Below are 144,179 nucleotides of genomic sequence, written 5' to 3'. Positions count from 1 at the left end.
TCATGGTGGAGATGCCAAAGGCGAAAGATAAAGAGAAAGCCCTGGGGGCAGCAAGAGAGAGGTGGAGAGTTGCCTATAGGGAGGTACCTATAGGACTGTCATCCGATTTCTCAGAGGACACTTTGCAGGCAGGAGGGGACTGGCAAGCAATATTCAATGTGATGAAAGGCAACCTGCAACCAGGACTACTCTATCCAGTAAGGCTATCATTTGGAATGGAAGGGCAGACGAAGTGCTTCCCAGACAAGGTAAAGCTAAAGGAGCTCATCATCACCAAGCCATTATTATATGAAATGTGAAAGAGACTGACTTAAGAAAAAGAAGATCAAAACTATGAACACTAAAATGATAACAAACTCACAACTATCAGCAAATGATCTAAAAAATAAAAACAAAATCCAACTAAGCAAATCAGAATTGGAACAGAATCATAGGTATGGGGGTCATTTGGAGGGTTATAAGCTGGGAGAAGGGAGGGGGAGAATTGGGGATATGGTGCAGGGATTAAGAAGCATAATCAATTGGTACAAAATAGACAGGGGGATGTTAAGAATAATATAGGGGTGGGTGAAGCCAAAGAACTTTATATGCATGACACATGGACATGAACTAAGGGGGATAGGATTGCTGGAGGGAAGTGGGGTACTGGGCAGAGGGGAACAAAGGGAATAAAATTGGGACTACTGTAACAACACAATCAATAAAATATACTTTAAAAAAGAAAGAAAGAAAAGATCTAGCTAATTCAAATTGGCTTTAACTGAAAGGAAAGAATTTCACATAATGGAATTTCATTTTCCCATCTCCTCCTTTCTGTGGACCAAGGTAGGTGTGGTTACCCCTAGATGGGAGGTTGGATGCCCCTGTCTCCCCATGGTAGTCCCTGTATCTAGGGAAGATCCTGGAGGGATGTCTAGATGTTCACTGAACCCCTGAGGCTCTGAGGCTCAGTTCCTCCTTTTCCTTCCTTTTGAGTGGTGAGAGGGAGACCCATTTCCTTAATGGGGCTTTGAGGCCTGGTTAGTGTTCCCTACACTCTGTAAAGAGCCCCTCTGCTCAGGCTGTGCTCAGTCATCAGCAAAAGATCAAGAGATTTGGCCAGGCTCATTCCTATGGTTGCATCAGCCCTTCAGGCACCTTCGTGAGGTAGCTACTGACTGTCATGTGTTCAAGCAGAGCCTCTGTTGGAAAGGCAGAGGGAGTCAGGCAAAGGATGCTGGGCCTGCTACGGAGAGCTCAGGCAGCACTGGTAGGGGGCCATTCCTTCCTGTCTAGGCCTTAGCTAGTCTCAGAAGCAGAGTGGCAGGGAGGGCTGGTGAGGAGGACTGGGGAGGGGGCGGGGCGGCTGCTGCCCAAGCACTCCCCAGCTCTGCTATGCTGTATGTATGTTCACAATCTGGGCTGTCTTCTAAGAGTTTGGATTTTGAAGGTACTTCTTGCAGATGGAAAGTGCAAAGCTTTCTTGGGGCAAAGGGGCATGGGGTTTAAAACACAGGCTCTGAGGCTGACTGAAATGGTTCAGATCCCACACTGCCGCTTGCTCCAAGTGTGACATGGCGTAGATTATTAAATACTCTGTGCCTTAGTTTCTCCATCTGGGGATAAAAAAGTGCCCCACCTCACTGTAAGGACTGATTAAGATAATTCAGCTAGACTGTAACATGGTAAGAATCCCAGAAATGTTGGCCCCAGTAGCTTGATCACTATGAGCTGCAGGGAGGACCAGGACTGCCGTACTCAGAGTTCCCATTGCCCTCCATGTGGATATAGCCTTCGGAAGCCATGCAGTGCAGAGGCCCCATGTAGGTGCTAACAGCAACCCAGTGGGGATAGGTGTCATGATTCCCTGTTTTCTAGATGAGGTCCTGAAAGTCCCATGTGAGCCAAACAGCATACTAGACTGTGGGCAGAGATGCGTGGGACAGGACCTCTCTGTCCTCTGCAATGTACCTGGGGAGTCCAGACCTCCCTGTGAACAATGAAGGTGTTAGGTAAGGCATGGCAGCAGTGGGCCAGATCATCACTGTTGGCACAGGAGTGCCTCGCCAGAGATAGGCCAAGACAGGCTCCTTCCCACTGCCAGTTCCTCCTCCTTCAAATTGGCTTCCTTTCCCAGCACAAGCTCCTGGACACACAGGCAGAGAAGAGCTCTTCTGTTTCTTGTCATGGTTGGGTTTGGATATGATGCCCAGGATCATAACAGTCATTTTTCAAGGCAACATGGGGACAAGGTGGTAGGGAGAATCGAGCAGAGAGTGAGAAAGTACCTGGTCCTCAACGTTGTGCTTTCCCAGTTCTCCATGTCTGCTCAGGATTTTCCTGCCCCCTGGAATCCCATCTCCCAGTCTCAGCTTGTTTAAAGCCTAGCCATGGTTCAAGGCTCAGTTCTAGCACTCCCTGATCCCCTAGTAGAAGGGACCTCTGGGCTCCCAGAACATCTCCCCACAAACCCTTACCATGGACATTCTCAGAATGTCTGCATCGGTTCTGTTACCTTCCTGCATGCATTGAGGGCAGGGGCTACCTGGCACACTTCCCCATTCCCATGGGGCTATATTTTACCTGGCAACCCTACAGGGAAGGAGACTGAGAGCGGCTGTCCCAAAGCAGGAGGGTTTGGATTTTCACTGATGCTGTTTGTCAACCTGGGTGAGTGTACTCTGGAGGTGCTGGCTACAGTGTTCTTACAGGGCAGTGGTTACAGCCTGAATACGTGAGAATATGTTTGACTAGGAAACGTCTTCTACCCTCAAGGCACTCTTTCTGCCCCAGACTCTGTCCACGGGTCCCAGGCAGTGCAAGGAGGTGTGTCCCAGCCTCCTCTGTGACCCTAGCCATAGCTGATGGAAGCTGACAGGCTGCTTAAAAACATGCAGCAGCCTGATGCCCCACTAATCTCCACATCATCTGTGGGTGAACGTTTCTAACAGAGGTGGAGGAGACAATAAAAAGAGCAGCGTTTCTGCACGCACTTCTAGTGAAGTGTGTTTGCGTGGTGATTCACATCAGCACATTTTTAACATCCGTAAACCCATGCCGGCAAGGATGAGAGCAGCCTTGTGCCAAAGCTTTGCAAATGTGCTGGACTTAGGGGAGAGCAGCCACTGAACAGGCAGACATACAGGCAGTCTTGCTGGTTGAATTCCTCCAGCATGCTGTGTGCCAAATGCGATGTCCATGCCACGTGCCCTTATGTGGTTTCCTGAGACCTCTGGCACAGCTCTTCAGAGTTTCCACACCTTGGCAAAAGCTGATCTAAATCGCCAGTCTTGGAGTTTGCTTGCAGGGTAAAGTTTTTCTTACCCAGAATTGGACTAACAGTTTCCCTGTTTGACTGGTAGGTCTGACAGTCAAAGGACTTTGCTGCCCAGTGATGGTGGGTATTCAAGGTGCTGGCCTGCAGGCTATCCCAGGCATGGTGAGGGGGTCAGGAATGATGTAGGAAGCATACTTTAGCTCACCAGTCTTCCCATAGTGTGCCCAGAAATGTTCGAGGGACAGAAGTTGCTACCAAAACCAGTAAAACACGGTGTTTGGTCTCAAGACTTGTTGGGAAAATGAAGGACTAAATAAATTGAGGGGACAGTTATAGGACAATATGTGGTATGGGAAGAGAATGGCATGGTCTCTGAATTCAAGGAGTGGGTTGCCACCCCACTGAGGTGATAAACAAGCTCTGTGGAGAGAGGGACATTTGAAGGATGGGCCACTTTCCAATGTGGAGGTGGAAGGGTGGGGCTCAGTTGCTGAGTATGGGCAGCAACCAGTTGGGACCCTTGGCACAGTCTGTGGGGTTAAGATCTGGGAGAAGGGATGGTAATAATGAGAGAGAAATTCCCAACCCAAGGCTCTGAGGGTAGAAATATAGAATGTACTAGCAAGACTGTTAACTCCAAGAAGAGCTGCTTGTCTGGTTTGGTTCAGTTTGGACACAAGACTCTTTCCTGTAACATCTAGGTAGGAGCCATTGGACCAGGCATTGTACTTACCAGTGTCTGGAGGGAGAGGCTCTTTAGGTTGAGACTTTACAAAGACCACAAATAAATGGTGTAGTTGGACATTACTGAACATACCACAGTGTGCCGTGCGTTAACTCCCAATGGCTCCAAGTCAGTTAATGTCAACACCCAGACCTGCCTCACTAGGAGGCCTCGAACAGGTAAGGCCTAGGAAAGAGCTCTGATCTTGTCTGGGCTAGAGGTCTTATCCTTCAACTTTTGCTGCCCCTCTTTTGTCTGTCCTGTGACAGTTTGTGCCCAGATTGCAGCATCTGGAGGTATTAGGATGTTTATTGGTTTCTGCAGGTAATTCTCCAGCCCTGCTAATGAAGTTGTTTAAAGTTCCCAGGGGAAACAGTGTTCAGGTTCCTGAGTCTGAGCTGGGAGGGCACCCTGTATGGTGGGCTTTCCTGGACCTCTAGATCGCTTTGCAATACTCCCCATCCCACCCCACTCTTGCTTCCCCTATAAGTGATGCCCATCTTCTGTATCCTACTTTGGGTGGGAAGGGGCCTGAAAGAGTTCATTCTGAGTGCTGAGGTGCCCCCCTGGAGATCCTGGGAACCTGCTGGGAAGAGAGGAAAGGGAGTCCTTTCTTGATTCTTCTCCAAGCACAGTTTAACCACCTACCTTTGGGGAGGCTGGTGATTGGGGCATATGGACCTCTAGAGAACCCAGCAGCTTTTCCCCTCTATAGTGGGGAGACCCAGGAGACACAACTCTGGATTTAATGTCTGGGTAGCACAAAATGGTTAAATAAAAAGACACCAAGTTAGTAATATTTGCAAAATTTGGAATGGAAAAAGGACACTTCTTCTCAATCTCTCGTAGGCAAAGTTTTCTTAGTACCAGACATTCTCTGACTCTCCACCAACCCCATCATGTAGGGTTTTCATTTTCATATAGACATTCCAAAGGGGTGATGGTAACAATCCACAGCATCTTTCACTTTAAACCGTCCCCCCCAACTGCAAAGAGTTCATCATGTGAATTGTGGTGCTACTTGTGCTCAGTAGTGTAGAAAAAGTATTTGATAAAATTCAGCATCAACTTATGATAAAAATCCTAATCAAACTAGGGATAGAAAGGAATTTCCTTAACCTGATAAAGGGTATTTACAGAAAAACCTGTAGAGCTAACATATAAAAACCCCTGTAACATCATACTTAGTGTTGAAATATCAGACACTTTCCTTCTGAGGTTGGAAGCCAGACAGGGGTGTCCACTGTCACCACTTCTTTCACTGGTGTACTCAGGGCCTAGACAGCACAAGAAGACATAAAGATTTGAAAGCAAGAAGTAGACAGATCTCTATTTGCAGATGAAACACTTGCATTTTGGAAAATCCAAAGAGATCTACAAACAATATAATTAATAAGTACAACTTAGTAAGGCTACTGGATAAAAGGTAATACACACAAATCATGTCTTCCTTCCTTCCTTCCTTCCTTCCTTCCTTCCTTCCTTCCTTCCTTCCTCCCTCCCTCCCTTCCTTCCTTCCTTCTTTTCTTTCCTTCCTTCCTTCCTTCCTTCCTTCCTTCCTTCCTTTCTTCCTTCCTTCCTTCCTTCCTTCCTTCCTTCCTTCCTTCCTTCCTTCCTTCCTTCTTTCTTTCTTCAGCTAAGAAAGGAAAGGTTTCTTTTAAGGAAATGGTAGACAGGCTTGGTTGTTTGTATTTCTATAACTAGTAACTAGAAACTGGAAAATTAAATTTAAAAAGTGATACTATTTATAATTTCATCAAGTTAAATGTCTAAAATAAATCTGCAGACTTCTGGCCAAGATGGAGGCCTAGACAGACACTCTGTGTCTCTCTCTACAACTAAGAGGGAATACAACTACCTCAAAACTAGAGACAACCAGAAGTTCCAGAAAATCAAGCTGCATGGAAGTCCAACAAACAAAGATATAAAGACAGGTAGGAGGGGTGGAGCCGGGGCAGAGAGGATGCGGTGTGGTGGAGGCAGCAGTGGCAGCAGCAGCAGGCTGGTGGAAAGCACAGTCACACATTTTATAAACTAGGGAGAGGCACCTGAGGAGTATTCTCAGCACCAGGCCAGACTGCACAGCTCATGATTCCAGCACCTGAGAAAATCAAGCTTCATTGCTTCTGACTATGAAAACCAGAGGGGTTTGAGGTGGAGGAAGAAACTGATGGTCTCTCAGTAGAGTCCACTTGTTTAAAGGGCCCCCCATGGTCGTAGAACATCCACAGACCCACCCACTCTGGGAACGATGGCCAGGGCAACAGCTAGAGAGGTGCCAGTCCCATATGGGAAGTGGGAGAAGTGCTTGGAAAAGGGGCGAGTGCTGGGCAAGTGGCATTGTTCCCTCTCAGACCCCTCCCCCACATAGAGCACCACAACATGGTGAAATGGGTTGCCCATACTGATGAATACCTAAGGCTCCGCCCCTTACAACATAACAGGTGTGACAGCTCCACCTAAGACACAGAGGCAGGCAAACACAGGAGCCTGTCAAGATGAGGAGACAGGTATGGCCCAAAAGAGGGAACAGATCAAGGTTCCAGTGGGAGAACTAAGTGACGAGGAGATAGCCAACCTAACAGACATAGCATTCAAAACACCGGTGATAAAGATGCTCACAGGCTTGACAGATATGCTTAAGTACAACAAACGCATAAGGGAAGAGGTAAAGGCTACGCTAAATGAAACGAAGGAAAGTCCAACAAAACCAATGGTGAAGGGAAGGAAACCAGGGTTCAAATCAGTAATTTGGAACATAAGGAAGAAAAAACAGTCAACCAGTGCAGAATGAGGAAACAAGAATTGAAAAAAAATGAGGAGAGTCTCAGAAACCTCTGGGAAAACTTTAGACTTGCCAACGTCCAAATCATAGGGGTGCCAGAAGGAGAAGAGGAAGAGCAAGAAATTGAAAGCTATGTGAAAAAATGATGAAGGAAAACTTCCCAAATTTGGCAAAGGAAATAGACATACAAGTTCAGGAAGCACAGAGAGTCGCAAACAAGCTAGACCCAAAGAGGACCACACCAAGACACATCACCATTAAAATGTCAAAGGTTCAAGATAAAGAGAGAACCTTAAAAGCAGCAAGAGAAACAGAGAGTTACCTACAAAGGGGTGCCTATAAAGCCATCAGCTGATTTCTCAAAAGAGATTTTGCAGGCAAGAAGGGACTTACAAGAAGTGTTCAAAGTGATGAGAAGCAAGGACCTATAACCAAGATTACTCTATCCAGCAAGGCTATGATTTAGAATGGAAGGGCAGATAAAGTGCTTCCCAGACAAAGTAAAGTTAAAGGAGTTCATCATCACCAAGCTATTATTACATGAAATACTAAAGGGACTTATTTAAGAAAAAGAAGATCAAACTATGAACATTAAAATGACAACAAACTCACAACTATCAACAACTGAATCTAGAAAATGAAAACAAAATCCAAGTAAGCACACCAGAATAGGAACAGAATCATAGATATGGGGATCATTTGGTGGGTTATCAGCTTGGAGGGGGAAAGGAGAGAAAAGGGGAAATTGTGCAGGGATTAAGAAGCACAGTTGATAGGTACAAGATAGACAGGGGGAAGTTAAGAATAATATAGGAAAGGGTGAAGCCAAAGAACTTATATGCATGACCCATGGCCATGAACTAAGGGGGATGGGATTGCTGGATGGAAGTGGGGTACTGGGCAGAGAGGAGTGAAAGGGAAAAAAATGGGACTACTGTAACAACATAATCAATAAAATATACTTAAAAAATAAAAATAAAATAAGTCTGATAATGTGAAAACTATAAAACACTGTTGAGAAAATTTAAAGAAGACCTAAATGGAGAAATGTTTCATGTATATGGATTAGAAAATTCAATATTGTTAAAATGTCATTTGTTTCCAAATTGATTTATATTCAAGTCAACCCTAATTGACTTTACAAGAGAATTTTTTTGGGTGAATAGACAAATTGATTTTGAACTTTATATAACAAAGCAAAAGACTTAGGGTAGCCAAGCAATCTTGATATATAAAAACTAAGTTGGGAGATTTTCACTTCCAGATTTCAGGACTTATTATAAAGTGGCAGTAATTAGAACAGTGTAGTATTGGCATTAGGAGAGACAAATAAACTAATGGAACAGAGTAGAAAGACCTAATAAGTAGTTTCTTGATTTACAACAAAGGTGACACTGCAGTGTGGTGAGGGAAAGGATCATGTTTGCCAAAAGTGATGGTAAAGTAATTGGATATTGGTACAAACAAAACAAACAAACAATATTAAGTCATCCAATCCATGAATGTAGATGTCTTTCCATTTCTGGTTTAAAAAAATTTTTCTTTTATCATATTTTGTTGCAACAAAACAAGTTTTCAGTATACATGTATTTCATATTCTAGCTAAGTTTGTTCCTAAGTATTTTGTTCTTATTGGTGCTATGAGATTTTTTTTTTAATTTTCCTCTTCAGATAGTTTGTTGTTAGTATATGAAAACATTCATGTATGTTGATTCTGTATCCTACAACTTTACTGAATTTGTGTATTCTAACAGTATTTTTGTGGAGTCTTTAGGGTTTTCTGTGTACAAGACCACATCATCTGTAAACAGGGACAATTTTGCTTCTTCCTTTCCTATTTGGATGCTTTTTACTTTATTTTCTTGACTAGGGTTTCCAGTACTATGTTGAATAGAAGTGATGAGAGTGGGCACACTTGCCTTTTCCTGATCTTAGAGGAAAAATTTAAAAATTTTCACTATTAAGTATAATGTTAGCTGTGGGCTTTTCAGATGTAACCTTTATTGCATTGAGGTATTTAAAAATATATTATAAAGCTAGTAATCAAGACAGCATGGTACTGTCATAAAAAACAGAAATACAGACCAATGGAACAGAATAAAAAGCCCAGAAATAAATCCATATATTTACAGCCAGCTGATCTTCAACAAGGGTGCAAAGAATACACAGTAGGATAGAGATAGTCTCTTCAACAAATGGTGTTGGAAAACTGTATATCCAAATGTAAAAGGATGAAATTGACCCTTATCTTACACATACATGAAAATAACTCAAACTGGATTGCAGATTTAATAAAACCTGAAAATAAAACTCCTAGAAGAAAAGAGGGAAAATCTTCATGACATTGGTCTTTGAGGTGATTTTATGGATATGACCCCAAAGCAAAGGCAAAAACAAAATAAACAAGTGGGATTACATCACACTAAAAAACTTCTTCACAGCAAAGGAAATAATCAACAGAGTGAAAAGGCAACCTACAAAGTGGGAGAAAATATTTGTAAATCATATATTTTATAAATATATAAGGAACTCCTACAGCTCAATAGCAACAAAATGAATAACTTGATTAAAAAATGTGTTCAGGACCTGAATAGACATTTCTCCAAAGAGGACACACAAATGGCCAATAGGGATCCAAATAGGTGCTCAACATCTCTAATCATCAGGGAAATACAAATCAAAACTACAATGAGATATCACCTCACATTTATTGGGATGGCTATTTATTATAAAAACACAAAAGACAGAAGTATTAGTGAGAATGTGGAGAAACTAGAATCCTTGCAAACTGTTGGTGGAAATGCAAAACGGCGCAGCTACTATGGAAAACAGTATGAAGGTTCCTCAACATTAAAAAAAGAAAAATAGAACCAGTAATCCCACTTCTGGGTTTTATTCAAAAGAGTTGAAATCAGGATCTCAAGGAGCCATTGGCACTCCCAGGTTTGCTCAGCACCATGAACAATAGCTCAACTATGGAAACAGTCTGAATATCCAGCCATGGGTAAATGAATTTTAAAAAAATGTGGTACATACATATAATGGAATGCAAGTCAGCATTAAAAAAGAAGAAAATTCTGTAATATGCAACAACATGGATGAACTTTGAGGACATTATGCTAAGTGAAATAATCCAATCACAGAAAGACAAACACTGCATTATTCCACTTACCTGAGGTTATCTACAATAGTCAAATTCATAGAATCAAAGAGTGGAATGGTGGTTTCTAAGGGCTGGGAGGAGGGAAAATGAGGAGTTACTAATCATTGGGCATAAATTTTCAATCAAGCAAGATGGGTAAGTTCTAGAGGATTGCTGTACAACATTGCACCTGTAGTCAGTAATACTATATTGTACACCTAGAATTTTGTTAAGAAGGTAGATCTGACATTAAGTGTTCTTACCAAAATTAAAAAGAAAAAAGCAAACACAAATTTGGCTTTTAAGGGAACCCTTAGGGAAAACAGCATCAGGTGGCCCCTGTTCCACTCATCTGGGGTCTTGGAGTTGGGAATGTGGAGACCCTGGGTTGACAACATCTGATTGGGAGTGTCTGGTTGGGTGGGGGAAAGGATGATGGCTCTCTGATACCACCCCCAACATCCTCCCACCTACAAAGGCAAAAATAAGAACCAGAGGCCCCAGGCACTCCCGGGAGGTCTGGTCCTGACAGCTTCCTCCCGGAACAATGAGCCGACACTGGATAGTCTGCAATCACCCACCAGTTACTATTCCTGTCCGGGCTCAATCAGCTTGTCAGGGCCTGGGAAATGAAGTGGGGTGGGGGGTGTCTCTGGATATGCAGGTTCTGGTTGGACAAACTCAGGGCCCGTAAATGCATTCCAGCTCCCCAGGTTCTGAACCAATTGCTTTGCCTGCATGTTTTTAAAGGGATGTTAGGGAAAAAAAGGTGGCCAACTGTGTTCATTGCTTTCAATTTCCTTTGCCTGAAGATGACATATGTTGTGTTTATGCTGGTGGTCTCCCAACGCTGGGGTGGCTACGGTCACGTGCTTGCTGGGAGAGAAGGGGCGACTCCTGGAGGTCTGCCTTGCAATGCAGCTTAGCCTTCTCTGCTCAAGGCTGATTTAAGCTTTTACGTCATACTTCCAAGTCTCTGTCTCCTCCATGCTGGCTGCTGGAGACAGCAGTGAAGAGACACAATCCTTATCTTCTAAAAGCTCATAGCTGAATGGAGATGAACATGCCTACATCACAAGCAATGGTAGGCGGTAGGGTAGCACAGGATACAGGAAAGGCACCTGCCTCTCTGGTTCATGGGACAGCTCTGGCTGGGGCGCAGGACCCCTGGGTTGTAGACCTACATCTGCTATTTTTGGTACATCACTGTGCAAAATGAAACCCATTTCTTATGTTTTGATGGCCTCAGTTTTCACGTATATAAAGTGGGAGAGAAGACTGTCCTGGCAATCTCATAAAACCATTACAAGGGGCAGTAATCAGCCGTGAAGGTGACTGGGGCAAGGGGGTAAATGTGATGTTTACTTTTGTTCTGTTTGCTGCTGCTAGTGAACAAATGGCTATGACTTGGGTGTTGTACTTGCAGAAACTGTACTTTGAATTTCTTTGTTTGTCTGAGTGTACCCAGAGTCCTCCCAAGACCACTCTCAACACCAACACAGCTCCTTTGCACCTCCACATGAAGGCGTGGTTGGGCAGTGTTGGCTGGTGGTCCAGCTGTCCAGATGGAGCCCTCCTAGGAGCAACTGGGTGCAAGTCCACGTGGGTTGATGGTGCCCATCGCATGGATGGAAGCTGGGAGTGGGGGTGGGAAGGGGCTTTGCAGTTGTACAGGATGAGTCCTATACTGTAACTCTCCTACTGCCGAGTAGAGCCTGTGTTTGCTTCCCTTTTCCTCTCCCTGCACATTGGATGAGTATTGGGATATCTCTGCCTGGATGTAGCAGCTTCAGAGGAAGCTGGAGTTGGAGGGTCACAGGATGAACAATGCTCCTGAGGTGACAGGATGAGGACCAAGACACATGGAAAAGGACAACTCTCAGGTCACAGAGGTGAGGAGGCAGGGGCAGGTGTCACTTCTCAGGACACTGTTCTGCAGCCATTGGAGCCCAGGCACTTGCTATTCTGCACTTTTTTCTTCACTTTTCTCTTTTACCACCTCACTCCTATGTTTTCCTCTCCCTTACCCCTTTCCCCTTCGTTCCCCTGTCTTTCTCTCTCCCCTCTCAATCCCAGCTCTGCATGGGTATCCCATCTTCTCCAGGTGTGCTCAGCCCAGAGACACCATCACAAACATCTGTTCCCATCTTCATTCATTGCTACTGCACTATCTTTACATCCTTGATCATAAGTATAATAACTGCTTTAAAATCTTTGCCTTCTAATTCCAACATCTGGGTCTCCATTAATTGTGTTTTCTCTTGCAAGTTGGTCATGTTTTCCTGTTCTTCCTGTAGGTTGACTAATATTTTTTATCGTATCCTGCACATTATGAGTGTAATATTGTGGAGGCACTGGGCTTTGTTATATTCTTACAGAGTGTTGATTTTTTGTTTTAGCTGGTAATTACCTTGGTTGGCCTCCAACTGCAAACTGTTCCTGGGGCAGTGATGCAAATCTCACTGAGTTCTCTTTATCCACAGATGGGCAGCTTTGAGTCTGCTCTGTGAGAGCATGGGTCAGCACTCACCAGAGGTGTGACAGTTTGTGCATAGAATTCAGGGCTCCTCATCTTTTGCCATTTCCTTTTTAGAATTCCCCTTTCACTTTCTAGCAGCCAAGGTTTCCCCAAGCTTTATCTTCTGCTTTTTAAGCCAGAAAAACTACGGGTTTTTATAAGAGCTTTAGTCATCCCACATGATGCTCTCTGCTCAGTGTCTGCTTAAGCTGACTTTGAACCATCTTCAAGCTAAAAAACATAAAGATGGGAAAGAACCTATTCCCTATCCCTAATCCCATTGTCAACTTCCATCCAGAACTTAACTGCTTTTTTCCCCTGCTCTCCAGTGCCTTTAGATAGTTGTGTTTTTAATTTTGTACAGAATTAATAGTTATTATCACTGGGAGGTTTGGCCCATTAGAAGTTTACTTGGCCCTATCAAAAGTTGTACTTACTTCTGTTTTGCTATTCCATCATTTTTATCATGTAGCCTTCCTTTTCAAGATTGTCTCATGGTTGCAGGATGACTACTGTGGCTCAAGCCATCATGTTAACATTCCATGCTGGAAGAGGGAGTAAAGAGGAAGGGCAACATGTGTTTTCCAGCTGCATGAGGCACACTTTAAAGAGTTTTCCCATAACTGTCCCCTAACAACTTCCACCTACATTCTATTGGTCAGAATTTAATTGCAAAAAGGAATGAGATGTGATTATTAAACTGAGCACATTGCTATTCCCAACAGAATTAGAGCTGAATTATTTTTTTTTACAAAAGAGAGAGATAACGACTTTCAGGAATGCATCTAGAAGCTCTCCTATTTCATAGGGATATTATGATGCTTAAATACATTAATACATGTTAAATGCTTAGTACCACTCCTGGAACATAGGAATCACTCCTTTAATGTCAGTTTTAGTATTGCTATATGTTCCACAATAGACATAAACCCAGGACATGATGAAGATTTTGAAGAGTGACACCTAGCCCAACTAGGAACAGAGGGATGACAGAGAAGACTTCTTAGAAGCAGTAATATCTGTACCAAATCTGAAAGACAGAAACATGTTGACCAGGTAAGAGAGGAAAGGAGTCCCAGACAGGAGGAACAGCACTGAATGAAGACTTGGCAGTGAGAAACTGCCTATTGTGTGTAGGATGTACTAATATTCCATATAAAGCACAGAATGGTGAATGAACAGGCAGGAGAGGTAGCCAGGACTCAGACATAGAAAAGAGCTGATTCATCTCCAGTGTCCAAAACTGTGCCCAGCACATAGTGAGAGATAATTTTATATGTGGTAGGATAGAAGTCAAATTGGAGCATGCAGATGAAAGCTCACATGTGCACACACATGTACAGACTAACACAGAGACTGACAGACAGCCCCCCCACCCCAAGATTCATGTAACCCTTAGGCTTCCCATGGGAGAGGAGCCTGAGTCCTGTGGCCAAGGCAATGCAGACCTTCCCCTCGCTGAGGGTTCAAGGCAGAGGTGCAGAGCTGTGGGCTGGGTGGTCACTGTGGCCCCTTGAGAAATCTGGACTCCCTTTCCCTCATAACTCTTCCCAAAGATAGGGGATTTCAAAAACACACTTGACAAGTTTGGTCAAACAGGAAGTCAAGAGCTGATAGTGTAGGAAGGAGGCAAAGGTGGGGGCTTGCTGCCTGGGCCTTTTCCAGCCTTCTCTTCCCCCTCAGTCTGGGTCTGATTCCAAATGCCCAGATTCTTTTGGGTGTGGGCCTGGGAGGAGTATAAGCATTTATGCATCAGATGTATCTGTGGATTTCCCTCTGTTTCTGCCCTTTGCATGTACACAAAGCATTCGCATAGTGTCAACCAGGGACTTTCATCCCCCCTCTTATTCTCTTTCTGCTAGAAGCTCCTCCTGGTTCATAATCTCTCTGTTTCTTCTGACCCCTCTCTGTGTACTTGGCTCAATTCAGTTCACATTTATTGTGCATCTATGAGGTGTCAGGTCCCTGTCCTAGGCCTGGAACTGCTATGCCTGGGATGTGGTGTGTGTGTGTGTTTGCATGTGTAGGCGTCGGGTGAGTATTTTATATTAGATATTTGATAATAGAATGTAGTAGATCTACCTGGTCTTCCTTTTACTGTGGAGAAATATTATGGCTAAACTGCACTTTTGCCCATTCCTTTATTAATGGGTATTTAGGTTGTTTCTGGGGCTCGGTATTCGCACAATGCTGCAGTAGCATGCCCATATGTATGCTCCCTTTGCACACACCTGCACATGGGTGAACAACTCTAAGGGCCCCGAAGTGAGTGGGGAATACCAGGGGAGCCAATGACAAGTGGCCCTTTGGAGCAACTGCACCAGTTTATACTCACACAAGCTGTGACTATCACAACCCATTTCCCCTTATGCTCATCAGTACTTGACCTTATGCATTTATATTGTTAGTAGAAGTCTATCCGTATTTGCTTGTCCACTGCATTCAAAGTCCCCCTGAGGAGATTCTGAGCCTCTTGAAGTCAGGGACTACTCATATTTGCTTAAAGACTTTTTCTATTTGTTGACTTTTAAAAATTTTTTTATTGTTTTTCTATTACAGCTGTGCCAATTTTTTCCCCTTTCCTCTCCTTCACACAGCCCCTCCCCTACTCCCTTAGTCAATCCTCAAGCTGTTGTCCATGTCCATGGGTCATTCATACATGTTCTTTGACTAGTCCCTTCCCCTTCTTTCCACCATTATCCCCCTTCCCCCTCCCCTCTGGTCACTGTCAGTCTGTTCCTTGTTTCCATGCCTCTGGTTCTATTTTGCACATTGGTTTATTTTTGTTCATTAGGTTCCCTTATAGGTGAGATCGTATGGTGTTTGTCTTTCACCAGCTGGCTTATTTCACTTAGCATAATACTCTCCAGTGCCATTCAGCTGATGTGAAAGGTAGGAATTCCTTCTTTCTGCTGCATAGTAGTCCATTGTGTAAATATACTACAGTTTTTTGATTCACTCACTTACTGATAGGCACTTAGGCTGTTTCTGGGACTCGGCTATTGTAAATAGTACTGCTATGAACATAGGGGTGCATAGGTTCTTTTGAATTGGTGTTTTGGGATTCTAAGGGTATATTCCCAGAAGTGAAATTACTGGGTTCAGAAGGCAGTTCCATTGTTAGATTTTAGAGGAAATTCCATACTGTTTTCCACAGTGGCTGTACCAGTCTGCATTCCCACCAACAGTGCACTAGGTTTCCCCTTTCTCAACATCCTCACCAGCAACTTGTTTGCTGATTTGTTAATGGTGGCCATTCTGACTGGTGTGAGGCAGTATCTCATTGTGGTCTTAATTTGCATCTCTCTGATGGTTAGTGATGTTGAGCATTCTTTCATAGGCCTATGGACCCTTTGTATGTCCTTGGAGAAGTGTCTGTTTAGGTCCTTCGTCCATTTATAAATGGGATTGTTTTTTTCCTGGTGTTGAGTCATATGTGTTCTTTATATATTTTGGGGATCAAACTCTTGTCCAAGGTATCACTGGCAAATACGTTTTCCCACATGGTTGGTTCCCTTTTCATTTTGATGATGTTTTCTTTAATTGTGCAGAAGCTTTTTAGTTTGATGTAATCCCTTTTGTTTATTCTTTTCTTTATCTCACTTGCTCTAGGAGATATATCAGTGAAAATATTGCTCTGTGGGATATCTGAAATTTTGCTGCCTATGTTTTCCTCTAGGACATTTTTGGTGCCATGGCTTATATTTAAGTCTTTTATCCATTTTGATTTTATTCTGGTGTATGGTAAAAGTTAGTGGTTTAGTTTCATTTTTTGCATATGCCTGTCCAGATCTCCCAGCACCATTTATTGAAGAGGCTATTTTTCTTCATTTTATGCTCCTACCCCCTTTATCAAATATTAATTGACCATAGAGACCTGGGCTTATTTCTGGGCTCTCTATTCTGTTCCATTGATCTATGTGTCTGTTCTTATGCCAGTACCAGACTGTTTGATTATAGTGGCCTTGTAATATAGTTTGATATCAGGTATTATAATCCCTCCTTCTTGGTTCTTCTTTCTCGATATTGCTGAGGCTATTTGGGGTCTTTTTGGTTCCATATACATTTTTGAAATATTTATTCTAGATATTTGGAATATGCCATTGGTATTTTAATAGGAGTTGTTTTGAATCTGTAGATTGCTTTGGGTAGTATGGACCTTTTAATGATGTTAATTCTTCCAATCCATGAACATGGTATATGCTTCCATTTGTATCTTCCTTGATTTCTTTCTTCAGTGTTCTATAGTTTTCTGAGTACAGGTCTTTTACCTCCTTGGTTAAGTTTATTACTAGGTACTTTATTTTTCTTGTTGCTACAATAAATGGGATTTTTCTTCTAGTTTCTCTTCATGACATTTCATTATTGGTGTACAAAAATGCCCTCAATTTCTTAATATTGACTTTGTATCTTGCTATTTCACCAAATTCACTTATTAGGTTGAGTAGGTTCTTGGTGGAGACTATAGAGTTTTCTATGTACACTGCAATAATGGTAGTTTTACTTCCTCCTTTCCAGTTTGAATGCCTTTTATTTCTTGTCTGATTGGTGTGGCTAGAACTTCCAGTATTATGTTGAATAAGAGTGGTGAAAGCGGACATCCTTGTCTTATTCCTGATCTTAAAGGGAAAGTTTTTTGTTTTTGCCCATTGAGTATGATGTTGGCTGTAGGTTTCTTGCATATGGCCTTTATTATGTTGAGGTATGCACCCTTATTTCCATTTTGCTGAGTGTTTTGTCACAAATGGGTGCTGGATTTTATTAAATGCTTTTTCAGCACCTATTGATATGATCATGTGATTTTTGTCTTTCATTTTGTTTATGTGATGTATTACATTTATTGACTTGCAAGTATTGTACCATCCTTGCATCTCTGGGTTGAATCCCACTTGATCACAGTGTATAATCTTTTTAATGTATTTCTGGATCTGGATTGAACTTTAAGATTTAAAAAAATTCCATTTCTTCAAGCTCTATTGAGTTGGAAAGCTTAGCTTTGATTTAAGTGGTTACTTTTAAAAACGTTAGCAGGTACGTTGAATGATTAAAGATAATCACCCTCCTCCCATCTTCCACATCTTACTATTATCATTGTCCATTAATTCAAATTACTTTTTTTCCCCAATCTGAGCCATTATTATCATTTAATAGAACTAATTTTTGTTTAGCTTTGTGTACATATTTATTATTTTCTTTGTTCTCAATTTCGTCTTTTTTTTTTTTTTTTTTCCAATTTCGTCTTGTACAAGATCTTTCTGAAAACATTTTTCTTCTTTTTGTCCTTTAGTGAAGGCATGTGGTAGTAAACTCCATTCTTTGTCTGAAAGGCTATTATCCTCTTATTTCTTTCCCTAGTTTTATTGAGGTTAATTGACAATTAAAATTGTATATATTTAAGACATACAACTTGATGATTTGATATATGTATACATTGTGAGATATTCACCACAATCATGATAATTAATATATCCATCACCTCAGTAGTTATTATTTGAGTGCATATATGTGTGCTAACTCCTAGCAAATTTCAAGTATACAATACAGTATTATTAACTATAGTCACATTTTGTACATTACATCTCCAGAACTTAGCTTGTATAATTGAAACTCAGTACCTCTTAACTAACATCTCCCCATTTCTCCCTAACAGCCCTTGGTAATCACAATTTCACTCTCTGTTTCTATGATTTTGATTATTTTAGATTCCACATATAAGTGAGATCGTGCATTTGTCTTTCTGCGTATGTCTTATTTCATTTAGCATAATGTCCTCTAGGTTCATCTATGCTGTTGCAAATGGCAGGATTTCCTTCTTTTTTAAGGCTGAATATCTCATTGTATGCACCTATCCCACATCTTTTTTATCTATTCAGCCATTGACAGTATTACCCTCTTATTCCTTTTTTTCTGGAAAGTCTTTATTTTTATGTTATGAATAATTGCTTTTTGTAGTTTTCCCAAATAATTTTATAAATTTCATAATTTTTATATGCCCGACTGGATTCATGATATAACAAAGTACAATTCCCCATTTAAAGAAATAAAAGCATCAGACATAATGAAAGGCTCTGATTAAACTGGTTTACATTTTCAGGAATAAGAATGACTATAGATTCTTTTATTTATTAGATAGTAATTTGGTAAAATTTTCATATTATTTCTAATGATTTATACTTTCCCATGATGTATTCTTAGGCAATATTACCAAACTACAGCTTCTCAAAAGTTGTAGTATCATGAACAGCTTTAGTATGACAGCAGTTTTGTTTTAAAATCAGAATCATGCTGAATGTGGTTTTATTTTCAAAGCTAAAATTTATGTTTTAATTATAGCTGTGAAACACATATTCTAGGCTCCCAATACCTTTAACCAAAGAGTGATGACAATGTTATTGAAAAGTAAAATTATGTATTGAATGATGAAACTTTAGGTTGTAGTAAAAGTAAAAACAAAAAGGGAAGGGAAAAAATATTGTCTTTTTGATTAAGTCTTCATGGAATAAAATTTGTATTTAATCAGAATGACTATCTAGGGTCCTTTTCTGGTCATGAAAGCATGGTGTCTTAACCTAAAAGAAACAAGCAGAATTGTTACATTTTTTTTTTTTGTCATCTACTTACTGTTGCAACTTCAACTATGTATAGTGCATTAATTAATATGAGATATTTCTGAAATGCATAATCTTTTTTTAAAAATGGAGCCTATACAAAAAGATCACATATTGCTTGACAGGATGTTGAAATGATTGGTGTGTAATATTTTTTTAAGCCTTCATTTTTGTCAGCATAAACTTTCTTTAATTATTTTCTATTTCCAGTAGGAAATCATTTTGAGATTTAATGTATCAAGCCAGTATAAAGTTTTACAATTCAGTAATTCTGGATTAAGATAAAAATGGAGAGGTGAAACTTACTTATGAAAATTAACTGTTTTCTTCTGTTACATCTAAGTCATCATCCTCTTCATCATCATTTTCTGCTTGTTAATCCTTTCTTAGTAGACAGGTGGATACCTGTTTTGCTCCAGACCCACACTTAGCTGACAGTGATCTCTGAAGAGGTGACTTTCAATTTGCCCTTAAAATATCTAAGCAAGATGAATAATCTGGTGGATAGGGAGAATTTCAGAAAACTTCTAAATCTTCTTCGTCAATCTTTTGTGTGTTTTGGCAGGCAGCAGTGTAGACCTCTAAACCTTTGCTGTGAAATAACATTTCAACAGTGATAAATTTTGAAAATAAAGCCTTTATATGCTTTATTTTCTGCTTTTCAAAATTGTCAGTAGTTTCCCCCAGATGATGAGTTGTTCGTGTAGCATCCTTTGTAGCTCTCTGTAATTTCGTTTTTACCTGTGAAATAACATGTTGATCAGATAGATGGGTTTTGCTGCTGTGTTCTTTCTTAACTGATCTGTTTAGCTTCTCTATTCCCTGATGTTAATGCTACTTTGAGGTCATCTCGTTTTATTTTTACAATGGTTCTATAAGCTTTCAGTGGTTCAACTGCTTTGGCTTTAAGTATTTTAACTTCTGCCTCTTGATAATCCTGAAGTTTAGCAAACTCATCAGCAAAGTTTTTCAGGCCCTGCTTTGAGTTTGGGGTCTCTGTAGAGGCACGTTGAGGTTCACCAGGAGGTCTGCTTTGTCTTGCAGTCCGGCACTTTTCTGCACATAAGCAGCAAAGATTTGGCACAGCGCTTTAAAATACTTCTCCATATTTATGACAGCATCTTGTAGTCGTCTGGTTTGAGCATCCTGGTTTTCCAAGCTGTGCCTCAACATCTTGCCTTGAGCACTGCCATGACCCTGGACTGAGGCCCAACAACAGGCTCTGAGGCACCAGGCCTGTGTTGGGGAGCCAGCCGCTGCTGTCGCTGGAGCCTGCGAGCTGCCCTCTTAAACTTGAGAGAGAGTTAAGCTGAGTGTAGAATTTAGGTAGTTATTTTCCCTCCACATGCTGAAGATGTTATTTCACTGCCTGTGGCTGCTATTCTTGTGGTTATTGGTCTGCTTGTTCTTTTATAAGTAATCTGTTTTCCCTGAGGCATTTTTAAAGGTCTTGCTGCAATTTTACTATCATGTGTCTACATGTGATTCTATTTTTAATTTTCCTGCTGGGATTTCTTGTGATTCCTGAATCTGACAATTCATGTCCTCTGTCAATTTTGAAAAATTCTTAGTCATTATTTTTCAAAGATTGCCTGTCCCTAAATTACATCTTCAGGAACTCTAATGAGACATAATTTAGACCTTATTCTACCCTCTATGTCTCTTAGTTTCTCTTATATTTTTCATCTCTATCTATGTGCTGTACTCTAAGTCATTTCTTTAGATCTGCCTTGTAGTGCAGGAATTCTCTATTCAACTGTTTAACCGTTTCCAATGGGCTTTCACTTTGAGTTTCTGTTTCAAGAGGCTCTATCTATCTATCTATCTATAATTTATCCATCCAATCAACCTGGTCATTTTTTTAAAATCCTCACTCAAGGACATTTTTTCATTACTTAGAGAGAGAGAGAGACAGAGACAGAGACAGAGAGACAGAGAGACAGAAAGCTCCAACAACTGGGGATTGAACCTGCAACCTAGGTATGTGCCCTGAACAGAGATTGAACCTGCAGTCTTTCAGTTTATGGGATGATGCTCCAACCAACTGAGCCACACCAGCCAGGGCTCAGTCTGGTCATTTTTTATAGTTTATTTCTTGCTTGAGTTTTCAGTTCTCTGCTTTACTTTTTCAACATTTTGAAGTTACTTAATTTATACACTGTACCTAATTATTCTAGTGTGTAATGCCCTTCTGGGTGTAACTCTATTACTGGCTGTTTCTGAAGATTTCCACTTATGTTTCCTTGTGTCTTACATCTTTTTTGACTGTGAACTCTGACTACTCTAAGCCTCTAGTGGACCAAAGGGCCTGGATTGATGGTGTATTCCTCCAGAGACAATTTGCTTTTGCCTCTGCCAGATGTCACAGAGCACTGCTGGCCTGAGACCACTTTAATTTCTTGACTTGGGGTTCCTTGGACTGAGGAGGTGGTATAAATCTGAACCCAGACTTGCAGAGTGCAGGGCTATGGTCATGAATTCAGTAAAGTCTTTATTTTTTTTATTTTCTTTTTTCTCACTTGGAGTCGAGCCTAAGATTAAATTGTGGATCTAAAACGGTTGAGTTATTTTTTCTTCCTTTGATGGCGGGAAGATTTTTTTTCTAGTCCATCTTTTCACTGAGGGTATAGATCTTCAAAGGCCCCAACTTCTGTGTGTGGGAGAAGAACGGGAAAGGGGATCTAATCACACATATGCCCAAGGCCTTGTCTTCCCCACTGCCAATAAACCCTAAGACTTCAGCATCCTGGTGTCAGTAAATGTCCCAGTAAATGCCCTGGTGTAGCACTGGCTCTCCAGGCTGGAAGCCTGTCTCTTCTTCACCCCTGACATTTGAAGAATCCTTGCTTTACTACAAGTTCAGCTCTGCATTTAAAAGGATTATTTGATGTGTTTCATCCAGTACATTTTTTTAAACCAGGGGTTTGTTTACTTGTTTTAGAATATCAGATCCACAGTATTACCAGGAATAGAAATCCTTATCAGGTTTTTGAAGTATGAGTAGGAGTTCAATACTGGCTAGGCCATGGCTTAGCACTCAACCCCTGCATCTGTAATGGTTTTATATTGTAGACATGTTGCTCAGCCTGTTTTATCTATGTGCAAATTTCTCAGACTTGGTACCTGTTTCTAGGCCAAGCATGACTTCCTGCAACAGAGCATATGCATGGCTCAGCCCATGCTGATCCAATCCAAGGCTTCTTTGCCTGCATTTCCACCTTTGGCACTATTGCCATCACTGTTCCAGGTCATGCTAAATATGTGGCCCCTCAGCACAGGGACATGTCCTTAGGGCTGGCCCAGCTAACAAACTCTTGCCCTCATTCTGCCTCCTCTGTCTTTCTGGAGACTTGGACCTTAGCTTCAAGACCTTGCATCCCTGCTGCAATGCCTGCCGTGCCTCCTTCCCACACCTGGGAGCCAGGCTAGCATCTTCAGATGTCAAGTAGCACTTGAGATATCATGCTTAGAGATTTGTTCTCTGGGGCTTTCTCTTCTAGAAAAGGGCCCTGTTCATTTTCTATTGACTATTAAGAATTTAGCATGAATGAACTTATCTTACACTGTAATAATGGTAATAGCTAGTGTTTATTGAAACCCTGCAATGTGCTAAGTGATTTTTATTGAGACCCCCACACTCTGTAGATCAAGATATGGCTTGGAGTTTGTTGCTGGCCAAGGGGGTATGGAGATGGTTCCAAGGTGTGATAGTGTTCATGAGGGCCCTGAGGACTCGGGAAGGGAAGTCATTATTACTAGCAGGGGAGGGGGACAGATAGACATTCTTCATTTATTCAGTTAACAAACACTCCTTGAGCACCTACTGACTGACAGACATTGTGCTGAGTGCCGGGCACACAGGGAAGAATGAGGACTGGCTTCAGGGAGCTTCGAAGAGCCTGGCATGAGGCAAATCCCTGTACATCACTCAAGGACACCTATCCTAGTCCTTCACTGTACAGATGAAACAAATGAGGCCCAGAGAGGGGAGGGAACTGACCCAAGGTTTCACAGCAAGTACTGTTATCACTGAGATTGTGAGGATGGCCATTTCCCTGGAAGTCACTGTGGAGGCCTGGGGCCAGTCACAGACTCTGCTCCTCCAGGGGCTGTTGGGGCTGAGATGGGGTGGGGAAATCCCTCCACTTTCCCAAAGTCCCCAGGTAGGAAGGGTTGCTGGCTGAGAAAGTGGTTCCTCTCCCACCTCATTGAAAATTAGTGTGACAGAACTGTCTTTATCAGAACCCAGCTGTGGCTGCGTTGGGCTTGCTGAGAGGTGCTGGGGCTAGGAGAGAGGCTCAGGACAGGCTGACACAGCCGAGAGGAGATAATTTCAATCTGCAGCCTCTAGATGGAGGGAGAAATGTAAACACAGGCTGCAGAGCCAGTAGCCATGGGGGTGGGCTGGGGTGGGCAGTGGGTACCTTTCTGGCTAGTCTTTCTCAGAGCCCACTCTGAGGGGAGGTTGGGTTGGTTTTCTCTAACCTGGTCTTTTAGAGCATGTGAGAAAGTGACTGCTTTGGCTTCTGAAGTCTCTACAGGCCAAGCTTGCCTTCAGTGAGCCTGAGTGGAAAGAGTCTTGGTCCAACACCAGCCAGAGCTCCATCCAACCCTAGATCCATTTCACCACTAGCTGTGGGACATCGTTCAGCAAGGCATTGGATTTCTCTATACCTTGATTTCCTTATCTGTAAAATGGGAACCATATTAGAACCAACCTCCTAAGTGTGCCTGATCTTTATTCATTCTATACATGTTTATTGGGTATAGTACCTACGTTCCAGACACCACTGAGGAACAGAACACAAAGCAGAGACTGTCTGATCCTTCTCCTCAGAGCTGAGGGTGAGGCTTCAATGAGATGTGGCTGAAATGTGTGACAGTGGCCCTGGCACAGAGAAAATGCTCAAAAGATGGAAGTTATTGGTTGTGATGGTTGTTGTCATTAGCTAAGTAATTTGAGCCAGTGCAGCCTAGGTTCATCTCTCATCCTCCTCATCCCTTCACATGGCTGACTTATGCTCAGCCTTCAGTACTTAGATGTTCTCTCCTACAAGAAGCTTTCCATGATTTCCTACAGCTGGATTATCCCTCTCCCCATTCTCTCCACTTACCCCCCCCCCCCTTCTCATGCTTCATTATGGCACTTTCAGGTAATGTATCTCTGGGGACACCAATGAAATGCTGAGAGGCACAGTCTTTCACCCATTTTCAAGCCTTTGATTTTGTTTATTTCTTTCTTTTCCCAGTTATGGTAAAAAATAGACTGTTGTTACCATCAGCTCCTCCCTCTGTGCCCAAACTGGATATATAGTCCTGAGGGTAGAGCTGGACCTTTTCTCATCTCTGGGTCCCCAGGACCTGGCACACTGTAGATGGCCACTAGGTGTTTGTTGAATGAATGAATGATTGTGAGTCCTAACCATACTCTGACATTCAGGCACAGGGATTGCCCCTTTGAGTCAGGGAAGGGAATTTTATTTATTTATTTTAGCCAATTCATCCTAATTTATTTTTTAAAAAGTAAATCATCCTTTGAAAATTTTACTTATTGTTAAGTCAACAATATTTTAAATTGGTAATTTTCTCAGTATTGGTTGAGGGCAGACCCATAGCTGAAACAAAACAATATATATGCCAATACCCACTCCCCAAAATTCCAAAGGGATAGTAGACCACCTATGCAGATTTTTTTAAAGTGTATTTTATTGGTTATGCTGTTAGAGTTGTCCCAATTTTTCCTCCTTTGTCCACCTCTGCCCAGTACTTCCTTTCCCTCCAGCAATCTCCCTGCCCCTTAGTTCATGTCCATGGGTTGTACATGTTAAGTTCTTTGGCTTCTTCATTTACTTTACTATTCTTAACATTCCCCTGTCTAATTTGTACCTACCAGTTATGCTTCTTTTAAGAAAAAGTGTATTTATTGTTTCCTCTATTACAGTTGTCCCACTCCCCCACCCTTGTTCTCCCCCACCCTACCCACCCCTTCTCCCTCAGTCAATTCCCACCCCATTGTCCATGTCCATGGGTCATTCATACTAGTTCCTTGACTAGACCCTTTAGGGAAGGGAACTTTTTAGCCCACGACAAAGAATTAGTTATAGGGAAATCAAAGGCCAGCAGTACAGACTTCTGTACATGGGGATGTGTGACAATGATTGCTGACATTTACCGAATGCTCACTATAGCTGGGTACTGTTAGGAACTCTTTAGGTAGATCTAATCTTCATCCTACTCCTATGAGATAGGAAATATTATTTCCCCCATTTTTCAGATGAGGAAATGGAGGCCCAGAGTGGTAAAATACTTTTTTATTTTAGCACATTGACATAGAAATTTATTTCTAACATAGAGTACATAATGTCCCAGAAATTCTAGGAATGCAACCTGATTTAATATTAGAAATTAAATTAATGTACCTCATCTCCAAAAGGTAAAGATTATATATTTTTCCCTCTTTATTGAATTTATTGAGATGACACTGGTTAATAAAGTCAGACAGGTTTTAGGTACACAATTCTACAACACATCATCTGTACACTATAATGTGCACTCACCACCCCAAGTCAAGTCTCCTTCCATCACCATTTAACCCCCCTATGCCCTCCTCCACCTCCCCTCATGCCCCCTGGTAATCACTCCACTGTTGTTTGTGTCCATGAATTTTTTCTCTTTTTTTTTCTTTTTTGCTCAATCCCTTCACCACCCATTTAGCCCACCACCCACAGCTGTCAGCCTGCTCTCTATCTATGAGTCTGTTTCTCTTTTGCTTATTAGTTCATTTTGTTTATTAGATTCCTCATATGAGTGAAGCCAATGTCTATTAGCCATCTTTATGTCCTCTTTGGAGAAGTGTCTATTCAGTCCGTTGCCCATTGGATTCTTTGGTGTTTCTTTGGTGTTGAATTTTATAAGTTCTTTATAAATTTTGGTTGTTGATCCTTTATCAGATATATCATTGGAAATATGTCCTCCCATTCAATGGGTTGTCTTTTCATTTTGTTCATGGTTTCCTTTGCTGTGCAAAAACTTCTCAGTTTGATGTAGTCCCATTTATTTATCATTTCTTTGTTTTCCTTGCCTAAGGGAATATGTCAGGAAAAAATACTGCTATGATAAGTGTTTGAAATTTTACTGTCTATGTTTTCTTTTAGAATTTTTATGGTTTTGAGTCTAAAATTTAAGTCTTTAATGCATTTTGAGTTTATTCTTGTGTATGGTGTAAGAAGATGGTCTAGTTTTATTTCTTTTGCACATTTCTGTCCAATTTTCCCAGCACCATTTATTGACTAGACTATCTTTACCTCATTGTATGTTTTTGCCTCCTTTGGTGAATAGCAATTAACTATAAAGGCTTGGGTTTATTTCTGGGCTCTCTATAAAATATGCCATTGGTATCTTGATAGAAATTGCATTGAATGTATAGATTGCTTTGTGTAGTATGGGTATTTTAATAATGTTAATCCTTCCTATCCATGAATACGATATATACTTTCACTTATTTGTATCTTCTTCAATTTCTTTCTTCAGTGTCTTATAATTTTTTGAGTGGTAAAATATCTTTTCCAAGACCACCCAGCGAGTAAATGTGGGTGGAATCAGGACTTGAACCCAACTGGAGCACCTCCAGGGCCAATGTTTTCAGCCCTTCACTGTGTAATCTCCCAGGCCTGTGTGCAGTGTGTGGCTGCATGGGCAGGTGGGTGTGCTCACATCTAGTTTGTGGCAAATATATCCTAGGCAGCTCCTGCCATCCTGAGTGTGCCCTTGTTCCCAGCAGGCTTGTTGCTGGGGGGTGGCAGAAAGGAAAGAGATAATGCTTTAGGCCAAAGTGACAGAGGAGGGTAGGCTGGAAACATGGGCTCTCGTAGTAGCTGGTGTGGGCTGAAAAGCCATCTGCCTGCCTCTGGGGGAACCTAGTGAGGTGGGCTAGGAGCCCTCTAGTATGGAAGGGTGGGGACTGCTTTGGGTCTGGGAGGTCACAGATTGGCATGCCATATTTGTTTACTGGATTAATTTTCAGCTAATGTAACTCTGGGGACCCCAATGGCATGCTGAGAGGTACATTGTCTTCCACTGATTTTTTTAAGCTTTTAAAAAATTCTCACCCAAGGACATGCTTATTAACTTTAGAAAGAGGGGAAGGGAGAGAGAGAGAGAGGGAGAGAAACATCAATATTAGAGAGAAACATCAATTGATTGCCTCTCTTATGTGCCCTGACCAGGGACTGAACCTGCAATCCTGGCATGTGCCCTGATCAGGAATCGAACCAGCAACTTTTCAGTTTACAAGACAATGCTCCAACCAAATGAGCCACACCAACCAGGGCCAATTCTTCAAGGTTTTGATTTTGTTTGTTTCTTTTCTTCCTCAGCTGTGGTCAACATGAGTCTTAGGAAATGATGAATGCCTTTAGGTCAGAGAAGAGGAGCCCGTGTGTCTCTATGGGTGTCTCTTTCTGAGTGCACAACTGTGTCACACTCAGGAGCTCTTCCATGTGTGCCTTGCTTTACCTGCTCCTGGCAGGATCTCTGACTTCATCACTGAGAAGGAAAGACATTTCCTTGATGCAGGTTGTCATTTATTCATTCAGCCAACATTCTCCAAGAACTTAGTCTGTGCCAAGCCTTGTGCTAGGCATCAGGGATGAAATGGAGACTGAGACCCAGGTCCTGCCCTTAGGAGCTGGCAGTTTAGTGGGAGAGTCAGGTCAGGAGACAGATGACGACAGCCCCGGATGGGAAGGGCTCTGCTGGAGGGCAGCACAGAGCACACACAGGGGAGCAACTCCTCATGCAGCCTGGAGCGAGGGGAACTTCCTGGAGGAGGTGACTACTGGAATTCATTTGAGGAATTCATTTAAGATAATTAGAGAAACAAAGTAGGGGGAATACTTTAGTGGATTGTAGATAGTGCAAGTGCCTGCTAGGGAGAGAGGGTTGAGGGTATTCAGGAAATACTAAGTAGTTTGGTTTGGACGGAGAGTCATGTGTGTTTGTGTGTGCACATATGTATGTTTATGTATGTATTTGTGTATGTCAGTGTGTGTCTGTGCATTTGTATTTTTGGGAAGGTAATGACTGAAGAGTTGTATTGAAAATTTCTGTTTACATGTTTTCTGTGAAAAACTTCTCTGAAGTGTAATGCAGGAAGAACATTTGATCATTCACCCTTTAATGTGAATGAGTTTATATCTTTCTTGAAGCAGCTTGAACCCTTGAGTGAGGATGGGGGCTGAGACAGGGAAGGCCACCCCGCTCACCATCAGTCATGCTCCCTACTCTGCCACAGTCCATGTCACTCTCAAAACCCTCCTGGAACCTACTGATATTTTCAACCTGTATCCTCTCTGAGATGTAATATCTTGTTGTCCACCTCACACTGCGGGAAGCTGAGAAACATGATATTTGTCCCACACTCACCTCTGTGGGGAGGAAGGGACCCTCCTCATACAGAGATGGGGCTTTGGCAGGCCCAAAGGTTGAGGGAACGAGGGGAGGGCTGGGTAGGCACTGACCAGACCACATGAACCAGCCTCTGCTCCTTGTCCCTGGGCCAGACATTGCCATGCCCCCAGCTCTGATACCCTTTCTTTGACAGATTAAACAATATATCACCCCAATTAGAGGGGGCTCCAATAATCCAAACCATGTGGGCTCCATGGTGGAGTGGTGGGGTGTGGGATGAAAAGTACGTGTACACTTTGATGGGGAGAGAGAAAGGTACAAGGAAGAGCCATGTCTCAGAGGCATATGTCCTGCCTTAAGGGCCTCAGAGTGGATGTTCAATGCACATGCCAGCTGAGCAGTGGGGCCCCCAGCCTCTCTGCCACTGGCCACTTGATTGCTAACTAGCTAACTGCCTGGGAAATGCAGCTCTGGACAACACTGGTGGACCCATGGCAGGCACATCTCTGGGGTGAAGACTTGGAAGTTACAGCCCCTTGGAAGTAGCGAAATAAAACCACAGTAAAATGTGATTGCCTCTGCCAGAACCTGATGGTTTGAGCTCCTGGGATGGCGAGCTCTGCTCTCAGAGAAGAGTCGACCTTCTAAGGGGACTGGGGCTTAAGGGAAGGGCCCTGAAGATAAGGACTGTGGACAGCATAGTCCAGGCCAGGCATACTGCTTCTTGCTGGGGACACAGTGGAGGGTTCATTGTCAGGTGGGACTGTTGCAACAGACACTGTTGTTGAGAAACTCCTTTGGGCCCTCCACCTTATAAGATACCTGTGCATACGTTGTCCCTTTTGATCCTTGAACAAGCCTTGGTCAAATTAACTCATTAGAAAAGGGAACTTGTCCAGGCTCATAACTAGGAACTGGTGGAGTTAGGCTTGGAATCTAGGCCTAAGCCCATTTCACCCCATATATTGCGAGTCTTTCCTTCTAAGGGAATCTGTAGGCTGCTGGGGTTCAAAGCCTGGCTGGGCCACTTTTATATGTAGTGAAGTTGGGAAAATTACTTAACTTATCTGTGTCTCAGTTTCCTCACCTATCAGTGTTAATCATAGCACTTACCTATAGAGTCTTCACTCAGGGAGACCGTGAGTGAAGACCATGTGATCGTAAGTACTGTCTGAGTGGCTGCTTCCCAGGCCGTCAGTAGAACTGCTGAGGTCAACCTGGGTGGTAGAAAAGCATAGTGGGGCACCCAGGGCTTTAGAATGAGCCTGGGCTCTTGGGCTTCCCAAGGGTCTGTCTGCCCTCTTTAAATCCTCAGAGACAACTTAGACACTAGGCTTGACAAGCCAGTTTTTCAAGGGATGTTGAAAACACGGAGTAATTGATGCGTGGCTGGGAGTGGGGTGTGGCTGTTCAGGGGCCTGCCAGTCCACGTGGCCTTGAGAGGTCAAGAGTCATCAGGGAAGGTCATTTTGAAGAGCTGGACTTAGTGTAGTTTACATTAAAGGAGTGTTCTCTTACATCTCTGTGGTGGGGGGAGCAGCATCTCAGACTTAGAGTGGTCTGAGAAAGGGTAGCCATCCATCCTGGGGGCCAGCACAGTCCTGAACACTTTACTGTTCAAAGTGTTCTGATTTGGATAGTACATTATACAGTCGCCCTGTTTTGAGCCACAGGCCAGACTTTGTCTACTAGGGCTGGTGTCCTACTGAATGTGAAGATATGTTAGGGAAAGACTCCCTGGCAAGGCCTGCTCCTGAGGGGTTACCAGGACCTAGACTGGGTGAGGCTGTTCTGGGAGACTTCCAGGCCCTGTCACAGCACTTGGGAACTGGGCAGCATGCCCTCTGAACCTGAAGAGTCAGGGAGGGGAGAGGAGGGGCAGAGGACTGCCTTGAGTTCAGTCAGCTGTCAGTCAGAGACCCATACTGCTTTGTCACCTGGGTGGGAGTTGCAAGATGTTAGCTGAAAAAGATATGAGATACTGGCCTGGCTCAACTTTTCTATTTTCCTGATAATAATGATGATAGTAATCATGACTACCTTTAAATAAGCCCCACCTAAGTACTAGGTGTGTGTGTGTGTGTGTACATGCACATGCAGTGTGTATAAAATATTATATATCATATAAAGTATACAATTGATACTTGAATAACATGGGAGTTAGGGATGCTGACCCTTGGCATGGTCAAAAACCTGCATATTACTTTTGACTCTCAGTAGCCTACTATTGACTGGAAGCCTTACCAGTAACATAAACAGTTGATTAACACATATTTTAGAAAGCTAGAGAAAAGAAAATGTTATTAAGAAAATCATAAGGAAGAGAAAATACATTTACAATATTTATTGAAAAAAAAATCCACATACAAGTGAACCTTCTTAGTTCAAACTGTGTTGTTGTTCCAGGGTCAACTGTGTATTATACATACACAGACACACTTTAAGTAGGTCGGTGGTGCAGGGCAAGACAAAGAAGGGAAGGGACACTCTCTATATTACACCACTGGAAAGTGGCAGAAGCAGGATTCAGACATAAGTCCATCTGACTTCTGAGCCAGGGTCACTTACTAATCTGCTCACCACCCTCTGTGTATCAGGATCAGGCATGCTGCTTACACAACCCTGCAGCCTAGGCTGGGCTTGGAAGATTAGAAGGCAGGGGGAGATGGGCTAGCTGGGGATCTTTCTGTCCCTGTCTGTCCCTCACCCTCCCTGGGCCAGCTCTGCCAGGAAAAGGCCAAGTTCGAGGCCACATGAGGAGTTCCCAAGCTGTCTTTCATCCGGTCCCGCAGTGATTTGTTCAGCATGCAGTGCAAATTTCCCTGTCTCAAGACATGGAATCTGGTACAGCTTTGCCTGGATCAATGTCCAACCCCTTTCAAGTTCTGGAGAAAGTTACTCCTCTCCAAAGTTCAGACCTGCCAGACTCAATAACTCCACAAAAATGCTTGGATGAAAATTGCTCCAAGCAATCCCAGCGGAAAGCCAGCACCTCACCCCTCGTTTAAAGTTATGATCCTTATCATAATTAATTCAATAAAGAAGTAATGTGCTTCAACCTAGGCAGAGAGAATAATTTTCTGTCTTGACTGGTATAAACTTTCAACTAGGGACATTTAAAGTCTGGGTCTGAGCTCGTGCAGCAAGTAATAAATTGCAGACCCAGGCAGGGCTGCAGAACCCCGTTTAAACTGTGGTAAATAGACCGCTATTGAAGAGAGGAAGATTTGGATTCGGGTGGGCAGCTCCAATAAATAGCAGAGTGTTGTTTATAAACCCTACAGTCCCGTCTGGCCTCCGCCTTGAGACAGGCAGTAGCATTTGCTTGTTGAAAGCACCAGAGCATTTGATCCTCGCACTCAGAGGACCCACCTTGAGTCTTGAACCTAAAATCCATTTCCTTCCATAATTGAGAGGTAGGATTAGCCCAGCTTCTAAACAGACTAACACATTTTCAACTGGAGATACTGACTTGAAGACCAAGCCAGCCCAGCCCACACAGTTGCATGTCCTACTCTTTCCTTGGAGGCTGCAACAATTAAAGTTCATCCTGGATTTATTTGAACACATGCAGAGCAACAAGGCTCCTGTATTGTCCCAGAAGCCCATCAGGTTTGCAGAAATTATAAGTTTAGCAATTAAAGTCTTTGGAAACAAGTTAAAATAGAAGGCAAGTCAATTTTAATCAAAATAGCTTTCAGATGGCACATTATAGGAAGAAATGAATTCAACATCCATTGTTTTCTGAAAATAATGCAATGATGGGGAGAAGGGGCTCTTTAAAGTGATTAAATTTGGGAACATCAAGGCGATTGTTTGACTTGTATTCTTTCATTCCTGGATTAATATTTTGGATACCTCCTTTGTGAACTGACTATAAACACGCATTCCAAAACTCAAGAGGGCCCTTTTCATCCATTTTGTGGGGTTGAAAACTATTGTGTTATGGATCTACATTCCATTCTGTGGCTTCGAACTTGCACAGATATGTACTGTGACCAGGCTCTCTGCCGTGGCAACCATTCCAAACCATGCCGGCCTGCAGAGCACCTTATCCAAGACAAACGGCCGTTCTGGAGAAGTGAGGGAACATGCTCATGGATATTATCCATCAAAATACACAAAGTGCACACACTAGACAGCCTAGATTCTTTCTATATCATAAAAAATGTGAAAGATCTACCTTGGGGGTGGGAGAGAAGCAGCCCTTTGAAACCTAGGAGGGGAGGACAACCCAGGAGAGAGAGTGGGCCGCTAATAAGATATGTCAGGTCTAGGTACCACCCCTTACATCCTCTTTGGAGCATGGAGAAATAGAAACAAATATGTGGATAAATAATAATATAAGAGGAATGGTAATAATTGTGTGCCACATGCATTGACCATTTTATGTGTGTCTTACCTGTATTTGTGTCACCTGTTTAAGGCACAGTGTATAAAACTTGAAGCTGATGTTAGTTTAGTTCTTGACATGGCCAAGTATGTTCAGTTCTGGTGACTCTGGATCTTTTCTTTCCAGTCAATGTTTTCTATGTGAGAAAAACATCCAGTTTATAATTTGTAATCTGGATGCCCAAGTTAAAATAAAAAGAAGAACATCTGAATAATAGATAAATACTCAGGGCTGCTTAGTGGTTGCATTCTGCTTCTGAGCATCCCACCCTGGCTGTTCCTGGCCCTTTTGTGCTCCAGCCTGTCTGGGGTGAAAGATTTGGAAGAGTTGTTTTCCCTGAGTCCCTTAAATGGCTCAGATATCAGTAGTGTCTGTTAGGTTCTGCATCCCTGACATTGTCTCCTCAGTGGCCTTGAAGACTTTCTGGGGTTTCCTTTCTTGAACCTGGGCCAGCACTACTCAGCAATTTCAAACAAACCCAATAATGAGGCTGAAAGTGGGCACAAAAAGGTACCCCAGAATAAAAATGCAGGTTAGAACAGCAACTGAAATCCACAAAGCTGGGGCTTCGTTGCTTTTACGACATACGCATTGAGCCAGCATGTTTGACCAATGCTTACAACCCTTGCCCGCGCCCCCTTCTACCTCCCAGTCCCTCTTGGATTGATTAAATTGGCTCAAGATGACACCAATAATTGGCTCAAGATGGGGCTTCGACAGGCCCAATGATCCATATCTTTGCATTCCCTAAAATCAGTCCTTTCAGCTCTGTGTTGGATTTAGGATGGTTTACATTGGCTCCGTCACAAACATTTTAATAAAGTCCCAGAGAAACCGCAAACGGGTGACATCATTGGATGGTGTTAAAAAAAAAAAGTCCCATTTTGTAGGAGAGGGGCTGGGCCTCTGGAGTGTGATCATGGGTCTGTCCGCCCGTTTGGTCATTCAACAATCATCCACTATAATTAGGACCATAATATTTAAAGTGGGCTGCAGAGGGTGGGGGGTGGTGGCTGGCAAAGGACATTAGCTAACAAGTCAAAAAACAAATATGAATATTTTGACATAAAGTAGCCAAGAAGATGAACGACCGTAGGATGTGTGTGCAGCCCCAGGGCTGAAGGGCTTGCAGCCTGGACCTGGGTGGAGGCATTTGGAGGGTTAATGTAAGGACAGCCCCCTCCTTCCCTGTCCCAGGACACAGAGACAGGATGGCTCGGTCCTGGAGCTGAGGACCCAAAGGCTGGGGAGGGGAGCAGGTCAGAGCCCAGGGATTCTCATTAGGAGGGCTTCTTGCTCACGGGTAGGCTATAGGGAATCTTCATATTCTTCTCTCTACTATTCTGTTTACTTACCCTAAACTTCCTCTCAGGGATTATATGAGTTTTATAAACAGAAAAAAAAATCAACTAGGCTTTTTCAAAAAGTAGCGTAGCGATTTTGATTATGTCCAGTGATTATAATTATATATTAGGCTGAAAACGTCTGGAATAAAATACCTTATGAATGTTAATGGAGGTTCTCTCTGGGTGGGAGGACGAGGAGAGCCTTTTGTCTTCTACTCTTCTGGGAATTATTTTTATAGTCGATAAAAACTTTCAAAGGAAAGTGGAACACTGAAACCTGAAGAAAACTAATTCAATTCATTTGGACATGGATTGAAATATATATGTGTTTCCCTCCCTTCTGCAAAAAAAAAAAGTACATGTTGCTTTTTCGTTTTGGAATTGTATTATATTTTAAAAATACCTTTCACTCACATGATTACGAACTTACGAGAAGCAAGCTATTTTTAAATGGCAGAATCCATCTTCCTAGCTGAGGAACGGACGCATGCTGATCTCCCTGCGTGTGGGGACCACACTCTCCGAGGTGAGTGGTTCTGTTGGTGGACCCTGCACCCCTGTTTTCACTCCTTCAGAAAAGGCTGGAACATTTGATGTGTGTCTCTCTGTCAGCCTAACGGGCTGAAGTCACGTTGTAGATTTCCCAAAATAATTGATCCATTATGGCCATCACAATTAATTGACTTTCCTGTGAGTCAGGGTCAATCCGATGCCAGAGCCTACTTCGATAAATTTTTCTAGTGAAAGAGTTCAGGATTGTTTGTTTCATTTCCTCTGTAAACGTATCCATAGTTTTATGGTTCACACTAGAAGGGAGTTCTAGGGGCTTTAGAGTTCACGTAAAAAATAAAAAAGGAGGGTGAAACCTAGACTATATGAGGTATGTGCACGCATGCATATGTTCCTATGCATGTGCGACTATTTTATTAATGCATTTTTATAAGGCTGGATCTAACCTCACCTCACTGACTGAGGATCAGGCACATGGAAAATCTCTGTTGTTTTAACTAAATGCACCTAACATGAAAATTGGACCCTGTTCCTACTGCTAAATAAATGTATTAAATTTGCAAATGTAAACTCACTGCTTTAACTCCGCTTGACTCAAAGCATTTCTGGGGTGGTTCTTTCTTTCCTTCCTCACAGCCTTATTTTTCTCAGTGGGAAAGTATGATAGAGGGAGAATGGGCTCTGGAATGAAACAGACATGAGATAGAATCCCTTTTCAGTTTCTTGTCGTGTGACCACAAGCAGGTCGCTCAGCTCTCCAAGACCACAGTTTCTCTCGTCTGTAAAATGGAAAAAACATCCATTTCTGAGGGTCCTTTAAAAATTGCATGATATGATGGATGTAAAGCACCTAGCACAGGTGCTGTTTTGTCCAGGTTGATGAAGGAAGGTGAAGTTTAGAGGCAGAGACTATGGTGTAAGAGAAGAGCTTTGGATGAGGAGTAAAGAGCCGAGTTTTAGTCACAGCTGATTCACTTTGGGCAAGTCTTCTCTCAGGAACTTATAACACTGGGCAGGCAGATATATGGACTGTGTGGAGTGGGCAGGAGCCTGGGTCAGGGGCCTAGCTGCCCAAGTTCAGATCCTGGCCATGTGCCATTGGGTCACTTCTCTGTGCTGCGTGAATTTCCACCTCTATAAAACGGAGTCATTGTGAGAACATATGTAAGTCCTTGTGTATGATGTGTGTGCAAGTGTTAGCTTTGTTGTGATTCTTATGATGATCTTCTCTGAGCTCCCTCTAGCTTTGTTGATTTTTTATTTCTGCTTCTCTTGCCCTCAAATTTTCAGGGACAGGCTGATTTTTATTTTATTCTTCGACATTAAGGTAACTGCAAACATATTGTTGAAAGAAATTAAGAGATACTTTTCAGGCCTTAGTCTGCAATAAGTTAAAGAAAAGGACCCAGAAAAAAAAAAAAAAAAAACTCAAGGACCCAGCACTGTCTTGATTCTGTACAAATGTTCGCCTCCTTCAAAGAGGCAAGAAGGCAAGCGCTGCCAGATCTGATTGTGCAGACCCGGAGGATCTGGTCGCCCGTCACTGAGGCTACTAATCAAATTTCCATCCAATATGCTCACGCAGGATTTCCTGATCAAACACTTAAGCCTGCCCCTCTGCACCCCCATTAGCTAACATGTTTTATATGCAGAGGGGTCATCAAAAGTGTAATTGCCTTAAAGAAACTTAATCCTGCATTCTTGTCAACTCAAAGATAGCTAATAATGGTCACTAGCTGATATTTTTCCAACATCAAGAGTGCACCAAAAATTAGGATCTTGTTCTCAATCTTTCTCATGGCAGATAGTGAAACCTAGGTACACCGATATGTTTTACGGGCCAGATAAAAAAGGTGAATTTTCTCTAAAATTATTATTATTTTTTGGTGGGGGGAACACAATGCTGCCACAAAATGCTTAGAAGACTGCAAGGCTGTGAAGATCCAAGCCCAGTGGTTATTCAGAGTCAGAGAAACGTTATTCAGGCCTCGAAGTTCAAACCTTCTGCATGAATGTTTATAAGGATATCACATCCATTTTTACATCCACATGAATCCGGTCAGCTAACATTTTGGCATGCCTGCAAAAGAGGTTTGCTAGATGTCTGATGAGACAGTGCCTCACAAAGTGGAAGTACAGCACCCTAAAGGGATTATGTGATCATTGATTTTATGTTAGCTCTTCTATTTAATAAAGGTAATTAAAAACATTATGTGATTGATACTGGTATATTATATGAATATATCATAAACATGCCATATGTCTAACATTTCAGTGTATCGATGTGTTTTTATGACTTTTAATATTCTTGTTGGTCAGTTCATCAGGGAATTATTTTCTTGAAAACTGAGGGTTTTTTTAAAAGCTTTTTTCCACAAAGGTGTTTCTCATATTTGAAGCAGATTTTCTGATTCCATTTCAAATAATCACTAAGGGCAAATGTGTTTCAGGTTATCTTTGCTGTGTTTTCTCCCCTTTTGTTAACAGGTTGAAACTAGCTTTGGCTTGAGAAGCTGTCGTGTTGTCATATCTATGTGTAGACGTGTGTGTCCATATGCACATGTGTGCTTGCACACATACATACTCACACAGACACACCAATGATGACTTTCTGGGACTGTGGTTTGAATAAGAAAATCCCCTGGTCAGGCTGGGACAAGCAGGTCAGGAAATTTAACCTGACTCTCCCAGCCCCAGTCATCATCGGCAAGGCTTGAAAAGGCCAGATTTGTCAGGACTCAAGGATTCTTGGTGTCTGAGTGGCAAAACCGATTTGCGGTCCTGTCTGTTCTGTCATAACATTTGCCCTGGACTCCTCTGCCCAGCACTGACTCTCCCCCGCTTCTGTGCACAGTGCCCCAGTTTCTCTTGACAGGGGTACAGGGTGAGTGTGATTACCCCTGACTTCATTCTGGGGTAAGGTCAGGGGTCACCAGCATGGACTTGCTCGACTGCTTTGATAGGACAAAGAAAATGTGTTCCTTGTGCTTGTGGGGGAGAACAGAGCCTGCTCTGAGGGCTCGGAGAGGCCAGTAAAACAGGCCCATGTAACAAAGAGATGAATAAATGGGACAAGTTTTAGCCATTTGTGGAGGTCTAGGTACAAGCCTGTGAGGGAGAGAAGGGTCTCCCTTCTTTACAGATGAGAGATTAAGTGGTTCTTTATTGAGTCCCAACCCCAGCCCCTCCTGGCCCCAGGATAAAGCCCAGCCCTGCCCACCTCCAGAGCCCGTGTTCCGTCCACTGCTCTACCCTGCCTCCTAAGGAAACACTGTGCACTGGCGCCCTGCTGGGAATACTCATGCACACACAGTCACACCTAGGACATGGTGCTCTGCATGACTTCAGTGACTGCGTGGTCTGCAGCTGTGCCAACAGGAGAGAAAGACATTTCCTCTCTGTCCTGGATGCCTCTGGATGGGACAACTTGGGAGGAAATCCTCAAGACATCAGCTGTCCTTGGTGGCATCAGAGCATGATTTGGGAATAGGGCTTTCTGAATTCCCATCAGCACCTCCCTCCCGATTATGGGAAGTACAGGCTAAGTAGATTAATTAATTAAGAAATAAATTCAGCAACTTCAGCTCTAAGGCAAATCTCCCAGCTTGTCTTCTTAACAGATTTCTGCCCCTGATTCTTTTCTGTATAAACATTGAGGTAGCCTCTGTTAACAGGTATATAGATTGGCTATTTCAATATATCTCATTTCTTCAATAGAGTCACTCTTTATTTCGTCAGGCCCTGATGTAGGAACTGGGCACATGGAGGTGAACAAGACACATCCAGGACCCCACAGGCTTTTGAGGGAGGTCAAATGCTCGGGGTTGAAAGGGTGGCTTAGGTGTTTCCTACATATGTATTTGCGGCAAAGACCTGCCATGTGCTGAGCTACCACAAGAAAGCAATTCTTAGCCCATTTTCATTATAGAAGGGCATCTCTTTATTTATTCTTCAACATGATCAGATCTTTGAATTGGGCTCATCTGAGTCTGGGTGGGACAGAGGCAGAGAAGCAGTTCATTTCAGGGCAGTTTGGGCTCTTTGTGGAAAACTGGTTTTTACTTGATTGGACTGGTTAACCCATGTCTGATTTAAGAAATTACTCAGCCATTTGATATTTTGCTAGCTAAAAAAATTCATAACAGTCGAATACAAAATTCATTTGATATGTTAATATGCCATAAACTCAGAGTATGTCCATGCTTGACGACCCCCTAAAAGTCTGTATGGATCAGCCTCCCCATTTGACAGACAGGGACACTGAGGCCTGGAGGGGAAGGGTTGTGCCCAGGGTGAATCATCAGGGAGCAGTTTACTAGTGTTTCTATTAATGGGCATTTTCCAATGAGTTTATTGCCACAAATAGAATGGTCTCAGTCACCCTAGGCAGCCACATAACTTGACACAGCTCAGGAAGTAATTCCAATGTCAAGAGTTTCACATATTTTTCAACTTTGTTTTACCAAAACGCATCTGCTGTTCAGAAACATCCTCACATCTTTTAGGAGAAACATCTCGAAAGGACAATGGAAATATTTTCTATTTTTATAATAATATCTAATCTTTTACCTTTGGGATATTTGTATTTAAACCAACCCAGCTTGCCAACTTCCCGTAAAGAAAAAGTCATTAAATTTCCAATTGGAAATTGGAGCATAAATGAGAGATTTCAAATGAAAACAGCAAGGAATTCTGCAAAGGCATCTGATCCTGCATCATACTCCCAAATCTTCTTTAAATTAGCTCTATGTCAAAATGTTACGTGGTAAGACCTCTTCTTTTGTCTGATAAAGGAAAAATTGGAACAGTATCGCTTCATGTTAGGATCCAGGCGATTATTTGGTTTCATTCCAAGGAGAGTTTTTTTTCTTTTTAAACTTGGGCCTGTAGCTGCACATGTGTATGACTTTAATCAGTTTTTCCCATAGCTCTATTGCCACTTAAGCTATTTTCTACCTACTGACCTTCCCTCAAATCAAATGGGTGAATCTTGTCTATGATCGGGCATTTAGCTTCATCAGCAGAGTAATATTTAGCTGAATGTATATATAGCATTGCTTTGGTAGGAGAAAATAAAGGTTCTTCTGAAAAGGCAGCTGGAGAACAAGATGAGTTCATTGCTCCAGTGCCTCCTAGGACTGTTCCTTATCAAAGCATGTGATTCCATATTAAAAAAATTGACTACAACCCTGGCTGCTGTGGCTCAGTGGATTGAGCGTCGGCCTGCGAGCCAAGTGTCGCTGGTTTGATTCCCAGTCAGGGCACATTACTAGGTTGCACGTCATGTCCCCAGTTGGGGACGCGAGTGAGAGGCAACCACACAGTGGAAGAAAAAAAAATTGACTACAGAGAAACACTTGAAGACCCACAATCCCATTGGAATCTCGTTTCACCTGTTTGCTTTCTTCTGGGATGTCAGTGACCAAGGTAATTTTTTACTAAGATTTAGAGCCTAGTCTGTCCCCAAGGGAAGTCCTCCTGGAGATACTCTGGAGCCTAATACCATCTGTCCCAAGATCCGCCTAGCCCCCTCGGTCCCTCCAGTGATATGAGTGTCTCTGATGCGGGGCTCAAGTCAGAGGGAGCAAGGGTCTTAGTCACAGGCTTCCTGAGAACAAATGACAGTCTAGATTGCGGCCATGGTTAGGCCATGTCAGAGACTCTTGCTTCTAGAATCTGTGCTTCATTCCCTCCTTCACTTGTTCTATCAACAAACATATACAAGTACCTACTGTGTGTTCAGTCCATGCCAGGAACTGGGCACCAAGCTATGGGACCTTATGGTTTGTTAGTGAGCACAAATATGGAATAGATGTCATAGAATTGAGGGAAGAGGCTGCCTTCTTTAAGTGCAGAAATTACCCAATGTCCTTTCCATGAAGTGATGCTCTTCCTGTCATCTCTGCCCCAGAATCTTAGGAAATAGTGCAGTGTTTAGGATTCTTGAACCAGTTGAGAAGTAAAGAGAGAATATTTCATACATTTAAGCATTTAAAGCAGCACCACAACTGCTAGCTAATTGTAGGTGTATTTTCTCAGAAAAATCTCCCTAACAGGAAGAAATGTAGTGGGAGGTGTATGGGATAGAGCCCATTCCATCTTTAGGTTTCTTTCTTGTCAGGGTATCAATAAATTTGTTTCTCCTCTCCTTTCCCCTCCCCTTTTTGTCTCTTCCCTCCTCTCTCCTTCCTCCCTCCCTCCTTTCTATCTCTCTCCCTCTCTCTCTTTCCCTTCCCCCACTCTCTCTTCTTTCTTTTCCCATGATTTTTCTTCCTTTATGTGTTATCTATTTTCTCCTCTCTGGGAGTATCTAGGAATAACAAGAATTCTTAAGGTCATTGGGTATGGATTATTTACCATTTAGTATTTATCATTGAGTTCATTGATAATCATTTTCAGCCAAATTAGTATTTGATTTATCTTTTTAACTTTGGAGTCTTCAACTTTGGGAAATTGTCTTCTAGTATTTCTTTATTTTTTTCTTTGAACTTCTGGTGCAGAGAGTTAAGGTTATCATTCTTTTCAATTCACAGCCCAGTCACCCATTGCTATGCAGAACTTCTCTTGTTTAATTTTACCATTTTTTTCTCTCATCACTAATCTATACTTTTATTCCATGTTCTCTCCAGTGATATCCTTTCTAATGCTTTTGATATATATCATCGCCCTGTATAATGTTTTTGTTTATGTACGTATTTTTCTTTCTTTTTCTTTTTCTAGACCTCAGGTGCAGGGAGTTGAGTTTATCGAACTCCTCAGTTCATAAACACTGTCATTATTTGTCTATTTCGGGTCCCTTTTCTGTTTCCTCAACTACCCCCAGCCCCCTTTCTCCTCATCCTTGGGCATTCCTATGTGCTCTTTTAAAATGTGTAGGGTTGTTTATCTGTGAAGATGTTTTCAATTTACACACATGACACTGCACTACAGAGCTTATATACTTTACACTTTTCACTGAGCACTGGCTTTTCAAGACCTGTCCACGATGCTGTCAGAACACACAGTTCTCAGCTGTGACACCAGTGCCATGGCTTTACTTGCTGCATAGCATCCCATCTCCCAGGGAAGGACAGCTACCCAGGTTGCCTCCATCCCTTGCTATACCTCACACGATGATGAACATTCTCACAATGCCCCCTTGTGGACCTATGTAGGATTTTCTTGAAATACATATCCAGGAGTTCAATTTTTGAATCGTGGGATATAGACTTCTTTAGTTTAATTAACTACTTCCAGATTTATGCCCCAAATGTGTGTTCCACTGACACTCCCATCACCAGTGGACGAAAGTCTCTGTATCCTAACATTCGGTCAACATTGGCACTATCCAGTTCTCTAATTTTTGTCAATCTAATAAGAATGCAGAAACCTGTCTTTTTTAATTTGCAGTTCTCTAATCATTAAGCATTTTAGTGATATCAGTTTTCCCTTTTTGATTGCCTGTTCAAATAATTTTTTCATATGTTTTTCTGTTGGGTTTCCTGGTGTCTGGTTTTGTTGTTGTTGATTGTTTTAGTTGTTACTTCTTATAACCTAGAAATTAGTCCTTGACAGTTCAATACATTGCAAATACATTCTTTCAGACTTCTGCCAATAGTTTGTCTGTGATGTCTGTCAGTAAAGAAAAATCCTTAGATTTTATTTAGTTAAATAAAGTTTTATTTATTTACTTATTTAATTATTGCTTACATTTGTGATTTGGGGACTTAATTTAAGATAGTCCTTACCCATCTCTAGAGTACAGAGGTTTATTATCTACTATGAACTTTATAATTTTACATTTTACTCTTAAGCCTTTAATTCATCTGAATTCCATCACCATGCATTAATTATGTAAGGATCCAGTTTAAAATGTTCTCTGAAGCGAGCCACTTTTTTCCAAGACCATCTTCTAAAGAGATCATCTTTTCTGCATTAATTTGTGATACCATCTTTATCTGTATGAAACTCCCATGTACGCAGGGCAGGTCTTTGATCTTTGTCATCTGTACCTTAGTCCCTTTGTCTGTCCTTGTACCAGCAATAGCCCATTGTTATTGTTATGGCTTTGTAGTATGTCTTAACAGCTAGTCGGGCAATTTCAAGATAGTTCAACTATTTCTGGTTCTTTATTATATCCTATGTAGTTAAAAATAAATTTATTAACTTTTTAAAAAACTTGGAATTTTAATTGTGATTGCGTGACATTTTAGATTATTTGGAACAGCGTCAACATCTTTATAATACATGAGGTTTCCATCTGAAAGTGTGTGATATCTATTTCTATTTACTCAAATTATATTTTATGCCTTTCGGTATTAAACATTCTTTGCTGAGATAATTTCTAGATGATAGTTTTTGTTGAAATCCTCATGACATATTTTTGTTACATTTTCTAGTTCTTTCTGGTTTAGAGACTGCTATTGAGTTTTGTAACTTGATATTATATCCAAAAATTTGCTAAGCTCTCCTTTAGTTTTAATATTTGTCTATTGATTCTGTTGGTTCTGCTTGCCTGGGGCTTTTGAAAGGACAGGCCTTTGAAATATTTGTGTGTTTGTATGTGTGTGTTTTAAATTTACATAAATGATATGGTGCAGACCTCTTTCTATTCCTTTCCTTTTTTTTTTGGTCACTCAACACAGCATTTCCAAAGACTATCCACGTTACTATGTGTATCTCAGCATGTTTCCTTTTGCTATCTGCGTAATGTGCTACTATGTCTTCTTTATCCATTTTATTAGTGGTTAGATCCTAGGTTGCCCCCTCTCTGCCATAACAAACAGTGCTGTGATAAACATCTCTATATACGTTTCTTTACAGAGCTGTGCACTGATTTCTCTAGAGCAGTATCAGGGATGGAGTTGATAGGTCATAGAGAATATGCATGTTGAATTTCACTAATTGCTTCCAGATTGTTCTCTAGCATTACTACACCACTCTACGTATCCACGGGTGTTAAAACAGGGTTTCTTCCCTTGTATACACATCACTGTCACTTATTATTTAATTTTATAAATTGTACCATTCTAATGGCTCTCTTATATCTTGTGTGATTGATTTTTTCATATTATTAATGAGGTCAATTATCTTTTCAGAAAATTGTTAGTCATCTAGGTTTAAACTGCTCTCCTTGATTTGCAAGAATTCCTTTAAAATTCACATAAAAATTTTTGCAGACATCTCCTCCCAACCTGCCATTGGACTATTGACTTTGTCCAGGGTATCTTTTGTTGCATATTATTTTGCCATGATAATTCCTGGTTACTTTGGTCTTTCTGCTGCTGCTATGAATGGCATCTTGTTTTTGTTATGGCTTAGTTGGTTGCTGTTGTAGAGAATAGTATTGATTTTTGGAAATTGATCTTGTACCTGGTAACTTTGCTAAACTCTTTTATTGTGTATGTCATTTATCCAATTTTGCTGCATTTTCTGTGTGGGTAATCAAATTATATGCAAATAATGAGAGTTTTGTTTTTTTTCCCTTCCTATCTTTTACCTCTTATTTCTTTTCCTTGTTTTACTCTACAGGCTGCGGATGCTAGTACTATAGTGAACCTACTTAAGCAATGAGACTGGGCATCTTTCGTCAGTTGCTGATGTCAGAGAGGACGTGTCTAAAGTTTTCCATGGAGTATGATATTTTTACTCCATGTTTTAATCTAGTCATTGTCAAGAGAAGGAAGTTCCAGCTCTACCTAGTTTTCTGAGAACTTTTATCTTAAATAGTTAGACTTTTATCATAAATAATTAGGCTGTGTTTTTTGCACTTAGTGACACAATCATGTTATTTTCTTTTTTAGTATATTAGTGTGTGAATACATTAATTTTCAAATTTCATTTCAATATAATGTATTCTTTTAAATACATTTTGGGGTTCAGATAGCTAGCTACTATTAAGAGTTTACTTTCTTTCCTTATAAGGTACTTATCTGGCTTTGGAATGACGGATAAATGATTCCAACCTCATAAAAGGAGTTGGATAGCCTTCCCTCTTTCTGTTTCCTAGAACAACTTGTATAATACTGACTTTAGTAATTTCTTGATTGTGATGGCCTTTCCCTAAAGCCATCTAAGCCTCAGATTTTTCTTGGTAGTGACAGAGTAGTCCTTCATTGTTCAATTTCTATTTATTTAATGACTTTTATTTCTAGTTTGTCTTTACCACATTTGATACTATAAATTCTTTCCAAAACTTTACCTATTATTGTCATACAGATTTTAAAAATATTTTATTTAATCTCTATTATAATTATTTCTTCTTTTTCATCTTAAATATTGCTTATAATTTTTATTTTTCTTTATTAGTCTTGATAAGTTTGTCAGTTTTTTTATTTATTATCATTTTTTAGTTTTTAAATGTCTTTAAAAATCCAGCTTAAATTTTTTCTCTTGTTTTATTTGTGTTCTTTATTACTGATTTCTGCCTTTATTATTTTTTTTCTTGTATTCTTTTCAGCTTTCTTATTTTTCTTCTGGAGGTACATATATATTATGCTGTCCTGCCAGGTTTCTTAATTTGAGTGCCTGCTTCATTGTAACCTCATAAATGTACCATTTTAGCTGTGCTCTATGGGTTTTACATGTAGTTCAATTCAGATGTAAGTATTTCATAATTTTGAACTGTACAATTTAACTTTTAACTGTGCTCATATTTTTTTCTGCTTCATATGTTAGTTTCTGAGAAGGATGTATTAAAATCTCCAACTAAAACTAGTGACTTATTGGTTTTTCCTTTTGTCCTTGTGGATCGCTGGGGGCGTAAGCTCTCCTCACTGATGAGGAGGGGCATATTAACTGAGGAGAGAGGATTCTGTCCCTCCTCCTAATGTGTGTGGACAAGGGGGGAATGGGGTGGATGTTTCCCAGAGTGAGGGGATGTCTGGAGTTAGAGTCTTCATCTGTGCCCTACCTCTGCAGATTGTCAAGACCTGATCCCTTCGATGGCAGCCAGCAGGCCACTGGATTGTGCAGGGTAGCAAGGGGAGGAGAGAATGGAGAAGTCAGCCAGTATTTCTTTGCCTGCTGTTAACTACTCCACATCCCAGTGGGACTTGAGGCCATCTTGGTATTACCTGGTTGCTGTCTTTCTGCCTCACAGAAGTCAAGGGAAAGCCATGTTACCCCAGAACACTGTGGGGGAAAGAAAAGGGAAGTCCAAAATCTCCTCTACCCTGTCTCCCATCCATGGTGCTTGGTCTTTGTATGCTCTGAGCTGCCATTTCCCATCTTTCTTCCCCCAATACATAGATCATGATAGAACTGCCTATGTTGTCTTAGAGTGGTGTGGTCATCTCAGGGTTTATATATCAGTTTGCAAGCCTTAATGCCTTCCATTTAACTTTTGAGGTATCTACAGGGGTGGGCTCCTGAGATTGAAACTGTATTTGTGTTGGTTTGCCTCCTTAGAGAGATGCTGTCTTTTTACATTCTATATAATTCTTCTTCCCCACACCTCCTTTTTTTTTTTTTTTTTTTTTCTGTTCACATCTAGAATTCCTCTTAGGTACTGGAATTATATGTATCTCTTAATTATTCTTTTTTTTTTTAATTGAGTTGCAATACACATATAGTATTATATTAACTTCAGGTATAGAATATAATGATTTTATATTTATATACATTGGAAATTGACCACCTCAATAAGTCTAGTTAACATTCAGCACCTTACATAGTTAAACATTTTTTTCTTCTGGTGAGAACTTATAAGATCTACTCTCTTAGCAACTTTCAAATATGCAATACAGTATATAAACTTTAATAATTAGCCACTAATTTTTTTGTATCTTCTGGTCATTTATACTTCTGTCCTGAATTATGAAATTAGCGAAATCTTTTAGCATGCTAATTAACTTCTCAACTTTGTCCTTTCTGGGTTTGGTGTATTTATTAAGTTTTTAAGTTTGACAATCATATTTTTCATTTCCAAAACCTTTGATTGTCCTTTTTTATGGCAGCTTTGTGTGTGTGTATGTGTGTGTGTGTGCATGTGTGTGTAATGTGGTCTCCTCTCTTATCCCTCTCAGGATGTAAATATACTTTTAAAGCTGCTTTCAGATAGTCTTTTAACTCTCTTTCCTTAGATGTTGTGCTATTTGTTGAGTCTGGTGCCTTTCTTTCATATGTTGGTTATTGTGCAGGGTGTATTTTTCTTTGTTTCTGATATTCCCTATCTACTGATTTCTGCTTAACCTATGCTCATCAGCCTGCTTCTAGTAATTTCTTTTTGAAATGGAGGTATAAGGGTGAGTGTGGGGGAGAGCGGTGTGTAAAATGGTACATACTGCAGATGGAAATATCAAGACTCATCTTCTTACATTATCTAAGCTCCTGGTTTTAGCTTGGAGGCTGGTGTTACTGCTGCCTGATGCTTGGCCAAGGGCATCACACCCCAAACAATTATTCTGACGGTCACTTCTTTCTGCTCCCTTCCCCTACCTTTAAGCTTGGAGCACCCCCAGAGTTGTGCTGTATTTCGCAGTGGTCCCCAGCTGAGTGTTTTTGACTGATATTACTTCTGTTGGCCCAGTCCCACCTGTGTTTTGCCTTTGGAGAATTCTAAAGTTCTGGCCATCACAGAACCATTTCTTATTCTCCACTGCTCTACTGTGTGTGTGCATGTGTTGATCATTTTTAAGGCTTTGTGGAAATTCAGGTAAACACATGTGTTCTGTGTCATCTTGATACACTCTCCATAGAATATTTTATTTAAAAATTAATTTATTAAAATACTTTCATTAAATATCAAGTAGATAGAAATTACACAGAAGAGCAACCTAGTAATCATTAGGTATCTACAAAACTTAGAGACCAAGAAAAGTCACTTGTCATGGGTTGAGGCTCCTTCTCTGTCCCCTGAGAGGGGCAGGACCCCAGGGCTCTGAAAGCTTGTGGTGGCAAGGGCTCTTGTTTGCAGTTTCCATAGCATCTGCCCAGAAGATCCATCAAGGCAGCAGCTCTGCTGATGTATCAGCTGCCTCCCATCCCCACACGGCAGGCTTGGCCACAGGAATCTTGCCTGGGGAGGCAAGGACACAGGACTTAGAACTCTTAAGTAAGGACAGTCCTGTGGACACCCTATGGCCTGTCACTTTCAGGGCTTTGTGCACACATGGACATGAGTCCTCTCATCCACAGAACTCTGCCTCCCAGTCTTGGTTTCGCCTCTCTCTCCCCCTCTTCCTCTTCCTTTTCCTGCTCCTCTTGCTCTCCTCCATCTTCCTCCTCTCTTCCTCCTTTCATCTTCCTCTTTCCTACCTCCCCCTCTGCTTCCTCCCCTGCTCCCCCTCCCCCTCCTTATCCCTTGACTGTCTCCATAAATGTGGACCATTTCCTGTCTTTGAAAAATAAAACTCAGCAAGAAGGAAAAAGGACTCATGGACGTAGACAACAGTGTAGTGATTGCAGTGGGGAGGGTAGTATAAGGGGGCTAAATTGTAATGGACAAAAATACAATAAAAGTTAAATAAAAAAATAAAAAATAAAGCTCATTTGATGTTGACTCCAGGCAACTTCTCTCTCTTTACTTTTCCTACCACACAACTCTAAAATCCCTATGGGAGAGGAGGTCCTGTACTCCAAAGCCTAAGGTCTGGCTACCTACCCATAAAAGGCAAATGTAGAATTCCCGTCATCATTGGCTGATGGTTTCACCACAGCCAAGGTGGAGATGCCTGTCCTCCGTTTCTCTGTTGCTATTGCTGGTGCCTTAGGTATGCACTTCAGGATGCCCAGCCCCACACTTCCATGGGCATAAGGCTGTTCCCAGAGGCAGCAAGGCAGCCCGGAGGGGTCCTGGCATGCCCCTCAGTGTATTATTGTCTGTTTCCTGTTCAGTAACTCAAGGTTGGGGTCCCCCCTTTACCTCTCTCCTGGGATTCTGAGGGGTCCATGCTGGCTCAAGAGAATGGGTAGTGGCCTGGTGTGGGGGAAAGGGAAGAGAAGAAGAGAAAAGAGAGATTAACCTGAGGGAATAGGGCCAGCTTGGGGACACCCCAGGGCCTTAGGACCTTCTAGTCTTTCCTTCCAGAACAGCCCTTGGAGAAGGGCTTTCTCTCTTCTCAGCCAGAGTGTCCTGGGAGAGGAGCTGAGGAAGTCTTTAACCCTTTTTATGGGGGAAGAAATAGGACAGTCTCACATCTTCACTGAGTTGGGGCACTGATGGGGTCTGGAGAGGGGAGAGGAGCCAGGATCAAACCTCCCCATTTCAGCCCTCTTCCCACCATCCAAGGCCAGTGGTGACAATTACTAGAACTGCACTGGCCGAGTCTTCAGAGATCTGAGGTGGCTGGACCTCTAGGTCAGCAGTGGGTCCCTGACTCTCCATCTCCACAAACAGTCACCTGGTTCTGCGGGCTCTAGGGCTGCATGCTGCTGCCGTCCCTCCTGGGAAGCAAGCCTCCGAGCTCCTTCTGACCTCAGGTCCTTGAACCCATCTCAGCACAGGCCGCACTGTTGGATGTTCCCACCCCACTTCACAGGCACACCCGGACTTCTCAGGGAGCTCAAAGGAGTGGCTTCTGGTGACCATTTTTGTGCCCCTCAACCCTGTTATTAGTAGGCTCTGATCCCAGGTAGGCTTTGACAGGTGTGTGGTGGCTGAGTGAGTCCAGCTATCAGCAAGTGTTGGCTGAGTCCAGCTGAGCTTGGAGCCCTGGACCGTGGGAAACGGAGCAGAAGCCCAGGGCGTGGTCCTGAAGCCAGAATGGGTGCCAGAGGGTACCCTCTAACAGCTTGGGCCTCTCAGCACCCCTGGCCTCCTTCCATCTCGCTGCTGCCCCAGCCCTTTCCTGGGGACAGCCCCGGCGGGGTCCATGGGAATGTGAGACTCTCCTGGCTCTTGTTTGCCTCAGCTAATCTCAAGAATGCACTTGTTTTCTCCCTTTCTGTTTGGGAAGTCCTCAGCAGCTCCCCTTCATGTTGATAGAGCCAGGGACGGAGGCCGTGGGAGCCAGAGGACAATGATCCCTGGCTTGTTCTCTTGGCTTAATTTCTCTTTCCAATTTTTTCTATTACCTCTTGCCTCAATTTTAGCTTCTCCTTGAAGTTCCCAGAAATTGTAAATCATGTTCTGAACTTTGGATACTTCAACCCTTTCTCCTTCCTTTCAATCTTCTCACAGAGGACAGTACCTGGGAGGTGAGATTATCTCCATTTTACAGATGAACCTGGAGCTCAGAGAGGCTGAGTTATTGCTCCTGGTCACACAGCAAGTAAAAGCAAAGTTGGAGGGCCCAGAGCCCTCCTATCTCTACTCCGAGCTTCAGCTCCAGGGCGCTAATTTCACTGGACAATCACTGTTTGTTATTGGCTGTTTCCTTCTCTGAATTGTTAGGTCCTTGAAAGAAGGAATCCTGCAATATGCTCATCTTTGTATTCCCAGGCATGGCCCAGTGTCTGGAAACATAGAAGACACTCAGTGGATATCTGTTGAATGAATGAATAATATATGTTAAGCCAGGCTTTTTACACAAATAATCCTTGATTTTCTAAACAACCCCGAGAGGTCGCAATTGTCCCCATTTCACAGATGGCACCATTAGGCTCAGAGAAGTGAAGTAAATTGCCAAAGGTCACAGAGCTTGTAAGTGGCTGAGATGAGACTGAGACCCACGTGGTCTCACTTTAGAACCCATGCTGCCTCCCTACTCAAATGGGGTAAATGTTCTGGAGAGGAAGGGCACTGGGCAGAAGGACTGCGGGGCCTCCCTTCCTGCTGGTTTGGGGTGATCTCTGGCTAAGGGCGCTGTAGTGCATGCCAGAGCTCCCTATGCAGGGAAGCAATTCTCGGCCCCTCTCTGCACGCCTGATCAGAAGCTCACAAACATGTTTGTTGCATGAATGAATGGCCGGCCCAGCCTGTAGCTGGCTGTGCAGCCTCTTCACTCCCAGAACTGGTCTTTCTGACTTCTTTCTTCTTCAGTTTTGGAACCTATTCTTCTCTGCCCGACCTCGAGTGCTGGGATTCCGTGGGATTCTCCCCAAACTCCCCTCTTGCTGTACCTTCTCTAGGTGATCCCATTCCTAGTCCTGCGTTCAGTTACCCTGTTTCCCAAACCTGTATTTCCAGCTCAGACGTCCCTTCTGAGCTCCAGAATTTCATATATCTCCACCTGAATATCTGACAGATATCTAACCTCAACACTTCAAAAGTGTTTTTATTATTTTTTTGCTGCCTCAGACACAAGGACTGGGGCCGTCACGCATCTAGCTGCCCAAGCCTCAAACTCAGTCCCTCACCCTCACTTTCCCACATCTAATTCTCCTGGTGAACCTCCAAGTTCTGCTGCCACCTTCATTTAACCTCGGGATTACTCGGTAACTTTCCAACCGGTTCCGTAAGCTTTAGTCCCCCACCTCCACTCCATCCAGTCTCCACAAAGCAGTAGGAAAAACCTTCTAAGCCACATATACCTAAGGTCTCCTGGGATCTAGCCCCTCAACATTCTCCTTGCCCAAGCCTGCTAAACGCCCAGCCACCAAGCAGTCACCATCCTGAGGTGATAATGAGGGCTCTGGACATGCCATCCCCCAGACTGGTGTTCTCCTCCTTTACCTCTGCTCCTGCCAAATTGTCATTAAGCCTTCAGGACCCAGCCTGGACATTGCCCCCTCCTGTAAGTCATTCTGGATCCTGAAGATCGAGTAAGGGGCTCCTTCTCTGGGCTCCCCTAACCCCCCACCCCAAGCCTCCTTTTTTTGTAATGGGCTCTATGCCTGGACTGTGGCCTCTACCAGGATGAAGACAATGTCTGATGCATTGGTAATGGCTCCAACATTTAACTCAGTGCCTGGCCCAGACAGGCTCCATGAATGTCCACCAATCAGGCATGAGTCCTGGGGCACTGGAAGGGAAACATGGCCTCTTCTCTGAACCTCTTGGCTATAGCCAGCTGGGTTCAGGATTTCACCCACCCTCGCCACTTCCTATCCTTGTAACCTGTTGTTACAATTAGCTTGTTCTGGAATAGGAATCCTCTCCTTGGGCACATTCCCCTCCTTCATGCTGATCATTTCTTCCCTCAGGTCCCCAAGGACCACGCCAGCAACAAGTTTCCCCAGAGTCCCGTTTCAAGGCCCTCGGAGAAGTTTCCACACATTTCTTCCCCCATCTACACCCGAGGCCTCAAATTCATTTCTTAGGATATAAGAAATTTCACTGGAAAGCTAAAGATAAATAATAGACATGGAATCCCTTGGAGAGAAAAACATTCAGGTTCAGTTCACATTAAGGTGTAAATGGCCAGCATAGTAGGTGTGAACTGAGACAGGGCAGGAGCAGGAATTCTCTGGCTGCATAAAACTGGGTAAGAACCCATGAGAAAGGAAAGGGGCACTGCCAGGCTGCCTAGCCTACACCATACAATGGAGCACTCAGTTCTCCCCTGTGTCTCCTATTGTAGTGTGGGGTGTGTGTGTATGTGTGTGTGTATGTCCATCCTCTAGTTCCGTGGTTCTCAACCTGTGGGTCGTGACCCCTTTGGGGGTCGAACAACCCTTTCACAGGGGTCACCTAAGACAATCGGAAAACACATATATAATTACATACTGTTTTTGTGATTAATCACTATGCTTTAGTTATGGTTGGGGGTCACCACACATGAGGAATTGTATTAAAGGGTTGCAGCATTAGGAAGGTTGAGAACCACTGCTCTAGTACAACTCTTAGGAGCTGAACAGTTCTCTTGGTGGTCTCATAACCTTATCAAGGAGCTGGACACATAGTGGGTGCCCAATAAATGCTTGTAGCTTGTTTGTTGGCTCAGAGCTTGACCTGTCAGTGGCTCCTGCTGTGGGCACCTGATCAGCCACCTCCCCCAGGGGACTGGGAAGGGTTTGTAGCAGGAGGAGGATCCTTCCTGGTTTCTCTTTTGGCTCTGATGACTCTCCTTTCCCCCACACCCGGCCCTTCCAGCAGCCACACTAATAATCTGCTAGAGCAGCTCCCTAGGCGGCAGGAAAGAGCTGAGGGGATTGGGTCAGAGCCCCTCATGGGAACTGTGAATATGCTAGGATATGTCCTGAGGCAGAGCCCCTCTTGGGAACTGTGAATATGCTAGGATATGTCCTGAGGCATCTTCTTGGCTCCGACCTTCCTTTGGTGCCTTATATTCATTTAACAAATGTTTATATCTGTGTCAAACACCAATCTAGCTACTGGGAATACATCGGTAAATAGCTAAAAATCTCTGCCCATACTGAGCTTATATTCTTTTCTTTTTTTTGATAGGGGAGGACAGCAATAAATGATGAAAAAAGTAAAATATAACAATATAGTAGTCATAGTACTAAGAAGAAAAAATAAAGCAAGGGGATATGACATCTCTCATGGGGGGACAGTAGGAATTTTGGAGAGAGTGGCCAAGGAGGGCCTCAGTGAGAAGATACTATAATTTTAATAATTTACTTGTTTTATTGAGGTGAAATATACCTAACATAAAATTTACCATTTTAAGTGTACAGTTCAGTGGTACTCAGTGCATTCACATGGCTGTGCAACCATCAGCACCATTCTGCTCCAAAAATTTTTACATCAACTCATACTGCAACTCTGCACCCATTAAACACTAACTTCCCACATTCCATCGTTTGCATGCACCACTTTTTCTTTGTCCACATATCTGACCATGGGCATTTGGACTGTTTCCACCTTTGGATATTGAGAATAATGCTCCTATGAACAGGGGTGTACAAATATCTCCTTGAATCCCTGCTTTTAATTCCTTTGTGTATATACCCAGAATTGGAATTGCTGGATCATATGGTAATTCTGTGTTTGATTTTTTGAGAAATCACCGTACTGTTTTTCTTAGCAGCCGCACCATTTTCTATTCGCACCTGCAACGCACAAAAGTTCCAGTTTTGTCACATCCTCATCAATACTTGTTTTTATTTATACACATATAATAGCCATCCTAATGGGTATGAAGTAGGTTTTATGGCTTTGATTTGTATTTCCCTAATGATTAATGATATTGGCCATCTTTTCATGTGCTATTGGCCATCTGTATGTCTTCTTTGGAGAAATGTCTGTTCAAGTCCTTCACCCATTTTTGAGTTGTGTTGTTTGCTTTTTTGCTGCTGAGTTTTAGGAGTTATTTATATATTCTTGACATCAATCTTTTATCAGATATATGATTGGTAACTATTTCCTCCCGTTCTGTGGGTTGCCTTTTCACTTTGTTGATAGTGTCCTTTTATGCACAAAAGTTTTAAATTTTGTTCAAGTCCAATTGATCTACTTTTTTTTTTCCTAAGCTCACCTGTAATAGCCAGGTGCTTACTAGGACTTCCCGTAGCAATTTCTCAAGGCTGATTACAAAACACTGATGTAGAGCCTTCCCCTGGTGACTATTCGAACACATGTCCTGTCCAGTGTTTCTCCTAAATATCTCTGAAGTTCCTTCTCTCCTCTCCACCCCTAAACCATGGCTTCAGTACAGTCCTTTATCCCTCCGAGCCTGATCACCACACTTGCCTTCCAAATTCCTCAACTCCTTACCCTCTCCAGTCTGATTCTGTCACCTGAAGTACTTCAATGCCCTTTTAAGATGGCATTCCAACTCAATGACACAACACCATGACCTTCGTCCTGTTACCCCTGCCCCAGCCCCATCACCATAGCAACCCTGCCTGCCCATGCTTCCTCCATGTACAACAACGAGAAACTCCCCCAAACCCACCATGCCTTTTGACACTCCCATGATCCCTCTAATTGAAACGATGGTCACCCTATTCTGTTTCTGCGTGGCCATGACTCAGCTCCCTAGATCAATTTCATGTATGTCCTCCATGAAGGCTCCTGAGGCAAAGGCCATCCTATACATCTCATCACAGTGTAATCATTGGTGTGTTTCCTAGTTCCATATCTCTTTCTATCCTCCCATTAGAGTTGAACTTTCTTGCATACAAGACTGCATTTCTCATCCCTCTGCGTCTACTCCCACCCCCCCATCATCTCAAACCCCTTTCCTGTGGCCCACCACCTGACACCTGATACAGAATAGATGTTCATGTTTGATGAATGAATAACGAGCTAAACATGCATCTTAGAGTCAAGCTTTATCTCTTACATTCTTGGATTGGCAAGAGACGGTATAATTAAGCCCAGGGTGGGTATAATTATAAGAATTTAAGTATCGGTGTATCCTGAGGACTCTTATTTCAGGCTCGATTCTCTGGAAAGGTCAGCAAGCATGACTTAAACCAAGGTCTGAGAAGGGCTCAGGGAAGGGCTGCGGGTATCTGATAGAAAATAGTGATTTAGATGCAGCCAGTAAGAGCGCTAGGACAAAAGCAAGCCCACGTGTATTCCAACCTCTGCTCTGTTCCACCCGCGTGGTCACCTGCAGAAGTTACTTTTCTCCCAGGTCTTCCTTTGCTCAGCTGACACACAGGGACACAGGAGGCCCAGAACACAGCTTTGCTATACTCCCAACTAAAATATATGCTTGCCTAGAGGTGACGGGTTCCGGGACACGCTGAACGCAGAGGTCGGCCCCCAGAGCTGGACCCAGAACTCCGCGAAAGGTAGGGGGCGCGCCTATGTGGATACTGCGCATGCGCCCACACCCACGCCCCCACCATCAAGCCCCCCGCTGAGCTCTTTACGTACATAAGCTTCCGTTGCAGCAACAACCCTGTGCAATAGGAACCATCACCAACCCAGTGTCTCACAGATGCGAAAGCTGAACTTCCTCACACATTTCGTAAGTAGCAGAACCAGGATTTGAACCCAGTTTTGTCTTACCTGAAATCCTCTGTCATTACTCCAAATACCATATTGACACTGTTTAAAGAGACAAAGGACCACTTCAAAACACAGAATGCACCCTGGGAGTTGAACTGCTTTCTAGTCGCAGACAGACCCACGCAGGTGAGACACTCTTAGTTCGACACGTAGCCAGGACCAGGAGCCCCCTGCCCCTCCCTGCGTCTATGACCCGGATGCTGCCCTTCAGATCAGCTGTGAGATTCCATCCAGCTGACATTAGAGCTGCAAACAGCAACAGTCAATGGTGAGGGATCAAAGTCAAGCTGGTCTTGATCTATTTGTTGTTATTGTTGCTGCTGCCAGTGCCTTCAGTGTTATGCTAGGAGATCACTGCCAAGTCCAATGCCCTATATTTTCTTCTAAGGTTTTTATAGTTTTAGCACTTATACTTATGTTTTTGATCTGTCTTGAGTTAATTTTTGTATATGATGTTAGGTAAGGGTCTAACTTCATTCTTTTGTATGTGAATGTCCACTTTTTCTAGTAGCATTTATTGAGAAGAGACTGTCCTTTCCCCATTGCATGGCCTTGGGACTCTTGTCAAAAATCATATGATCATTTGAGGGAGAAGGTAAATTTTTAGTAAACACCTAGAAGAGGTGGGGCAACTAGCCATGTGGATGTTGTGTGGAGAGTGAGTGTAATGGGTAGCAGCCAGTGCAAAGGCCCTGAGAGAGTGTAGTGGACGAGGGAGTAAAGGGTATGAGATGAAGCCAGAGAGGTGGGGGCAGGGGGAGAAAATCATGGAGGGCCTGTGTGTCACAGAGAGAACTTTGTTTTACCCTGAGCAAAATTGGAAGCCATTGGAGGGCTGCTTATGTTTGCACTCTGGCTCCCATATTGGGAATAGACATAGGGGCCTGTGGAGAGAGCAGGAGAATAAATGAGGAGACCACCTAGGCAAGAGAAGGTGGTGGTCTGGGCTAGGGGTGGGGCAAGTGATGAAAATCTAGGTGAGAGGATTTGTTGATAGACCAAATGTGGTGGTGGAGGTGGGAGGGGGCGGAGGAGAGAGAATGAGACCTAGATAAGGATGATACCAAAAATTTCCATTTTAATAATTGTAAGAGTGGCATTGATATTAACTAGAGGGAGGGAGAGACTGTGGCAAGCACAGGTTTTGGGGAAAGATCAGGATTTCTGTTTGGGTGTGGTAAACTTGGGGTACCCATCACAGCTCCAGCTGGAGTCATCAGGTAGGAAGTTGGAGATGGTCTGAAGTTCAGGAGAGAGGTCTTGGCTGTGGTCATGGAGCAGACAAGGAGACCCTTACATTGCTGTGTGACTATAGTCCAGTCCCTTTCCCTCTCTGGCCCTCAGTTTTCCCATGAACAAAATAAGGTGGTTGGATTATATGCTGTGTAAGCCACACCTTTCAGCTCTAGTGTTTTCTGATTGCAATTGGAGGCAGAAAACACCAGAGTTGGAAGCCAGGAGCTCTAGAATGCCTGCATCTCCTTTACAGACCTGCCTCCTCCCCCTAGATGATTTCTCCAACAGATTGCCCAGGAACTAAGACCCAGGGTTCAAATCTTGGAGATTATCATAGGAAAGGATCACAGCCAACTCCAACTCCATTAAGCCTCTCTTTGGGCACCATAGACTCCTTTAGAAAGATAATATGGGGGGCACAAAGTGAAGGCAGGTGGGCGAGGAGAGGCCAGCTGTGTATCAGAGTGATTTGAAATGTGGGCTAAATTCTACCTCAAATTCTAACCACTCTTAGCTCCTGATCTTTGCTTGTGACCAAAGAGAATATAAAAGAATTCTTCCCAAACCACTTACTGTATCTTTATTTAATTTTGTTTATTTGTCCCCATAATAGAAGTAATGACAGGTAATGCTTATGAACGTACTCTAGGCATTGTGCCAAGTGTTTGGCCTGCATTTTCTTATTTAACCCTTATACCAGTGCTATGGAGGTGTGCATCCCTCTCCTCACTTGAGCATCCAGGAAGCAGAGGCTCAGAGAGGTAACTCGCTGCAGGTCACACAGCAGGAAAGTATTATATTTGAGGTATACATAGAAAAGTATTCAATACAAAAGGATTTAATAAAAATATGTGAGTAAATTGAGATTAAGGGAAAAAATCAAGATAGGAAAGGGAACAAGGCCCTATATAATAAGGTCTTATATAAGGTCTCTGAGAAGTAGATGAATATTGACTGAGTTCCCTAGCAACCAAGAAAGAGAGGGACATGCAGGGTGAGGCAAAGGTAGGTTACAGTTCTATGGAAAAGAATACAATAATTAATAAATAATAACACCAATAATTAATAAATAATAACACAAGAATAAACTCTGTGTTTCAGGTACTCACAACTGTAAACCTACTTTTGCCCCACCTTCTATGATCAGATGTAGAATTAATAATATCCACAATATTAAAAACTCAAGTGTTCCGGTTTGGGGACTGAGAGGGGTGTTGGAAGTCAGTGTTGTTAGGATGAGATGTAATGTGACAGACGATGCCCTTAGCAACAACATCCCTCAACAGTGACAAAAGGAAGTTTCACAAGGGGGCTTCTCATAGTGCCCTTTTTGGAGGTCAAAGCTCAGCTCAGCGAAAGCAAATGCAGGGAGGAATAAACAGGCTGGTCAGAGGCAGACCCTTGGAGAGGTTGCCTGTGCTGCAAGGAGGTCATCTCATAACCTCAGGTGCTCATAGGGCCCTGCCAGGGTTGCCATGGACCCAAGCACTGCTGGAGTAGGAGGAGGCCTTGACTGCTTTCACAACTCCCCACAGACCCCCCAAAAGCCAGTCAATCCTCCCTTTCAGGGAAGGGCTGGCATCATTCCCTGGGGACAGATATTAATTAGTGTGGGAACCCTAGTCCATGTCCCTTCACTGAACGCAGGGGCTGGGAGCCCCAGATCAGGCCTCCGTTCCCATCTGTGATGACTGGTGCAGCCTCCAGGACGTTGGTGCCCATACACACACCTTCCCCAGGAGAACTGGCAATCCTGCGAGCACATCTCCAGAAAGTTCTTGGTTGGGAGACAGGCAATGACTTTGTTCCTCTAAATCATGGATGGACATAGAGCCAGGTACCCACTTGCCCAGAGCGCTGCTCCATAAATAGTTGTGGAATGAAGGAAGAAATGAAAAGACCATTGGAAAAGATTTCACATTTTGTCATGCTTTTTGGACCCTTCTTGGTGGGCATGGGCTTTTAACCTTTCTCTTTTATGCTCACAACTGAGAGCAGGTACACTCTCTGTGGGAAGGTGGGCTGGTGCCTTGGAAAGTGAGGCTGTCCCCTAGTCTTCTGGGGCTGTGTGTGGGTGGGGTGAAGGTTAGCAGGAGAAGGTCTGCTGAGTCAGCAGATCTGACTTCGACTCTTGCTCCATGTGCCTGCTGAGAAGCTGTGGATGGGAGATGCCACTTCTCTGGGCCTTTGTTTTCTATAAAATGGGGATAGCACTACCTACCTCATAGAGGACTGTTGTGGGGATTAAAGGAGGTTCAGCCCCTGCCTGACTCAATACAAGATTACTCTTCTTAGGGAGAAAATTCTGGCTCAGCCATTAAAGTTGTATGACCTTGAGATGTTACCTGACCTCTCTGAGCCTCAGTTTCCTCATCTATACAACAGGAATAATAATAATTGCATATACATCCTCTACCATGGTGTCTGACACATAGTACGTGCTCAGTAAAACATGGTTATAGTTATTGTTATTATTATCAAGGACCAAACTGTATCTCATGGTGTGGACATCCCCAGAAGAAACAGGTGAGGGCCAAGGAAGTCATGAAACACTTTGTGGGGGAGGTGGCCCAGGTGCCTAGTCAGATCAGACTGGGGTTATATGGATCTCAAGGAGAGAGCTATCACTCTAGGGCAGAGGATATGCCAAGGGGCTATGGACTGACCTGGAAGGGCAGGGAGCATTTAGGGAGAAAAGAAAGAACAAAAGTCATGGGTGGAATCTCAAAAAGGCCCAGAAAGGCTGGCAGAGGAGAGTAGGGGAACAGTTGGGTGAGACAAAAATTAACCCCATTCTCTAGATGTCAAAACTGAGGCCCAGGTAGAGCAGATGGAATAACTTGCTCAAAATGAGTGAAGATCTTGGCACTGGAATGCAGGTCTCCTGAATGCTGGTGCTCAGGGTGTGTACTTGCCTGGGTCTTGAACACAAGGACAGAGGCAGTGGGTGGGACCATGTCGCTGACTGGAGAAGAGAAATAGAACAAAAGGGAGAAATAGGGAGGGGATGTGGAGCTCAGCTAGGCTGTTTGGAAATGAACACAGATGAGACTGTCTCTCTTGGGCTATTACAGAGATTAATGGTCACCGACAAGGGCCCTCACGCATCACTAGGGAGAGGATTTCAAAAACTCTTAAAAATCATTGGGAAAGATTTCAAAAGGAAACCGCTCACAAAGCAGCCAGAGGCCCGCCAAACACGAGGGCATATAACTCACTAGGCGATGCTTGTAATCTAATTGCCTATGAGCAAGAGTTTAAAACAATATTTACGATGTGGAAAAATAGCCCGTGATTTGATTTGTACAGAAGAAACATGCCTAATGAGTAAATTAGATTTTGATCTTGTTGGCTTGGATCCTGTGGGTGGGGCTTAGCCCTTTGGAGGGGCGAGGTTCTCCTGCCCTCCACTTCCCTCCCTAGCCCTCGCTCAGCTGGTATGGTCCTGTGATGGCTCTGTGTCCTGGTATGATGCCTGAGACCAGCACCATCCCCTTGGTGCCTGGGCATAGCAGCCCACTAATCCATCCCCCTGTTTTCTTAGGTCTGCCAGTCCTTTAAGCGCCCCCTGCCCCTCCAGGAAGACTTTTTGACTTCTCCAGCCTTCTCTCTCTCTTTTAAAAAAAATCTCCAACAGCTCTGAGTATGTGGCACACAGTTGGGCTTCTGTGAGATAGAGCTGGCTCTTATTTAGACATTCACTAGCTTGGATCATTTTTGCTTGGTGCTCTGTCTCTGGAAGGGTGTTAGATGTTCCTTCGTAATCTAGACTTGTTACTTTTTTTTCCCCTCATTAAATGGAGGCTCTGTTGAGTATTCATTGCTTTTGCTGTGCAGTGTCCATTCTTCTTCTGGAAAGCGCACCCTGATTTTCCTTGGGGAAACTACCCACACCTAATTCCACCCAAGTGGTCTGGGCAGGGCTGACTAGACTCCTTCTAGCCCTAGGCACCAGAGTTGTCCACATGACCCAATCTGGCCAATCAGAGTACCACCTAGTTATTTGTTTAGGGATGGACATATGACCCACCTGAGCCAATGAGAGAGACCTCCTTGGGAGGGCTGCTGGCATGCCCAGGTAGGAGACATATCTGCCCTCTGGAATTGCTGAACTAGGAGAATCAGGCTGGGGCTTCAAGTGGCCACCTCCTCACTTCATGGGGGCAGCTCCCCAGAAAGTGAGGCCAATACATGGGAAATGGAGCTGAGGTATGTAGAGAGATTCCTAGGTTGCAGTCAAGCACCTGAATGCTGATTCACTCACACTTCAATCCAGTGCTTTACCCCTTTCATTTGTTTCTGCATGTTTGAGTTGGGTTTTAGCCTTTTTCACTGAGGCCAGTGGTTCTGACTTAATAGGCAGGACTAGTGTCTGGGAGCACTGAGTAGGTACTTCTAGAACTGAATGCAATTTAGAGACTCTGAAAACCAAAGATTTCTGGCATAACTGTGACTGAAGCCAGTGTGCCAGAGTTTTCCTGACTGCTGCTGTGTTAGTATCAACCCAGCCCGGAGAGGCCCGCAATCCTACAGCGGAGGTAAGAGAGCAGTATCTAACTCTAGCCAGGGGCTAAGATGAGGAAATTGTGCTGTGTGTTAGAGAATCACTCCAATCACAGGGCTCTGGGAGTCGCTGATGAAGGAGCAGGCACAAGATCAAGAGGATGGGCGGGGCTTCATGCGAGGGATGAGATAGATCTCCAGGAGAGTGTGACAGGGTGAATGGAAAAATTGGAGGCATTTCCAGGACTGTCTCGGGTGAGGAGCATTGAAGCCACTTGCCCCACACTTCTGGCAAAGAGGTTCCAAAGCTGCTATTTAGCACCTGATGGAGGTTTCCTGGCTGTCTCTCTTCCTGCCCACCCTAGCAGCCCCCTCAGCTGAGGGATGAAGCAGAACAGCTCAGTGATTGGGGACATGTGTGGGCATTCAGGACCAGCTCAAGGTGATGGGGCTTTGCAACTACATGATGAGGCAGGGAAGTAGGTGCCAATACTTGTCTGTGTGAACTAGTCACATTCACCACGAGGTCATTATCCAAGGCCTTTGTGGCATCAACAGTCGTTTCGTGACATTTACTGGGTATTTCTGTGTGGCAGCTGCTCTGCTGGGGGCTTTGCACCCAAACTTTGTGTCTTCCCTTCAGAGTGAATCAGCTGCCTTGGCACTCACTATTCTGATGTTTCTTAGAAAAGCTTAAAGCCCTGAACTAAGTGCAGGGCTGTCTCACCCAGGTGAGAGGGTCTGCTTGGCATCTGCAGTGATGGCTTACTGTAAAGTGAATCCAGCTGAACTCAGCTGGTTCAGTCACCAAGTACCTACTATTTACTGAGCCTGCCTCCCTCCCCATTCAGCTGCCAGGGATAAAATAAGAAGCAGGCCATAGCTGGAAATACAGATATATCCACCATTGTTTCACAGTGTGGGATGCATGCAGTGGTGTATGCATGCATCCATCCGTGACAAGATGCAGAAACGTGTACAGAGAAGAGCAGAATTAGTCCTGTATTTGCGATCAGGAGAAGCAAGAAGAGGTGTGGATGGCTAAGCAGTGCTTGGAGGCTGGGAATGAGAGCTGTGCTTCAAAGAGCAAACTTGTTGCACAGAAAGACCCTAACAGCATCAGGGCTGGCATTGAGGATGGCTCCCATCTGTCGTCCCCAAGAGGCAGATTTTTTCATCACCCCATTTTACAGAGGAGGCAGTAGAGGCCCAGTATGCTTAAGGGACTTGTCGAGGCACAGCAGGGCCAGGCTGGGGAATGCACTGCTTTCCCTGTGCCTCGCTTCCTCCTGAGTATCTGTGGCTTTTGTCACTCTGTCATTGAGCCTGCAGAATGGAACCTCTTCTCTGCTGGGCTGACACCTTCCAGTCATCAGTAGATGCTGAGTGTCACACTCTGGAGTGGTGGCAGAGGTACTCTCCTGCACCCCACCCCCACTCTGTAGGGATAAGGAAGGGAGACTGGCTCCTTTCTCTGGGATCTGGCTCTCTACACTGTCCCACTTCGCTGTTTGTGGGGATGGATGTCAGACTTCAAAGGCAGCGGCACACTGTCTCTCCCATCTCCAGCCCATGAGAAAGCGCCGAAGTCCCAGAACAAAGGCCTTTCCAGACTCAAGTCACCTGCTCAGCACTTAGCATGGGGCTTAATTAAAGGAAACAGAGCTTCTAGGAGTGAGAGCGAGGAGTGAGTGAGAAAGTCGATAACACTAAAGACACCGCCATTAATAAAGCCAGACTTGCTGCTAATATCCCACTTGAATTCAAAACAGGACAAATAATTGGAAATCTGAGCAGAGTGAGTGGTGGGGCCAGTGGAGTGGATGACAGAGGTCTGGCAGCTGTGGGAGACCTTCTGTGTGGGGTGATGTGGCTGGGACAAAAGCTGCCAGAGGGAGTAATTCAGTCCTGGGGCCCAGTGTCCAGCTCTCTGCCGACAGCCACAAGCTGACACCTGGATAGTGGCAATAGTTCACACTGAATAGCACTTGAAATGTGCCAGGCACTGTCCTCAGTTCCTTACAAATATTAATGAAGTTAATCCTTAACATGTGTGTGTATGTGTGTGCATATGCACATTATGTATCTTTTATACCTCTACTTATCCGTGTATCTATATCTATTATCTACCTAATTGGTTAGCTACTATTATTGTCCCCGTTTTACAGGTGAGGAAACTGAAGCACAGAGGGGTTAAATAATTTGCCCAGGTTGAGCTGGGATTTTGAATTTATGTACTGTGACCTCAAAGTATAGGTACCTAACCACTAGACAACACTCTCCCTTGAGTGAGCTCACCTTTCATCCCTGGCTTACTGGATAACTTTGGGCAAGGACTGCCATTCATTTAGTCAGTAAACATTTGTGAGGTATAGTGCAATCTTAGCATAATGGTAATAACCACTGTGCATGGTTCCTATATGCCAGGAATCCCCCTGATAACCCCATGAGGTGGGTACGTTTACTGTCCCCATTTTACAAGGAGGGGAACTCAAATTCAGAGAGGCTAGGTGACTTCCCCTCAGTCCGTGGGTAGTTACTAACAGAGCCAGGATTCAGACCTACATCTTTTGGCTCAAGCACAGTCTCTAAACCTCTGCTGGTATCCAGTGCTTATTCTCAAAGGGTCCTCATGTAGAGCCTGGGTGGGTGTACTCACGGGCAATTATGACACTGGCTGATGGATGGTGCACACACTTAGATGCACGTGAGCATCCCCAGAGATAAGAAGCAACCAGGTATAGTCCACTTAGTACCATTCACTTAAGTCCTCAGGCTGTAACCCCAGGACACTCCTCTATACCCACCCAACCCCTCTCTTCATTGTTTTTATCCTGCCTGCTTTCCCACCTGTTCATCCCACAGCTAGAGGTGGCTACCCTGGGAATTCCATGCATTCTGGACCCTGTGTGGAGGATTGGGATGCAGTCTGCATAGGAACCTAATGCATTCTGCTGGCAAGGGACAGAATCCACACCTCTCTAGGAGACAACATAATGGAATGGGAAGGGCATGACCATTGGAGTCAGGCAGGACTCTGTGTGACTCCTGATTTCTGATCCCCAGTTACCCTATCTATGAAATGGGCCTGCAAGTCCAGAGAAAGGGTGGAGTAAGCTGGCTCTATGGAGGCCCACTGAAACCTGAGGCACCTTCCCTCTGGAGAGGGAAGGAAGAGTAGGGAGAGGGTCAAAGTCTGTGAACTCTGGAGGGCACAGGGAGAGGAGCCCAGACTCCTCACCCTAGCCCTCAGACTGTAGGTCAGCATATTTAGGCAAAATAAGAGGTGATGTGGCCATTGGGGAGGAGACTTAGGGCCTTACTGCTCTGAAAGTGGAGAAGCCAGAAATGTTACCTCATTCAAGAGACACAAGTCACCTCAGGCATAGGACTAGTGGGCTTTTGAGGTGGGTCAGAGCATGGCTTCGTCTTTAGGATCATTATCCTGGAAGACTCCCAGGCTAGTAGCTTAGGAAGTCTCCCTCCCCTCTGATCCTATCTCCTTGCACCTACATAGCCTAGGAAAGGGCTCACATTCAGTCCTGATCTGAAATGTTTTCATCTCATCTACTCAGAGATGCTGACAGGACTGCTTTCAGTTTTGGGGGCGTTTGTTTTTAGTGGGTGAGGGGCAGAGAAGATGAGAGAGTGAAGCAGGTACAGTGGAAAGTGTGAGCAGCGTACAGATGGAAGGCTCTGAGATCACTGCCCTAGGGAGAACTCTCCTGATATGATACTGAGTCTACTGACTTTGACCTCTGAGTAGTCCAGCTGTGATGGCCAATGAGAGAGACTTTGTGGCAAGAACTAGAACTGGATTTACACTTTTGCCATATAGGTGGATTCAGCAGTGTGCTTGCAGATGTTTAAAAGCCAGCTTTCTGGGAGTGGGGAGAAGCCCTAATGTGCAGCGCTTGCCAATGTCTGTGGTATAAATGCCCCCACTATAGCTAATTTCAAGTACCAACATGACATCACTGGGAAGGGTATTAACAATTGTTTTTCTTGAGCATGTACCTACTGGCTTCAGCACACTATGGGTAGATTCACCACAAGGCAGAGGAGGCTTGAGCTTCAGGGCTTCTCATTTGTAGGGTTCCTTTCAAGGCCCATGCAATGTATTCCACATGGTTATGTGTTTTTGTATAGTTTGCAAAAGTCAGTTATAATAACTGCATGGTTAATTTTATTGCCTCTTTCCACTCCAACTTGTATTGAATGGCTTGGAATAGTCATAGATATGGTGTAAATTGTTGTGATTTCTTTTTTAATTCTAAATATATGTTCATTTTTATATTTAATTTTAATTTGTAATTTGTTTCTATTTTCTAAAAGAGGGCTTCCAAATCTATATATATCTCTAGCCGCAAAGCATTGATCTACTCCAAGAGTAAATTAGATTGCAACTCATCCTCCAGAAAATTTTGATTGTAACTCTGTACCTTGGAATTACATTGGCATATGTAAATTCATCACTGGATAATTTGGTCCAGATTATATTTCTAAAATGCCACTTTCATTGTATCAAAACTGCTCAAAGCCCTCATGGCTTCCCTTTCATCTCTTAAACTGGCTTTCAAGGCTGTCCACAGATTAACCACCCCATTGCCTTTAGGAAAGTATCTTCTTTACTCCTGTACATCCCACAAATAAAACTTTTTCTTTGCGAGTTTGTTTAGATTGTTTATTCTGCCTTGAGCACCTTTTGAGTATTTTTCCCATTTGGATTTTGCCAAATGCTTTTTCTGTGTCTATTTGAGGTGATCATGTGGGCTATTTTGTCCCTTGTTTTATTAATATGGTGTATTACATTAATTGATTTTCAGAGGGTAAGCCAACCTTGCATTCCTAGGATAAAACCTACTTGATCATAGTTTATAGTCATTTTTATATGTTTCTGGATTCAGTTTGCTAATATTTTGTTGAGGATTTCTTTTTGCATCTATATTTCTAGGAAAAACTGATCTACAGTTTTCTCATGATGCCTTTGTCTGGCTTTAGTATTAAGGAATTCTGGTTTCACATAATGAGTTGGGAAGTGTTCCTTCTATTTTTTTGGAAGAGTTTGTGAAGGATTGGTATTAATTATTCTTTAAACATTTGGTAGACTTCAGCAGGGAAGTGATCTGAGTCTGGGCTTTGTGGGAAGTTTTAAAGTTGTTAATTCTCTTTTTTTGTGATAGGGCTATTCAGATTTCCTATTTCTTCTTGGGTCAGTTTGAATAATTTGTGTCTTTCTGGGAATTCACCTATTTCAACTACTATATTTCTCGCATTATAAGATGCACCTGACCATAAGACACACCTAGGTTTAGAGGAGGAAAATAAGAAAAAAAATATCCTGAACCAAATGGTGTACTAAAATGTTTAATAAAATATAACAGAATAATATTTCAACTATGTAAAGTGAACAGGAGTCAACAGAGGTATTAAGAACCACCATCACTGTCATTAACAAATGAGGAGAGACTTTAAGGTTCAAGTACTCTTCTAGTTTTCTGGGAACCCCAAGAATTCATCATTGCTGGTGTCAGAATTTATGAAGCTCAGTTGCTCATAATCACTGATATCACTTTCTTCACCATCTTCATACTGACCAGATGCCCTGAGATTCAGCAGTAAAGTGGGACGTTTAAGCATCCCCAGGGGTTTTCTGTGGGCCCACCACTTCTTCTTCTAACAGCTGTCGCCACCGCTGACAGGTCAGGTAATACACATCATGGTCTGTGACTCAATACTCGCTCCATAAGACACACAGACATCACCCCCCCCCCTTTTTTGGGGTGTGTGTGTGTGTCTTATGAAGCAAAAAATATGGTAAGTTATCTAATCTTTTGGCATATGGTAATTTGTAGTATTCCCTTGTAATCTTTTTTTTGTTTCTGTAAGATTGGTAGTGATGTCTCCTCTTTCATTTCTGAGTTTAGTTCTTTGAGCCTTTTCTTTTTTTCCTGGCCAGTCTAGCTAAAAGTTTGTCAATGTTGTCCTTTCTATTTTGTGGATTATTCTCTATATTTTTCTATTTTCTATTTTATTTGTTTCCACTGTAGTCTTTTTTTTTTTCTGCTTTATTTGGAATTAGTTTGCCCTTCTTTTTTCTAGGAGAAAGTAATTGGAAAAACCCTAAAAATATGTAATACAGTATTGATATTTTAGAAGATTGGCTGAAGCCCCCAAACTGAAAAAAATACATTGTAAAGTACGATGCCAGCCACATGTATACAGGTAACCAAAAGGAAGCAGAAATGGTCCAGTGACTACTACCCCCATCATTTATCTCTAACCTATGTAAAAGAAAATGGAGATTTGAAAAGGATTCAGGAGTCTTTTTGTTCTCTCATATCTGCTACTCCTTGGGGAAGAGGGCGCTCTCCTCCCGAAAAGGTTAATAGGGCCCCCGGCAGGATATTGGCTGAACTGCAGAAACCCATGGGGTATTTTACTGCATGAAGTAGAGGAAAGGACAGTAGAGGAAGTGGCATGCACACTTGGAGTTTGGGGTTGACTGTGAACATGGACACTGCTCCCTGCTTCCTTCCAGGGACTCAGTAGTCTGGCTGGAGTGGCCCATGGTGGTAGAGAGAGAGGCAAAGGCAAAGGCAGTAGAGCAGGCTCACATGACAGTTTTCTACAGGTCATGTGTACAGGATGGGAGGTACTATGGCTCAAGCTGTCTAGATAGGACCAGCCTACTAGGGAGAGGGAACCTGCGTGGTAAGAGCCTATGAGGAGAACCACTTAGGGGGTTGTGAGAAAGGTGTTGAAGAGGTCAGCCAGGATATGCATAACCATTATTAGAGAGCTGTACTGTGCAGTGAGCAGGTGGGTAGAGTGGTCAGCATTTTGATGTCCGATGTTACAGAGGGCAAAATAGCCAGCAAGTAATGTCTTAGAGATAATTATGAACAGGAATTTCCTTCTCTTTTCTTCAGTCACCTATGTTAGCCCCAGCACATTCAGCCCTTTCAGCGTCCAGTGGGCTTCTATGACATAATCTGCAAGTCCTTTTATGAGCTCTGTGTAACAAAGAGCATCACACCTGTGGAGGTTGATTCCCACCATGCCCCCTTTTTTGTGCCTCTGCTCCACTGACTGGGAGTGATAAACAGAAGATCCTCAGGGCCAGCCTCCCCACTGTACAGTCAGGGCAACTAGGGCCTGGAGAGGAGAAAGGTTTTGCCCAGGATAATATGGGCAGGCAGTGTAAGAGACTCCTGACCCCTTGAACTCCTGGAAATTGGGAAACTAAGGCACTTCTCTATTCATTCAACACAAGCAGCTGTAATTATAAAAGAGCTCAACTTGGGGGGTCAAACTGGAAGAGGATGAAGTGTAGACACTCTGTATTTCATTTTCATCATCAGATAGTTCTCAGGGAAAATGATAGTTCCAGCCTACACAGGGAAGTGGAAATGCCCTATGCTAATGTCTGGGAATTGTGGAAAATGCTGTATTTTAACTCTGTTCTCCCAGAAGTCATACTCATCTATTTTAAACTGCCAATCAACCTTCCAGCAAAGGAAGAAACACACACACACACACACACACACACACACACACACACACACACACACACACACACACACACACACCTCTGCACAAATGGCTTTGATTAGGCTTAGCTGTAGGTTTAAGAAAATTTAATCATCTTAACCTGTTTAGTCTTTTTCCCTGATGAAAATCATCAGTCAGATTCCAGCATGAGCCAGTTAGAGCTGAGCTGCTGTCAGCACCATTGTTTATGTTAATAGGTTATAGGCATGAAATGGAGGAAAGTAGAGTTATGAGAAAAAGTCCTGAATGAATTAGGAGAGTGCAGGTATGTGGCAGGCCCTTGAGGCCAACAGGCAGAGGCTCTGAAAGGACTTTATTTATGAGCTTCAACATAGAACCTCCTCTACATGTTGGAAAGGATGTTGAGACACTCTATAAAGTATATTTCTTTCTGTGGTCAGAACTTGCTTTCAGCAGAACTGAAGGTCTAGAATGCCACAGACACCATTTGCTAATTACATGAACTCAAATAAGTGGCTTGACCTGTTTAAAGGTTGGTTTCCTCATCTAAGAAGTGGGGCTAACAGGAGTAAGTAGCCCGCTGGATGGCTTTACAGAGTAGCTGGCGTGTGGGTAAAGGGCCTGGTACTTCATGAATACTCAGTCAAATCCTGCAGGCATCAACACTACCCCTCCTTCTCGAGACCAGCCAGCTCCTTCATGGGGTTCTCTCCTCATACTCCAGACTCTGTGAACCTTGTGGATGGTGGCTTCCCACTGGGTGTGATTGGTGTTGAGGACAGACTGCAAGGCCCTAAATCTGAAGCTTTGACCCACCTCTGTGTGACTTTAGGGAAATCACTGCTCCTTTGGATCTTTGTTTCTCAGCAAAATGAGATTGCTTATTGTCCTCAACATCCACTCTCCCCTTCCTCCTAGAAAAAAATCCTAACTGCCACACAACTAAAGTGACACATCTCTCAGTTTCCTTGTAGGTAGGTGTGGCCATATTATTTGGGGCCATTGAAATCCAAAGGAAATGTTACATGGAACTTCTAAAAAGTCTCGTAAAAGAGAGGTAGAGGAAATAAGTGAATGTCTGTCAACATGTAAGTGGATAAAACAATGGCTGTACCATGAAATATTACTCAGCAATAAAAAGAAATAAACCACTGATACACACAACATGGATATATCTCAAAAACATTATGCTGAGTGAAAGAATCCAGATACAGAGAAGTACATACTAAATTATTGCGTTTATATGAAGTTCTAGAACAAGAAAACTAGCCATGTCAAAGGGGGGCATTGTCAGCAAAGGAGCACAAGAGAACTTTCTAGGGAGATAGAAATATTCTGTATCTCAATGGAGATGGTGGTTACATGGGTGTTGAAATTTGTCAAAACTCTAGGCTTAAAATGTGTGCATTTTATTTTATGTAAATTATACCTCAATAAAACTTAAAAAAAAATTAAATATGCTTTATTGATTATGCTGTTACAGTTGTCCCAATTTCTTTTCCCTTTGTTCCCCTCCACCCAGTGACCTCCCCTCCAGTTGTTGTCCCCCCCCTTAGTCCATGCCCATTGGTTGTGCATATAGTTCTTCTCAACATCTTCCTGTCTACTCCACTCGCTCCTACTATGTTTCTTAATTTCTATACCATCTCCCTCCCTTTCCCCTCTTCCCCATCCCTGCTGACCTCCCCCCATAATGTTCCCCATACCTATAATTCTTTTCCCACTCTTGTTGCCTACTTAGTTTGCCTTTGTTTCGCTTCCCTTGCTTCTGTTGTTGGTTGTTGTGATATAGTTTTCATTTTAATGTTCATAGTTTTGATCCTCTTTCTCCTAAACAAGTCCCTTTAACATTTCATATAATAGTGGTGTGGTTCTGATGAACTCCTCCAGTTTTACTTTGTCCTGGAAACACTTTCTCTGCCCTTCTATTCTGAATGACAGCTTCACTGGGATAGAGTAATGGTGGTTGTAGGTTTTAGCTTTTCATTACTTTGAATATTTCTTGCCAGTCCCTTCTTGCCTGTAAAGTCTCCTTTGAGAAATCCGCTGATAGTCTAATTGGAACCCCTTTGTACATAATTCTTCTCTTCTCTCTCACTGCTTTTAAGATTCTCTCTTTATCTTTAATTTTTGACATTTTGACTATAATGTGTCTTGATGTGGTTCTCCCTGGGTCCAGTTTTTTGGAACTCTCCATGCTTCCTGGACCTGTAAGTCCATTTCCTTCCCCAAATTAGGAAAGTTCTGCTTCATTATTTTTTCACATGATTTTTCAATTTCTAGTTCTTCTTCTTCACCTTCTGGCAACCCTAGGATTCAGATGTTGGCCTGCTTATAGCTGTTCGATAGATTTCTGAGCCTCTTTTCATTTTCTTCACTTTTCGTTCCCTCTTTCTGCACTGGTTGACTGTTTGTTCCTTCCCTGTGTTCTGATTTGTTGATTTGATCCCTGGTTTTATTTCCCTCACCACTAGTTTTGTATGTGTTTTTGTTCCTTTCAGCAGGACAAGCCTTCATTCCTTCCCCATCTTGTTTAAGATCTGCTGTTAGGTCTGTAAGCATTTTTATAACCAAAGCTCTGAACTGTGCCTCAGAAAGATTTTCTATCTGCTGCTTCGTTAGATTAGATATTTGCTGTCTGGTCAGCTGCAACACCAGGATCTCTATCATGATCTGTGCCATCCTGATAGTTTTGTGTTTACCTTTGCTTCCTGGGCAGGGCTGTCACACCTCCTATGCTATAGGGGGTGGAGCCCTGTGTACTCATCACAACCTGGCAACCCTTCTCACCACACTGTGGTGTTTTCTGTGTGGGTAGGGGTCCAAGATGGATTCCTGCCGCTCACTCTCTGCTGAGAGACCGGGAGCCTCCTCCTCTATCCCCACCCGCTCCGGGCCTCACAGTCCAAGGCAATGGGGGTCTGCCTTCCCCGGCATTGGAATCGCAAGCTGATGGGTCTGGGCTGCAGCTGGGGATGCTCCCCAGGCGTTTCTCACCTCCCCTTAAATATGAGTGTCTGTGCTTACCACCATCCTGCCACCGTCACTGCTGCTGCCACCACCGCCAGCACAGCTTGACCTCTCCACCTTGGCTCCGCCCCTACTACCATCAAGATGAGCACCACTTCTTTATAACTTCATACATTGGACTTCCATTTATTTTCTGGAACTTACTTTTTTTTCTGATTTTGCGGTAGTTGTATTTCTTCTTAGTTGTGGAGGTAGATGAAATGTGTCAGTCTAGGCCTCCGTCTTGGCCAGAAGTCTCCTGTGTCTGTTTGCCTCTCTGTCTTAGGTAGAGCTGTTGCTCTTGTTGCGTTGTAAGGGTCAGAGCCTTAGGGATTCATCAGTACAGGGCGATCTGTTTCACCACGTTGTGGCACTGTATGTGGGGGAGGGGTCTGAGAAGGAACAAGGCTGCCTGTCCAGCACTCGGCCCTTTTCCAGGCACCTCTCCCACTTCCGCACCAGACTGGTGCCCCTCTAGCTGCTGCCCTGGCTGTCATCCCCAAAGTGGGTAGGTCTGCAGATGTTCTAGGACCGTGGGGGCCCTTTAAACAAGAGGACTCTGCTGAGAGACCAGCAGTTTCTGCCTCCGCCCCAACCCCCACTGGTTTGCATAGTCAAAAGCAATGAGGCTTGATTTTCCTGGGTGCTGGGACCGTGAGCTGCGCGGTCTGGTGAGGAGCTGGAAATGCTCCTCAAGTGTCCCTCCCAACTTTTTAAAACGTGTAACTATGCTTTCCACTGGCCTGCCACTGCCGCCGCCGCCGCTGCTGCTGCTGCCGCTGCTGCCACCATCACACCATGTCCTCTCTGTCCCGGCTCTGCCCCTCCTACCTGTCTGGATGAGTATTTCTTCTTTGTATCTTTGCTGGACTTCCATGCAGTTTGATTTTCTGGAACTTCTGGTTGTTTCTAGTTTTGAGGTAGTTGTATTTCTTCTTAGTTGTGGAGGGAGATGCAGCATGTCTGTCTACACCTCCATCTTGGCCGGAAGTACCTCAGTAAAACTTCTTTAACTAAAAAAATATGAAAGAGCTTCCTTGTCCACAGATATGATGGCTGGAGCTCTTGCAGCCACCTTATACATGAAGGTGAGGAGGACTTGGCCTGAACTGTTGCAGAGCAGTGAACAGGAGGGAGCCTGGATTCCTATAGACTTTGCAGAGTTTCCATATCAGGCCTAGACTGACTGCCTCTAGATTTCTTTCAGGTAGAAGCATTTATCTTGCTAAAGCCACTGTTAGTTTTTTTCTGTTCCTTTTGATTATGTGCCATGGAACCAAGTCCTGATAAAAGGAAAATGCCCACAGAGCAACAGAAGGACCAAAAGAGAATTATTGGAATAGTCCTGAGACTATTATTATTACTGTGATTATTATTTATCCCCTCTTTTCCCTCTCTCTGGTGTGCTGCTGAGGAGCTGATGGCAGGTGAGGTGGAGATGTGGTTCTGGAATAGCTTTCCCTTGAGGCCACTGACAGACTTAGTTCAGGAAATGCCAAGCCTTGTTCCTCACCTCTCCACCCCCATGGCCCATTTCTTCTACTCCTAACTCCACTAATAAGGAGAAATGAAAGAGTGTCTTGGGAAGCTTTTATTCACATGTCTTTGTGGTGGGATTGCCTGACTCACACAGGCTGGAATCTCTTCCTTGAGGGCTGGGTTCAGTGGCAGGGCCCCTTCTAGCACCCTGTCACATGGAGCTTGGGTCATACATAGTTCCAACATGGAAGGAGGGAGGTCTCCAGGATACCCCAGCAGGCCTGAGGGGGAGGGGGACCTGCTGCCTTGTGGCTAGGTCCAGAATTTGTCTCCTCTCTCAGTGTTGCACACCAATCACAGGCCATGCCAACATGTATCCATAAGGGGAACTAGTGGTGTGTGTCTGCATCAGGTCAGGGTGCAAAAAGGGATGGGTCATGGGTGCCCTTGAGATGTAGAAGGGGTGGAGGTGCTGTTCTTCAGACCTCTGGATTGTGGAGTGGGGATACTCCATCAGCTTAGGCCAAAGTGTGGACAAGAAGTTCCTGATATTGCTATAAACACACACATGTGTGCACATACAGATATGTACTTACATGCACATGTGCATGCATAGACTTGCACATACTTTTAGTGTGCACATGTGGTTATATCCATCCAGACACATACACACATGCAAGCACACACCACATTGAATGTCTTTAAAGCCCTTGGGAGCTTCTCACTCTTTCTTGCCTCTGAGCCCTCCCTCACATAGGCTGTTTTCCCCACCACTTGCTTCTACCCCTTTATCTAAACAAACTTCTACTGCAAGTGTCTATTAAACATCTCTTTTCTAGGGAGACTTTGTTATACCTGCCTGCAAGGGATACCCCCCCCAACCCCATGTAGCCCCTCTATGGCCCTTACTGCACTGTTTTGTAATAACAGCTTTGATGTCTGTGTCCTCTGATCTTCATGAGGACAGGCCCTGTCTGGCTTGGCCACCCAGCACAGGGCCTGGAACTTAATAGCTGCTCAAACAATGTATGTCGAATGGATGAATAAATACATACATTCCTCCCTCTCTGCCTGCTTCTCCCACGTGAATGGGAGCAACTTGAGAGTGGGGACCTTGTCTTGACTGACTCTGAGGAAGTGCTCAAAAGTGCCTGTTGAATGAATGTATAAATGACTGCCCATCCCCAACACATGCACACACACATGCACACACACATACTGAAATTCTGAAATATTCCTTTTCACCCAGACTTGTGTAGCATATTAAAAATGGCCACATTTTTCTTACTGATCCAATTGAGAGTGATATCTAAGTACCTTTTATTTTATTCTGGTCTGGCATTAGTGACTTAGAATGTAGCAAAAATGATATCCTGGCTCCTGAGGATAGGTCATAAGAAGTCTTGCAGCCTCTGCCTGGACATGGTGGAATATTCACTCTTGGAACTCAATCTCTACACTGTTAGTAAGCTCCAGTCCACAGATGACACCAACTTTCCAGCCGTTGAGATTATCTTGAAAGTGGAGCATCTAGCCCGAGTTTAGTTGCCCCAGCTTATGAGCAAAGATCAGCTCCCCCCACCAAGCTCTAGCCACATTGCATATGAGTATTCATAAACAAAATTGATGATTGTTCTAGTAAGTCACTAAGTTTTGGGGCGATTAACTATGCAGCAATATATAACTAGAACACCATCCAGTCACATGTATGTGTGAGAGGAAGTGCTACCTAAGGTCCTTCAAGGGACTGCTGGCAGTCTGCCCAGATTACATCCCTAGACCCCATCCTACAGGGGAAGAAGCAGATAGGGCAGCTGTCCAAGATGCTGAATTTGCCTGGTATAAGTAGCCAAGGTGAAAGAGAAGACAGCACCTCACAAGGATGGGCAGAGATTGTTTTGGGCTCTTATCACTGTCTGGGCCAGAGACTCTCCCAGGATCTCACACACAAAGTCTTGAGTTAAAAGCTCTCTAGAATTTATTCGTCCTGCATCCATCAAAGACCCTATATCTGGAAACTCCCCCTCTCTGCTAGGAGCAAGAGGATGGGAAATACTGGTGAGAGCCAGGGGAGGAGAGTAAGATGTGTGGACTTCTAAAGAGCCATCTGATATGGGCTCATTCCACCATTCTAACAGGTTTGGCCAGATCTAGTGTGCTAATGTGCACCATTCTATGGTGGACCTGCTGGGTGAGGGGTCTGGATGCACCCAGGAGCCTATGGGTGTGGCTGGCCAGCTCACAACTGAACTTATTAACTCTTTGTCCCACCTCATACATCTAGTCTCCAGAGCACAGAGAGGGCTGTCACAGGGGTGTGGTCCCTACACAACCTCACCTGGGAACTATGGGAGGGGAGTCCTTGACTGACTGAGAATCCTGGAATTTAAAATCAGAGAGTTACTCTGGGGTCAAACTCTCCAGGATCATTTCAAAAATATAAATCTTTAAGGAACACAAAATTTAAGAAGCCTCCTGATATATAACATACCAGGAGATGGAGGTAAGCTTTATTTAGTCATTAATACTTTAGCATGAATTAGTTCATTCATTTCTTCCTATCAAGGGGAGGGAGAGAGCAACTATGAGGATTAAGTACATTTAAGGATGGAAAGAATTACTGAAAAGAGAAAAGAGAAGGGAGAATGACATTCTAGAAACATGTTTACCAGCATCCCAAATTTGCTTGTCTAGCTTTGAGAAGGAAATGCTTAATATTTTTGCCTAGAAGATCTGTGGGAGGACTCCCATTTTTGGAGCAATGATGCCTTAAATACCCCAAACAGCTTTCAAAATGAAAACAATGAATATCAGATAAAATAGTTAGAAAATTAAAATATACTACTGAATTGATGAGAAAGTAGGGAATTACAAAGACTGAAGCTGAAAGGAGAGTATAGGCAGTGTGAGAAAGAGGATGATGCCAGCTTTTGTCATGTCTGCATAACTAATTGGCCACAAGGCAATTTTGCCATAAAAAGGATAAAATCATGACAAATAAAGCAGGACATTAGAAAGGACATAACAAAACATGAAAACTGAATAACAAAAATTAAAAAGGCTTTATTTAAAAACTATGTAGATTCATGACAATACTGTACCAATAACTGGTTTTATTTTGTAGATTGTACCTAAGTACTTGTCTTCCTTCTACGGGAAATGTGGGTCAGCTCTGTGACCTCAAAGAGGGCCCTTGGCCTCTCTTCCTCCTCCCAGTGTAGTGTGTTTCACAATTAGAAACCAACTCTTGGGGAAAATCATCATCACCTGGAAGAAATGCTAACTATTTTAAGACCACCACCATGTCCACTCATCACTGTACAGACTATTATGAGGGTTAGCTAAGATTTATTTATAATATAAAAATGGGAGTCACTGCAAGAACTTTGTCAATAGAGAAATGAAATAAGCTGATAACTGGCTTAAATATATCAAATCTGCTGAGGGTGGTTCATTCATCACTGAAGAAATGAAACTGAGCAAACAGACAAAAACCATACTGTCAACCAGCTATTTCATTGTGTGTGTGTGTGTGTGTGGCAAAATTGATGTGCCCAATGAGTTATGTGGCAAAAAAAAGCTTGCAGCAAAGATGCTTACTGTGAAAGAACCTAGAGCCTGCTTTTGTTCCAGGATCTGCCAACCCTGGTGACCTTGAGCCTCCATGTGAACACTGGACTGGCAATGGGAGCAAACAGGTAAATCCTGGGGCCTGCCCAAGTGGGCAGTTTAATAAGAGTCCTGCATAACGCTAGAGCCCCAAGGGCTACATCTTCAGTGTAAGAGTAGCCAAGAAACGAACCCTGCTGCACAGAAGAGGGAGCAAACAACTTGGTCCTGAGGGAATGGAAAGAAAATTACCTTTCCTGAGAATACTTAACCAAAAACTGGCTTTCACATGGATATGTGGTCCAAATTCATATATACAGGTACACCTCAGAGCCACTGCAGGTTCAGTTCAGACCACCACAATAAAAACAAGTATCAAAATAAAGTGAATCACACAAATATTTGGTTTTCCAGTGCATATAGAAGTTGTGTTACACTATACTGTAGTCTATTAAAAGTACAATAGCATTATGTCTAAAAAAGCAGTACACATAACTTAATTAAAAAATACTTTATTGCTAAAAATGCTAATCATCACCTGAACCTTCCATGAGTTGTATCATATTTTTCACACTATAAGAGTCACCTGACCATAAGATGCACCTAGGTTTAGAGGAGGAAAATAAGAAAAAAAATATTCTGAACCAAATGGTGTACTAAAATGTTTAATAAAATATAACAGAATAATATTTCAACCATGTAAAGTGGATGGCAGTCAACAGCAGTATTAAGAACCATCATCACTGTTGTTAACAAATGAGAAGAGACTTTAAGGTTCAAGTACTCTTCTAGTTTTCTGGGAACCCCAAGAATTCATCATCACGAGTGTCAGAATTTATGGGGGCCTTTAATAACAGGCATTGAGGAAGTTAAGAGGTATCACTAGTTGTAACAGTCACTGAGAGTATCATTATTCTACTTACAGGTTCTGGCAGACTACCCCCAATGCCTGTTACGGCTAGTGATACCCCTTAATCCTCTCAGTGCCTGTGGTACACTAGAATAGTGACCCCACCATAACTCCCTTTATATACTACAAACTTCAGCATTTATGGCTGCTCATGCAGTTACTGCTGGCCTCCTCCCATAGAAATCTGCTGTGCACTGGAAACAGTATGGAGGTAGATGAGACAGCTGTAGCATCTAATGGAGCCATTAGCCAGTCAAGAACTTGTTACTTCAGCTCCATCCATCTGCCTCTCATGATTGACAGAGCTTAAGACACAGTGATTGGTGATTGGAGGTGGTTCTACTGACACAGACCCCACCCAGTGTCAAAGACAGTTGGCAATTGGCACTGTGCCTCATACCCATTAATTAGCCTCAGCTAATTCAACAGGTCAGTGATTGTAGCTGGGAGTGTCAGATGGCTCTATGCACTCTTTCAGGTCCCCGGTGATGGGCAGAGGTGGATGGCAACTGACCGGATGCCCTGAGATTCAACAGTAAAGTGGGACATTTAAGCATCCCCAGGGGTTCTGCATGGGCCCACTGCTTCCTCTTCTAACAGCTGTCACCATTGCTGACAGGTCATGTAATACACATCATGGTCTGTGATGCAATATTTGCTCTATGAGATGCACAGACATTTCCCCCCACTTTTTGGAGGGAAAAAAAGTGTGTCTTATGGAGTGAAAAATATGGTAATCTTTTTGATGGTGGAAGGTCTTGCCTTGCTGTTGATGGCTGCTGACTGACCAGGGTGGTTGTTGCTAAAGGCTGGGGTGGCTGTGACAATTTCTTCAAATTAGACAACAATGCAGTTTGTCACAGCAGTTTACTCTTCCTTTCACGCATGATTTCTCTGTAGCATGTGATGCTGTTTGATAGCATTTTACCCTCTGTAGACCTTCTTTCAAAATTGGGGTCAATCCTCTTAAACTCTGCCACTGCTTAATCAACTAAGTTTATGCAATATTCTAAATACTTTCTTGTCATTTCAACAGTTTTCACAGTATCTTCACCAGGAGTAGTTTCCATCTCAAAAAACCATGTCCTTTGTTCATCTATAAGAAGCAACTCTTCATCCATTAAAGTTTTATCATTAGATTGCAGCAATTCAGTCACATCTTCAGGCTCCACTTCTAATCCTAGTTCTCTTGCTATTGCCACCACATCTGCAGTTACTTCCTCCACCAAAGTCTTGAACCCCACAAAGTCATCTAAATGGTTGGAATCAACTTCTTCCAAAATCCTGCTAATGTTGATGTTTTGACCTCTTCCCATGAATTACAGATATTATTAATGACATCTCGAATAGTGAACCCTTTCCAGAAGGTTTTCTTCTTTTTTTTTAAATTTTATTTTATTGAATGTTATTACAGTTGTCTTGATTTTTCCTGGTTTTCCCCCTTCCACCAGGCACCCCATTCTCATGCAATCCCCCCACCATTGTTCATGTCCATGGGTGATGGGTAAGAGTTTTTTGGCCTACTCCATTTTCTGTAGTGTACTTTCCATCCCCATGGCTATTCTGTCACTACCTATTTGTACTTCTTAATCCCCTCACCTCTTCATCCCTTCCCTTACACTCCCCTCCCATCTGGCAGCCATCAAAATGCTCCCTGTATCCATGATTCTGTCTCTGTTCTTCTTGCCTGTTTAGTTTGTTTTTCATATTTAATTGCTGATAGATATGTATCTTTTGCTATTTTATTGTTCATAGATTTGATCTTCTTTTTCTTAAAAAAGTCTCTTTAACATTTCATGTAATAATGGTTTGGTGATGATGGACTCTAGTCTTTTCTTGTCTGGGAAGCTCTTTATCTGCCCATCGATTCTAAATGATAGATTTGCTGGGTAGAGCAATCTTGGTTGTAGGTCCATGCTTTTCATGACTTTGACTATTTCTTGCCGATCCCTTCTAGCCTGCAAAGTTTCTTTTGAGAAATCAGCTGATAGTCTTATGGGACTGCCTTTGTAAGTAACTCTCTTCTTTTCTCTTGCTGCTTTTAAGATTCTCTCTTTATCTTTAACCTTTGGCATTTTAATTATGTGTCTTGGTGTGGTCCTCTTTGGGTCTAAGTTGTGTGGGACTCTCTGTGCTTCCTAGCTTTACATGTCTATTTCCTTCACCAAATTAGGGAAGTTTTCTTTCATTATTTTTTCAAATAGGTTTCCAATTTCTTGCTTTTTCTTCCCCTTCTGGCACCCCTATTATGCAAATGTTGGAACACTGGAAGTTTTTGCAGAGGTTGCTTATACAATTCTCTTTCTTTTGGATTCTTTTTTCTTCTTGTTGTTCTGATCAGTTGTTTTTTGCTTTCTTATGTTCCATATCATTGATATGATTTTTGGCTTCATCCACTCCACTGTTGTTTCCCTGTAAATTTTCTTTGTTTCAATTAGTGACTCCTTCATTTCTGACTAGATCTTTTTTATGCTGCTGAGGTCCTCACTAAACTCCTTGAGCATCCTTGTAGCCAGTGTTTTGAACTCTGCATCTGATAGATTGCTTATCTCCATTCTGTTTAGCTCTTTTTCTGGAGTTTTGATTTGTTCTTTCATTTGGGCCATTTTTCTTTGTCTCCTCATTTTGGCAACCTTCCTGTGTTTGTTCTGTGTGTTGCATAGAGCTGCTTTGACTATGTGTCTTGGTAGTGTGGTGTAATGTAGTAAGTGTCCTGTATCGTCCAATGGCACAGTCTCCCCTATCACCCAAGCAGGGTACTCATGGTACAGTCTTTGTGTGGGCTGTGTACACCCTCCTCTTGTAGTTGAGCCTTGTTTGCTATTGGCAGATTAATGGGAGGGATTTTCCCAGGCCAGTCAGCTGCAAGGATTGGCTGTGACCACTTACCACCAACCTCTGCTCTCTCTGGAGGATCAGTTCTTCAGGGGCAGGGTGGTGGTGCTCCCACATGATTTATAGCTCTCCACTGAGTGTGCTGGACCTGAGTTTCCTAGATGGTGCAGACCAAAGTCAGCCCCCACCTATGTTTTTCCCAGGGCTACTCTTACTCCAAAAAACCTCCGCTGCCTTGCGGCATACCTCTTCAGGGGAAAGGCTAAGGGAGTAAACCCCGACAGAAAATCCGGAGCCGGAGTCCCTAAGGCGGTTTGATGTTGTGGTCAACACCGGCAACTCCTGCGGTGCACCTGAACCCAAGCTGTATCGACTCCGTCTTTCCCTTGGACCCTTCAACTGCGAAGAGAGGGGGGGTCTGCTGCATGGGCAACAGCAGACCCTCCATATTACCCTGCCCAGGCTCTGTAGCTTCAGTGTCATCGCAAGATGTCGATTCAACACGGGAGGAGACAGATACCATGTCACTCCCGAGTCGGACTGCACAGCCATTCTCGGCGGTGCAGATGGACTCTTAAGAAGCTACACCATCGTCTCTCGAGACGGACGGCTGCCGACGACTCTTACCTGAGCTATAAAGCAATCTGAGATGGCTGCTCTTGTGCTGGGCTTTGAGATTCCCAGGCAAAGCTAAACTGTGCTTCTAGGCTGGCTGCTGCTAGTGCTAGGCCTGGGGCTCACTGAGGCCAACTATTGCTTGTTAGAGAGGATTTAGGAAGTGTGAAGCATGAGCCAAGACCAGTCATTCATATGGAAAAGCAGCCTCTGTGGGCCTGTAAGTTGGGTGGGTGGAGTCTCTTGGGATCTCCAAGGCAGATCAAAACAGTATTAGACAGGTTGATGGAGTCTCACATATGGCACCAGCTTGCTGGCTCTTTTGGGGGAGGGTTTAGAAAAGGGACAATGGCCTCTGATTGCCTTGATGACAGACACTTCAGTGCCTCCCTTTATGCCACTGGTGCCTTTCAAGCTGCTACTCTGGTGTTGGATCTCAGAAGGAGTGAGTTTGAGTAGGTGAGTCTGTGTGTGGGTTCTTTAAGAGGAACTGCTTGGGGCTCCACCAGTTTTTTTCACTGACTCAATCCCTGCTGGTTTTGCAGCCAGAAGTTGTGGGGACTTATCTTCCTGGCACTGGAATCCTGGACTGGGGAGCCCAGTGTGGGGCTGGGACTCCTCACTCCCAAGATATCCCTCCTGAATTTTTTTCCACCATACGTGGGTCAGGGTCAAGCCTGTTCTGTATCTGCACCCCTCCTACCAGTCTGGATGGATGTGGTTTCTTTACATCCATAGTGTTCAGACTTCCACTGGACTCAATTTTTTATAATTCTGAGTGATGGTTGTTCTATATTTTAGTTGTAATTTTGATGTGGTTGAGTCAAGAGTTGAACCATGTCTGCCTATGCTGCCATCTTGACTGGAAGCCATCATCAGAAGAATCATTATCCATGACAGCTATAGCCTTATGAAATCTATTTCTTAAGTAATAAGACTTTAAAGTCAATTACTCCTTGATCTATGGGGTGCAGAATGGGTGTTGTGTTAGGCTTTAAAACAACATTAATCTCATGTATGTCTCCATCAGGACTCTTGGGTGATCAGGTCATTGTCAATGAGCAGTAATATTTTAAAAGGAATCTTTTTCTGAGCAGTAGTTCTCAACAGTGGGCTTAAAATATTCACTAAACCATGTTGTAAATAGATGTGCTGTCATTCAGGCTTTGTTGTTCCATTTATAGAGCACAGGCAGAGTAAATTTAGCATCATTCTTAAGGACTTTGAGATTTTCAAAATTGTAAGTGAGAATTGTCTTCAATTTAAAGTCCCTGGCTCCATTAGTCCCTAACAAGACAATCAGTCTGTCTTTGAAACTTTGGAGCCAGATACTGACTTCTCTCTAGCTATGAAAGTCCTAGATGGTATCTTTTCCCCATATATGGTGGGTTTGTGTACATTAAAAATCTGATGTTTAATGTAGCTACTTTCATTAGCTATCTTCACTAGATCCTCTGGATAACTTGCTGCAGCTTCTGTATCAGTACTTTTAAGTTATGGAACAGCTTCTTTCCTTAAAGCTCATGAACCAACCTCTGCTAACTTCAGACTTTTCTTTTGCAGCTTCCTCATCTTTCAGCCTTTGTAGAATTGAAGAGAGGGTCTTGCTCTGAATTAGGGTTTAACTTAAAGGAATAGTGTGGCTATTTTGATCTATCCAGATCACTAAAATTCTCCATATCAGCACCAAGACTGTTTCACTTCTTACCATTTGTGAGTTTACTGCAGAGTAGTACTTTTAATTTCCATCAAGAACTTTCCTTGCTTTTGTTCATTAGTTTATTTGTTCATTAGATTCCTCTTATAGGTGAGATCATATGGTATTTGTCTTTCACTGACTGGTTTATATCGCTTAGCATAATATTCTCCAGTTCACAACTTGGCTGTTCGATGCAAGAGGTCTACTTGTCTTTCTCAGCTTTTAAAGTGCCTTCCTCACTAAGCTTTATCATTTTTAGCTTTTGATTTAAGTGAGAGATGTGAAACTCTTCCTTTCACTTCAACACTTAGAGGTCAAGTTATTGTAAGATTATTGATTGGCTTAATTTCAATATTGTTGTGTTTCAGGAAATAGGGAGGCCCAAGGAGAGGCAGAGATATGGGGAATGCCTGGTCAGTGGAGCAGGAGCAGTCAGAACACATACATTTATCCATTAAGTTTACATTTTTATATGGGTGCAGTTTGTGGTGTCCCCAAAACAATTACAATAGGAACTTCAAAGATCTCTGATCACAGATTCCCATAGCAAAAATAATAATAGTAAAAAAAATTTGAAATATTGTGAGAATTACCTAAATGTGACACACAGACATGAAGTGAGCAAATGCTGTTGGAAAAATGATGCCAATAGATTTGTTCAATGCAGTGTTTGCTGCACAATAAAAATAGTCCTAAGTTGACGCTTCCCACAGGTGACAAGCAGAAACAAATTATCTCTATAGGAAGCCAAGTTCAGCCCAGGCCCAAAGATTCTCCTAGATTTAAAGTTCCAAGGAACATTTCAGTTCAAGTTAAAAATCATAAAATCACACCAGGAAACAAGGCACCATGAAGAACCAGCAAAAAGTAACAGACTTCAGAATCATACCTACAAAGACTTCAGATATTAGAATAATCAGGCATGGAAAATAACGATGCCTAAATGTGTCTTAAGAAATAAGAGAAAGGTTTGAAAATATGAGCAGAGACACTATTTTTAAAATTTAGATTTATGGAAGACCCTAGAAAGGACTTCTAGGGAAAAAAATGTAATAATTGAAATGGAAAATTCAGTGAATGAATTTACAATAGATTAGACATAGTTGAGGGGGAAATTAATTAACTGATAATTCTTAAGGAACCATCCAGTGTACAGTCTAGGTGAAGATATGGACAACAAAAAGCAAGGTTAAGAGACATGACAGATAGGGTTTAAGGTCTAACACATATTTTATTTGCAGTTCCAGAAGATGATTGTAGAAAGAATGAGGAAAAGGAAGTCTTCAAAGCAATAATGACTGACATTTTCCAAGAATTGTTAAAAGACACCAAAACTCAGATCTAAGATGCACAACAAATTTCAAATAAGACAAATACAAATTCACAACTGCATAAATGTTGGTGAAATCGCAGAATATCAAAGACACATTACTTTTAAGGATATATCTATTTTTATTATTCCTTTTGTTATAGACTTATGTTAATGTACTTTTTTTGTATGTATATTTTACAGTAAAATTTTTTCAACAGCTATGAGCTTCTGAACAGAAATGTGGCTAAATTGAGGGGGTGAGGAAGTTTCTCTGATCTCAGCTTGTTGTCTCGGTGAAGACTGAAATTTGAAATTAGACCTCATTTTAAAGCCCAGTTCTATTGCTTCCCCCCTATGTGTTACTTAGTGAGTTCACCTCTCTTAATGTATTTTCTCATCTGTAAAATAGGATAATATTATCCACTTTTTGGTGTGGTTGGGAGATGGCATAGGTTTCAAAGAATTTTTGGATAGGGGAGACCTTAGTGGCACTTACCCCAAGTCCTTTCGTGTAAAGGGGACTGAGCCTCACCTCTTCCACCTCCTCAGGAGGCTTCTATGCCCCTGTTTCTCTTCTTGGCCAAACCAAATTGTACCTTCTCTGAACTCTGACAAAAATTATAACCATCTATTTGCTGCCTGCTGGGAGCCAGGCCCTGTGCTGAATGTTGTACGTGTTCTCCCTTTTTTCTCACAAGAGCCTTGCAGAGGAGGGCCTTAATGGAGAAGCTGGAGGCCATAGGGGTTAAGCCACTTCCTCCAAATCATGCAGCTGCAGTTAGAAGTTGTGCCCAGGTCTGTGATAATTCAACATCTGGACTCCATCCTGCCACTTCTTGGAAGCTCTCTCCCAGAATTGTAGTCCTTAATGAGTGTGCCAGGGCCCTTGGCCCTCCGTCATGCAGCCCACCTGGTTTACATTTCCAGCTCTCTGTGAGTGCGGTCTCTGCGAAATCAAAGCCTCCTCTCCATTCTATGGGTGCCCAGGGAGTCTCACCTGGCGGGATCAGGAGCAGAGCCTGGCACACCCTGAGGCTTGAAGGAGTCCACAGCCCCCTTCTTCTCACCCCCTGCCACAGCCCCTTGGCTTGACAAGAGACCAAAGAGTAGAAGCAAGAGCTATTGAATCAGCAGCATTAGGGTTGGAATCTGGTTCCGACTCTCCCCAGGCTGTGTGTGACCCCAGGCAGGCTACTTTCCCTCTCTGCACCCTAGTTCCTTATCTGTAAACCAGGAATAATGATCTCACATGTCATAGGTGTGCAGTCAGTGAGAGTGATGATTATTGAAGGTTAGGAAGGCCCTGGAGGTGAGCAGAGAGACACTCATGAAAACCTCAGAGGCCTGGACTGCCCACCACATCCTCTTGGGGCAGAAGATCCCAACTGTCACAGGACATGGTCCAAGCAAGGAGGACCCTTGGGGTTCAGGCGTTTCAACCTACCTTGTACATTGTCCTGTGTGAGCTATGTGAGCAGGATAAATTGGTCCCCACCAGCAAAAGAGGAACTCAGAGGCTCAGAGAGGTTAGGTGGCTTGTCAGATATTTATTGCTACAAAATGTGGGGATCATAGTGAGATAGCCCAACTCAAGAGCCTTCTTGGACCCCCTCTTTATGGTCACTCCTGCCTCCTTCTTCCCTTCCAAATCACCACCTTGGCTCTCCCCTCAGCAACTCGCATTCCCTCGGTGGTCTGTTCTCAGAGCTGTTCCTCCTGAATTGCCTGATGAACTAATTTACGCTAGGGTGCGAATGACCCCTCTTGCTTTTCTGTGTACCCTCTTAGGTGCCTGTACTTCCTAAAAGATGAGGTGCCAAAGCAATGAACTGCTAATGGTAGAATATCAGGAGGAAGAGATCTGGTGTGGGAGGGTGGGGAGCAGGGGATGTCCCCAAGGTATGCACATCATCTTAAATAATAGATGAAACATAAGACCTTGCTGACTGGAAAAAAGGCAATCTCATATGGTTCGCCTTAGCAAATTACTGACTGGCTTTTCAGTGGGAAAATTCTGGACCTGAAGGTAGTGTGTTTTCAGTGTCCCCCTCCCACTGCTTGCGGTATACTATTGGACAAATCACGGAGTGTCTCTGAGCTTCCGATTTTTTTCATCTGGTTACAGGGCTCACAAGCCCCTACCCACCCCCCAAAGTGTATGTAAGATCAAATGTGATGGCAAGTGTGAGCTGGTGTGCGAATTCCTGCTGCTGACTAAATGTCTGAACCTTCCACTCTGTGCTGCCCACTTCTAGGTGATTCTTTTTCAAGGTCGATAGCTCTACTTGCTTTGGGTATGAATCCAGTTCCTTACTTCCTCTTTTCTGGGCCAGACCCTGGCTTGGACAATGATTGGCTCCCAGAGATGGCTCAGCTGTGTGCCCACCATGGGTATCAGCCTAATAGGGTGCACATCCATCCCACTTTTGTCTGCCTGACACCTCCTCTTGCCACCCTGGAGACCCACAGCCTCTGGGTCTGAGGCCTAGAAAACTGCTTCTGATCGACTTGGAAATATGCCCCCAGAACAGCTCCCTCCCTGAACCTGGAAAACAGGTGCTCCTGGACTCACACTGCACAGACAGGCTGGCTCTAGCAGAAAAAGCCCTGGCTGCTGTTTCTGGGCCCTGTCCTCACATGCAGAGAACCTCACCCAGAACACCCCCTGCTAGGCTGGGGTTACCCTCATGGCCCTTTCTCATGTTTGTAGCTGTTTTCTAGGCTGGACTACTTTAGGCCAGGGGGTTGTCTTTGCAAGAGATAGAAGAGAGTTTGGGAAATGAAAGGGAGTTGGGGGTGGATGGGATTTGGGTGGGTAGAAGAAGGTATGGATGAGGGAGGGAACTTGGAGGGTAGAAGGAGGTTTAGGGATGGAAGGGCGTTGGAATATGGGAGCGTGGGTGGCAGCGAGTTTAGCAGCTGTGAGTCCTGGTGCTGTGGGGGGATCTGTCCTCTCTCAGGAGCCTTTAGAGCATTGACTGAAATTTGGGTACCACAGTGGTGCCCACCCTGCCATGAGGTGGCCCTGCTGATGGAGAGTGCCCAGGGGCTCAGCTGGGGAGAGTGTGAGAAGCCACACTCTCCTGGGAATGAGTCCATTCACCTTGGCTCCATTGACAGGACAGAGAATGACAGTAATAGTGCCCGGGGTGTGTCTCTGCTGTGGAGCACTTCCTCTGTGCAGGGTGCTATGTGGAGAGCAGTTAACCCTCCTGAGGGTCCCATTTAGAGCTGGGGACACTGAAGTTAAAGATGGGTAATAACCCACCTAGGTCAACATAAGGGTTTGAGTCAGATTTAAAGTAAAAGCACACACTTTTCTTCTTTGGTGGAGACAGTTTATAATGGAAGGAATATGACAATATTTGATCAATTCTAGGATACATATTTCATTTTAACATCTCTGAACTCATGATATGTCCTATAATCTATGGCTCACTATGGCTTAATTGGAAGCATTTTTTCATTTCTTAATGGTAAAAAAAATGGTGTACTTAATCATTGATAATATCTTAGATTCAATGTAATTAAGGTGTACATTTTTTCCTTTTATAAAAGTCGGATTATTATATGGCCAGTTTTTTCTCAGTGTTATTGAGGTTAACTCACACACATAATTGTTTTATTTAAAGGTATACAACATAATGATTTGATATATGTATATATTTATATATTGTGACATGATCACCACGATAGGTTAACATTCATTACCACACAGTTACAAACTCTTTTGTGTGAAAAATTTTAAGATATACTATCCTAGCAACTTTCAAATATGCAATACAGTATTGTTAACTATAGTCACCATGTTAAATATTATATCCCCAGAACCTATTAATATTATAACTGGAGGTTTGTACATTTTAACCACTTTCACCCATTTCCCCCACCCTGCCTCTGGCAGTCAACTGCCTCTGTTCTCTTTTTCTGTGATTTTGGGTTTTTCATTTCTTTCCTTTTTTCTTTTTTTAGATTCTACAGTTAAGTGAGATCATACAGTATTTGTCTTTCTCTGTCTGGCTTATTTCAGTTAGCATAATGCCCTCAAGGTCCATCCATGTTGTTGCAAATGGCAGGATTTTGGCTGAATAATATTCCATTATGTAATACACACACACACCCCACCTTTTCTTTTAACCATTCATTTGCTGATGGACAGTTAGGTTGTTTCGATGTCTTGGCTATTATAAATAATGCTATAATGAACTTTGGGTGCAGATATCTCTCTGAGATAGTGATTTTGTTTCTTTTAGACATATACCCAGAAGTGGAATTCCTGGATCATATGGTAGTTATATATTTAATTTTTTTAGGAACTTCCATACTATTTTCCATAGTGGCTGCACCAATTTAAAACTCTACTACCAACAGTGCATATTCACATCCTTGCCAACACTTATCTCTTGTCTTTTGGATGACAGCCAATGTAACAGGTGTGAGGTAATATATTGTGGTTTTGATTTTCATTTTCCTGATGGTTAGCAATCTTGAGCACCTTTTCATATATCTGTTAGCCATTTATATGTCTTTTTGGGAAAATGTCTGTTCAGTTCCTCTGCCCATTTTTAAATCAGATTGTTTGTTTTCTGCTAATGGGTTGTAGGAGTTCTTTATATATATTGGATATTAACCATTTATCAGATATGTGATTTGCAAATATTTTCTCCCATTCTGTAGGTTACCTTTAAAAAAAATTATTTGTTTGTTTGTTTGTTTGTTTATTTTTAGAGAGTGGGGAAAGGAGAAAGAGAGCGAGAGAAACATCACCGTGTGGTTGCCTCTCACTTGCACCCCCAACTGGGGACCTGACGTACAACCTAGTCATGTGCCCTGACTGGGAATCAAACCAGCGACTCTTGGCTCTCAGGCCGTGTGGATTACCTTTTGATTTTGTCGATGATTTACTTGTTTTTTAATTTGATGAATCCCCACTTGTTCATTTTTGCTTTTGTTGTCTAATCCATAAATTATTGCCAAGCTCCAATGTCAAAAGGCTTCCAGTAACTTTTCTCTTCTAGGAGCTTTATGGTTTCAGTCCTTATGTTCAAATATTTAATCCATTTTTAGTTGATTTTGTGTATGGTATAAGAAAGGGGTCTAGTTTTTTTGTTTGGCATATGGCTTTCCAGTTTTCCCAAAATCATTTATTGAAGAGACTACCATTTCCCAATTATATATTCTTGGTGCCTCTATCATAAATTGATTGACCATATATGTCTGGGTTTATTCCTGGGCTCCCTCTTCCATTCCATTGATCTATGTTTCATTTTCATATCAATACCATAGTGTCTTAATTAGTATAGCTTTGTAGTATAGTTTGAAGCAAAGGAGTGTGATACTTCCAGCTTTGTTTTCCTATCTCAAGATTGCTTCGGCAGTTTGGGTATTTTTGTTATTGTTTTTTTGTTCTTGTTTTTTTGTTTTGTGTGCATGTGTGTGTGTGTGTGTGTGTGTGTGTGTAGTTGCTTACAAATTTTAAGATTCTTTATACTATTTCTATGAAAAACTTAATTTTGATATGGATTACATTGAATATGTAGATTGCTTTGGGTCGTATAAACATTTTAGCAATATTAACTCTTCCAATCCTTGAACATGGAGTATCTTTCCATTTATTTGTGTCTTTTTCAGTTTTTTTTCATCAATGTCCTATAATTTAATTGTAAAATTTTTCCACCTCCTTGATCAAATCTTTTCCTAGGTATTTTATTCTTTCTGATGCAATTGTAAATGGGATTGTATTTTTTAAAGATTTTATTTTATTTTTTTAGAGAGAGAAGAAGGGAGAGAGAGAGAGAAGGAAAGAAACATCAATGTGTAAGAGAAACATTGATTGGTTGCCTCTCACATGCCCCCATCCAGGGACCTGTCCCACAACCCAAGGCATATACCTTGACTGGGAGTCAAAGCAGGAAACTTTCACTTTGCAGGATGATGCCTAACCCACTGAACTACACCAGTCTGGGCATGGGGTTGTACTTTTAATTTCTCCCCCCCCCCCTTTTTTTTTAAATAGAGAAGGGACGTGAGGAAGAGAGAGAGAGAGAAGCATCAATGTGTGGTTGCTTTTCGCATACCCCCAACTGGGGACCTGGCCTGCAACCCAGGCATGTGCCCTGTCTGGGAATTGAACCAGTGACCCTTTGGTTCGCAGGTCGACATGCAATCCACTGCGCCACACCAGCCAGGGTTAATTTTTCTTTCTTATAGTTTGTTGTTAGTGCATAGAAATGCTACTGATTTTTGTATATTGATTTTTTTCCTGCAACTTTACTAAATTTGTTTATTAGTTATAACAATTTTTGGTGAAGTCTTTAGGGTTTTATATATATAATGTGTTATATAAAATAGAGACAGTTTTTCCTGGCTGGGTAGCTCAGTTGGTTAGAGTATCATCATGATATGCTAAGGTTGCAGGTTTGATACCTGTTTGGGGCACATGCAGGAATCAACCAGTGGGTGCATGGGTGGGTGGAGCAACAAGTTGATGTTTCTCTTTCTCTCTCTTTCTGCCCCTCTCGCACTCTTTTTCTATTTCTCTTCATCTTTCTCTTCCTCTCTCTCTTCCTTCCCCTCTCTCTCTAAAAAAATGTTAAAATTAAAAAAATAAAATAAAATAGAGAAAGTTTCAATTCTTCATTTCCAATTTATTTTTCTTGCTTAATTACTCTGGCTAGGATTTCCAATACCGTCTTGACTAAAAATGGTGAGAATGGGCCAGTCTTATTCTTGACCTTAGAGGAAAATCTTTCAGCTTTTCATTATTGAGTATGATGTTAGCTGTGGGTTTGTCACATATGGCCTTTATTATACTGAGGTACCTTTTCTCTGTATTCACTTTGTTGGGAGATTTTATCATGAATGGATGTTGAATTTTGTCAAATGCTTTTTCTGCATCTATTCAGAGGATCATAAGGTTTTATCCTTCATTTTGTTAATGTAGTGTATCACATTGATTGATTTGAAGATGTTGAACCATCCTTGCATCCCTAGAATAAATCCCAGTTGATCATGGTATATGATCCTTTTAATGTATTGTTGAATTTGTTTTGCAATATTTTGTTGAGGATTTTTTTGTTTCTATTCATCAGGGATATTGGCCTGTAATTTTTTTGTCTTGTCATGTCCTTGTCTGATTTTGGTATCAGGGTAATTCTGGTCTCATAAAATGTGTTTGGAAGTACTCCCTTCTCTTTTATTTTTTGGAATAACTTGAGAAGAATTGGTATTAATTTCTCCTTAAATATTTGATAGAAGTCACCAATAAAGCCATCTGGTTTTCGTTTTTGATTACTGATTCAATTTCCTTACTAGGAATTGGTCTATTCATATTTTCTATTTCTTCATGATTCAGTCTTGGTAATTTCTATGTTTCTAGGAATTTATTAATTTTTTTTCTAAGCTGTCCAATTTGTTGACATATAGTTATTCACAGAAATCTCTTATGATCCTCTATTTCTGTAGTTGTAATGTCTTTTTCTCTGTCATTTCTGATTTTATGTGTTTGAGTCCCCTCTTTTTTCTTGTTAAGTCTAAAGGCTTGTCTATTTTATTTATCTTTTCAAGAAACCAGTTCTTAATTTCATTCATCATTTATATTGTCTTTTTAGTGTTTATTTCATTTATTTCTGCTGTGATCTTTATTTCCATCCTTCTACTAACTTTGCTAAAAAACCTTCACTTTTAACCACCCTTCAATCCTACGTTTCTTGCCGGGGTAGGGAGATAGCTATTCATCAAGGGCTGCTTTCTTTATTTTTAAGAAAATTAGAAAGCTATTCTTTAAAATTGAGAAACAAAGAGTTATTGTGTTGAGTGTATAAATCTTAGGGAATACCAGAAGTCAGGAAGAAGGTCATAGAAATGATCTCTGCCTCTCATCACATGGGAGTACAGGCTGGCATAGGGGAGGCCCGGTTGTAGACTTAGCCCCAGGTTGGAATAAAGGACTCTGGTCACCCTTGGAGACCTCCCAGCAGGGATGTGGATCCACCATGTGAGACATGAGAAGACATACATAGGTGGTCTGGGGGTCCTGGGGTGGTTTGTCTGAGTGGAGCCTATTGCTGGCAGTGCTGCAGAGAAGGGATGCTGGTTGGAGTAAACTGGGCATCAGGGGAGGTTTCCTGGAGAGAGGCTCTGAGAGGTGAGTGTTGGCAGAGTGCAGAGGGTAAAAGAGAAGAAACAGTGGGAAGGGAACACTGGAAACTTCTTGGGGTAGTGCAGGGGAGCATTTGTGAATTTTCTGGGCTCCACAAGGGTGAGGGAGTAGCTGAGAGCCGAGCCAGCAGATCCGAAAATGTCCTATATCATGGGGTGATGACGCGTACAGTGTGAAGAGAGAACAGGAAGTATGCAGACATGGCAGCAGCAGTCACAACGTGGTTCCAGGCCAATAGACAAAGGTCAGACAAGGGACATCCAGGACCAGTACCGCATTGGGCAGAGGCAGCTGGAGGGAGAGGCAGTGCTCCCTCCCTCTAATGCTTGCAGCTTCCATCTCTCCTGGGGACAAAGCAGGGAGAGAGAGGGGAGGAGTGTTTGATTGCCTGGGAATTGATTGAGGAAGTTCACTTGAATTGGGCCTCCTGTGAAATGCCTGGATTGTGGCCTGCCAGCAGTGGATGGAGGGGTCAAGAGCTAAGCTAGGTTGGGAAATAAAGGCACTTTTTCCACTGGGATCTGGTTTCAAAAATTCACACTGTCCTCTGTACTGTGTTTAGCTCTTCTTCTTTGAGGTAGGTCTCCTCCCCTGTTACAGGTAGAGAGTTGATGTGCCAGGATATAGTTGCTCACCCAAGGCCACAAGAAGCCAGGCTGGGACTTGAGCTCACATCTATATGACGTCAAAGTCCCTGTCTATTCCTTTGGTCTTGCTGTCTGTGACCTGCTCCCTGGGGATCCTGGGATAGCGTATGATCAGCAACTCCAACAAACAGATCCATGAACCCCAAGAAGTGCTCCTGGCCATGTCTGAGACCTGGCTCCCTAGCTGCTCAGCACCATAGCCTGTGGACAGAGCTGGAAATGTGGCTGCAAGAGGCAAGGCTGCCTGGACCCTTTCCTGCCCTCCCAGGGCCACACTGAGCACTGATTGGAAGATATTTCTGGAGGCTGCTCGAGGGCTAGGCCTCATGCACAGAAAGACTAGAATGATTTTTCATCTGAAGGCCTGGAAACATGGTGGAGAAATCTTGATGAGTCCATCCCGGAAGATGATGCAAATATCCCAGCTTTTGGTGCAGACATCTCCAGCCAAAAGATACCACCTCCAGATGTGGCACCCTCTAAAAATAGCGGGTAGAGTCATCTCCCCTGGCTAATTGTTCTAAGTGGTCCCTCGGTGCCATCTGGAAGTGGGTCTCATCAGTGTACCAGGACATTGCCCCAATTATCTGTGCGACGGCTCTTCAACGCCAGCTCCACAACAGAGGGGCGGCAGCTGTCTCCGCGCATCCCCCTCTCTTGCCGGCACTGGTTCTGCCTCCAATGTGCACCACACACCCTCGCCCTGCATGCTCTGCCAGAGGAAGCCATTCCCCCTGGAAGAAGATCCTGGCAGAAAGTGGCAATTTCACTCTCCCAGGCTGCAGGAAGGCAATTTTCCTCTCCCCAGTGAGGACGAGGGCTGCTTTCTCTGTGCTTCACTCCATAGGAAATGTGAGCCAGGTCACACCCCTGGTGGATTCTGCTGCTCCGAGTGTGCGGCATCCACATGCATGGCTTTCCTGCCAGCACCTCTGGCAGCCAGATCAGGAGATGGGCATGTGAAGCCATCTCTCCCCTGGGTTATGTGTGTCTTAAGGACAGTGCCCACCACAGGCAGATCTGGGACAGGTGCTCGGCTGCGTACCTGGACCCAGCTGGTCTGGGACTTTGGACCAGTCCTCTGGCCTCCTCAGCCTCAGCAGATTAACTGGTCTCCCTGCTCTGTCCACCAGTCAGTTCTGAGGAGTGAGAGATGGCAAAGTTCTCAGAGGTCATGTGGCTCATGATGAAGTTCCAGGAGTGCTAGTTGTGTGGGGTTAACCCTAGCACATTATTTCCCCACACTACACACCATGCCCCTTTCTGATATAAGAGGTCCTTCTGGGAAAAGTCCAGCCATTGTTTTATAAGGAGAATGGTTTGCAGGACCTTGATGTAACCTGGTACCCAAGGAGAATGGACTGGAATGCACATTTGTGAACAATGATGACTTCACTGTACTAGTCAGTGGGGGCGGAAGACATACTGTGTGGCCATTGCATTCAAAATGATTGAGCTAGTAGAGCAACAAATCTCCAACAAATTTTGCATTAAGCTTGAACATTCCTCTGTGGAAACTGTTTGCATGGTTCAGAAGGCCGCAGCTATGGGCAACTGGTGATCAGCAGCTTCATCATGACAACGCACCCACTCATGCATCATGTCTCATGCAGAGTTTTTTTGGTGAAACATCAAATCACCCAGGTGACTCAGCCTCCCTAAAGCCCAGATTTGGTGCCCTGTGACTTCTGCCTTTTTCCAAAACTAAAATCACCTTTGAGATGGAAGGGATTTCAGACCATCAGTGAGATTCAGAAAAATATGACGGGGCAGCTGATGGCAATGGGAGAACTGTATGAGGTCTCAAGGTGCCTACTTTGAAGGGGACTGAGGTATCATTGTCCTATGTACAATGTTTCTTGTGTTTTCTTCAATAAACATCTCTTTTTCATATTAAATGGCTGGATATCTTCTGGACAGACCTCACAGAATGGAGTTCACAGACCTTCACCTCACTCACACCCTGAGGGGCATCCCTGTAGCCCAAATAGGAGGAGGTGCTTGGAGTCCAGGCATGGCAATTTTGGAGTGCTCAGTAAGGGCATATGAGGCCCAGGAGGGCAGGTGGTGGCACAGGCAGCTCCATGCAGTAGGGACAGCAGCATCTGTATAGGACACCTGGGTCCCACCTACACTCTGTTTTACTCCCACCTGGTGTGTTACTTCCACAAAGCTGCTGTGAGTCAAGCATTGTCCCAGCTGTGACCACATTACTAGTGAGAGGAAATACAAGGGATGAGGACAAAAGCAATTCAGACTTATGTCGGGGTGGAGTGGAGATGGGATCAGCTGGACAGATCCCCCTCCCCTTCAGGTTGCCTAACTGAAGGGGGCATAGAGTGGAGCCTGACTACTGGAAGTATTTGTCCAGAAACAGCTGCAGAAACAAGCCCCAGCCCCATCCCCATCCCTCCCCTGGCGCTCAGGGTAGCCTCCCCCCACACACATTTTCTGGTGGAATTGTTCCTTGCTTTATCTTTGACCTCCACTGCAAACCAGGCTCATTCTGACAAGGCTTTGAAGTCAAGTGCCTGAGTCTCTCCCTCTGGGGCTGTGTCCAGTCCAGCTGGATAGGGGCTCAGTGCAGGGCAGAGGTTGGGGTGCATGTGGCTAGAGGCAAGAGCAGGGAAGGCCCAGCATGGGGGTGAGAAAGGGCAGGGATGGGAGTGGTGAGGAGGGCTGGTGCAGGCAGGATGGGAGCAGGTGCAGTGACCAGGAAGGGGTCAGACAGCCACAGGGTGTGGAAACTGGGCTGGGACTCAAAACCTAACCCCAGAGCCTAGTGGTGGGTATTTCTGGGCAGCTGCCATAAAAGGTTAATACAAAGCAGGTGTCAGATCTATGACTTAATTGGTGTGTACCGACCTTCACCAGGGGTTTTCAAACTTGAGCTTGTATCACAATGACTTGGAGGGCTCCTTAGAGTACACAGTACTGGGCCCCACCCCTGAGTATCTGAATCAGTAGGTCTGAGGTGGGACCCAGAATCTGTGTTTCTAACCAGTTCCCTGGTGAGGCTGCTGCTGGGGGTCTTGGACCACATTCTAAAATGATGGCCTGAAGTCTTTGTCTCTCCACTCTCTGGGGAACAGGAAGAGGCAGGCTAGTACCCTAAAGGAAGCAATGGGGGCCTGGAAATTCACTTTATCAGGGTTAACTCTAGAAATGATAACATTTGTTGAGCTTTTATTGGGTCCCTGTCACTTTATCTATATTATCTTACTGAATCCTTACAAGGACCTTGCCAAATGGAATTATCACTTCCATTTTAGAGAAGGATAAACTGAGACTCACAAAGTGGAGTCTCTCCAAGTCACCTAGTAGCCATTAGCAGATCTAAGATTTGAACTCAGAGGCCATCTACTGGGCTACAATACTCCCTGGCCTCTCAGGACAGGCACGTAAATAGCCGCCAACCATGAGATCTGTTCAGAACCCAGAGAAACCCTTTCTCTTGAAAGGCTCAGGGAAGACCTGGGCACACAGGGCTACCTCTGTCCACTGCTGCTGCTGGCCCAGGCCAGGGCCTCCCCAGGGTCAGTAGACCTGGCCTGAATTATGGGTTAGACACCTAAAAGGAGGGGTGAGCAGTGGGGAAGCCTGGATTACTATCCTGACTGCTGCTGCCTGCCGGCTGACCTGAGAGTCCCTGTCTGTCCAGGCCAGCCTCTGCATTTGTGAAGTGAGGGGGCTGCACCTTGCTGGAGCAGGCCCATCCCCACCTCGTACCTAACAGGGCTCCACACCAAGTGCAGTGCCCTGGGGCCTGGGCAGGTTCATGGTCTCCCGTGGGCCTCCTCCTGAAGCTAGATCCACTCCACCTGGGTGGAGGGGCCTTATGTGTCAGAAGAAGGTGGGCCCTGGGGCCAGCCCTGACTTTCACAGCATGCCCCCCTGCGTCCTGCACTATTGGGCCCTGCCAGGAGAGAGGGCTGGGTGCCCCTGGAGGGAACTACTCTCTGAGCCCCATGTGTTAGCTCAGTCCTATCTGATAGCATCAGCAGTGCTAAGATGTTGGCTTAGCTTCTTCCATTTCTTTTTTCTTTTAAAGCTGTTTCTGAACCTCTTAGCCTATATTTTATTTTTCAGTTGAAAGTGTTCCTCCCGTCTCATCCAGTCTATTAGGCTGTGTAATTCCTGGACTGAACTTGTCAGTGATGTGAGCATATCTGTGCATATCTGCATGTGCACAGGGACCTGTGGACACATGTGGGTGGTTGTGTTTGTACAGGTATGTGTGGTGTCAACTGCATCTGGATGCACCCAGGCCCAGGTACACATGTGGGCTCTGAGTGCATGTTGCCTAACAGTACTTCCTGATGGACATTGACCCCTAACTGTGAACAGATGTGCCTCATAGGGCCAGGCAGGAATCACATCTGTCTAGCTGCCAAAAAGTGGCCAGTTCTGGGGGCCCAGAAAGGAGTCTGGAGCACCTTGACCCAGCCGAGGAGCACCTTACCCTCAGTGCTGCCGCTGCCCAGGAGGCTGCCTCTCCCAGCCTGTGCGGCTGTGCAGTATGTGGGGGAGACAAGGCCACCAAGCTGTTTATCAAGCCCTTTGAAATGGTTGGGGGCTGTGGGCCAGACCACTGGGGGAAGCAGTGCTTTCTGGGCCTGACTTGGTGGTGACCTGGCTTCTTGCTCCTCTCTGGCCATTCACCATCCCATCCCGGGAATGCAGTTGCCTGAGAGAGGACGTCCCCTCCTCCCCACTCACTCTCTAACCTAATGGAGGCAGGAATAGCCCTGGAGGATGGTGGGCGAGTAGTAGAGTGCCAAGGAAGGCCTCTGCATCCCAGTGCAGGCGTGGGAGAGAGGAAAGGACGGTCTTCCAAGGGCCTGGCTTTGTCTGCTTTCCTCTGTGGTTACAAGGCAGCCCTGATCTCCCTCTTAGCTCAAGAAATAACCCTAAAGAAAGACAGGAAATGACAGCAGGTGAGAGGACATCTGCTAGAACATCCCCTATGTCAGTGCACCCTTCCATGCCCACTGCCTAGCATAGCCATTGACACAGAGCAGGCACTGAGGAAATATTGATGACTAGTTAGTAGGTGTTATTGAATAAAGAGGGAAATAAATAGAAGCTTGGAGGTAAGGTTGATAGAGAAAAAGATGAAGCAGCAACCAAAGAAGTCCAAGAGAGAGAAGTGAGGGGCTCAGCTGGCTATGATGTGCTCCCCAGGACATCAGCGATGGGAAGGGAGAGAAGGAGACAAGCGAGAAGAGATAAGGAAGCAACCAGCAGTGAGTAAGGAAGTGGTGGTGGGGGTCATTTGCCCCCTCTCACTCCCGCCCAGGTGCCAGCACCAGCAAGACCATCCTTGGGCCAGTGGGCTTGATCTCTGGTTTCTCTCTGCAGTGGGTGGCTTGAGAATGGTTGGTGAGAGGTAGGAGGCTGGACTGGAGATCTGGATTCTTTTGGGAAAAGAGGAGATGCTGGTTCCTCTAGCTTCAGAGAAGTGCATAAACGTGGTGGGGTGAGGGTGGGCATGGGGCATGGAGCACAGTGGCCATCTGGACGTGACAGCCAGGCTTGCTCTTAGAAAGGAAGCACTATATTGAGTAAGGTGTCCCATCATTATCTCACCACATGTCTGCCATGGGATCCTGTCTGTCCATTCTGTAACTAAAAGAACTGAATCTGAGAGAAACTAAGAGGTTTTTTTGGTAGAGGGAGGGGCAAAGATGCAGAAGGAAAGGCTGAGATATATATGCCTGATGCCAGAGCCCAGGGGTCAGGCAAGGGCAGGAAGGCTTCTTGGAGGAGGTGGAATTTGATCAGCTGAGACTTCAGTGACAGTAAATTGCATTATCCATAAGAACCAGTTGCAGAGAAGGAACCTCTTGCTTTTTCTTAGTTCGGAGAGATGTCCTATCTTGGGCTGCCACAGCTGCCACGGCTGCCACCCTGCATTAGGCTGCCCTTGGGCCTTCTGCGTGGAGCAGGGGAAATTAGAGGCAATCAATGCGATTTCAAGGCAGCAGCTCTTTCCCAGCAGCCTGTAGCCATGCCTGTTAACGAGCCCGCGGCCCCACTGGCCCGATACCACAAGCAAATAACCCCTAATGGGGACCAGACCTCCTCCCGCCCTCCCACCTGCCCGCCTGTGTGTCTGCATGCCTGTGTGCTGAGCAGAGAGCGTTGCCCCTGGGACCTGTGTCCTGTCAGCAGGCCCCAGGCCTCCTTACCTCTGCTGGGCTAGACTGGGAGGTGGGTAGGGGGCAGTTGGAGCCCTGCCGGTGGTCTCTACTCTGCAGGGAGCAGGTCATTTCCATCCCTGTGGGGTGGGCATGGCATGGCTCACCTCTGCCCCCAGGCAGCTGCAGCCAGGTCATCTGGCCACCACATACCTTCCTCTGCCCACCAGAGGGTCCAGTAATTCTCTCTCTGCTTTTTGCTAAAGGGATGCTGGGAGCTGGGATTGCTGGAGAGATTCTGCAGTGCCTGTGGCTCCCACCTATCCAGGTCCTTCTCTCGAACCCCATTTCCCCAGCCTTGATGTGGGCCCTTATCAGCCCTTGCCTGAGATTCTTGGACTCCCTCCTTACAGGTCTTCCTGCTTCCAATCCCTCTGCCTCCTGCCTCCCCACCCCCATCCGACCCTCCCCCACCACTTGCCCTGCTGCTGCCAGAAGATTTTCTAAAACACATTTGATGGCATTATTTCTCTGCTTAGTTGCTCCCTGCTGCATTCAGGGTAAAAGGCAACGTTCTGAGCTGAGAGGGCCACCCTGGGTCCCCTATCATGTCCTCTTCCCAAGCTTCCCAAGCCAGGACTAGGGTGGGGAGAGTGAGGCATTTACCTCTGTTGCAAAACTTAAGGGGATGCCCCAAAACTCAGTCATCAAGATAAGTTTTAAAGTGGTCTTCTGTGGAATCAAAATCAATGCCAAAAATCCGTGATAAACAAGATACCAAAATTCTTAATGAAGGCATGAACTGACAGGGCCAGGTTTAAAGTCAGGGGAAGCGAGGTGAGTTATGCAAGTGCACCATCAGGTACGGTCTTTATGGCGGCCTCACTTGCCTGCCCTGTGTCTGGATGTGCCCACCTCATCTTCCACATCCAGCTTGGCCCATAAAGCTGAAGCCCCCAAGCACCCCAGGCCTTCGCAGTGCGGGCCCCACTGCCTGGAATTCTCTCCCATTATTCTTCACTTGATCTTTACAATTTTTCTAAAACTCTGCCCCAGAACAGGCTAGGGGCCCTTCTTTGTCCCCCAGCTTCCACGCCTCCCACCCCCAGGCATGTAAGCCTTTACTCTTTCAGGGCAGATTGTTGACTCTGTTCATCTCTGCACCCTTAAAGCCCATCATGGGACTGGACACAGGTTGGCCTTTGATCATCTCTGGCTGATTGACTGACTGAGTGAATGGAAAATGAAAGAATAACAGGGCTATGGGTCACATCCCATTTCAACTAAAACTTTAATGACCAAAACCAAACCAAACCCTTGAGGTTCCTCAGACCCAGATGGGTCCCTGTGCTACCAGCATCATAGAATAAATGCTGCAGCATTGTGGTCCAACAAATAGATTCTAGCAAGTCTATGAAACTCTTGGCAATGGAATTTGATTTATAGTTTTAAAAAATACTCTTTTTCTTTTCTCATGAGCAAAATTCTTTAGCATTCTCTAAAAGATACCATAGGAAGAGGGAGACAATGTAGTCCAGTCCTCTCAAAATAAGGCAAAACCAAGCCTCCCTTTATTATTTTTTTTAGCAATGATTTCCCTAATGCAAGAACATACAATTCCATGAACCCCACCAACTTCCAAAAATGTTTCAACAACTCATAAATATTCACATGTGCATGAAGACCCAATGACCCCTTTTAGGAAAGGAGCCCCCAGAGAGCCTGAAACCTGAGTTGGGGCCCAGTTGTCCCGTGCCCAGGACATCTCCCTAGCCAGGCTGGACAGTGAGGCTGCCTGAGCAAGCCCGGCTTTGCTGCACTGAGACAACCCACCTCTCCCACCCTGCTGGAGAAATTCAGTTTTGCATTCCCCTGATGTTTGGTGGACCTGGCACCAGAGCATCCTGGAGAAGTCACATTCTCTGGAAAATCTGACTGAACACTAGGAAAGAAGAAGACTGCCAGCTAACTTTGTGAGGACCCACTGAGAGCTAAGCTCAAAGCAAAGGAGCTGAAGGAAGAGTATTTCAAGTAGTTCAGCATGACTGTCCACACCATCAATGTCTTCACGCTGACAGGCTGGCCTGGTTCATGTTAACCTGAGCAGGAGCCACCTATAAACAGAGTGGCTGGAGGCAGGCGCCTAACCTCTCCTTTGCTCAAACCAGGAGGTCTCAGTGCCTGTTGACTCATCTGGAAAATGGGGATAACGTCAGGATGAGCTAATCAAGTCCAAAAGCCAGAAAGCTTGCTGCCTTGCTATCTCTGTTTCCAATATGATTTTTATGGCCTCCAAGATGGTGTCTCCTTGTAATCTTTTTCTGCAACGGGCTCATTTTTCTCCTCAAATTCCTCTGTGTTTGGCTAAGAACAATCTGTTTTCCCTACATTGGTCAAGTTGCTCGAAATTCCTAATGCTCATTCATGTTCTTTCCAAGGATTAGCAGAACACCCCTTGCTCGTCTTTCATCACACGCCCTCCGCATGCAGGGTAAAAATTGTACTTGAGCAGAACCCTGGCTGTTGATGCCTATAAAATGGAGACTTTGGCGAGACTCACTTGCATGGGGCAGAGTGGGAATGAGGCCGAAATGCAGGCCTGAGCATCTTTAATGATGTGCAGAAAGAGAGGGGCCTCTGCCCACACGGGCAGATGTGCACAGCTGTTAATGGAGAAGCCCCTAAGACTGCGACCAGCGCAGAGTAACGGATACCCTCAAATGCTTCCTAGTGGAGTTAAGAATTTTTTGTTGATCGTGCCTTTGAACTAAGGTCATTTAAGTATACAACAGATGTTCCTCTGAGGGAAACAGACTTATAAAGTCAGGAACATAGAAGGGAGCTAATGGTTTACTGGGGATGGCGCATTAATTTCATAGCAGTTTAACTCCTTTCAATGTTAAACAAAACAATGACGCAATTTTATGCACAATAAAAACCTGTCAAAACAATCATCCTGGGCAGTGGAGGTCCTTTCAGTCATTCTTCTAAAGATAAACTGAGGGCACAAGTGACAGACATTTCTGGCTTCCCCTGTGGTTAAAGCAGTCAGTGTGGCAGCCTCAGCAATTCAAGGCTGAATCATGCAGGATGGTCAAAACCTGAAGCTTGTGGTAGAGGGAGGGGGTGGGTAGAAAACAAAAAGAAAATTCGTGGTCTGTGTGGCTCACCGGCCGTACTAGCCTTCCACAGGTAGAATCAGTAGCACCTGGGAGGTGAGCATGGTGGGGAGCTGGGCAAAAATAAACCCCTCCACGATCTGCCTTCACATGTCATACCTCATCATTAGAGCTTTATCAGTCAGAACACAAACATTTTTGAGTGTCTGCCAAGCATCAGGCACATGCATTGGGTTTGAGCATTAACCTCTTCAGGGTCTTCTATGGAAATGTGATTCACCCTGGGGTGACTGGATTTGAATTCAGATCAGAGTCTGAATTCTAGCATGGCACTAATTAGTTGTGTGACCTTGGACAAGTTACTTAAACTTTCTGAGCCTTTACTCCCCCACTTATAAAATGGAGGTTGCCATACTCAACACTACAGGATTATCAACCTTGGGTGGAAGAAAGGATGAAAATTCCCAGCATGATTCCTGGAACAGGCATTTCACTTCCCTTCTCAGAGAAGAACAGGCAACATCCCTTCTTCAAGGAGCTTATAGTCTAGATGTGGAGACAAGCTCCATGTGCACAAAAAACAAGCTACTCCTCCAGGCCCTAAAAAGGCAGTGGTCAATAGAAGCCACAAACACTCACATGCTTTAGAGGCTGAGCAGAAGGCAGGCCACTTGGACTGGGTGATCATGGGTACATTGGCCTTGAGTTGAGGCTAGGTGACTCTGGAAAGGGGAAGAAGTGCAACCCAGTCAGGCAGAACCCAATGAGTAAATGTCTGCTGGGATATTGAAGGCATGTCAGAGGCCCACAGTGAAGTGGCCAGTCTGGCTGGAGCACAGGGTTCAGTGGGTTACTGGTGAGAATTAAGGTTGCCTGGGAGGTGGAGTACACATTGTGAGGGCCTTGAACACCAAGCTTTCTCTGAAGGCAGTAGGGATCGCGGCTGCTCTTTGAACTAATGAACATTAATAACATTTGTATTCCAAGAAAATTTGTCCAGTCCATGAATGGAAAAATTCTGTCACATCCCTTCAGCCCCCACATCCTGTGCCCATAGCAGACATTGTTAATCAATCTCAGCTTGGAGGCCAGAAGACAATTTGGAAGCTATTATAATATGTTCTGTATGTGGGGAAGAAGAAGCACCCTGTGTGTGTGTTCACCAGTTATTTGAGAGCGTGTAGTCTCTCTACCTTTCATGTTGAGACAGGTGGGGAGAATGGGCAATGATTTTCATCTTTGTTGCTCCTCAGACGAGCTGCTGGGTCTGGAACCTTCTCTCCAGCTTCCTGGCCACTCTGCGTTCACTGTCCACAGCAGTCTCTGGTGCCCCCTGCTGGTTTCTGGATCAGAGCCTGACAGCTGCAGCTGCAGCTGAGTCCAGCCACCAGCCTTGGCCCCACCCCGGGAGAGGTGCTGGGGCTGGCGGGCAGGCCTGGCCCATGGACTCCAGGTCCGAGTTTCAGCAGTAAGTGGTGACTTGGGGTTTCCCACCTACACCCTCTTTGACAACAGTGCACACCTGAAATGTCTGACTGTTTGGGCAGGGGCTTGACTGGTTTGGCCTCACTCTGGAAGGAGTGGGGGTGGAGGGTGGGATTTTCCTGAAATGACAAATCATTTAAATCTTTCAGGACTTTCTAAAGTTACCGAGGTGCCAGAAATAGAAGACAAGTTGACTTCACAATGCTGTCATTCCCCTCCTGATTTGCATTTAGAGCCAGTTTTGATCCATGGAGATGGCAGCTCCCAGAGTCCTGCCTCTGCAGCAGAGAGAGACCTTTGAAGGCTTCTGGAGAGCAGAGGCCTCCGCTTCAATTGGCCAGGGCCCCAGTCTCTGTGAGAGCCCACCTCCATCCCACCTGGCCCCTTCCCCACTTCCGAAGGACAGGGAAGCTCCATTCTGTCCTGGAGAAGACTCGAGAAGTCTGGGGAGTGCAAATGCCTGGTTTCACTCTTCCCTAATAAGCACCCCCAACCATGCTCCAATCACCCCCTCCACCTCTCGGCCACTGTGTCCTCTCTCCTGGAGGGCTGGAACAGCCTCCCCAGTGCTCTCCCTGACTCCTCTCTGTTCCCCCCCTCTCCCCTGCACCTTCCATACAGTAGCCAGGGTGATCTATTTAAAGAGCCAAACTAGTAATAGCAGAGACTGATTCAGATGCTCTTCTAGAGGTTCTGCACACAACAGCCGGTGGGGGTGGCATTATCACTTTCGTCACACTGTATAAATAAGGAAACTGAGACACAGAATACTTGAGACTACATAACTACCAGTGGCAGAACCAGGACCAGAATCTAGTTTCTCCTGGTCCAGAGTCCATGAGCTTAGCCACCATGCCATATTGGCTCTCTTGATGCTACAATTCTGCTTAAAGCCAATTTCTGGCTTTCTGTTGTGCTTGGAATAAGATGCAGGCCCTGCAGGGTCTGCCCAGTGCCCCGCCTCTGACCTCTGTCAGGGCTTTCCCTCTTGCTCTGCTCTGGTCAGCCTGGACGAGGGTTTCTGAATAAAATGCAGGATGCTCAGTTAAATTTGAGCTTCTGGTAAACCATGAAGACTTTGGGGGTATAACTTCATCTCATGCAATGTTTAGGACATACTTATACTGAAGAAGCTGTTGTTTATCTGAAGTTCAAATCTAATTTGTGTGTGTGTACATGTATGCACATGTGTGACGACACCTGGCAACTCTAGCTTGCCCTCTCTGTTCCTCCGACTGTGGAATGTATCCATGTTCAGGCCTTGCGCCACTCCTTGCCCTCGGCCTGCAATGTTCCTCCCCAGCTCTGGCTGCTCCTTGTCTTTCAGGTTTCAGCTTGGGCGGCACCTCATCAGAAGGCCTTCCCTGATCACCACCACTCTAAATCAGGCTCCCTGTTATTTTGCTTCAGGGTATCTTCTTCTTTCCCCATGATTTGGAGTTAAATGTGTAACCTCCATTAAGGCTGCCTCCCCTCCTGGGCTCTGAGCTCCCCCAGGGAAGGGACTAACACCCAGAGCCGGCAGTAGCCAGGCCCCTGGTACTTACTATGTCAGTGAATAGTCCCCCATTTACCCATGCTGGTCCCTCCTCCTGGGATGTCTCCTTGCCCACCTATTCTTACAGTCCTTTCCATCTGGTTGTTGATGATCTTTGTGTTGGGGGCTGGGCTAAGTGGGTTTTCAGGAGCTTAGATCTTGCCCTCAGGGAGCTCATGGTAAGTAAACGAGACATGTGGGAACAGTGAGCTCTGGTTCAGTGTGTAAGTGCGTGGATGATGGCCTAGGTTATGTGTTGTGGGGAAGGAGCCCTCCTGAGAAACTCCTGCACCATGCCCTCACCCTCACCCCGGGGAAAAGCCAGTCCTCCTGGCCCTGTCCCAGGAGAGTTTTGTACAGACTTTGGCCACAGGGAGTCTTGGTGCCTCCCCTGCCCCATGACTTGTCAAAGTCAGAGATTCTGCTTGCTCCTTGCCATCTCCCAAGCGCCTCCTAACACAGCCTGAATCACAGCAGGTTTATTTGTACTTGCTGGATAAATTTATATATGGAATGCTTTGGGCTGCAAGTAACATAAACCGTGACTCACACTACTTTAATCAGTAAGGAATTGTCTCATTTCACACTGTAGGAAACCCAGAGGCAGGTTGGACAGAGGCAGCAGCTCAGTAATGGCTCCAGGGACCCAGGTTTTCCTGTCCCACTGCATGGGGGCCATGCTAAGAGCGGTTCCCTGAGAGCACAAGGTCGTTACCAGTGGCGCCTGGGTCTGTGTGCCGCTCTGTTCTTGCTCTGTGGGAGAGCAAGAGAATCAGCTCCCCAGTCATGGCCCAGTTGTCCTTATCCTCAGTCTGATAGGGACAATGGGCGACTCTGGACCATGGACAGGCATCAGGAAAATGTCTTGTTCTTATTAGCTGAGGGCAGAGGTTTCAAAATTTCCTGTTATAACACCCTTAGTGCCTCAGTAACTTTTCAAGGCATTCTAGACCAAAGGAAATATTTTACAATTCTTCTTATTAATTAGTTAGGTACAATTTAACAAGTATTTATATCCTAACAATTTAGTAGCCATTTGAAAAAAACAACAACCCATAAATTGAAAAAAATCTTTTTTTTATATCATTCATAACTACCAGTTATTTGCTAATGGGATGTGTGTGTCAGTCAGGCACTACACAGCTTCTCAGATCTGGGGTCAGACTGATACCACTGTTCTTTTCTCCTAATTACAATGACTTTTTAAAAAATTTTATTTATTTATTTTTTTAGAGAGGGGGAAGGGAAGAAGAAAGAGAGAGAGAGAAACAGCAATGTGTGAGAGATACATCAATTGGTTGCCTCTTATGCACCCCCAACTGGGGACCTGGCCCACAACCCAGGCATGTGCCATGACTGGGTATAGAAGGGGGACCTTTTGGTTCACAGGCCGGTACTCAATCCACTGAGTCACACCAGCCAGGGCATTCATTATTCACTGATTTTTGTGTGGTACTTCTAATGCCAGCAACCACTGAAAACCTGGCATTATCTGTCATATGTCATATCTGTGTAAAGATATTTATCAATATCTTTACACAGATATTGAATTCACTGCAATACCTCTGGGTGCCTTGATGCGTGTTTTGGGAACTATGGGCTTAGGGTATTTATTGCACCTCTGTGGAGCCAGGCATGAGGGAGATAAAGACCTGAACAAAATTAAGGTTCTGCTTGGAAAGAGAGTGGGAGTGTGTGCCAGAAAAGTAACGGGATCCATTAAAGTGGACATTACTGATTGTTGCCTGAAGGTTGAATTTCAAGATCATTAAGAAAGGAGAAATACCTACCAGTAGCTACTTGCTGATGCTCGCTGCTAAGAAACAGAGTTTGGGGCCTGCAGAAATGTAATTCCTATTACATAGTATCATCTCACCTGGTTTCTATAGGAGAGAGACTGTGTTTAAAACACCAATAGCTAGTTCAAAGGTTCTTAACCTTTTTTTGACAGGCGGGTGAAGCCTGTGAGCCCTTCACAGACTTCTGTTCAATGCTGCTCGACCCCTAACTCACTTTGTCATTTTAGGCTCATTTTCTGACAGCTTTCAACTTCGGCTTGTGGTTGAGATCTATAAAATGCTGATCATCACTCCTACCCAGTCTCCCCTCTGAGGACGTTCTGTCCTAGAATGAAGGGCTCCTGTTGCTGCTGAGAAAACTGACCAGGGTGCTAGGAACACCCATTGAATAGAGCCGTAACCCCCTCCTTGTGAGAACCTAGATGGCTCCTGAACCAACCACCCACTTACCCTGGGTGGCCCTGGCCCAGTGGCTGGGTGCCAGGCTTGGGGATGGCTGCTGACAACAAGGCACATTTCTCAGCCTAGAGAGAGGATTCTGTCCTGATCTGCTCTCTCTGCCATCCTCCACCACCTAGAGCTATGGGCCTGGCTTCGGTCTCACCAGAGCCCAAGGAAATGTCTGCAGGCTGAGTCAGCGAGGCCTTCCCTCAGCCCCCAGGTACAATCCCTCTTGGCTACCACACAGGCTTATCAGAGTCCAGTGTCCTTGTTCCGCAGAGAGTTCAGACAATCTCTATCTGGAGATTATGTTCCCAAGCCTTCAGGCGGCTGGGGCTTTGATAACCACCTGGCATAGCGGCCTTCAACTCCCCTCCCGTGGAAGCATCCTGTTTCAGAGTGGCCTGCCTGCAGGGCTGCGCACAGCCCAACCTCTGGCCAGACAGTCAGGGCGGCAGCTGCCAGACAACCTGCACCACTGTGGGCTGGGAGCATTTTCTCAGCCTTAGAGGACCCACTTCAGCTGCGTTTGTGTTTTCAGTCCACAGCAAGCAAATTTCGATAGCATCAAACCCTTTATGTATTTACTTTTTGCCAGTCACTGTTTTTTCTTTTTCTTTTTAATATATATTTTTTCAGTATATAATTACAGTCAATTCTCATGATAACTTGAAGGTAATTTAATTTCCTTCTCTCCCCCATTTTACAGATGATAGGATTAAGGTTTAGGCTAGTTAAATAGCTTGCCCTACCTAGTACTGCTGGCAAGTGGCAAAACTGGGATACGAGCCAAGGCAACTTGACACCCCAGTCGGCACCACTGACTCCTGCACTTCCAGCCTGTGCCACAGGCCGGGGGACCTTGGGGACCACTTGGTTCAAGCAATGAAGACCCTGAGGCCTGGGTTCATCCAGCTCACTGGTGACAGAGAGGCTCTGGAACTTGCTCTTATCCTGGGTCCAGAGCTCTTTCCAAAGATATTTAATGTTTTTTTTATTTTGTGGGGAAGATGGCCTTTGAGGGTAGGGAAGCAGGGAGACTATTTGATACTTGGAAATCCCAGAGTTGATAGTGGTGGCAAGATAATTGAATTCTAAGCAGCAAGGTCTGTGGTTGAAGGGTCCTCTATCGCTGGCACTGAGCACAGTGGGTTGAATTCTCCGTCTGCCCCAGAGGTGACTGATTGGGTAACAGAGACCAAGAACCCTAAAACTGTTCCTGCACTTTACCCAACACTGCCACTTCTAGAAATCCCAAGGAAAGATTTTGGAATTCGGGCAAAGCTTTTCATGTCTTGACTTTTGCAACACAACGAAACAAATAACCAAAGCTTACAGTAGGAAAATGCTCACATAAACCCTGGCTCAGGCCACTGAGGAAGACTATGCAGCCTCTAAAAATGGTCTTTACGAAAAGAGTTTGACTAAATAAGAAAAATCATGCTGATATAAGGTTAAGCCAAAGGGTGTGGTGGGATGGGGGGAACTGGGCATCAAATGGAGAATGATAAATACTTTAGGATCTCAATTGTGTGAAATAACAATTAGTTGCTGTAGAGAGGGGGGACTAGAAGGAAAAATCCCATAAAGTTGATTGCAATTTTCTGTTTGGACAATTTTCTACAAATTTAGCTCTACTTGTACATTGGAAAACACAACCAACCAACCAGCCACAACAATAAATAGAGGTGAACATTCCTGGGGTTGGTGCCTCCCTGGTCTGGGAGGTCAGGGGCAGCCCCCACTGTTCCTGCTCCCAGGGGAGGGGAGGGCTCAGGGATGGGCAGGGGCACTGATGCTCTGAACTGACCAGGAAACCTCACTGCTCCGTTGTGTGGGCTGCAGCACCCCAGCTCAGCCCTAGTGGAGGGAGGAGTGTGGGGGTGGGGTGGGATGATACTTTTTTGTCCAGGTCACTTCTCCACAGCCAGCTGAGCTACTTTGCCTGTTGCTCAGTGAGGGCCCAGCCCCTCCAAGACTCACAGTTGACCCCTGGAGGAAAGAGCAGGCTCAGGGAGAGGGTGACTCAGCTGGCCAGGAGTTAATACTTCCCTTTGTCCCCTTTGCAAAACTAAGCAATGGCTGTTGCCTGGGAAGTGCTGTGCTTTGAGTGGGTAGGAAAAAGCAGAGCCTCTGGGCTAGAAACAGAGTTCAAGTTTGGTTTGATGTCCATCAGGATGGCTGGGGGGTTGGGAGAAATCTCCTCCATGGTCCAGGATGCCTGGCAAGGTTCAGAGTGCTGGGCTTTGGTGGGCCCATCAAATCCTGGCCAGAACTCCCCCTGCACACCCATCCTATGGATCTAAGGGTCCAAATGGCTTGCATCCCAGACAGGCAAATGGCTGAGGAGTGAGCGGACAAAGCCTGAACACAACCGGCTGTGGCCCCAGCCAAGTGGGTTCCAAAGATGCCTGGCTGCATGAGTAGTAATGGTAACTGCCACATGCTGAGTGCCTGGCTTGCCATGGTGGGCCTGCCCAGGAACTACTCAGATTCCCACACAGGTGTCAGTAGGATGAACAGTTGGAGCAGCCTGGGACCTGACCCCAACCCTCACCCTGCCACCTGGGGGAATTGACCATGAACAATGGGCCAATGTGGGGAGGAGGAGTTGGCCCCCAGGAAAGCCACAGGTACTGAGGAAGACTTTAAGGAGCCAGCGGAGTGACACCTCCAGGAGGCAAGGTTGACAGTGAGGCTCCTGTGTGTGGAAACTGGAGCTCTCCAAGGCTCTCCTCTGTTCCAGTGATTCCTGTGTTCTGCTCACTCTTGAGCCTGCTCTCCATCCACCGCAGACTCATGGGCCAAGGTGACTTCAGCACCAGAGCTGCAGATGTGTACATGGGCCTCATACTGGCCCCCGTCACTCTGGGTGCCTTGGTCTCGGTGCTGGAGTCTCACAGCCCTGGAGCGGTCTTGGGTTTTCTCAGCTGGATCTCCAGGACTTCTTTCTCTCTGTGGTGGCTGGACTGGCCTGCTAAGCTATGCTTGGCATGTGTGTGGTCACAAAGACAGTTACAGAGTAACTGAGTGCTGGTTTTAGTTTTGTGTTTTGTTTGTTACTGTTTCTTAATAATGCTTAGCTCAAGGATAGGTTTATGCAAAAAAAGGTAAGAAATTTGGCTGTGAATGGAAAGAAAAGTCAGTGCAATGCTTCAGAACTTCCACCTATTTTATTTTATGGATTGAAATCCACCTTTATTGGGGAAATAAATGTGGGTTTTTAAAGTATATTTTATTGATTATGCTATTACAGGTGTCCCAATTTTCCCCCCATTGCACCCTTCCACCCAGTACCCCTCTTCTCTCCAATAATCCCCCCTTAGTTTATGTCCATGGGTCGTGCATATAAGTTCTTTGGCTTCTCTACTTCCTATACTATTCTTAACATCCCCCTGTCTATTTTGTTCCTACCAATTATGCTTTTTAATTCCTGTACATTTCCCCCCATTCTCCCCCTCCCCCCTCCCAGCTAATAACCCTCCAAATGATCTTCATATCTATGATTCTGTTCTTGTTCTAGTTGTTTGCTTAGTTTGTTTTTGTTTTTTAGATTCAATTGTTGATAGTTGTGAGTTTGTTGTCATTTTAACATTCATAGTTTTGATTTCCTTTTTCTTAAATGAGTTCCTTTAACATTTCATATACTAATGGCTTGTTGATGATCTACCCCTTTAGGTTTACCTTGTCTGGGAAGCACTTTATCTGCCCTTCCATTCTAAATGATAGCTTTGCTGGATAGAGTCATCTTGGTTATATGTCCTTTCTTTCCCTCACTTTGAATACTTCTTGCCAGTCCCTTCTAGACTGCAAAGTTTCTTCTGAGAAATCAACTGACAGTCTCATGGGAACTCCTTTGTAGGTCAGTCTCTACTTTTCTCTTGCTGCTTTTAAGATTCTCTATCTTTAACCTTTGGGTTTTAATTATGACTTGTCTTGGTGTGGTCCTCTTTGGGTCCATTTTGTTTGGGACTCTCTGTGCTTCCTGGACTTGTATATCTATTTTCTTCACCAAATTAGGGAAGTTTTCTTTCATTATTTTTTTCAAATAAGTTTTCAATTTCTTGTCCTTCCTCTTCTCCTTCTGGCATCCCTGTGATTCGAATGTTGACACTTTTGGAGATGTCCCAGAGTCTTCTTATACTCTCCTCATTTTTTTGAATTCTTGATTCCTTATTCTGTTCTGGTTGAATATTTACTTGTTCCTTATGTTCCAAATGGTTGATTTGAATCCTGGCTTCCTTACCTTCACTGGTGGTTCCCTATGGATTTTCTTTATTTCCCTTAATGTAGCTTTCATTTCTTCCCTTATGTTTTTGCCATACTCAATGAGTTCTCTGAGCATTTTGATCACCAGTGTTTTGAACTCTGCATCTGATAGGTTGGCTCTCTCTGTTTCGCTTAGTTCTTTTTCTAGGGTTTTGTTCTGTTCTTTCATTTGGGCCATATTCCTTTGTTTCCTCATTTTGGCAGCCTCCCTGTTTGTTTCTGTGTATTAGGTAGAGCTGCTTTGACTCTCTGTCTTAGTAGTGTGGCCTATGTAGCAAGGGCACCTGTAAATTGTGTGGGGCAGAGCCTTAGGTATTTGCCAGGGTGGGGCAACCGCTTCACCACTTTGTTGCTCATGTGGAAGGGGGGTCGGAGAGGGGACAATGCCACTGCCTGGCTTCTGGAGGCTTGCCCGGTTCTCACCCCATTTCCAGTCACTTTACCGACTTCCTGTATGCAACTGGCACCCTTCTGGCTTTTTCCCTGGTGGTGATTCCCAGAGTGGTTGGGTTTGCATATGTTCTAAGCCCATGTGGGCCCCTTAAATGGGCTCTGCTGAGAAACCTGGAGTTTCTTCTGCCACCCCAACCCTACTAGTTTTTATAGATAGAAGTTTATCTGCCCGGTGCTGGAACTTGGGTCGTGTGGTTTGGCTTGGGGCTGGGGTTGCTCGCTCCCTAGGTATCCCTCCCAATTTTTATCTACCACATGTGAATGTGGAACCACCCGTTTCACCACTGCTGCCATGCCACACCATGTCTTCTCCACCCTGACTCCCCTAATCTACCCCTCCTACCGGTCTGGATGAATTTGGCTCCTTTAAATTCTTGGTTGTTGGACTTCCATATAGTTTGATTTTCTGACAGTTCTTGGTGGTTTTTGTTTGGGGGTTTGTTGTGATTCTTGCGGTTGAATGAGGAGTTGAAGCATGTCTATCTACACTTCCATCTTGACCAGAATTCCCCACCTATTTTATAATAGTAGCTACTATTTTTTGAGTGCTCACTGTGTACACTACCCCCCTTCCTCATATTTTCACTGATCCTCAAAACAACTCTATGAAGTAGATATTTTTGGATCATTCATTTATTCCACAGCTCTTGAACAAGCTGTTGCTATACTCCATACCTTATCACCCCTATTCTAAGTTGCATGACAGATTCAGAGAGTTCAAGTAACTCATTTAAGGATTCAAGGCAAAGAGTGAAGAGAGGTGAGGGAGGACTGACTGGTGAAAGTGGGTCCAGATCAACATGGAGCATAGCACTTGTGCCAGGTAGAAGGCACAACATGATGAATGGAGGGGACAATAATGAGCATGATTGTTATAGGCTCAGGGACTCTCTCAAATGCAGTGAAGGTGGGTGTTTTCCCCCTCCCCCAGTTTTATTTAGTTATAATTGAAACACAGCAGTGTATAAGTTTTAAGGTGCACAACATAATGACTTGACTTACATATACTATGAAGTGATTACCACAGTAAGTTTAGTTAACTTACATCATCTCATATAGACACAAAAAGAAAAAACAATGTTTTCCTTGTGATGAGAATTATTAAGATTTACTTTCTTAACAGCTTTAAAATATACCACATAGTGATGTTAACTATAGTCATCATGTTGTACATTGCATCCCTAGTTCTTAGTTATCTTGTAGCTGGAAGAGTGCATGTACCTTTTGACCATTTTCATTCAATTCCCCCTTCCCCCATCCCCTTCTCTCTGGGAACCACAAATCTTATCTCTTTTTCTATGAGTTTGTTTTTTTCTCTTTTAAAAAAGACTTTACATATAAGCAAGATAATATAGTATTTGCTTTTCTCTATCTGACTTATTTCATTCAGCCTAATGCTCTCAAGGTCCATCCATATTGTCACAAATAGTAGGATTTCCTTCTTTTTTTGTAGCTGAATAATATTCCTGTGTGTGTGTGTGTGTGTACATCTTCTTTATCAATTCATTTGTTGATGGACACTTAGGTGGTTTCTATGCCTTGACAATTGTAAATAATGCTGCTATGAACATGGGGGTGCAGAAAGCTCTTTGACATGACGTTTTCATTTCCTTCAGATCATTCCCAGAAGTAGAAATGCTGGATCATATTGTAGTTCTATTTTTAATTTTTGGAGCACCCTCCATACTGTTTTCTACAGTGGCTGCACCAATTTACATTCCCACCAACAATGCACAAGAGTTCCCTTTCTTCCACATCCTAGCCAGCATTTGTTAGATCTTGTCTGTTTGATGCTAACCATTCTGACTGACATGAGGTGATATCTCATTGTGGCATCAATTTGCATTTCCTTGATGATCGGTGATGTTGAGCACCTTTTCATGTACCAATTGGCCATTCGTGTATCTTCTTCAGAAAAATGTCTATTTAGCTCCTTTTCCCATTTTAAAATTAAATTATTTGGGGCATGTATTCTTTGAAAGGTTTAGCTAATGTACAATGTTCTTGCTCAGAAAAAAAAGCAGTCTTCAGCCCCATGTAGAGAATGGGAACTCCCTGTCTTGGATTTTTTGCCCACCCACTCATACCTGAGAAATGATACAAATCACAGTAGCATCAACAAGTTTAGGCAGAGGCTGCTCTGACTCCCTTCAGATGCTCTCCTTTTGATCTGGCCACACTGTATGAACTTCCCTTCTCGAGAATTCCTTTCTGCTGAAATGCCTGTGCTCTCCCAATTGTCTACAAAGATTAAGAGATAGTAGTATGTCATAGTGGCTAAGAGATCAGCCTCCAGGTCAGAGACTTGGGTTCTGGTCCTAGCTTACCCACTTCTCAGTTCTGTGACCTCAGACATGTTGTTTTGATCCTCGTCTGCATTTTATTTTTCTCAACTGTTCAAAAGAGATGATGAGAATTTGTGTTTTGTGCAGTTGTTGTGAGGATCAAGTGAGATGCAATCCTAATAAGTTCCAGTGTCCCTGTGGGTCAGACTCCATGCAGAGTCACATTCAAGGAAGCTCAGTCCAAGAGCCAAAAGCAACCTAAGTATTTCAACCTTCATTGCATCTCTTGAAGAGCATTGTAGTAGATCCAGTCTGTAACTCACCAGAATGATTCTCAAAGTCACTCTCCTCTTCCCCTCAGTTCTCCTGTGTATCTGCTCCAAAAGTCCTCACTCACCAAGGACTTTCTGTTCTCTCCTCACTGATTAACTGAGTTGCATCCTAACATGGTGAGTGGAGGGAGCCTCTGAATGCTCCTTTCTTTGTCATTTTTGCCATTATAGACATAGTACTTATAAAGCACTTAGCTCAGAGCATCATCCTGGGTCAGATCTCAATGCTTTCTGTTATTAACAAGGAAAACTGTGAAAGTACATAGCAATTGTTCAAAACTTGGAGCTCAAAAAATATAATCAGCTAGTACAAACAGCTCTTTTTCTCCTAAAAATATTAAATAACTAAGACAGTTATTTAAATATTTAAAACCTTTTAAAAAGCTGTTCCCTTATGTTTTGGTTCTGTAGATCTCTTCTTGAAACCCTGCCTCTGAATTAGCAAGAGAAATTGCCTCTCCTCCCCACATCCCTGCCCCACACTGCTCTGGCAGCCTGTCTAGTTCCCATCACTACTCCCCTGTTGCCTGAAGCCACAGTGAGCATCACTGAAATGCTAGGGCCAACTCTGAGACCTCTGAAGCTGGAAGGGATTTCATGCTTCCTTTGGCATCCAGAATGGAGGGAGGGGCTGTAACCACCACTTGGACTTGTCAGAGTTGGCCAGAGTGTTAACTGAAAAGAATTGTGTGAGGACAGAGGAGAGATGGACTGTACAGAACATTCATTCATTCATTCATTCATTCATTCATCAGCTCTTCATTGAGCACCTCCTGGTAACTAATTGTGGCAGATTGTATTTTCCAAATATAGCCATATATTTTTCCTACAGTGTGACTATCACTTCTTCCACTGAGAAGTGGGGACCTAGGTTTGTTCCCTTTGAATTTGGGTGGGTGAGTATAACTACCTTGATCAACAGAGTATGGCAGAAGTGAGGCTACATGGCTTCTGGTCTTAGGTTACAAAAATGACACAGATTCCTCCTCTCTGTCTCTGTTGCTCTCTTCTGGGTGCCTTTGGCACCCAGTCACCTTGTTGAGAGGAAACCCAGGCCACATGGGGAGGCCCAGCTGCTCCTTCAGATAGTTCTAGACCCCAGCTGAGGCCCCAGATGCTGTGGACAAGATGTCCCCACTGTGCTAAATGCCTGACCTCCAGAAACCTTGGAGTCACTAAGTTTTGTGATAGTTTGTTATGCAGCAATAGAGAGCTAATACATGGGCCTGTGGGGAAGCTGGGCGTACAGAGAGCAAGAGCTCTCAGGGTCTCTGGGGAGATCTCCAAGTAAACAGACAATGACTTCGCTTTTTGATAAGGCTTCAGTAGAGGGAAGCACTGAAGAAGTGTGTCTTAACTCCCCTGGGGCAGTGGGGATGGAGCCTCAGAATTGACTTTGGGAAGAGGTGACACTTCAGCTTGGTCTGGAAGCGCAAATAAGTTAGCTGGGGAAGTTAGTGAGTGTGCGGGGGAGGGGGGCAGGGGACAGGGGGCACTCCAGGGAGAACCTGGACTAGTGTCCAAATTCGCAGGAAATGGCTATCAAGGAGCTATCTAGCTTTTCTTTAAAATATTTAATTATTTATGCTATTTCAGTTGTCCCAATTTTTCCCCCTTTGCCCCCCTACACCCAGCCTGCCCCCATTTCCCCACTCAATCTCCACACCATTATCCATGTCCATGGGTGACACATACATGTTCTTTGACTAATCCCTTCACCTTCTTTCAACCAGTGCCCACATCCCCCCTCCCTTCTTACAGCTGTCAGTCTGTTCCATGTTTCCATGCCTCTGATTCTAGTTTGCTCATTAGTTTATTTGTTCATCAGATTCCACTTATAAGTGAGATCATATGCTATTTGTCTTTCATTGACTGACTTACTTCACCTAGCATAATAGTCTCCGGTTCCATCCATGCTGTCACAGAAGGTAAGAATTCCTTCTTTTTTACAGCTGAGTAGTATTCCATGGTGTAAATGTATGACAGTTATTTTTATCTACTTATCTACTGATGGGCACTTGGGCTGTTGCCAAATCATGGCTATTGTAAATAGCACTGCAATGAACATAGGGGTGCGTATATTCTTTTGAATTAGTTTTTCAGGGTTCTTAGGATATATTCCCAGAAGTAGAATTGCTGGGTCAAAAGGCAGTTCCGTTTTTAATTTTCTGAGGGAATTCTATATTGTTTTTCAGAGTGGTTGCACCAGTCTGCATTCCCACCAACAGTGCTATCTGGCTTTTTTAACTCAGCGTAGGAGTGGAGGATCTTTCCAACACTGACCATCTTGAGGGGCCTCACAGCTGGCAGAGCCCCTTGCATCTGCTCAGGGCAAGTGGAATCAAGACTGTTCCCAGCTATCTTTGGGCCAGCAGGGTTTGAGGCAGTGGTGGGGAGTTCCCAGGAGTGCATGCTTCTTCCCTGAGCTATGCCGGCAGTGGGGTGTCCTGAAGTGGCCCCCTACTCAGAAGGGAAAGGTGTTTTTAACACAAATCATAGCAGCATCAGTGTGCTTAGGTGGAGGCTGGTTGGCTGGGGCAGACAGGCTCTGACTGCTTTCAGAGGCTCTCCTTGTGATCTGGCCACACTGCATTAAATACCCTTTTCTGAGCATAGCTTCTCCCAGGATTCCTTGCTCTTGGCCTGGGCCCCTCCTTGTGCCAGGAATGGCCTTCCTGCCATTTTCATCTGATTTCTGACTTCAGGCATCCCCTCCTCCAGGAAGACCTCAGAGACACCTAGGGCTCTTCAGGACTCCATAGCCCCCTCCACCACAGCCGTCAGGTGAAGTGCCACCCTGAGCTGTTTACCTGTGTGTCTCCCTGACTTGGCTTAGGATAATGGGATATTAGGGTGGCTGGGCTTGGGGTCTCTGTGCATGTGCATGTCTGTCTCTGGTGGTTTGGGTGTATATGTTGTATAGGTACGTATCCTTACATGTGTCTGTGACTGAGGGCCCATGTGGATCTCATCATGGATGTGTCCAGATGTGTCTTCTCTGACTGCGTGTGTGTGTGTGTGTGTGTGTGTGTGTGTGTGTGTTATATCAGTGTGGGGATGCTCCCTCCAGGCTGAAAATGGGAGGTAGAGCCAGTCACCACCCCATCAGAAGCCAGCCAGCTACATCTCCATGGAGTCTCTTGCCTGCCAGCCTCCCAGGACAGTAAGCCCACCCAGCCCAATAAGACCCTCTGCGCTCTCTCTTTGGCCAGTTATGACTGTGGCACAGACAGCCCATGGCACTGCCTGGCCTCTGGTTCCTCTGCCTGGGTGGTGTGCATGTGGATGTGGCCAGCACCCCCCTGCTCTCCTTGTGCTCAGTAAGGAATGGATTATAATTCTTGGGCAGGCTGCATCTGCAACCAACTTGAGGGAAATAATTGTTGAGCGAGTTGAAAGACAAAAAATTGGAACTTCAATACAGTCAGCCACCCGTGTCATTAAATAAGGCTAATCTAAATCCTCAGAGCCTAATTTAGCAGCTTCCAAGGCCAACTGAAACCTTACCCTACATGGCTGTCTGGAGTTCCCATGGCAGAATCCCTGGCAGAGGCCAGCTTTGGGGGACACTGTGGGCAGTGACCTCACAGCCTAAGGACATGCAGAGCCTGTGATGAACACTAACCACTTCTCAGGGACCTGGCTCTGAGCTGAGAGGTAGGCATGGTTCTTGTGCTGCCCCTGCCCCTGTGAAGGTCACTCGGCCGACCCAGGCCCCATCTGCTCTTGCCTGGCTCACAGGGCCTATTAGAGACTTGACTGAGAGGAGCTGGGGTGGAATGAGGTCGCAATTCTTTCAGAGTTGCCTTAAAATTGCTCTTCCAAGCTGTGTCTTGTTGACACCAACCAATGGGTGACTGGAATAAATGAGATAAATCTGTGCCATAAATCCAACTTTTTAAATGACTGTCATGAATCATTAATTCCTTCACCCATTGAGACATTTAGTGACTCATTAATTCAACCATTCCTCCCCTCCTTTATTCATTCTTTTCTTAGATCCCTCACTCCCTGATCCTGTCTCTGATTTATTCATTCACTGGCCCCTCCCACCTTTTTTCCATCCCTCCCTTCATTTTCATGCTTTGGGGAATTGCCTGGTAGATGCTTGTTCCAGTGGCTGCCCAGAAATGAAAAATACTTGGGGGCCTGCTCCCCTAAGGATCAATGTCCAGGCTGGTCTCCTGAACGTGCTCCTCTTCCTCTCTCCTTGCCTCTGGCTCCCCATTGCCCCTTATTGGAGTACATTTCTTCTCTCCTTCCTTCCCTCAGGGAACATGGGAACTGATGGTGGGCTGGTGGGGGCACCCTTTTCCTGGACACTAGGGAGGAAAGGTGCTGAACTGACCTGATAAATGAACCAACAGGGATATGTGGCCTGGCCCCCCTCCCCCTTTGATCAAAAGCCTCTGAACCCCTGATGACATCCCATGGCGTATTCCTCTATTAATCAGAAAAGCCTTGACAGATGTAAGCAATTTGTCTTTGGAGAGGACTGGAGGGGGGTGAGGGGAGGGAGCCCACTCCAGCCCCATCAGCGTGGAGAAAATGCTGAGGGTAAGTCCTGAAATGGGGGCTGAATTCATGCATATTAAGAAGGCAGGAGAACCCAGAGCAGGCAGATCAGAAAGAGAAGTGTTTTCATTTCAAAGCATATTTCTTCCTTGATTGAATAGGGCCTCCCCCCACTACCACCACCCAACCAGGGATGCTGGAATGAAGCTGGGATCCTGGGGTTAATCCCACCCAGATCCTTTTAGGGCTCAGATGCTTGGAGCAACAGGGGGTTCATGTGTGGATTTTCTGACAAAACAGCAGTCAACACTCTCAGTGCCGTGAGGCTGCTTCAATTCTCACCTGTGATAATGGTGAAGCTCAACTTAAAACCACACCAAACATGAATGAACCTGCCATGCAGCATGTCCCGAGCTGGCACCAGAGATGCAGAGAGGAAATAATGTCTACTCTTCAAAACCCCAGTCAAGACCCCGGGGCAGATAAATAACCCAGAAAGTGGGTGGACCAGGGAGAGAGCACACCAGATACAGTGTGGTCACGGAGAGGAAATCACCAGGTCAATGAGAGAGGACACTTCCCAGAGGAGAGACATAAACTGGGTCTTTGAGGATGAGTAGATGTGCTCACATGAGAAGGGCTTTCCCTTATTGGTTGGTTTGCAGAACTACCCACACTGCAACACCTAGCCTGGGCCTCCTTCTCACGTAGCCTCTTTTCCTCACTAAGCCTTGAGGTCAGAAACTGTGTCTGATTCATATATATGTTCTAGTGCCCAGTCCAGGGCATGACATGGAGTAACAACCAATGTTCCCTGAAGTGAGTGGAAAGGCGTTGCAAACTGTGGGAACAGCATGTGCAAAGCTATGGAGGCAGGCATGAATCAGCATGGGGGTGCTTAAGCAATGTCTGCATCAATAGGGAGACTGAAAACTGAACTGCATTTCTGGGTTTTCACTTGAATATCTGGTACCGTACAAAGGCAGCCTCAAGATCTGAGGAGCATATACAATCTCATTCTCATTGCGGTTTTTTTTAAGAGTGCTCCATGAATCTGTTTAGATGCTTCAAACATAGATTTTAAAACTTGCTCTTGCAAATTTCAGAGATGAGAGCCACAGCCAATGTTTTGATCATTTGCCTCCTTCCCCTTCCAATAAACACCTCGCATACTTTGCCAAGGTTTCTGTGGTCAGGATTTACAGATCTGTGACTCACCCAAGTGAGCCAGGGAACATGAAAAGATGTCACTGGGGAGAAATATGCAGGGAAGGATGGGAGAGGTCAGCGCCTTCACCAAGCAGGACAAACTCCCACAGCTTTTCCTAATAAACAAGTTTCCAGGCCCTTTGAATTCTTCCGGAGAGGAGAGGAACGTTAGCATTCACATGGGGGTGGGGGGTGGACATCATGGACAGAGGGCCTCAGAGAGGGGGTTAAAAGCTCAGCCAGGAAACAGAACTGGGAGGCGGGCTGGTACTGGAGTGGTGGTTGCTGACAACCCTCATTGAGCACCTGCTGTTTGCCCATCGCCAATGGAGTGAGCGGGGAACTGGGATCAAAGCTGGGTTTCCAGAGAGTCTGTTGTTCTGGATTCTGCTGTGATTTGGACAACGTGGGGTCTTTCAGTGGGGGTGTGACCTGGGGCACCATGCAGATTGCTGCTTGTTGTAACATATCCAAGGACGCTCACTGATTCTGAGTCCCCCCCAACCTAGTTTCACAGGAGTTTAGAATGAGACTATTTAAAATAGGATTTACTCCAGTCTTAGAGTGTCCTCTGAATGTCTCCAACCAGCTGGACAAAACCTCTGCCAACCAGGAGTGAGCCCACATTGTGTTCGACCTTCCCTGAGCCCTATAGGAGGCCAGTTCAGTGCCCACCCCTCCATGCAGCCCTCCTTGGCTCCTCTGGCCTTCATTTATTTCCTAGACTCCGAGGACCAGATACTGATAAAAACCTGCTCCACAAATTGAGTGCTTGCCCTGTGCCTGCTCTGCGCTCAGAGCAGCAATTTGGACCCATTTATCTGTATAACCGGAGAGCTGGGGTTCTCAATAACCAGGCCCTCTATCTCTAGGCTGCCTCCCCTTGGTCAGCGTTCATTCTCCTGTCTCACCACTGTCTCGGCTCCACCTGATTCATCCTGACTTACCAGGTGAGGGGACTGGCCTTTCCATCTCCTAGTGCCATATGAACTTGTTTTCCACTGTGTGTTTAAAGCCTCTGAGTGTGGTCAGAAATCAGCATGTGGTTTCTGGAAGGCCACTCCATGCAAGTGTGAGCCTGTGGTTATGTTCATCTGTGTACACATATGAGAGCATATGTGACTGTGATCGTACACATGTGTGTATTTTTGAGCATGTGTATGTGTGTGAGTGTGCTGGAGGGGAGAGACAGGACACAAGAACAGGAAGGTGAGTCTGAAGGACCTTAGGGTAAGGACCTTAGGCCTCTGGGAGATGAGAGGGGCCAAGTGTTCCCAGGGCTCTCTGCTGTACCCCCAAAAGGGACAAAAGTGGAGCAAGCATGGGGAGTTCCAGCAGGGTGCAGAGAGACTGGAGGCCCTGGGGTTGGGGGTGGGGAGCCTCTGTGCAGTAGACATGTTCCTCTGTGAGACTTGTGTACTTGGTCATGGCTGCTAGGCACCCTGGCACAGACTTGTGTGGACCCATAGGGAAAAAAAGGCAGATTTCTTACAAAAGCAGGACCTGCCTTAACGATGAGATGTGAAGAAATATAGTAATAAATGCTGTTAGCTGAGCACTTGCTACATGCTAAGTATGTTACATGCATGAACATATGTAATCCTCAGACCCTTGCAGGGGATACATTATGAATGAGGAAACAGGGAGGCCACACAGCAGGTTGGTGGATATGGAAACATCAGGACAAGGATAGGTCTGCTTTCCAGTGACTGGAGCTGAGAGCCCTCGGCTGGGGCAGTGCCAGGTCAACCAATATGAACCCAGGGTATGAGTTATAGAGGGCCACAGAGAGACCTTCCTTACTGAGGGCCAAGGGACCAGGCCTCCACTTGAGGGCATTAGTGTAACTGCAGAGTGGATCTGGGGCTGCCAGGCCTAAGCTGGTAGGGGTGCCCAGTGCATCTGATCAAGGAGGACCCATGTGTTCCCTACAATTGGCAGAGTACAGGTCAGCAGTGTTGACAGAAGTTTGGAGACCTTTGGATCTGAGTCTTGGTGGTCAAGTTCATGAAGGAGACTCTAGGGCAAGTGTCTGTTCTTACCAAGATCATGCTGCTTCTGAGTCACCAAGCAAACCATCCCCATCCACTTCCCAGTTTGAGTCTTACTACCTATCAGGACTGCGTTCCAGGCCCATATCCTCCAGAAAGCCTTTCTTGTCTAGTCCAGCCATGTCACTCACACCCTCAGGGGGGCCCTGCCCCAGCCTGTGTGCAGACTGACTATGACCCAACCTAGACACTCACTAGGTGGAAACACTACAGCCTGGAGGCCCTGCAGAAAACAGGGTGTGGCTGAAATGGAGAGGGCAAGGGAGAGAAAGAGCCATTGTCTTCTAGTGAACAAGCCCAGCAGGAGGGGCCTATTGATGGCTTCTCATTTGGAAATAAATTCTAGTTAAAGAGCTGCAACTAAGCAGTTCCTTGAAGAGTGTGCAGATGGCAAATATAACCAGAATACTATTTTTAAAGTGCGTTTCAACATATATTGTAAAATGAGTCAGCTGGGTTTTTTTTCTCTGAAAGCCCACCTACCCACTAGACAAAGCCATGAGATTTGCGCTCCAGGGGAGAGTGAGCAAGTGTTGCCTAGAAGATGGAGATCCCTAGGGCAGGGAAGGGGAACTGCCCAGAGGAATCTATCAGGTGGGGGGAGGGGGGAGCTCTTCCAGTATTAGGAGGAAGGAGGAAGGCAGGGGAAATGGTTGGTCTATGTCATCCAGTTTCCCCCATAAGCCTCTCCCCATGAAACCGAGGAAAGATGTGGTGTAAGAAGATACAGAGAGTATTTCTGACTTTAATGCTTATTTTTAGTTTCCATAGAGGTGATTGAGAAAATTTTGATCCCTCTTAGAGAAGTAGCACATGGCACCACTGACCAGAAGATAGTCAGCAATAATTGGACAGGGAACTACACAAGTCATGGATGGTCTCCTTTGGCTCCTCTGGAAGAATCTGGCATTGTCCACAAGCTCCCATTGAGATGTGGGAAGGAGGGAGTGGTGTAGCCAGGGGGCTGCCATGGTAACAGTCATGGTGACCCCAGATCAGAGACCAGGATGGGGAGGCTGAGCCGGGGCCAGGTGGTGCATCTGCTGAGACACCTGCAGCATCTCCGAGGATGGGGCCAGGGGCTGAGGTAGGGGAGCCCAGTGGGCATTGACCATACTGCAGGGAAGGCTGTGAGTTCCTAGCCCTGAGCTCCACCAGAGGGGCGCAGGAGTGGGTTGAGGGCTATCTCTCACTTTCCTGAGACCCCTCCCTCCACCAAAAGAGGACACATAAGCTTCCCCCTACTTTTAGAAGCTGTTTGAGGAAGAAGAGGAAAATAGGGAGAAAGACTGAGTATTTACCTGAAAGAGACTGGGATTCCTTTTCTTGTTAAATTCAATGACCTCCTACTTCTTTCCCTCCACTATCCTGATAGAGCATATATTTCTATCACAGAAAAGAAAAGAAAACCTCACTTAGGGCATAGTCCAGTGTATAACATGTTAAATTCTTGACCATGAAACAAGATTAATCTCATGCTTGGTCATAAATTTATGCTGAGGGTATGGTATTCACCTGAGAAGTTGTTCTTTTCTCTCAGAGAATTTACCATTTATCATTTAAAATCATTTTATCATCTATCCTTTTAAATACCCAGAAACAGAGACCTTTGAAGACAGTTATACCCCATTCCTTCCTTCTTTTAAGTGGGAAAGTCCTTGCTATGTTCTTTGTCTTCCATTCCAGTTTTTGTCTACTCTCCAGCATGCTTCCCTTCTTTTGTGGGAGAGAGAGGGGAAAGGTCAGGGGTGGGTTTTCCAGCAGGCCCGGCGTAGTTGGTCTCCCATTGGGAGAATACGTGGTCGTTGGAATACAGATTGCTACAAGCAGTGCCGGATAGAGCTTTGCAGATAGACAGCCTGCAATGACATTTGCTATCTTAGCTTTTGGTGGCAAATAATAACTAAGGGTGACTTAGAAGATATAGATACTTATCAGGAACACTGAAGAAAGGTGTGTCCAAAGTCAGTTCAGTGGCTCAAGGATGTCATTCAAGAGCAAGGTTCTTTCTAGCAATTTCTCTATCCTTAGCATGTCAGCATTTTTGTCCTCATGCATGTTGCCTCACAGTCACACCAAAGCTGCCACAGCTCCAGGCATCACGTTCTCATACAACTGTATTCAAGTCCAGCTCATGTACCTCTCATTTCTGATAGGAAAACTTCTGCCAGAAGCTTGACCAGGGATGGCTCATGAGTCTACTCTCCAGACCAGGTTCTGCATCCGCCTTCCCTAAGATCAGACATCTATTATCAGATACTCATGGTTCTCTTAGCAGGGGGAAAGGTTGAGATGACTTTGGGCCAGGAAACCAACAGTGTCTGTCAATGGTTCAAGTGATACCAGACAAGGAGAGGGAGCCAGTATAGGAAGTGTCATGTGGCAAAAACAAAGAGGAGACAACCAATAGAATTTAAAGTGAGTAGATGCTGAACTGCAGTGTAGATGATGATGGTGGTCGTGGCGATGACGGTGGCCATGAGCTACAAGTTATGGAGCACTTACCATGTGCCACACTTGATCCTCACTAAGCAGTCCACACTTAATCCTCACAAGAAGTCTATTATTTTGCTCACAAGGGAATTGAGGTGCATTCCTCCATGCTGGTAGGTGGTGGCTCTGAGGCCATTATTTCACTGTTGATGTGGTTGCTGGGAGCATTTCAAAACAGATGCTGTATGTCGATTCCTTCTCCCCTTTCCCATTGCATAGTCAACAAATATTTAACAAAGTCTCCTCTGTCGGCCTCAGCTAACACCCTCACATTCTAGAATATAGTGGAAGACAAAATAGACAGTGTCTCTGCTTGTATGGAGCTACAGTCTAGCAGGAAATATGGAAGATCATCCAGAAAGCAGTCAATCAATAGGAAAGATATTATGGTAAGGGTTCAGTAGGACATTGTGGCGCGTTGGTGCCATCAGGAGTGCTTGATGGGAGCGTCTCATTTAGATGGGATGATCTGGAAAGGGCTCTCAGGAGATGGCCCTTGGGCTGAAACTTCAATGATGAGATGGCATAGCTGTGTGACCATCTGGTGGGAGAGAATTACATGCAGAGAAACAGGAAGGGTACAGGCTTGGGGCTGTAGGTAGCATTCGAAAAACACCCTACCTGGAGCCTGGCTGGGCAGGGACTGGAGTGTCTTGGATAAGAGTCTGGATTTTTTTCCAAGTCCAAGTGATATGAGATGCAGTAGAGCCTCTTCAGCAGGGGAATGCATAATCTGATCTATGCTTTTAGAAGGGTACCCCAGTGCACAGAACTCCCCCTTCTCCATGGTGCACATTGACACCTCCTGTTCTGTGAGCATCCATCATGTTTCCCAGGAGGACTGCAAGTTCTTGGAGGTGAGAACTGCACACACCTCCTCTTGCACCTGCCTGAAGCCATCAGCAGTGAACCAGTGACAGAGATATCAAATGTCATGAATAAATATTGAAAGTTTCTGTCTTTACCTGAAGAGACCTGAGAAGCAACTGTCCCAGGTGAAAATTGGAGCACGGAGGCATCTCCTTTTAAAGTTCTGGCTCTACCATTTCACAGAGCAACACAAGAGCACCTCTTTCTTCCCTTGGAGATATTTCTCCAGGTTGGTGGGGGTTCTTCTCCATCCAGCCTCCCACACAAGCTTGGAGGCAGCCCTGGGTCTCATTAGGGGGAGGCTGTCAGATGATCTCAGCGCTAGGCAGATCATTCCCCCAATGAGACCTGATAGGTAGCAGACATGTGTGCTGGGGGTGACCTGGTGAGCAGCTACCCCTCTGCCCCCGCCTGCCAGCCAGGGGGTTTCCCCCGCCCATTCAAGGTGCTCTCAGAACTCAACCCTAAATTCACAAAACATGAGGCCATCCCCCTTAATCGGAGCTGACTTATGGGAAAATTAAACACAGAAGGACATGCCAGCTCCAGGGAAGGTTCCTTCCCTGCCTTCCCGGAGGCCCAGTCTGGTTCTGAGCACCTTCAGGGAGAAAGACTGCCCTTGCCATCAGCCCCAGAGCTGTGACCCCTGGTGGCAGTTGCATCCGGATGATATGTTCATATTGACTGGAACAGGGAGAGTAATAACAAAAGACTAAAAGGGTGAACTTTTTCTGTTTGTTTGTTTGGAAGGGTCTGTCTGCTCTCCGCATCCTCACGGCTGGATATCATTGACTTTTCAGCAGTACTGAGTTAAAATCTCATTAAGTTGTTCCAGGTGCTTCAGTCAAAAATTATCTAACTTCTTCTGAAGCCATTAGAAGGAATGCAGGTTCTGTTTAAGGTGGTTTACAATGGAGAGCCGAGGGGGGTGGAGCAGTTTAGAGGGACTGTTGGAAGGATGGGCACAGGAAACCTGGGAGGAAGGGGTTCAAGAGGTTGAACCCTGTGGAGGAGAGACTGAGCGAGGCTGTGACTTGATCCCACTGTCACTGTGTGGATTGAAGGACAGGCCAGGAGTCTCCTCTCTTCAGCTACATTGAACTTACGCAAAGGGCAGCAGGGTGCTGCAGAGCCTGGGGACCTCTTCATCTGACTGAATTTGTCCAGGGAGCCCTTTGAAGGCTGCTGTGGGCTCCCTTGCCACTCAAAAAGACCCTTTCTCGTGAGGATTTAAAGCATATGCTTAGCCAAGGCTGTCAAAATGCATCATAGAGATGGTCCCAAACCAACTGCTGGCACCCCCCTGTCCTGATCAAAGCAGAGCAGGCAGACATCCCACTGCCTGTGGCCGCTGGAGCAGAGCGTGGGAGAGCCATTGGGACTGCATGCCGACAGCCCTGGCAGCAGTGGTGTGCGGGGCTGCTGACCAGGTAGGCACCTGGCCAGCCTTGTGCCCAAGGTGTCAGAGATGTGTCATTGGCTCCTGTTGTCCAAAGCCAGGTCCAAGCAGCTTGGGTCAGGCCGGAGGGTCAGAGTCAGGGCTGGGTGAGGGTAAGGGCACAGGTGGGAGGAGCCAGGCCTGCCAGGCTAGGTGGGAAATTGGGAAGCATGGACGGTGCTTATGCCTGGGAGCTGGGTGGAGGATCAAAGGAGACCATAGGAGCCCCAAGTCTGAAGCTAATTCTAATTACAACAGCTACCTTGCTTGAGCACCAGCCATGTACTGGGCACCATGCCAGAGCTGTCATGCCTGGCCTCGGGATGTCCTCCTAATCGGCCGCGGGGATGGGCATATGGGTGTTTTCCTGTTTGACACATACAATAAAATGCAGAGAGACTGAGTGTCATGCCCAACTTGTGGCACAGTTAGGATTTGAACCCACAGCTGGGTGTGTCCTCGCACAGAGGAGAGGTGGGGGTCACAGGGCCTGGGAGTTGGGGGCACGGGGCTCTGCCATGGGGGGCTGGCTCAGGTGAGTTCCATGTGTGGGAAACCCTGGCTCAGCAGGTGCACATTTAGGGAAAGATTGACTGAGAGGTGTAGAGTCAGGAAGTGGGGTCTCCTACTGTTGACCACTCAGGCTGGACCTGCCTGGGCATGACCTGGAGCTTTGGTAGCACCAGGGAAGAGCAACCCACACTCCCCAACTTATAACTCTCCTAAATATCCTTGAATATGGGTTGTGGCCCATTCTCTGGAAACTTCTGGAAAAATAAGTCTCACAGAGGTGAAGTGAGTGGTGGCTGGCTCACGGTGAGTATAACAAAGAGGCAGGTTTCAGAAGAAAACTGAAACAATATGGGTGTTCCATCTGGGATCCTTATGGCCTTGCCTTGGGAAGACTTCAGCTGAAGAAGAGGGTGTTTAGTGTAGAGGAAAGAGGCACAATTGTCCAGCTCCCTGGATTCCGCTTTTCTGGTTCCCAGGTGAGAGCCCTTGGCTCGGCAGTCAGGATGCCTCAGGCAGGGCTATGCGGGACCCAGGCAGGGACGGAGAGCCCAGATCCAGGATGTCAGGTCACTCTGGATGCCTTACGCAGGCTGGAATAAAGGCCTAGCTCCGGAGCATGCACCACGTCCCCATGTACTCCAGCCCCATAACTGAGCTCCAGCTTGGCTGCCCCAGCAGCCCTGGCTCTGTGCTTCAGGTCCCCTGGTGGGCTGCTGGTACCCACTGGGAGCTCTGTGCTGCTTCCTGCCCCCAGCCTTCTGCTCTGGTCCTAGTGCCCAACACATCAGACTTGTTGGGTTCTGGTCTGGCCTCCAGGGCCGGCACTTGTTAAGTGTTTGCTCAATCACCAGCCAGGCATTGGCTTCCAAGCAGATGCTTCTAAATGAAAACTCCATCACCCACCAGCTGTATTACCTGGTGGAGCGACTTGATCTGTGGTACTGCTTTTTAAGCTATTGTCTCAGTTCCAAACCCCCCCTTCCCTCCTGTTCTGTGGTGCTCTGGGACTCTACAAATCAGGCATATGCCTTGCCAGTGGCTCCCTGTTAGGCTCTGCCCAGAGGGGACACCAGAGGGAGGCTTCAAGGCTGGAAGAGGGAGAAGGGGATTTCTCCTCCACATCTGCTCCCTGTTCTAATCAGCAGTGACCCTGCACTGGAGCAGCAGATGCTACTTCTGGTTGACCATTCTGGCCACACTCCCAGAGCCAGCTTCATTGGGTCCTCTCAGAAGTCTGGGTCCCAGCCTTGCCAGCCCCTCCTCCAAGTCTAGGTCTTCATAATCCCAGAGTCTCACCTTTGTTCCCCAGTGCTAGGGGTTATTACTGATGCTGAATATCTTTTATCTCCTTATTTGCCATTTCTATATTTTCTCTGTGTCTGTTGAAATCATCTGCCTATTTTTAAAAATTGCATTTATTTCTTAATAAATAGTAGCCCCTCGCTATATTGCGGTTTTATTGCAGCCTCACTGTATCGCGGGATTTAAAACAATATTATATTTAATTATTTATCGTGGATTTTTTGCTGTATCATGGATTTTGCGGTACTGTATACGTATGTTGTTAAAGTTACGTAGGTTTAAGAGTGTAGAATAAATATAAGGTTCCTACTTCGCGGGGTGGTCTGGAACGTAATACCCATGATAAGTGAGGGAATACTGTACTGAGTTGTTCTTTACATATTCCTACCATTACTCTCTCTGTGGTAGCTCCCATTCCCATTGGCCTTTTTAGTTCTGCTCTATCAAAAATATGTTTTTCTTCTCATGGACACAACTGCTTGTCCCTCAGAGTTTTCATCCATCCAGTGGGGACAATGACTCACATGCAGGTGGTCATTAGGATTCAGTGGGGAGATCCCTGTGCGGGTGAAACCAAAACAGAGGCTCCAACTCTGGCAAGAGAATCCAGGGTGCAGGTGGAGGTGGATGAAGCAGAGCCATGGGGCCCCATACTTCCCGTTAGTGTGTGAAGCAGAGCCATGGGGCCCCATACTTTCCATTAGTGTGTCAGCTCTCATGCCATTGCCCTGGGGAGGACCAATTCTCTAACAAAGTCTTAGCCCAGGCCTGAACCCAAACTCCTTCCTTTGGTTCCCTAGGGGTCTATAGTTGTTTGTTTGTTTTGAGATTTTTGTTTTTAGTTTTGTTTTAGATTCCATGTATAAGTGAAGTCATACAGTCTTTCTCTGTCCAACTTATTTCACTTAGCATAATATCCTCTAGGTCTATCCTTGTTGTTGCAAATGGCAAGATTTCATTCTTTTAATGGCTGAATAATATTCCATTGTATATATGTACCATCTCTTCTTTATCTATTCATCTGTTGATGGACACTTAGGTTGCTTCCATATTTTGGCTATTGTAAATAATACTGCAATGAATATAGGGATGCCTATGTCTTTTTGAATTAGTGTTTTGGGTTTCTTTGAATTAATACTGAGAAATGAAATTGCTGGGCCCTTCTTTGTTTAAAAAAATTTTTTATTCAATTTTTTTCCATTACCCTTTAATCCCCTTACACCCCTTTCCCCCTGCAATCACCTTATTGTTGTCCATGTCCATGAGTCCTTTTTCCTTTTTTGTTCAATCCCTCCAATCCCTCAACTCCCACCCTCAGCTGTCATCCTGCTCTCTTTCTATGAGTCTGCCTCTGTTTTGCTTGTTGGTTCAGTCTGTTCATTAGGTTCCACATATGAGTGAAATTATATGGTATTTGTCTTTCGCCGACTGGTTTATTTCACTTAGCATAGTGTTCTCTTGGTCCATTCATATTGTTGCAAAGGGTAAAATTATCTTCTTTTTTACAGCTAAGTAGTACTCCATTGTGTAAATATCCCATAGTTGTTTTATCCACTCATCAACTGATGGACGCTTAGGCTGCTTCCATATCTTGGTGATTGTGAATAGCGTTGCAATGAACATAGGAGTGCTTATGTTCTTTTGCATTGGTGTTTTGGATTCCTTAGGATATATTCCCAAAGTGGGATCACTGGGTTAAAAGATAGATAGATCCATTTTTAACTTTTTGAAATATCACCATACTGCTTTCCACAGTGTCTGCACCAGACTGCATTTCCACGAGCAGTGTAGAAGGGTTCTCGTTTCTCGACATCCTCGAAAGCACTTGTTGTGTGTTGATTTATTGATGATAGCCATTGTGACAGGTGTAAGATGATATCTCATTGTGGTTTCAATTTGTGTTTCTTTCTGTTTTTATTTTTATTTGCATTTCTCTGATGGTTAGTGATGTTGAGCATCTTTTCATATGTCTATTGGCCATCTGTATATACTCTTTGGAGAAGAGTCTATTCAGGTCCTTTGCCCATTTTTTAAAGTATATTTTATTGGTTATGCTGTTACAGTTGTCCTAATTTTTCCCTTTGCCCCCTTCCACCTGGTACCCACCTTCCCTCCAGTGATCCCCCACCTTAGTTCATATCTGTGGGTCATGCATATACATTCTTTGGCTTCTCTATTCCCTTTGCTATTCTTAACATCCCCTTTTCTATTTTGTACCTACCAATTATGCTTTTTAATCCTTGTACCTTTTCCCTTGTTCTCCCCCTTCCCCCTCCAAGCTGATAACCCTCCATATGATCTCCATATCTATGATTCTGCTCCTGATCTATTTGTTTGCTTCATTTGTTTTGTTTTGTTTTTTAGATTCAGTTGTTGATAGTTGTGAGTTTGTTGTCATTTTATTATTCTTAGTTCTGATCTTCTTTTTCTTAAATAGGTCCCTTTACCATTTCATATAATAAAGACTTGGTGAACCCCTTAGCTTTGCCTTGTCTGGGGAGCACTTTATCTACCCTTCCATTCTAAATGATAGCTTTGCTGGATAGAGTAATCTTGGTTATAGGTCCTTGCTTTTCATCACTTTGAATACTTCTTGCCAGTCCCTTCTAGCCTGCAAAGTTTCTTTTGAGAAATCAGCTGATAGTCTAATGGGACTGCCTTTGTAAGTAACTCTCTTCTTTTCTCTTGCTGCTTTTAAGATTCTCTCTTTATCTTTAACCTTTGGCATTTTAATTTTGATGTGTCTTGGTGTGGTCCTCTTTGGGTCCAACTTGTTTGGTACTCTCTGTGCTTTCTGGACCTTCATCAAATTAAGGAAGCTTTTTTTCATTATTTTTTCAAATAAGTTTTCAACTTCTTGCTCTTTCTCTTCTTCTTCTGGCATTCCCATGATTCAGATATTGGCACTTTTGGAGATGTCCCAGAGTATTCCTATTCTCTCCTTGATTTTTTGAATTCTTGTTTCTTCATTATGTACTGGTTGACTGTTTATTTCTTCCTTATATACCAATTCATTGATTTGAACCCTGGCTTCCTTCCCTTCACTATTGATTCCCTGTGGACTTTTCTTTATTTCACTTAATGTAGCCTTCATTTTTTCCCTTATGCATTTGCTGTACTCAATGAGTTCTCTGAGCATCCTTATCACCAGTGTATTGAACTCTGCATATGATAGGTTGGCTATCTCCATTTCACTTATTTCTTTTTCTGGTTTTGATCTGTTCTTTCATTTGGACCATATTTCTTTTTCTCCTCAATTTGGCAGCCTTCTTGTGCTTGTCCCTGTGTATTAGGTAGAGCTGCTTTGACTTTCTGTCTGGGCGCACCAGTTACATTGTAAGGGGCAGAGTCTTAGGTATTCATCAATGTGGGGTGACCCATTTCACTGCTTTGTGGTGCTGTATATCGGGGAGGGGTAAGAGAGAGAACAATGTTGCCTGTTTGGCACTCGCCCCTTTTCCAGTCACTTCACCCACTTCCTGCATGAGACTCGTGCCCCTCTAGCTGCTGCTGTGGTGATGGTTCCCAGAATGGGAGGGCTTGCATATGTTTAGGACCATAGGTGCCCTCTACTGGACTCTCTTGAGAGATGGGCAGTTTCTTCTGCTGCCCCAACCCCCACTGATTTTCACAGCTAGAAGCTATGAGGCTTTATTTTTCCCAGTACTGGAACTCTAAGTTGCATGGTCTGGCCTGGGGCTAGGATCACTCCTCAGGTGTCCCTCCTGGTTTTTATCCACCATATGTGAATGTGGGACTGCCTGTCCCACTGGCCACTATCACTACCCTGCCACTGCTGCCTTGCCACCACCACACCACATCCTCTCTACCCCAGTTCCCTGTTTCTGCCCCTCCTACCCATCTGGATGAATATTTCTTCTTTAAATCCTTGGTTGTTGTACTTCCATACAATTCAATTTCCTGGCAGTTCTGGTTGTGTCGTGTTTTGAGATTAGCTGTGATCCTTCTTATGGTTGTGCAAGGAGGCGAATCGTGTCTACCTATGCCTCCATCTTGGCTGGAAGTTCCCTTTGCCCATTTTTTAATTGGGTTGTTTGTTTGTTTTCTGGTGTTGAATTTTGTAAGTACTTTATAAATTTTGGATATTAACCCCTTATCAGATGTATCAACAAATATGTTCTCCCATTCTGTGGATTGTGTTTTTATTCTGTTGATGTTTTCCTTTGCTATGCAAAAACTTTTTAGTTTGATGTAATCCTATTTGTTTATTTTTTCTTTTGTTTCCCTTGCCTGAGGAGATATATTCGATAAAATGTTGTTACAAGCAATGTCTGAGATTTTGTTTCTTATGTTTTCTTCTACAGTTTTTGTGATTTCAGGTCTAACACATAAGTCTTCAATCCATTTTGAATTTATTCTTGAATGTGGTGTAAGAGGATGGTCTAGTTTCATTTTTCTGCACACATCTGTCCAACTTCCCCAACATCATTTATTGACTAAACCATCTTTAGCCCATTATGTGTGCTTGCTTCCTCTGTCGAATATTAATTGACTATAAAAGTGTGGGTTTATTTCTGGGCTCTCTATTCTGTTCAATTGATCTATGCTTCTGTTTTTATGCCAGTACTTTGCTGTTTTCATTGCTATGGCCTTACAGTACAGTTTGATATCAGGTAGAGTGATTCCTCCAACTTTGTTCTTCTTTCTCAGGATTGCTGTTGCTGTGCAGGGCCTTTTATGGTTCCATATACATTTTTGAAACATTTGTTCTAGTTCTGCAAAATATATCATTGGAATCTTGATAGGAATTGCATTGAATCTGTAGATTGCTTTGGGTAGTATGGACATTTTAATGATCTTAATTCTTCCTATCCATGAACACAGTATATGCTTCCACTTATTTGTATCTTCTTCAATTTCTTTCTTCAGTGTCTTATGATTTTCTAAGTACAGGTCTTTTACATCTTTGGTTAGGTTTATTCCTAGGTATTTTATTCTTTTTGAAGCAATTTTGAATGGGATTGTTTTCTTAATTTCCCTTCCTCTTAGTGTTTTGGGTTTCTTTGTAGTAATACTCAGAAATGTAATTGCTGGGTCCTTCTTTGTCTCTTGTTATAGCCTTTGTTTTAAAGTCTATTTTGTTTGATATAAGTATTGCTACCCCAATTTTTTTCATTTCCATTTACATGATATATCGTTTTTCCATCCCTTTATTTTCAGTCTTTTGATATGAAGTAGGTCTTTTCTAGGCAGCATATATATGGATCTTATTTTCTTACTCATTCAGTCACCCTATGTCTTTAGATTGGAGCATTTAATCCATTTGCACTTAAAATAATTGTTGGTAGATGTGTGGTTATGTACATTTTTTTCCTTCTTCTTCTTAAAGAAACCCCTTCAACTTTTTTTTTTTTTTTGTAATATTGGTTTGGCGGTGATTAACTCCTTTAGCTTTTCTTTTGTCTGGGAAGCTCTTTATCTGTCTTTTGATTCTAAATGATAGCTTTGCTAAGCATAGTAATCTTAGTTTTAAGTTTTTGCTTTTCATCACTTTGAATATTTTATGCCAATCCTTTCTTGCCTGCAAAGTTACTGTTAAGGAATCAGCTGACAGTCTTATGGATGCTCTCTTGTAGGTTGCTAATTGCTTTTCTCTTGCTGCTTTAAAGATTCTGTCTTTGTCTTTAACCGTTGGCATTTTAATTATGATGTGTCTTGGTGTGCAACTCTTTGGGTTCATGGTGTTTGGGACTCTCTGTGCTTCCTGGACTTGTATATATCCATTTTCTTCACCAGGTTAGAGAAGTTTTCAGTCATTATTTCTTCAAATAGATTTTCAATTCCTTACTCTCTCTCTTTTTCTTCTGGTACTCCTATAATGTGAATGTTGGCACACTTGGAATTGTCTCAGAAGTTCCTTAAACTATGCTCATTGTGGGGGGGGGTGTTCTTTTTTCTTTTTGTTGTTTTGATTGGGTGTTTTCTGCTTCTTATCTTCCAAATTGCTGATGCAATCCTCTGCTTCACCTAATCTGTAGACTTTAGTTCAGTTGTTGTATACTTTGTTTCTGACTGGTTCCTTTTTATGTTTTTCTATCTTCATTTCTTTAAATTTCTGTCAAGTTCTCACTAAGAGCATCCTTATAACCAGTGTTTTGAACTCTGCATCTGGTAGATTGCTTGTCTCCATTTTGTTTAGTTCTTTTTCTAGATTTTTGTTTTGTTCTTTCATCTAGAACATGTTTCTTTGTCTTCTTATTTTGGCTGCCCTTTCTATAATTGTTTCTATATGTTAGGTAGAGCTGCTATGTCTCCCAGTCTTGCTAGAGTGGCCTTATGTAGTACATGATCTGTGGGGCCCAGAGGCACAGTTTCCTTGGTAACCTGAGTCAGGTGTTCCAGCTGTGTCCCTTATATGGGTTGTGTGTGCCTTCATGGTGTAGTTGAGCCTTGATTGCTGTTTGCACATCTGTGGGAGGCATTGATACTAAGGCCGATTGGTTGAAAGGACTGGCAGCGACTACAGTGGAGGAGCTGTTTTTCAGGGACTGACTCTATGGAGCAGGATTTGCTTTAGTGGGATCCTGATGCCTTCCAAGTCTGTCCTTTGAGTGTGTCATTTGTGGATGTGGTTGGGTGATGCTCTGATGTGGTCTAAAGCTAGCCATCAGGTGCATTTGTTCTGGGGCCTCTTGGGAGGTGCAGGGCAAGGTTAACTGCTGCCTGTGCCTTCTCCTGGGCCACTTGGTATGAGCTACAAAGTGATCTACAGATGGTTGCCACTTGTTCTAGTCTTGGAGGTGCCTGAGAAAGGCTAAGCTGTGAACTGAGGCTGATTGTTACTGGTGCTGGGCTTGGGGATGCTTAGCAAGAAGTACTGGGCATACTGAGGCCAGATGCTGCTTGTTTAGGAAAGTCTGCAGCTTGATCCAAGATAGTCCATTTGTATGGAAGCAACTTGGGTGAGTCTGCAAGTTGGGTGGGATAGGGTCTCAGGTAATGACCATGGGCAGGGCAAACAGCGTTAGCCAGGTTGATGGAGACTCTGATATGGCACCTGCCTGTGCCTGCACCTGCAAGGGAAGGGCTCAACAGGAAACAATGGCCTCAGCCAACACTTCTGTTTGGGAGAAAACTGCCCCTCCAGCCCTCACCCTGAAGCTAGATGATTCAGTTTCTTTTCATTTGTCCCTGGCACCTTTTGAGCTGAGCTGCTCTCCAGCAGTGGAGCTCAGAATGGATGATCAGCAAATAAGTCCATGTGTGGGCCCTTTAAGAGGGTCTCTTGGGACTCCAGAGGCCTTCCATTTCACTCAGCCACAACCTTTGCTGGTTTTTGCAGCCAGAGTTATGGGGAGTTCTCTTCCTGGCACTGAATCTCTGGACTAGGGAACCTGGTGTGGGTCTGGGACTCCTTGCTCTACAGTCGGGAACCTCCACAACTGAGATATCTCTTCCAATTTTTAACTGCCATACATGGGTGTGGGACCAGCTTGTTCTTCATTTCTACCTCTTCTTCTGTATATTATTAACTGTAGGACTGCTGATCAGCTAGACTTCAGGTGTCTTTCAATGGTGGTTGTTTTGTAGTTATTTGTAATTCTGATGTGGTCATGGGAGGAGGCAAGTACAGCATTAACTACTTTGCCATCTCAACCAGAAGCCTGTAGCACATCTTTATCCATTCATCTATTGATGGACATCTAGGTTGCTTTCTTACCTTGGCTATTACTACTAATGCTACAATGAGCATAAGTTTTTTTGTTTTCTCTGGATAAATATCGAGCAATGGAATTGCTGGATCATATGGCAGAATCTACTTTTAATTTTTTGAGGAACTTCCCTATTGTTTTCTGTAGTGACTGCACTCATTTACAGTCCCATCAACAGTGTATGAGGGTTCCTTTTTCTCCACATCTGCGTCAGACACTTGTTTGTTGATTGATTGATGCTAGACATTCTGAGAGGTGTGAGGTGATATCTCATTGTGGTTTTGATTTGCATTTTCCTGATGATTAGTGATATTGATGATCTGTATGTCCTCTTTGGAGAAGTGTCTATTCAGGTCCTCTTCCCATTTTTAAATTGGATTGCTTGGGGTTTTTTGCTGTTAAGTTGTATGAGTTCCTTATATATTTTGGATATTAACTCCTTATCAGCTGGATCATTGGCAAATATCTTTTTTCATTGGGTTCTCAAAAGGCAACAGTAGGTTTTCTTTTTTTGTTGTTGATGGTTTCCTTCCCTGTGCTAAACATTTTTAGCTTGATGTAGTACCATTTGTTTATTTTTATTTTTTGTTTCCCTTGCCTGAGGAGTTATATCCAAAAAGATATTGCTAACAGTGATGTTAAAGAGTTTACTGCCAATGTTTTCTTTTAGGAGTTTTAGGGTTTCAGGTCTTGCATTTCGGTCTTTGAGTTTATTTTTGTATATGATGTAAGAAAGTGGTTTTATTTTATTTTTTTCTTATGTATCTGTCCAGTTATCCCAATACCACTTATTGAAGAGACCGTATTAACCCCACTGTATATACTTCCTTCCTTTGTCATAGACTAATTGACTGTATAAGTGAGGATTTATTTCTTTGCTATTTTATTTTATTGATCTAAATATCTGGTGGTTTTTTTTAAGTATATTTTATTGACTGTGCTGTTACAGCAGTCCTGATTTTTTTCCCTGTGTTCCCCTCTGCCAAATACCGCCCCGCCTCCCTCCAGCAATCCCACCCCACCTAGTTCATGTCCATGGGTCATGCATATAAGTTCTTTGGCTTCACCCTTTCCTATATTATTAACTTCCCCCTGTCTACCTTGTACCAAACAATCATTCTTCCTAATCCCTGCACCATTTCTCCATCTCTCCCCCTATCCCCAGCTGACAACCCTCCAAATGATCTCCACATCCACGACTCTGCTCCTGTGCTGGTCTGCCTAGTTGGATTTTGTTTTTATTTTTTAGATTCAGTTGTTGACAGTTGTGAGTTCATTGCCATTCCAATGTTCATAATTTTGATCCTTCTCCCAAGAAAGTCCCTTTGACATTTCATATAGTAATGGCTTGGTGATGATGAACTCCTTTAGCTTTACCTTGTCTGGGAAGCACTCCATCTGCCCTTCCAGACAGAGCAATCTTGGCTGTAAGTCCTTGCCCTTCATAACCTTGAATACTTCTTGCCAGTCTCTTCCTGCCTGCAAAGTTCCCCCCAAAACATCAGCTGACAGTCTTATAGGCTTTCCTTTGTAGGAAACTTTTCTTTTCTCTTGCTGCTTTAAAGATTCTCTCTTAATCTTTAACCTTTGGCATTTTAATTATGATATGTCTTGGTGTGATCCTTTTTGGATCTAGCTTGTTTGGGACTCTCTGTGCTTCCTGAACTTGTATGTCTATTCCCTTTGCCAAATTTGGAGAGTTTTTCTTCATTATTTTCTCACATAAGTTTTCAATTTCTTGCTCTTCCTCTTCTCCTTCTGGCACCCCTATGGTTCAGATGTTGGCACATTTAAAGTTGTCCCAGAGGTTCCTAAGCCTCTCCTCAATTTTTTTCAATTCTTGTTTCCTCATTCTGTGCTGGTTGGCTGTTTTTTACTTCCTTATGTTCCAAATCACTAATTTGAACCCCGATTTTCTTCCCTTCACCATTGGTTTTGTGTGGATTTTCCTTCATTTCATTTAGCATAGCCTTCACTTCTTCCCTTATGAGTTTGCTGTACTTAAGCATATCTGTCAAGCCTGTGAGCATCTTTATTACCAGTGTTTTGAATTCTACGTCTGTTAGGTTGGCTCTCTCCTCATTTGTTAGGTTGGCTATTTCCTCGTTGCTTAGTTCTCCCACTGGAACTTTGATCTGTTCCTTCTTTTGGGACATATTTCTCTGTCTCCTTATCTTGACAGTCTCCTGTGTTTGTTTGCCTCTGTGTCTTAGGTAGAGCTGTCGCTCCTGTTACATTGTAAGGGGCAGAGCCTGAGGTATTTGTCAGTATGGGGTAACCCATTTCACCATGTTGTGGCACTGTGTGTGTGTGTGGGGGGGGGTCTAAGAGGGAACAATGCCGCTTGCTCAGCACTTGCCCCTTTTCAGGCACTTCTCCCACTTTGTATGGGACTGGCATCTCTAGCTGTTGCCCTGGCTGCTGTTCCCAGAGTGGGTAGGTCTGCAGATGTTCTAGGACCATGGGGGCCCTTTAAACCAGCAGACTCTGCTGAAAGACTGGCAGTTTCTTCCTCCTCCCCAATCCACACTGGTTTGCACAGTCAAAAGCAATGAGGCTCTATTTTCCCTAGCACTGGGACCATGAGCTGTGTGGTCTGGTCTGGTGCTGGGAGCACTCCCCAGGTTTCCCTCCCGATTTTAAAAAATGTGTGACTGCGCTTTCCACTGGCCTGCCACTGTCGCTATTGCTGCTGCAGCTGCTAGAGCCGCCACCGCACCGCATCCTCTCCACCCTGGCTCCGCCCCACCTACCTGTCTGGATGAGTATTTCTTCTTTATATTTTTGTTTGTTGGACTTCCATGCAGCTTGATTTTCTGGAACTTATGGTTGTCTCTAGTTTTGAGGTAGTTGTATTTCTTCTTAGTTGTGGAGGGAGACACAGTGTGTCTGTCTGTCTAGGTCTCCATCTTGGCTGGAAGTCCTAAATATCTGTTTTTATGCCAGTGCTGGACTGTTTTGATTATTGTAGCTTTATAGTACAGTTTGATATCAGGGAGCATGATACTTCCCAATTTGTTCTTTCTCAAAATTTCTTTGGCTACTTGGGGTCTATTGTGATTTCATATAATTTTAGGATTAGTTTGAAAAAAATGCCATTTATATTTAATAGGGATTACATTGAATCTGTATCTTGTTTTAGGTAGTAAGGACATTTTCACTTATTTGTATTTTCCTCACTTTTCTTTCTTTAATGTCTTATAGTTTTCAGAGTACAGGTCTTTCACTTCTTTGGTTAAATTTATTCCTAGGTATTTCATGCTTTTTGATGCAATTGTAAGTGGATTTTTTCCCCCTTTACTTCTACTTTTGATCCTTCATTATTGATGTATAGAAATGCAACAGATTTTTATCCATTGATTCTATGTTCTTCAACTTTACTGAATTCATTTATTAGTTTTAATTGTTTTTTGGTGAAATCTTTAGGGTTTTTCTATTTATAGTAAAATGCCATCTGCAAAAAATGACTTTTACATCTTCCTTTCTGATTTGGATGCCTTTTATTTCTTATCTTACTGCTCTGGCTAGGATTTCCAATACTTTGTTGAATACAAATGGTGATAGTGGCTATCCTTGTCTTGTTCCTTATCTTAGAGGAAAAGATTTCGGCTTTTTACTATTAAGTATGGTACTAGTTGTGGGTTCATCCTATATAGACTTTATTATGTTGAGATGTTCTTTCTATGTATCCACTTTATTGAGAGTTTTTATTATAAAAGGATGCTGAATTTTGTGAAATGCTCTTTCTTAATCTATTGTGATGGTCATATGGCTTTTATACTTCATTTTGTTAATGTAATATTGACAGGTTGTAAATTAATCAGCCCATCTTTGCATCCCTGGGATGAATACACTTGGTCATGGTATATAAACATTTTAATGTATTGTTGAATTTGGCTTATTAATATTTTGTTGAGAATTTTTATATCTATGTTCAGGAAAGAACTAGCTCTTTTCCAAAGCGTTGGCTTAGGCCTGGACCCAAATTCCTTCTCCTGGTTCCATAAAGGGGCTAATGGCTTTTTAAATTAGCTAATACCAAGGGACATTAGCAGGAAAACAGAGAGGACACAAGAAGCCTTAGTCAGTGCAGGTGACAGAGCAGGTTGGAGGGCCCAAGGTGGTCACTGCCTGCCACACTACCAATACGCCTGGTGGTGGTGGTTTCTAGCTGCCACAGTCATGGCTACCATTTAATAGCTGCTACTATGCCCTCATGCTGGTCAAGCCATTTTATCTACATTATTTCATCTTTTTCTCATGCTAACACTATGACTGAGATACCACTATTTTTCATTTTTTTATACATGATGAAGCTGAGTTCAACAAAATTAACCTGTCCAAGGTCATACCACTTAAAACTGGCAAGTCCAGATTTGAACTGGGTCCTAGTCTGAATTCCAGTACACCTTGCTGTTGCCCTTCCTTACTAATCTTGAGGTGTAAAAGTTCAGAACTTGTCTGGGTGATGCCCTCACCTATGGAATCCAAGGACCAAAAAGATCTATTTTCCAGTACCCACTAAATGATTCAGTGAAGTCCTGAACCCTCTGGCCCTCCTGAGCAGAGAGGAGGGGAGGCAGCTCCACCTGGCCCCTCATTGTCTCTGCTGCACCTGCAGTAGAATGGAACCCAGAGAACTCACCTTCCTGACTGGTCAGGCACTTTTCCTCAGCATGGGGAGCCCTTCCATGTTCCAGTTTCTTCAAGGATCATTGAGGGCATGTGTTGGGCTGCTCAGGTATCTGAAATGCCTTCTGGAGGGTGTCCCAGCAACAGCACTGGTCCCTGGGCTCTTCTTGCAGCTGGAGGCCAAGGTTGACCTTATGTCATGGGACTCCCTGATGACCCCCAAACACCAAATTGCATACTCTGTAATTATTTTTGGAGTATATAAAACATTATGTAGAGTTTATAGGGTATATGTAAAATGACCCCCATTATTTGTTGCCAGGATCTTAGAAGCCCCATGTGAGCAGCCTCCTTGTCTCCTAGATCAGGGTATGTCAAGAGTAGTACCAGGACATTTGGGCAGGATAATTCCTTGGGGGCGGTGTGGGGTGGGGATGGGAGGATGTCCTGTTCATTGTAGGATGTTTAGCAGCCTCCGTGGCCAGTAGAAGCCTCCTCCACCCCCCACCCCCCAGTCGTGACAATCAGATACTTCTCCAGACGTTGCCAAATATCTCCTGGAGGTAGATGTGTGTCTGCAAAATCACCCCAGTGAAGAAGCTCTATGATGGAGGAAACCACCATTCTGACTTGGTGACAGTCAGCATTTTGGTTTTTAGCGTTGTAACACCCATGCACATATTCCTAAAACAACAGTTTTGTTTTGCTTGTTCTAAACTCAGTAAACTTCAAATCACACATGTACTCATGTGTCTGTGTTTGTGAGTTGTCCCTACTACTGCATGTAGGTACCTCATGTGCATTTCATTGCTGGGTGTCATTCTGTCTGTGAACAGGCCACACTCTAGCCCTGCCAGCCTGGGGGCTGCTCCTGGCTGGGCTTCTGGGCTATGGTGAGCATGCTGCCCTCCTGGTGTCCATAGGGAATGGGTGTGTCCAGTGTTTCTGGAGTTGTACTAAAATGGGCTCCCATCAGCAGAGTATGAACATTCCTGTTGTTCCACGTCTTTGCCAGCATTTGAGATGGCCAACTTTAAGACCATTGTCAGTTGATGCAGGTGTACATATTATGTTCTCCAGACTCCTTTTGTCCACACACCACTGGGAGCCTGTCCCCAGTGCTATCCCCAGTGCCCCCCAGCCTCCCTGCATCCTGGTCCCCCTACCTGCATTGTATCTGCCTCATTTCTATCCCTCTCTCTCAGGCCTAGGGGCCCCACAAAAGCAGGGGTGTGTCCTTTTCCTCTGTGCCCCCATCCCACCAGAAGACTGTGTGCTGGATGAATGAAGGAATAATTCGTGGGTGTTAATCTCCCCTTCTGAAAAGAGAAGAAACTGCAGCCCAGTGGGGGTAAAGGGTGGGCCCAGGCTCCTGACTTTTAACCCTGTCCTTCCCAGTGAGACACTCAGCCAACTCCTCCTCAGGGAGTCTGCCTTCTCATTGTTTTCTGTCCCCCATCTCCAAGTACATTTTGTCCTGACAGCCACTTGGGGTCCTAACAGGGATGCAACAGAGAGCTCCACTCAGGTCCTTGCCCTGCTTCCCTGAGGTGGCTGGATTTCTGGAAGGTCCACTTTGGGGAGGGAAGGGAATGGGCTGGTGGAGTGACCAAGGTACACCTGCAGTGTAAGCTGAGTTCGTCTGGTTCTCTGCTGCGTTTGGGCCACAGTGACCATGACCAAATTCCCATCATAAGAGAGCGTATTCAGTGAGGTTTGGGGAAGGGCAGACAGATGGACATTGAGACACAGAACCTAGCAAGGTCAGTAGCCTAAGATCCTGACAGTGTAGAAACACAATGGGGGAGACAGCGGGGAGGGAGGGCCTTCCCTCAGAACAATCGGTGACTGCCAGCTGGCCAGGCTGTCATGGTGGAGGACAGATGAGCAGGTGGTAGAGGTAACTAGCAGGTATATTTATTCAGTGCCTATTGTGTGCCCTTTACTGGCATTTATTAGGTGCTTTACTGGCATTATCTCATTTCCTATTGTAAAGATGAACTAGGGTGAGCATTGTTTCCATTGTACAGATGAGGACTCTGAGGCTCAGAAACGAGAAGCAGCTTGTCCAAGGCCTCTGCTTCCATGTCAGAGCACTCACTCCAGCCAGGGCTGTTGAATGGACTTTGGAGCCTCTCATTGTGTCACATGCTCCTTGATGGGTGAAGCCACAACAAACTCACACTAACCACGGTAGGCAGGCCCTAGAGCAGAGAGAATGACTTCAGCCTCCAAGAACCCAGGGGAGCTTCTCCAGGATCTTGGGGGTGGATGGGGCGAGGCTGGTATGAAAGCCATAAGGGAGCAGGGGCTGGAAGAGCAGGGATCCTTTGGAGATACAGAAATCTCACTGGAGTGGGGGCAGAGATGGAAGTGGGTGGGGGACCTTAGGAGTTTTTAAATGACCATGTTGGTTGCTAAAGATACTGTCCACCATCTTTCCAAAATTCCTCCCTATCTGTTCTTTCAAAGCCTTACAGTCAAAGCCCTTTCACCCAGACATCCTCTTGTAAAGTCTCTTGAGGGATTCATGTTACCAGAGAAGATATAAGACATACAGTTAAGTTTGAATTTCAGATAAATATTAAATAATTCTTTTTAGTATAAGCATTTTCCAAGTATTGCATTTATCTGGTATTCAAACTGATCTGGGTATCCTATATGTTCATTTGCTA

General features: G+C 44.2%; 1 pseudogene; it reads right to left on the bottom strand.

Moving 5' to 3' along the window:
* Nucleotides 1–19,348: 19,348 nt before the first annotated feature.
* LOC150005035 (CBY1-interacting BAR domain-containing protein 1-like) lies at nucleotides 19,349–20,206 on the bottom strand (annotated as a pseudogene).
* Nucleotides 20,207–144,179: the final 123,973 nt, after the last annotated feature.

Source organism: Furipterus horrens, unplaced genomic scaffold (genome assembly GCF_987537825.1).
Source record: "Furipterus horrens unplaced genomic scaffold, mFurHor1.1.pri manual_scaffold_7, whole genome shotgun sequence".
Classification (NCBI taxonomy): domain Eukaryota; kingdom Metazoa; phylum Chordata; class Mammalia; order Chiroptera; family Furipteridae; genus Furipterus; species Furipterus horrens.
This window is presented reverse-complemented; position numbering and strand designations above follow the sequence as displayed.